Source organism: Giraffa tippelskirchi, chromosome 7 (assembly GCF_054371585.1).
Source record: "Giraffa tippelskirchi isolate mGirTip1 chromosome 7, T2T-mGirTip1v1.2.pri, whole genome shotgun sequence".
NCBI classification, from domain to species: domain Eukaryota; kingdom Metazoa; phylum Chordata; class Mammalia; order Artiodactyla; family Giraffidae; genus Giraffa; species Giraffa tippelskirchi.
Genome location: NC_137281.1, coordinates 106117580 through 106244064, shown reverse-complemented (window position 1 = coordinate 106244064; position 126485 = coordinate 106117580). Strand labels below are relative to the sequence as shown.

Sequence of the window (126485 nt, the reverse complement as noted above, 5' to 3'; positions counted from 1 at the left end):
AATTTTCATTGGAATTGCATTGACTCTATAGATCAATTTGGGGTAAACTGCCATCTTAACAATATTGAGTCTGCCAATCTATGAACATGGTGTATCTCACCATTCATTTATTAAAGTTGCTTTTAATTTCTCTCTGAAATGTTTTGTAGTTGTCAGTCTATAGACCTTATACATTTCAAAATTCAAATTCATGATTTTTGATGCTGTTATAAATAGTATAGTTTTAATATCAATTGCTAATTGTGCTCTGCTAACATATAGAGATACGACTGATTTTTTGTATATTCAATGAGTTCTCTTCATTCTGGCTGAAGAGAATATGAATGATACCTGGTTCTGTGTGTGCTCTGATAATTGTTTTCATTACAACTCCAATAATTGCTCTTTCCTCAGAAGTTGTCACTGCCTATCCTGGTGGAGATTCACCCTGTACATGCACACAGGGTATCCAAACACCAAGCAAATCCCCATGCAGATTCCTTGAAACTTTGTCTAGCTCTTTCTCTCTCCAAATTCTAGCTTCCTTCACCTTCTTAAAATCGAATCTCTTGTTTTCTCAACTCAGGGAGATTGATGGGCTTTGTTAGAATTCCTCCTCCTTGTGTCAGTCTGGAATTTACAATCTGGTGGAAAGCATGACTGAAGGTAGGACTTACCTCTTTGTTTGCCTTCTCTCAGGAATTATAGTCCTACACTGTCTGTTATCTAGTGTCTGACCATAGTTGATTCCTATAGTTAATCCTGCTTTTTAGGCATTTATGGAAGGAGGATTATTCTCATATGGCCAAAAGAGGGAATTTTGCCCCTGTAACTAAAGATTGATGACTCTAGAAGAGAATGTGGGGAGAAGAGAGAGAATTCTTTCTCCTCTGAGTATTCATCCTTTAGAATCAGAGACTCTTGTGTTAATAATCAAGCACTTTAGTCAAAAGTAAATAGGAAAGCACCTAAATTTTTCATTGAAAAACCTTTGTCTTAAAAAAAATGGAAAAGCCACTAGTACAGCTTAATTTGCTTGACTTATCACTAAGGAACATCATTTGGGTGAAGAATTTAGTAAGTTTCAGAGGCATTTTACACAAATGAGAACATCTGCAGTCAACCCTATCAATCCTTGTGCTTCAGGGCATGGGCTGATCACCAGCTAGAAGAAAGAAGATATTCCCTATAGTACTTCTATAGCATCAACTACATTCAGGTCTTTATTTCCTTTAAACACAATTCATTAGAGGGCTGTAAGTACATTATGGCCAAATACTGCAACATGAGGGGAAAATATATAATATTTTAGAGAAACAAATTCAAGAAAATGATAAATTATCAGGGAAGGTAAGCAGAATAAGCACGTGTGTTCGTTGCTCAGTTGTGTCTGACTCTTTCGACCCCGTGAACTGTAGTCTGCCAGTTTCCTCTGTCCATGGAGTTTTCCAGGCAACAATACTGAAGTGGGTTGCCATTTGCTTCTCCAGGGAGAATAAGCATAGAAATTTTTTTTTTTTTAAAGTTCATTTTTGGTATCTATTACACACAGGGCCTGACAGAGAGTGAAGCTCAGCATTTGTTGAACGAATGAATGAACAAAGAAAGAAAGAAATCCTAGCCTCACCAATATTTGACCTTCAGTACTTTGCTTATCCTCAGTTTCCTCATCTTTAAAATGGGGATATTTATGCCCATCTCTTCTTGTTATCACAGAGATCGAAGTAGATAATACATGTAAATAAATTAACTCACTGGTCTGAGTTAATCAATCACTGAGTCAGTAATATATTTGTGGTATAAATTTGTAATGTATTCGTAAATTCTTTTGTGTTTGTGCTGTTGAGCAAGAATTTTCTTTTCCTTTCTACTCCAATCACTGACTTCATTCTGCATCTTGTCTCAAATGTTATTTCTCTCTTACTTTTTCTTAAACAAAGATTTCCAATGTAAACACTTTAAAATAAGCCATCAGTTATTAACTCACTGCCTGGAACAGCATGAAAACTAAACAAATGATAGTCATTTAAATCTCCTGGCTTTGACTAAGCTGCTGCTGCTGCTAAGTCGCTTCAGTCGTGTCTGACTCTGTGCAACCTCATAGACGGCAGCCCACCAGGCTCCCCCGTTCCTGGGATTCTCCAAGCAAGAACACTGGAGTGGGTTGCCATTTCCTTCTCCAATGCAAGAAAGTGAAAAGTGAAAGTGAAGTCGCTCAGTTGTGTCCGACTCTTAGACCCCGTGGACTGCAGCCTACCAGGCTCCTCTGTCCATGGGATTGTCCAAGCAAGAGTACTGGAGTGGGTTGCCATTGCCTAGTCCTGACCAAATAGACCTAACAAATCAATGATACATAATAAATATTTCTAGCAATGAAATCTTGATATATTTCTGTATATCTCTCACAGGTCTGAAGACTGGGAAGTACAAGATCAAGGTATTGGCAAATTTGGTAACCGATGAAGATCTGCTTCCTCACCAGATGGGAGAGGGCAAGAGAGCTCTCTTGGGCTACTTTTTTAAGAGCAGTAATCCCATTCATGACAGAGAAGGCAATAGCAACCCACTCCAGTACTCTTGCCTGGAAAATCCCATGGACGGAGGAGCCTGGTAGACTGCAGTCCATGGGGTCTAAGAGTCGGACACGACTGAGCAACTTCACTTTTACTTTTCACTTTCATGCATTGGAGAAGGAAAGGGCAACCCACTCCAGTGTTCTTGCCTGGAGAATCCCAGGGACAGGGGAGCCTGGTGGGCTGCCGTCTATGGGGTTGCACAGAGTCGGACATGACTGAAGCGATTTAGCAGCAGCAGCAGCAGCAGCAATCCCATTCATGAAGGCCCTGCCAAGGGCCACCTCCCCTGATACCATCATCTGAGATACATTCAATCCATAGCAAATGGCGATCTGTGATAAGAAAGTTCAAACTCTTTTTATGAATAAAAAGAGTAACAGCTGCTTACCTTGAAATGTCAGAAGCACTGGGCTAAGGCTGCTACAATTGACCAAATGCATATAAAAGTCATTTGAAGGGCTGTTAATTATGAGTGGCACTAACACTCCTTTCTAACAATTTATTAATCACTATTTGTTATTAGCCAATTCTCTTGGGATTTATAAATTAGATGTATCTTGCAAATAGATAATGTTCCAAACTCACATGAAAACGTTCAATGTCTGTAAACAGAGTAGGTAGGCCTTTGGATGCTCTGGACTCAACTAATTAAAAGCTAACAATAAATCACTTAGAAATCAACTATACTCCAATAAAAAAATCACATAGCATTTGTAGTTAACATAACTTTAAATAACAATGAGAACTTTTCCCCCCCAAACAATGATCAGGTGCTGTTTTTATTGCAATTGAAGAAAGGTGTTGGAAAGATAACCTAGTTTAATGGACTATTTCCCCAGGGGCAGGGTTATAAACCCCCCCCCCCCCGCCACTCCCCCACCCTCCCCACCCCCACCCCCCGCACAGTAGAGTGGTTTAAATGAGCTGCAATCAAGTCATCTTTTTGGAAGATGGAAAATTGGAAGATTTGTTAAAACTTGGAAAGAAATTTTGTCATTTACTTCACGAATCATTCAGCAAAAGGCAGCCATGTGCTACTTAAAATAAGTTACTACATCAGCATATCACCATGTCACTTAACCTAAAGGTGGATTTGGGGGTGTTTTTGGATTTTTTTTTTTTTGTCCTCCATCATCAAATCAGCAGGTCTGCAAGCAAGGGACAGGACCAGTTACCTCCAGCGATGACTGGGGAGAGAGAGAAGAAGGCTTAATATTTAAGGACTGACACTAGAACTGCCCTGCCCCCACCATCACCTCATGCACTTCACTAGAAGAAACAGGAAGAGCCCACCATCCTGGAAGCCGTGGTAGACGCTGTTTGGTGTCACACACGGAGACTCTGCAGTGACACAGTGATCCGTTTACTGAACTGTGGGCACTCAGAAATAAGCAACCCCATCCTGCCTCAACTGAACCAAAGATTCTGCTGCTCTTGTGGAAGCTCAGCCAGGTGCTGACAGCCTGGTGAGAGCACAGCTTTGAGGGAATGGGGACTGAAGTGGGGATATAGGGACACATTCACATCACACGGTAAGAAGCCTCTGGACCGAGTTTGTACTGAAAGCGTGAAATGACGGGGGCATAGATTTTAACTAGTATACTGAGCTTTACGTGAGTCCCTAGTTTAAGTCACACAGCAACACTAGGGAATCGATATTGTCAGTCCCCTTTTAGACAGCAGGAACTGGGACAGAAAGAAGACAAAGAAGAGTTGACTCCTGCCAGGGTTCACGGCCTGCACCATCGGGTCCCCGGAAGCTGGAGCGCAGGGACCGGCTTCCGCGGGTTCCTGAGCTGGGGAAAAAGCCCCCGCAGCGGTACAGAAACCGAGGTCTGGGTGAGGCGCCAGCAGCGGAAGGAGAAGGGCGGTCTCCTCTGTGGTGCAGCACTCGCCGAGGGGAGGTCGGCGCGGAGACCATAGCTGCAAGCCAAACGCAAACGCCGGCGATAGGCACCAACCCCTCTGCCAGCCCCCTCGCTGCGAGGAGGGGTTTCTCACGCTCCGTTCTCGGGCGACTGAGCCGGAGGTCGGAAGGAAGCGGGGTGAGGGATGAGTCATCCCGCTTAATTCCTCCTTTCCTATCCCTTCGCCTCCGCACGCCGGCCGCCTCCCGAGATCATGCAGCCGGGAGTGAAGACTCCCTTCATCCTCAGAATCCTCCACCAAACCCCCTGTGACCTGCAGAGGAGAAGGATGGGGCATGTGGCCAATGAGAGCTTCGCTCTCTCGCTCTCCGTCCAATCGGCCGCTGTTTACAGGCTGGGGCGGAACTAGGGGGCGAGGAGGGGGCGGTCCCAGGCTGGCTCTCGGCGCCGAGGTTCGGTGGCTCTTAGAGAGAGCGCCTCGCAGGGAGTCGGCGCCTAAGCGACGCGGGAAGGCGCCACTGCCAAAACCACCGCCGCCACTGCTGGCCAAGGTGCTGGACAAGACAGGCCAGCCGGCCACCTCGTCAGCTCAGGCGCCCGTTGCAGCCGCAGCTGCTTCGCTCCCAGCCGGGTCCCCATGGAAGAGATGGAAGAAGAGTTAAAATGCCCCGTGTGCGGCTCCTTCTATCGCGAGCCCATCATCTTACCCTGCTCTCACAATATATGTCAGGCGTGCGCCCGCAACATCCTGGTACAGACCCCGGAGTCAGAGTCCCCCCAGAGCCGACGGGCCTCGGGCTCTGGGGTCTCTGATTATGACTATCTGGATCTGGACAAGATGAGCCTGTACAGCGAGGCGGACAGCGGCTATGGCTCCTACGGGGGGTTCGCCAGCGCCCCTACTACACCGTGCCAGAAGTCCCCCAACGGCGTCCGTGTGTTCCCCCCGGCTATGCCGCCACCGGCCACCCACCTGTCACCGGCCTTGGCCTCTGTGCCCCGCAACTCTTGTATCACCTGCCCCCAGTGCCACCGCAGCCTCATCTTGGATGACCGGGGGCTCCGCGGCTTCCCCAAGAACCGCGTCCTGGAAGGGGTAATTGACCGCTACCAGCAGAGCAAAGCGGCTGCCCTTAAATGCCAGCTCTGCGAGAAGGCACCCAAGGAAGCCACCGTCATGTGTGAACAGTGCGATGTCTTCTACTGTGACCCGTGCCGCCTACGCTGCCACCCTCCCCGGGGTCCTCTGGCCAAGCATCGCCTGGTACCCCCGGCCCAGGGCCGCGTGAGCCGGCGGCTAAGCCCACGAAAGGTCTCCACCTGCACAGACCACGAGCTGGAGAACCACAGCATGTACTGCGTGCAGTGCAAGATGCCCGTGTGCTACCAGTGCTTGGAGGAGGGCAAACACTCCAGTCACGAAGTCAAGGCTCTAGGGGCCATGTGGAAACTGCATAAGGTAAGTCCTAAGAAAACCCACCCCTGACTCCCCGCGCCTCCGATCCTCCAGTTTTGCAGCAGATGACACCACCCCCCCCTTTGCGCACAGTGCATCCCAACGGGGGCGCAATGCAGGTGCCTCCGATATCTGCTTCCCCCATCTGGTGCATTGCAGGAAGCGCAGGGGGACCTTAAACGGCGCACAGGGGAGTTGAACCTCTCCAGAGAGTTGTTTCGGGGATGCGTAGAGCGGGTCTCCCCGGGCACGCTGCCTGCAAGCCAGGCGCAGGGCACCCCCTCCCCGCCGCAGACATGCAACTCTGGGCCGCCACCAGCGAGTGGGAAAGCGATGCGTTACTGGGCCGACCCGCGGCTGTTCTCAGGGCCACCGGGGACGCTCCAGGGCAGAGCCGGTGTGGGGCTCCGGGGAGGAGGTTGGGGCGGTTGGGTGGCGCGGACCGCTGGGTGCGGAGCTGCTGAAGAGGCTGGCGCCTGGAGTTGCGGCGGGGGTGGGGAACACGCCGCGAGCGGAATACTGATAAGTCGGCGCTGGCCCAACCCAGCGTCCGCGCTGGAAGGATGCGGATCCCGGTGCTTTGCGCTTAGGAGGTGTATGCGTCGGGAGTAGGATGGAAAAAGGGGGAAAAAAAAAAAAAAAAATCCTGTAGTCGCCATGGCAACACGGCCAGAAGGCTGAGGCCCTGCTCCTCGCGGAGAGGACGTGGGCTGGAGAAGCAGGACTGGAGGTTTCTGCGCGGTCGCGGCCTGAAAACTAGGCAGGTGCATCTTCCAGTTTTTCAGGGTAACCCCTCCTGCTGACAACCTACACACCCGTTTGTCCAGAATTCAACCGTTTTCCTTTATCAGTAGTTGTCTGTGCAAACTTTGAGACACCTGTTACCAAATTTGTCTTTCTGATGTCTTTTGATGGCACCGCCGCCAAAGCTAGCCTCAAGAACAGGGCCTTGAACAACTTGTTAGGTCATGCCACTCCCCTGTTCAAAGTCCTTCCGTTGCCCCCACGTTTCTTAGACAGTCCTTAGGAAGGTCTGCCAGGACCTCAGATGACCTGTTTCCTTTGGCCTCACTGACCTTATTTCCTCCCACTCCCTCTGCTTGAGCCAGCTGTCCCTCTTGCTGTTCCTCCACAAACACCAGCCCCCCCCCCACCCCAGGGCCTTTGCATCTGATATTCCTTCAGCTCCAGACCAAATACCCTGTATCTTAATAGTTCATTCTCTTGCCTCCTTCAGATCATTACTCAGATGTCACCCTTGCACTGAGACCTTGCTGATTCCTTTAGTTCCTTCTCTGCTTTATTTTTCCCAGTAGTACTTACCACTAACTGGCATGCTATATATTTTAATTAACATGTTACTTTTGTGTTTATCTATTGCTCCCCTAATACACACACACAAGTAAGCTTCAGGAGGAAAGAGATCTTCATAATGTTGCCCACACTGATTAAGAGGAAGGGGACCACTCTTGAGATGTACATGAATCTGACTTTTACTTTTTTAAAAAAATCCACTTAGTCGGGGTTGCAAAGGTGAAGGCAGGGGTCCAGGACTGTTATAGGGAGGTTTTCTTTACACCGTTGAGATGAAAGCTCAAGAATGAGGCAGGGCAGTAGAGATGGTCTCCAGGCATCAGCTGTGGGCCCCCCCACTCAGGGTTTCTTGGCACTCCCTGGAGACCAGAAAAGCTAGCCTTTGAGAAAGGCCCTCAGATTAAGGGGGTAAATATTGATAATTTACTTAAAGCAAGAAAAAATAAAGCATCACCATTTTCAGCAGTCAGGGAGTTCAACTCAGTATTGATTGAATGTGATCCACGTTTACAGTTATTTGTGTTCTCACATATAGCCTACTGAACTGTATTAGTACTGACGGAGACAATTCAGCACAAATTTGAGCTTTGCCCCACCCCAGGCACATGCCACTTTTTAAACATTTCAATTTAAATTGTTTAAATGATGTTTAATTTTGAAAGTTTTCAAAACTTTAATTCATGGCCAATATTTTCTTCCTATTATGATTTCACTCCTAAACTGCTAACTATAGCCTACGTTGAATTGCCCTACAAATTACCATATCGTTGGAGCTAAGAAATTAATCACCCTGTCTGGGAAAAAGGACTTACAGTCATACACTAATTAGGATGGTCAAACCACAGCATTATTTTTCTGTGAAGAAGAACCTATACTTTATCCATTAAGACCAAAGGCAGCCTTTAAATCTCCATCAATCCCCATGTAGATTTGAAATGTTAATTTGTTTTATCGGTAATGGAAGCTGTGAGTAGACACTGAGGTATAGACAGAGTTGAAATTTGGAAGAATAATGTAAAGCCCTTAAGACATGACATAAGTAGACTAGAAAGGGAATATTGGTTCATTTAAAAAATATTTCTTCTTGGATCTTTTGTATATTTCTTCAAAATAGTAAATACAGTTTTTGTTCTGTCAATATCACAATGATTAAACTGCCAAGAAATATAAGGCAAGAGGATGACAGATTTTAACATTCATTTATCAACTGTTAGATGAACAACAAGCGTTATTCCCTCTCCATGTCTGCTTAATAAGATAGTTAATGTGTTAATGTTTGATTTTCTCATATAGTCTTATATCTTCCATCATCACAAAAAACTCATGAGCCAGAATTCCTAAGTCCTTCAGAATATAGGAGAGCAAAGAACTATACTAAGTAGTTCTCCCAAAGTTGGACAGTTAGTTATCAACACAGGTTATCACTAGATCTGAAAGTTTTCATTAATATTTAGTCATTTCCAGTGGTAAAACTGTGTGAATAAGTGTGAATAACTTATAACTGTGTGAATAACTGTGTGAATAACTGTGTGAATAAGAAAAGACAGGAGCTGTCTGTATCCCTGTGTCTTCCTCTTCCTCCTATATTAGTAGAAGAAAGTAAGGCAACCCACAGAGATACAGCAGGAAGAAACAAAGAATTCAGAAAACACTATTTGAACCCTTGGAACCCTTCATAACCAAAGCCAGCTACCCACTCCTGCTTTTCCAGTTTTGTCAATCAACAAACTTCCCCCTTCATTCTGCTTTAGCTTGTTTGTATTGGTTTTCTGCCACTTGCAGCTGAGATTTATCACATATAAACAATTGTATCTGAGGATACTGAATAATATTCCATTGTATGCTCTCCCTGGATCTTCTGCATTTTAACTACAAAACTAATTGCTTGAGATGCTTTAAAAGCGGAGCAACAGAGTTGATTATGATATATATGTGTGTGTATATACACACACACACACACACGCAAACGCATATATATCTCATTTGCTTTATCCATTCATCTATTGATGGACATTTAGGTTGTAGAAGTTCTTTTTGCTTCAACACAAGTTTGGGAAACACCATTCTAGGCAGTGACTAGCCAATAAGTCAGTAAGGAAATCGGTTTTCTTCATTTCTTATGTGTGCAGAGTAGACACTCTAAAACTCCAGCCTGTGGATAAATGTCCCTACTCAGCCTATCCTTAAATCTTATGTTAAAACTTTTGATAAAATATTAAAAGTTACATTTATCTTATTCTTTAAATATGAAAGTCAAAGACAAAGAGGTAAAGAAGTAAAGCAATTAATATAAATTTTGTAGTATTTATGTACATATATTTACTATAAGTTGCTTCTCTTTCTGTTACAAATAACCTCAAGATGATTTTGGACATCAGTAATACTAATGTAATATAATTAAAAATTACTGCTTTGATTTACTTCTGACTACTGCTAGGTTTTATATACATGATGCCAAATGACTGGCTTGATTGAGTTTTTCATTAAATTGTGATAAATAGAAACAGATTGTTTTGAGTCCTTTTACAAAGCAAAAAAAAAAAAAAGGACAATATTAAAAGGTCAAAACTAATGCTGCTTTTGTGACAGCAGAGCAGAACAATGTGTCAAAAGAGTAATATATTGCCTGTTACATCCCAGGCTTTCTAATATTACCACATTGCCGCCATGAAATTAAAAGACGCTTACTCCTTGGAAGGAAAGTTATGACCAACCTAGATAACATATTAAAAAGCAGAGACATTACTTTGCCAACAAAGGTCCATCTAGTCAAGACTTGGTTTTTCCAGTAGTCATGTATGGATGTGAGAGTTGGACAGTGAAGAAAGCTGAGCGCCGAAGAATTGATGCTTTTGAACTGCGGTGCTGGAGAAGCCTCTTGAGAGTCCATTGGACTGCAAGGAGATCCAACCAGTCCATCCTAAAGGAGATCAGTCCTGGGTGTTCATTGGAAGGACTGATGTTGAAGCTGAAACTCCAATACTTTGGCCACCTCATGCGAAGAGTTGACTCATTAGAAAAGCCCCTGATGCTGGGAAGGACTGGGGGCAGGAAGAGAAAAGGATGACAGAGGATGAGATGGCTGGATGGCATCACCGACTCGATGGACATGGGTTTGGGTGGACTCCGGGAGTTGGTGATGATCAGGGAGACTTGGCGTGCTGCGGTTCATGGGGTCACAAAGAGTCGGACATGACTGAGCGACTGAACTGAACTGAACTGACCTTCAGGATCAATTTTTAACCTTGGAAGAGAAGTTAGTAGAAAATGGCCACCATCAGTGAACCCAGATTATCAGAGACCCTCTAGGTTTTGTCAACAGCATGTCTAATTTATCCCAAAAGACATCTCAAAGCAAAAAAACCACTGTACTGAGGTGTTCTCACAGCAGTTTTATCCTAACCTGAAACTGGGTCCCTGTCTGAAAGTAAGAACTATCTCAGAGTAAGATTACCCAGAAAACCCAAGCAGAATTCACAGAATATACCTGACATCACCAGCGAAGTTGTCATTTCATTTCACTTCTGTTTGACTCTGACTTTGCCATTTTTTGAACTTTTCTGGTTTATGTTGCAGATCCAGCCATGGTCCTGTCCGCCTATCTAAGTTACCTCTTCCTTCTTGACGTTTCTGGCCTTCCAGCTTCCTCACCAGCCCTCTCCCTGTCCACCAGGCCTCCCTCCACCATTTTCTTAGACTAGATCGTCACCTCACCCCCACTAAGCTTGGCAGGCCCAGCTCCTGGGAGCCTGCCTCCACAGCCTTGCCCCATTTTCTATGCTCAGAAGATGTTTTTAAAAGATTTGTTTGGTGGAAAAAAAGAATCATAAGATTAATGATTAGCAAATATATTGGCTTCCCTGGTGGCTCAGATGGGAAAGAATCTGCCTGCAATGCAGGAGACCTGTGTTCGATCCCCTGGTTAGGAAGATCCCCCTGGAGAAGGGAATGGCTACCCACTCCAGTATTCTTGCCTGGAGAATTCCATGGACAGAGGAGCCCAGCAGGCTACAGTCCATGGGATTGCAAAGAGTCAGACACAAATGAGTGACTGACACACACACAATATATATATCCCAATATTTAAAGTTTCTCCTATGAGCCTGACAGTAAAGATTAAATTTGAAAACCTGTATTTCACACTTTTTGTTAAAAATATACTGAGCACCTACTGCATGCCAGCTACTATTCTAAGCCCTTTCCAGCCACTTTTTCATTTTTCAGGATTCACATATCTTCCTGCACAAAAAGGTTATAAAGTCATTCGGATTTTAAGAGGAAGAACCAGAGTTTGAATCCAGGCTGTCTGACTCCAAAGCTCCTGTGTGGAACTGCTATTCTGTCCTACCTTCTGGTAATCACAGGAAACATATGATCTGCAAGGCACAATTTACGGTCTTATAAATTCAAAGACATAACAAATAACTGAGATCTTTTAGTTCTCATGTATGAAAATTAGAAATTAAAAGTAATTTGTCTCCTAAGTTTTCTTGTGACAAAATAAATTTAATGATGAAAATACAGGGTGGAGGGAAGGGAGAGACATGTATGTTGAGTATTCCTTAAACCAGATCCTCGGAAATGTGCTGGATTCCTCTGTCTTCTTGTCAGAACCAAGCAAGCAACAGACAGGAAGTCAGGTTCTATCAGCTCAGCCAGGGATTCACTGTCCTCTTCTAATAATATAATCATCTTAAAATTTATAGGCAAAAGTGATATAAAACAAGAAGTAGATTTCTTTGGCATGTTAAGTATATTTCTGTAAATCTAAAACATCTATAAGTCTATCCTGTGGGAAACATAAAAATGCATTCAAACCTGTAAGCAGGTATTAACTCCACGTTGACTATCAGTTTAAACTCACTCTCACTCTTTTTGTACCTTTTGCTGAGATGGTTTTAAAAAATAAATGTATTCATCACCTCACACCAGTGGAATGGCCATCACCAAAATGTCTACAAACCATAAATGCTGGAGAGGGTGTGGAGAAAAGGGAACACTCTTACATTGCTGGTGGGAATGTAAACTGATACAGCCACTATGGAAGATGGTATGGAGATTCCTTAAAAAGCTAGGAATAAAACCACCATATGACCCAGCAATCCAACTCCTAGGCATATACCCTGAGGAAACCAAAAGTGAAAAAGACACATGTACTCCAATATTCAGGGCAGCACTATTTACAATAGCTAGAACATGGAAGCAACCTAGATGTCCACTGACAGATGAATGGATAAAGAAGCTGTGGTACATATTACAATGGAATGCCACACAGCCATAAAAAGGAATACATTTGAGTCAGTTCTAATGAGGTGGATGAACCTAGAGCCTATTATAAGGGTCAAGTAAGTCAGAAAGAGAAATATAAACATTGTACACTGATACATATAATGGAATATAGAAAGATAGTATTGATGAATTTATTTGCAGGGCAGCAATGGAGCAACAGACATAGAGAACAGATCTATGGACATTGAGGGAGGAGAGGAGGGAGAAAGGGAGATGTATAGAGAGAGTCACATGAAAATTTACAATACCATATGTAAAATAGATGGCCAATGTGAATTCGCTGTGTGACTCAGGGAATACAAACAGGGGCTCTGTGACAATCTAGAAGGGTGGGATGGGGAGGGAGATGGGAGGGAGGCTCAGGAGGGAGGGGACATGGGTGTACCTATGGCTGATTCTTGTTGATGTATGACAGAAAACCACAACATTCTGTAAAGCAATTATCCTTCAATTAAAAAATTTTTTAAGAAAGTATATTCCTATTCAGGAAAAGACCTGACTTGCGTTTTACCATAAATATTTAAAGGAATATATGACCCGGGAAAGCCCATTGTTTAAGAATGGTTTCAAGTCCAGCCAAATAAAATTGTTTTTCATAAGACTTGCATAGAACCAGAACTGCACATTTTATACTAATAGCTGTGATCAAAGAAGAAACTGTTCCTTAGAGAATTAGCTTTGGAAGCAGAATGCTGTACATTGTGCTTTGGTGTGGGAATACACGTTCTGTCGTTAGCCCATGCACGTAGATGGTTAATCCTCATCTACCACTGATTTATTCATTGAAGCTGACTTTCCAGCCAGATAGCATCTATTTAGCTTTATTGAGCTTTTTCTTCATCCTCTCTTTTCTCTTACTTTGCTTGAAGCTTGCATTTTAAAAAGTAACTGTTTGACAGCAAATACTTATCACTCTCTGCCACACTCCAGGAAGAGCTGCGAGAGGGCCATGCCGCTCTGACCTGTGCTGTTCATCAATCTAAGACATTATCTAGTCTCTGAACAAAACCAGTTGCAGAGAGAAGTAAATGTGAATATGGGGGATTAAACAGTTTTTCTACCCCAGGCAGGTCTTCATAACAGGCTTTTTGACTTGGTAGGGAGCAAATGCTCAGAAGGTCAAATATACACAGATTCAGTTATAATTATAACTCACTCAAAGCTGAAGGGAAATGACTTTATAACATAATCTACTGTTTTTGATGCACACAATCAACAGCTGACTTTACTATAGAGGTGTGTAGTCCATTACATTATGCTACTGATATTTAAGCCATCATCCAGATGCACCAGTTCATGAACTTGATAAAATGGTGCCATTTATGCTATGCCACCCCCTCCATATCTATGAAATGTTATCCAAGCACATTATTCACATAAACCCAAATGTAGAATTGGACTTCCATTCAATTTAATAAATCTTAAATGGCACAGATAAATCCATGGTGCTTTTAACGGGCAGTTGTTATTGATTTTATTGACTATCAATCATTTGGCCAAGACTTAGCAAGCAAATATGATAAACAGCTTTTAGCACACAGTCAATGCACTATGAAGAAGCTTCATGTTTACATTCAACTCCTGTTATCTGGCCACCTTGTGTCATTATGGAAGCAAATCTGCCATGATGGAACTAAAATATTATTCAGAATTTAATAAAATTTTCTTTACATTCTACTTTGAGGAACAAAAAATATAGAATAGATATACTTGTATGAATACTAAATTTCCAAGCTAGCTTTAACAAACATGATAAGCAAGTGTACAGAGGATAACTACCATTCAAACATGGTAACTTTCTGAAGAAAGAATGGTTGCTCTGGTCACTGCATATAGAATTTTGTGGAAAGATTTGACTTGATATAAGGTCCTGTTATGTAGGTAAAAACATATTAATAAATATTGGTATTAGTCAGCAAATCACATAAGTATTTTATAGTAATTTAAAAAATTATCAAGCTAAAGATAAAATTAATGCTTCCAGCATTGAGAGTATCCTTGATTCTTATTTTCCAAAGAGGTTGCATCATCTTAGGTTCCTACCAGCAGTGGATGAGGGTTCCAGTTTCTCCATATCCTCAACACGTGTTAATATCTGGCTTTTTCACTAGAGCCATCCAAGCTGATGTTGAAAGGGTATCTCACTGTGGTTTTGTCTCACAATTCCCTAATGACTAATGATGTTGATGGCTTATGAGTGCAGCGGCTGCGACGGCGGAAAAGCCTGAGCGCAGCAGAGAGGAGCTACCCCGCGGCCGAGGCCAGGGGCAGTGGCTGCACTTTGCTGGAGCAGCTGTGAAGAGAGACCCCATGTCCAAGGTAAGAGAAACCCAAGTAAGACGGTAGGCACTGAGAGAGGGCATCAGAGGGCAGACAGACTGAAACTACAGTCACAGACAACTAGCCAATCTGATCACATGGACCACAGCCTTGTCTAACTCAGTGAAACTAAGCCATGCCATATGGGGCCACCCAAGACAGACTGGTCATGGAGGAGAGGTCTGACAGAATGTGGTCCACTGGAGAAGGGAATGGCAAACCACTTCAGTATTCTTGCCTTGAGAACCCCATGAACAGTATGAAAAGGCAAAATGATAGGACACTGAAAGATGAACTCCCCAGGTCAGTAGGTGCCCAATATGCTACTGGAGATCAGTGGAGAAATAACTCCAGAAAGAATGAAGGGATGGAGCCAAAGCAAAAACAACACCCAGTTGTGAATGGGACTGGTGATAGAAGCAACATTCGATGCTGTAAAGAGAAATATTGCACAGGAACCTGGAATGTTAGATCCATGAATCAAGGCAAATTGGAAGTGGTCAAACAGGAGATGACAAGAGTGACCATGGCCATTCTAGGAATCAGCGAACTAAGATGGACTGGAATGAGTGAATTTAACTCAGATGACCATTATATCTACTACGGTGGGCAGGAATCCCTTAGAAGAAATGGAGTAGCCATCATGGTCAACAAATGAGTCCGAAATGCAGTACTTGGATGCAATCTCAAAAACGATAGAATGATCTCTGTTTGTTTCCAAGGCAAACCATTCAATATCACGGTAATCCAAGTCTATGCCCTAACCAGTAAGGCTGAAGAAGCTGAAGTTGAACAGTTCTATGAAGACCTAGAAGACCTTCTAGAACTAACACCCAAAAAAGATGTCCATTTCATTATAGAGGACTGGAATGCAAAAGTAGGAAGTCAATAAACACTTGAAGTAACAGGCAAATTTGACCTTGGAGTACAGAATGAAGCAGGACAAAGGCTAATAGAGTTCTGCCAAGAGAACGCACTGGTCATAGCAAACACCCTCTTCCAACAACACAAGAAAAGACTCTACATGTGGACATCACCAGATGATCAACACCAAAATCAGATTAATTATATTCTTTGCAACCCAAAATGGAGAAGCTCTATACAGTCAGCAAAAACAAGACCGGGAGCTGACTGTGGCTCAAATCGTGAACTCCTTATTGCCAAATTCAGACTGAAATTGAAGAAAGTGGAGAAAACCAGTAGACCATTCAGGTATGACCTAAATCAAATCCCTTATGACTATACAGTGGAAATGCAAAATAGATTTAAGGGACTAGATCTGATAGAGTGCCTGATGAACTATGGATGGAGGTTTGTGACATTGTACAGGAGACAGGGATCAAGACCATCCCCAAGAAAAAGAAATGCAAAAAAGCAGAACGGCTGTCTGAGGAGGCCTTACAAATAGCTGTGAAAAGAAAAGAAGTGAAAAGCAAAGGAGAAAAGGAAAGATATACCCATTTGAATGCAGAATTCCAAAGAATAGCAACGAGAGATAAGAAAGCCTTCCTCAGCGATCAATGCAAAGAAATAGAGGAAAACAATAGAATGGGAAAGACTAGAGATCTCTTCAAGAAAATTAGAGATACCAAGGGAACATTTCATGCAAAGATAGGCTCGATAAAGGACAGAAATGGTATGGACCTGACAGAAGCAGAAGATATTAAGAAGAGGTGGCAAGAATATACAGAAGAACTGTACAAAAAAGATCTTCACGACCCATTTAATCATGATGATGTGATCACTTACCTAGAGCCAGACATCCTGGAATGTGAAGTCAAGTGGGCCTTAGAAAGCATCTCTACGAACAAAGCTAGTGAAGGTGATGGAATTCCAGTTGAGCTATTTCAAATCCTGAAAGATGATGCTGTGAAAGTGCTGCACTCGATATGCCAGCAAATTTGGAAAACTCAGCAGTGGCCACAGGACTGGAAAAGGTTAGTTTTCATTCCAATCCCAAAGAAAGGCAATGCCAAAGAATGCTCAAACTACCGCACAATTGCACTCATCTCACATGCTAGTAAAGTAATGCTCAAAATTCTCAGCAATACGTGACCCGTGAACTTCCAGATGTGCAAGCTGGTTTTAGAAAAGGCAGAGGAACCAGAGATCAAATTGGAAACATCCGCTGGATCATCGAAAAAGCAAGAGAGTTCCAGAAAAACATCTATTTCTGCTTTATTGACTATGCCAAAGCCTTTGACTGTATGGATCACAGTAAACTGTGGAAAATTCTTAGAGAGATGGGAATACCAGACCACCTGACCTGCCTCTTGAGAAACCTGTATGCAGGTCAGGAAGCAACAGTTAGAACTGGACATGGAACAACAGACTCGTTCTAAATAGGAAAAGGAGTATATCAAGGCTGTATATTGTCACCCTGCTTATTTAACTTATATGCAGAGTACATCATGAGAAATGCTGGGCTGGAGGAAGCACAAGCTGGAATCAAGATTGCCGGGAGAAATATCAATAACCTCAGATATGCAGATGACACCACCCTTATGGCAGAAAGTGAAGAAGAACTAAAGAGCCTCTTGATGAAAGTGAAAGAGGAGAGTGAAAAAGGTGGCTTAAAGCTCAACATTCAGAAAACTAAGATCATGGCATCTGGTCCCATCACTTCATGGCAAATAGATGGGGAAACAGTGGAAACAGTTGCTGACTTTATTTTTCTGGGCTCCAAAATCACTGCAGATGGCGATTGCAGCCATGAAATTAAAAGATGCTTACTCCTTGGAAGAAAAGTTATGACCAGCCTAGACAGCATATTAAAAAGCAGAGACACTACTTTGCCCACAAAGATCTGTCTAGTCAAGGCTATGGTTTTTCCAGTAGTCATGTATGGATGTGAGAGCTAGACTATAAAGAAAGCTGAGCACCGAAGAATTGATGAACTGTAGTGTTGGAGAAAACTCTTGCGAGTCCCTTGGACTGCAAGGAGATCCAACCAGTCCATCCTAAAGGAGATCAGCCCTGTGTGTTCATTGGAAGGACTGATGTTGAAGCTGAAACTCCAATCCTTTGGCCACCTGATGTGAAAAGCTGACTCATTTGAAAAGACCCTGACACTGGGAAAGATTGAGAGCAGGAGGAGAAGGCAACGACAGAGGATGAGATGGGTAGATGGCATCACCGACTCGATGGACATGGGTTTGGGTGGACTCTGGGTGTTGGTGATGGACAGGGAGGCCTGGAGTGCTGCGGTTCATGGGGTCGTAAAGAGTCGGACACGACTGAGCGACTAAACTGAACTGAATGATATGAACATCTTTCCATGTGTTTATTGGCTGGCTTCATGTCATTTTTAGAGATTTTGCCCATTTTTAAATTGGATAACTTCTCTTTTATTGTTGAGTTGTTAGAGTTCTTTATATTCTGATATTTATTCACTGTTTGAATCAGAGGAATAGAAATGTGAGACTCATCCTTCAGAGACACAGGAAATAAAAAGCCAACATGGAGATGAGAGGATGAAAAAACTGGTGAAGACTAACCTTCCAGAACTCCTACTGCTCCCTTAGTAACCTCTATCAGCCAAGTGTGAAGCAGAGCTCAGATAAGCTCTACCAGGACTGGCTCATGACAAATAGGAAACATGAAAAAATCCAAAAGCAGGAGGAGGAAACATTTTCATTTTCAAAGTCCCTGAATATGGTGGCTGTGCCTCCTCTTTGCCTCAGGTTCCCCTCTTCCTGACTTTGGTACTGGAGTTCACTGGAGTTCAATATTATTAAGTTTCAGTCGTGCTGTGGTTCTGTTACTTGCAGGTTACCATTGTGATGTTCAAAAAAGTCACTTAGGGTGTCAAAGTGATGGGCCCTTCTGCTGTATTTGAGAATTATAAATTGTTAGAATTGGGATACTGGATATTTGAGATTATTTGCCTCACCCCCTCAAAAGTCAGAAAAATAAATCCCTGAACACTTCAGTAAATTACCATAATCACACGGTTTGTTACCAAAAAAATCTTTGATTTCTTAGAACTGTATTAATTATTCTGAACATCCAAGGACCTGTTTTCAGTTACTTCTATGTGTGCTGTGTATGGAAACACCTTTTCTCTCTTTTGGGGCTTCCCTGATGGCTCAGACAGTAAAGAATCTGCCTGAAATGCAGGAGACCTAGGTTCGATCCCTGAGTCTACCCACTCCAGTATTCTTACTTGGGAAATCCCATGGACAGAGAAGCCTAGTGGGCTATAATCCATGGGGTCACAAAGAGTCAGACACGACTGTGCAACTAACACCTCTTTTTTAAAGGCTCTCCATGCCCTCAGGCAAGTATAATCACAGTTTTTTCCACATTCCATGACTGTAACTATCAAAGTTTACCTTAACCTTGTTGTTCTCTCTTTAAATTGAATTGAAGTCTCTCAGTCGTGTCCGACTCTTTGTGACCCCATGGACTATATAGCCTGCCAGGTTCTTCTGTCCATGGGATTTTCCGGGCAAGAATGCTTGAGTGGCTTGCCATTTCCTTCTCTAGGGGATCTTCCCAACTCAAGGATCGAACCCAGGTCTCTCACATTTCAGGCAGACTGTTTGCCATCTGAGCCACCTGGGAATCTTCATTCTCTCTTTAAGGGGAAATTATATGTCTGTTGTTGTTGTTGTTCAGTCACTCAGTCATGTCCTACTCTTTGTGACCCCATGGACTGCAGCACACCAGGCTTCCCTGTCCTTCACTATCTCCTGGAGTTTGCTGAAACTCATGTCCATTGAGTCAGTGATGCCATCCAACCATCTCATCCTCTGTTGCCTCCTTCTCCTTTTGCCCTCAATCTTTCCACCATCAGGGTCTTTTCCAGTGAGTCAGCTCTTTGCATCAAGTGGTCAAAGTATTAGAGCTTCAGATTCAGCATCAGTCTTTCTATACTATTGAATAATGTTCCTCCATTATAAATAAGGTAGTCCTTTTTTTTTTAATTGAAGGATAGTTGCTTTACAGAATTTTGTTGTTTTCTGTCAAACGTCAACATGAATCAGCCATAGGTATACATGTATCCCCTCCCTTTTGAACCTCCCTCCCATCTCCCCCCCATCCCACCCCTCTAGATTGATACAGAGCCCCTGTTTGAGTTTCCTGAGCCATACAGCAAATTCCCGTTGGCTATCTATTTCACATATGGTAATGTAAGTTTCCATGTTACTCTTTCCATACATCTCATCCTCTCCTCCCCTCTTCCCATGTCCATAAGTCTATTCTCTATGTCTGTTTCTCCATTGCTGCCCTGCAAATAAATTCTTCAGGACCATTTTTCTAGATTCCGTTTGTATGCGTTAGAATACTATATTTCTCTTTCTCTTTCTGACTCACTTCACTCTGTATAATAGGTTCTCAGTTCATCCACCTCACCAGAACTAACTCAAATGAGTTCCTTTTTATGGCTGGGTAATATTCCACTGTGTATATGTACCACAACTTCTTAATCCATTCGTCTGTCGATGGACATCTAGGTTGCTTCCATGTTCTAGCTATTGTAATTAGTGCTGCAATGAACAATGGAATACATGTGTCTTTTTCACTTTTGGTTCCCTCAGGGTATATGCCTAGGAGTCAGATTGCTGGGTCATATGGTGGTTTTATTCCTAGTTTTTTAAGGAATCTCCATACTGTCTTCCATAGTAGCTGTATCAATTTACATTCCTACCAACAGTGCAAGAGTGTTCCCTTTTCTCCACACCCTCTCCAGCATTTACTGTTTATAGAGTTTTTGATGAGGGCCATTCTGACCGGTGTGAGGTGGTATCTCATTGTAGTTTTGATTTGCATTTCTCTAATAATGAGTGATGTTGAGCATCTTTTCATGTGTTTGGTAGCCATCTGTTTGTCTTCTTTGGAGAAATGTCTGTTTAGGTCTTTTTCCAACTTTTTGATTGGGTTGTTTGTTTTTTCTGGCATTGAGTTGTATGAGCTGCTTGTATATTTTGGAAATTAATCCTTTGTCAGTTGTTTCATTTGCTATTATTTTCTCCCATTCTGAGGGTTGTCTTTAGACTTTGTTTATAGTTTCTTTGCTGTGCAAAAGCTTTTAAGTTTAATCAGGTCCCACTTGTTTGCTTTTGTTTTTATTTCTGTTTACTCTAGGAAGTGGGTCACAGAGGATCTTGCTTTGATTTATGTCATCAAGTGTTCTGCCTATGTTATCCTCTAAGAGTTTTATAGGTTCTGGTCTTACATTTAGGTCTTTAATCCATTTTGAGTTTATCTTTGTGTATGGTATTAGGAAGTGTTCTAATTTCATTCTTTTATATGTAGCTATCCAGTTTTACCATTTATTGAAGAGGCTGTCTTTGCCCCATTGTATATTCTTGCCTCCTTTGTCAAAAGTAAGGTACCCATGGATGCATGGGTTTATTTCTGGGCTTTCTATCTTGTTCCATTGGTCTGCATTTCTGTTTTTGTGCCAGTACCATATTGTCTTGATGACCTCCAGGTCCATTCTTCTTTCTCAAGACTGCTTTGGCTATTCGGGGTCTTTTGTGTTTCCATATGAATTGTGAAATATTTTGTCCTAGTTCTGTGAAAAATACCATTAGCAATTTGATAGGGATCGCATTGAATCTGTAGATTGCATTTTGTAGTGTAGTCATTTTCACAATATTGATTCTTCCTCCCAAGAACATGGAATATCTCTCCATCTGTTTATGTTGTCTTTGATTTCTTTCATCAGTGTCTTATAATTTTCTGTATACAGTTCTTTTGTCTCCTTAGGTAAGTTTATTCCTAGATATTTAATTTTTTTTGTTGCAATGGTGAATGGAATTGATTCCTTAATTTCTCTTTCTGATTTTTCATTGTTAGTATATAGAAATGCAAGTGATTTCTGTGTATTGATTTTGTATCCCGCAACTCTGCTAAATTCACTGATTAGCTCTAGTAATTTTCTGATACTATCTTTAGGGTTTTCTACACACAGTATCATGTCATCTGCAAACAGTGAGAGCTTTACTTCTTCTTTTCCAATCTGAATTCCTTTTGTTTCTTTTTCTTCTCTGATTGCTGTAGTTAGGACTTCCAGAACTATGTTGAATAATAGTGGTGAAAGTGGACACCCTTGTCCTGTTCCTGATCTTAGGGGGAATTCTTTCAGTTTTTCATCATTGAGAATAATGTTTGCTGTAGGCTTATCATACATGGCCTTTACTATGTTGAGATAGGTTCCTTCTATGCCTATTTTTTGAAGAGTTTTAATCATAAATGGGTGCTGAATTTTGTCAAAGGCTTTTTCTGCATCTATTGAGATGATCATATGGTTTTTATCTTTCAATTTGTTAATATAGTGTATCATATTGATTGATTTGCGTGTATTGAAGAATCCTTGCATTTGTGGAATAAAACCAACTTGATCATGGTGTATGAGCTTTTTGATGTGTTGCTGAATTCTGTTTCCTAAAATTTTGTTGAGGATTTTTGCATCTATGTTCATCAGTGAGATTGGCCTGTAGTTTTCTTTTTTTGCATTGTCTTTGTCTGATTTTGGTATCAGGGTGATGATGGCCTCGTAGAATGCGTTTGGAAGTGTTCCTTCCTCTGCAATTTTTTGAAAGAATTTTGGAAGGACAGGCATTAGACCTTCTCTAAACGTTTGATAAAATTCTCCTGTGAAGCCAGTTGGTCCTGGGATTTTGTTTTGGGGGAGATTTTTGATCACAGCTTCAATTTCAGTACTTGTAACTAGGTTGTTCATAATTTCTTTTTCTTGCTGGTTCAGTTTTGGAAGATTGAACTTTTCTAAGAATCTGTCCATTTCTTCCAGGTTATCCATTTTATTGCCATATTGTTCATAATGGTCTCTTATAATCCTTTGCATTTCTGTGTTGTCTATTGTAACCTCTCCTTTTTCATTCCTAATTTTGTTGATTTGATTCTTCTCTCTTTTTTCCTTGATGAGTCTGGCTAAAGTTTTGTCAATTTTGTTCATCTTCTCAAAGAACCAGCTTTTAGTTTTATTAATCTTTACTATTGTTTCTTTCATTTCTTTTTCATTTATTTCTGCTCAGATCTTTATTATTTCTTTCCTTCTACTAATTTTTGGGATTTTTTTGTTCTTCTTTTTCCAGTTGTTTTAGGTGTGAAGTTAGGTTGGCTAGTCAATATTTTTCTTGTTTCTTGAGATGGGATTGTATTGCTATAAACTTCTCTCTTAGAACTGCTTTTGCTGCATCCCATAGGTTTTGAGTTGTCGTGTTTTCATTGTTGTTTGTTTGTCGTGTTTTCATTGTTGTTTGTTTCTAGAAATTTTTTGATTTCCCTTTTGATTTCTTCAGTAACTTGTTTATTAAGAAGTGTGTTGTTTAATCTCCATGTGTATGTGTTTCTTACAGTTTTTTTCTTGTAATTAATATCTAGTCTCATAGCCTTGTTGTCAGAGAAGATGCTTGATACGATTTCAATTTTCTTAAATTTACTGAGGTTTGATTTGTGACCCAAGATGTGGTCTATCCTGGAGAATGCTCCATGTGCACTTGTGAAGAAAGTATATTCTTCTGTATTTGGATGGAATGTCCTGAAGATATCAATGAGATCCATCTCATCTAATGTATCATTTAAGACTTGTGTTTCCTTATTAATTTTCTGTTTTGATGATCTGTCCATTGGTGTGAGTGGGGTGTTAAAGTCTCCTACTATTATTGTGTTACTGTCAGTTTCTCCTTTTATGTCTGTTAGTGTCTGTCTTATGTATTGAGGTGCGCCTATGTTGGATGCATAGATATTTACAATTGTTATGTCTTCCTCTTGGATTGATCCCTTGATCATTATGTAGTGTCCTTCCTTATCTCTTGTAATCTTCTTTATTTTAAGGTCTATTTTGTCTAATATGAGGATTGCTACTCCAGCTTTCTTTTGCTCCCCATTTGCATGGAATATATTTTTCTATCCTCTCACTTTCAGTCTATATGTGTCTTTAGGTCAGAAGTGGGTTTCTTGTAGACAGCATATATATATGGGTCTTGTTTTTGTATCCATTCAGCCAGTCTGTGTCTTTTGGTTGGAGCATTTAATCCATTTACATTTAAAGTAATTGTTGATATATATGTTCCTATTGCCATTTTCTTAATTCTTTGGGGTTGATTTTGTAGATCTTTTTTCTTCTCTTGTATTTCTTGACTATATAAGTCCCTTTAACATTTGTCTTAAAGCTGGTTTGGTGGTACTGAATTCTCTTAACTTTTGCTTGTCTGGAAAGCTTTTTATTTCTCCATCAATTTTGGATGAGATCCATGCTGGGTACAGTAATCTTGGTTGTAGATTTTTCCCTTTCAGTACTTTAAATATATCCTGCTATTCCCTTCTGGCTTGCAGAGTTTCTTCTGAAAGATCAGCTGTTAAGTGTATGGAGTTTCCCTTCTATGTTACTTGTTGCTTCTCCCTTGCTGCTTTTAATGTTCTTTCTTTGTGCTTAGTCTTTGTTAGTTTGATTAATATGTGTCTTGGCATGTTTCTCCTTGAGTTTATCCTGTATGGGACTCTTTGTGCCTCTTGGACTTGATTGACTATTTCCTTTTCCATATTGGGGAAATTTTCAACTAAAATCTCTTCAAAAATTTTCTCATATGCTTTCTTTTTCTCTTCTGGGGACTCCTGTAATTTGAATGTTGGTGTGTTTGATATTGTCCCAGAGGTCTCTGAGACTATCCTCAATTCTTTTTGTTCTTTTTACTTTATTCTGGTCTTCAAAAGTTATTTCCACCATTTTATCTTCCAGCTCACTGATTCATTCTTCTGCTTCAGATATTCTGCTATTGATTCCTTCTAGACTGTTTTTAATTTCAGTGATTGTATTTGCTTGTCTTTATATGTTTATTCTCTAATTCTTCTAGGTCTTTGTTAATTGATTCTTGCATTTTCTCCATTTTGTCTTCAAGGTTTTTGGTCATCTTTACTATCATTATTCTGAATTCTTTTTCAGGTAGTTTGCCTATTTCCTCTTCATTTATTTGGACTTCTGTGTTTCTAGTTTGTTCCTTCATTTGTGTGGTATTTCTCTGACTTTTCATTATTTTTTTAAATGTATTGTGTTTGAGGTCTCCTTTTCCCAGCCTTCAGGGTTGAATTCTTTCTTCCTTTTGGTTTCTGCCCTCCTAAGGTTGGTCCAGTGGTTTGTGTAAGCTTCCTATAGGGTGAGATTTGTGCTGAGTTTTTGTTTGTTTGTTTGTTTGTTTGTTTTTCCTCTGATGGGCAAGGCTGAGTGGGGTGGTAATCCTGACTGCTGATGATTGGGTTTGTATTTTTGTTTTGTTTGTTGTTTAGATGGGGCTTCCCTGGTAGCTCAGACAGTAAAGCGTCTACTTACAATGCAGGAGACGCGGGTTCGATCCCTGGGTCAGGAAGATCCCCTGGAGAAGGAAATGGCAACCCACTCCAGTACTCTTGCCTGGAAAATCCCATGGACTGAGGAGCTTGGTAGGCTACAGTCAATGGGGTCGCAAAGAGTTAGACGTGACTGAGCAATTTCACTTCACTTCACTTTAGATGAGGAGTCCTGCACAGGGTGCTACTGGTGGTTGGGTGATGTCTTGGTCGGCCGACCTGGTTGGCCAGGTCTTGTATTCAAGTGGTTTCCTTTGTGTGAGTTCTCACTATTTGATACTCTCTAGGGTTAGTTCTCTTGTAGTGTAGAGTCTTAGAGTCAGTGCTCCCACTCCAAAGGCTCAGGGCTTGATCTTTGGTCAGGAACGAAGATTCCACAAGTGATTTGTTATGGTATTAAGTGAGATTAAAACAAATATCCCAAAACCAGAAACCGAAGATGAACCCGAGACAAATGACAGTTACAAAATCAGACAAATAATAATTAAAATAATTGAATATACACATATACATCCTAAGGAAAATCAAAACAGTGCAACAAAAATAAAGTACAATAGATTGACCTGGCAAACAAAGGAAACCAAAAATTATATCTACCAGAACAGAACTAACTAAAACACAAACTAGAAAACAAAACTAAAGCAAGGTGTCAGTTGAGGAATAAGGCAATGAAAATAAAACTAACAAATATGTTGAGAGGAAAGTAAAGAAAGAAAGAATAGATATGCAAAAGCAAATAGAGGTAGATAAAGAAGATTTATATACAGTAAAGATTAACTGCAAGGGGAAAAGAACAGTAGGAAAAACAAACAAGAGAATAAATGTAGAAAAAATAATAATAAATAAAATTTTAAAAATAGAAAGAAAAAAAAAGGAAAACTCCACAGAACTGCAAAAGCCCAGTGTAGAGGCAGAGGTTTATAACAACTATAAAAAATGTGACTGAGGGAAAAAAAAAAAAGCTCAAAGGCTTAATTAGATTTCATAGTCCCAATAAAATCGACAGCTACAACAGAGGAGGGAAAAAAGAAAAAGAATCCAAAAGAATCTACAGAACAAATCAAAACATAAGAATAATAAATGTTTTTCTTGAGTCACTGCTGTCAGAGTCCTTTCCCTCACTGGGAGTCACAGTCCACCTCACCTCCAGGATGTCCTCCAACAATGTGCTGATCTCTGGACCTGCTGTGGGGACAGCTCAGATTCTAATCTGGTCCTACTCCTATGTGTTCTTGCCTCCAATGTTTAGAGCTATCAGAACTAGTGTGTTTTCTCTTGTGGGGGCTCTCAGTGACCTCTTATATAGTCCATAGACGCAGAGTCTTCCTAGTTGATCGTGTGGATTTAATCTGCAGCTTGTACAGCTGGAGATACACTCCACGTCCACCTACTTCTCCGCTATCTTGTGCTCCCTCCACCAGGTAGTCCTTTTTTATATTAACATTGGCCTTCAGTAGACAGTGCCTTTGCTCAAAGGATTGATCTAATGGTCGGAATTCAGCATAAAGGCTGGAAAAGGAAGAATCTGTAGAAACAGGGTTTCCTTTGTCCCTTGAAGGGAGAACTGCTGCATTGCAGCATGGCTGTTCCCTGATTGGTTCCTCCTCTGGCCAAAAGCACAAAAGAAGTTTATGAGATGCAGCAAGAGTCTCCTGTTGCTCCTGTCCTGCTTCTGATGCACTGCTTGCCATCTTGTTGGCACCTTACTGACCACCAGCCCTCTCTACTCCTCCGCCCCCCTCCTGTTGTGGTCTCCTGTGAATCTCCTGGTTTCCTGCCTGCTTGTCTGCAGGCCCAGCTTTGGTTGCAATGACTATTCCTTCCTTCCTGGTTATCTCCATGCCTTGCTCTGACCAGTGTATGTCAAGTCTGCTCATCCAGCACCTTGACCAGTAGAGAGACTTATGGGAGTCTCTCCACCAACTCATCTGGCTTGTGCACCCTCTGCCTCCAACCTGACTCTGGCTTTCCCAGCCCTGGCTTCCGTCCCAGTAAAGGTCCCAGTGCTGACAGCTCCTCAGCTCATACCTCATGGATAGCAGTTTCAGGGCTGGCACCAATCCCAGCAATAGGTTACTGTAATGTACTTGACCGATCACCTGTAATGTTAAATTAAGACTGCGACATATACATCTGGGCTGTATAAAAATGAACTCACATAACACTTTTCTTTTGAAACATGCCATAAAATGATTTAACTAAGTATAAACACAGAATTCATTGACTTATAGCCACCACTGAAATGAAATATGACAGATATTTAGTAGAACCTGGAAGCTCTGCTTACATTGAAGGCAGGAATTAAAGCATAATTTATAAATTTCATCTGCAAAACTGGGAAGGAATGAATTAGTAGGTAGAAGATTATTACCTAATTTGGAGGCTAGCCAAAGACAGATCAATTCCTCTCCTCTGAGTGGAGACAAATAGTTCAATTATATTATAGTTTCACTCCCTTAGGTCTTCTATTTACTTTTATGAAAACAAAGTCATCAATTTACTATTTACATCATTTAATTTGAGTGTTATGATGGTTTGGGGTTATGGTCGATTATTAAGTTTTTTAAAACTGTATGTACAAGAGGTTATTATTGTGAAATATAGCCATCAAAAATTAACCCAGTATTTTTAGAGAAATCCAATCTGAAGCAATTGGTATAAAATTTGCATAAATATTAGATTTGAAAATTAATTTCATTTCATATTTGTTCATATCACATGATTTTTCTTCAGGGATTAAACCATATTTATCAATGGTCTACTACATCCCCTATGTTCCTACTGTTCTTTAGTCTTCCCAGCTATGTTAAGGAATTTAAATGGTCTGTATTCATAGTGCCATCCTTACTTAACTTCCTCAAGGCCCAATGTGGGCTGAATAAAGACCTTACTGTTGTTGAATCAAGTTTAGGGCACTGATGGTATAGCATGAGACCACTGGCTGTTTAGTCAGCACCTAGCTCCAGGTTTATTCATCTGCTCAACTTGTAAAATTCATACAGTGAGGGATATTTTCAGTTTGATCATAAAAACAAAGCACTTTTATACACCAGAAAGAGGACTGGATAATGGTTACACAAATAATGGTGTGTGACCATTTTAACTCCCAAGCACCTCTGAGAAGAACTGGTTCTGGGTGATGTATTAAAACCAACGTCATGGAACAGTTGTTACTAGAACAGGATTTGTTGTTTGAACTGTGCTGAGAAGTGATATTATATCAGTGTCTTTTCAACAATGAACTGTTTCTTTGATTTAACAATGATCATCATTAAAATTGGGTTAGGAGGGTTTCATACATGTTGAAGTTGAGATTTGGGGCCAGGACTAAAGTCTGACAGCTCATGATCACTTTACTTCAAACCTTAAAATACCCTATTGAGGCCACCATATTACCTACAGGAAACATGAGACTCCTTCCTTCCTGCTCCTAAAAGCAGTTGATCTTATGTGTCATTGTGATGTTGCCACATCAATGCTTCATTGGCTGAGAACAAATAATGACAAGCATTTCAATACCTATATATAAGCTAGAAGAATCTGAGAGGTACAACAGGAATCCAGGTAACAGACAATAAAACAGTCAGAAGGAACAGGAAGCAGAATGAGCTTGACAGAATGTAAAAACTGGTCTCTAGTTAAGCCCTTATGTGTGTGTGTGTGTGTGTGTGTTCTTAGTTGCTCAGTTGTGTCCAGCTCTTTGCAACATCATGGACTGTAGCCCACCAGGTTCCTCTGTCCATGGGATTCTCCAGGCAAGAATGCTGGAGTGGGTTGCCATTCCCTTCTCCAGGAGATCTTCCCAACTCAGGTATCAAACCCAGGTCTCACCTACATTCCAGGAGGATTCTTTACCATCTGAGCCACCAGGGAAGCCCTAAGCCCTTATATAGCAAGCGCTATAATGAGAGTTAGAGCCAAAGGACTAGAGCCCAGCTGGAGAGGCCTTTTCATGAAAAAGCTATGGTGAGTCTGAAAGCCTTAGGACCAGGAGAGCTGATGGTGTAATCCCCAACCTGAGGGCAGGGGAAGAACAATGTCCCAGCTGGGGCAGTCAGTCATAGGGAGTAAACCCTCCCTTCTTTCACCTTATTGTTCTGTTCAGGTCTGCAGTGGACTGGATGATGCCTGCTCACACTGGGAAGGGCCATCAGCTTTCTCAGTCCACTGATCCAAATGCTAATCTCATCCTAAAAATCCTCACCCAGAAATAATATGGAACTGAGTATCTGTGATCCAGGCACACTGACACACAAAATTCACCATCACATTGGGTTAGTCAGGAGCGGGCAATGAGAAATTCAGATAGATGAGACCCCACCCCCAAAAAGGCTTGAGAGCAAGGGCAGCTGGGCCATCGCACTGCTGTCTGTTGTTCCCTAGTGGCTGCTCCAAGGCTTCCTGACTCCCACTCACCTCTGGGTGTTTGTGAGGGATTTGGGCCATGACTTCAAGGAGGACTGAAAAAATGGAAAAAAAAAGATTGACAGGCAAAAAGCTGCTAAGGAGTGCTTCCAAAATGCAGCCCCAAGTGGGCATGTGTTCCTGAAAACTTCGTGTAAACAAAATCATATTTTACATGTACAAGAACCATTTCCTACAAAGAAATCTTTGGTATATATTTTTCAAATGTAAATGTTTCATAGATTCCAGGACACCGACTTTAATAACAGGCTTCAATTTTTTTCTAGAAAAAAAAAAGTGATAAACAAGAAAAAGAATTTTAAAGAGAATTACAAGGTACATTCAATTTCAGAAATAATAACATGGAGTAAGAGTGGGGGAGAGGGTCCACTGGGAATTGAGAAAAGTGGCAGCCAAGTATATTAGAAAAAGCAAGAGACACGGAGATAGAGGCCCCTGTTCTGACCTTGTGTCTACCTCTTGGGCAACCCACTTGGCTTCTCTGGACTTCCAGCTTCCTATGTATAGAATAAGGGTGTAAGATGAGATGAGAGCTAGAGTCACCGTCAGTGTCAAGCTTAATTGGGATCTAGATTTATTGATGTTTCTCTCTCAGTTCCTGAGAAGAGCTTCTTGGATAAAACTGTCTGCTACCTGCTGCTTGTGCCTTTGTGAAGAGACACTTTAATTTTCCTACTATTTCAAGTTTCTCAGTTGGGGCTTCAATATCTGGGGATCAAAAGAAGACAGACTGGACAGCTGCAGCATCTTCCGTTCCCTTCCTGTTACCCTGGCCTTGGAAGTGCCCCAGGGGCTCCAATGCCCTGTGAGAGGGAGGCTGGCAGTGTATGGAGGAATGGGCAGAGGCTTCCAGGTGGAGAGAGGGGAGTATATGCCACCCAGCTTTGACCTCTGCCCCTCTATGCTGGATAGAACAGCCCACTGGTGGGTCTGTAATGACGTTTGTTTACAGATGACACTCATTGTTGCCTCCTTGCTGAGAAAGAAAAGGACAGGGTGGAGAGGAGTGGTTTAAAAGGAATAAAAAAGATGCTTTATTTACTTCCTAAAATGAGGGTTAAGATTTGATTGAGAGAGATAAAAGGTGAAAACAATGGATGAATATGCTCTTGCCTTCTCACTTCTCCATCATGAGGATTTTCAAGTTTGAGTCTCGATGTGGATTTCTTACCTCAGGGCAAGAGCCAGTTTGATGCTAATCCTCGAAGGATCATGTTCATTTTAGATGCCAAACTTCTTCAATTTCAAGTGATTATTATTTATGCAGAAGAAATAGGTATTTGGTTTTTGTGGTGGTCATTGCCGTGATTCAGTAGTGCACTGGGAAAAATGTAAAGCAGTGGTGTGTAGCATTGCTATGTCTGACTTCAAGCTTCCCTAACGTTGAAAGCACTGACCTTGGAGTTGGGAAGAGAGTCAGAACAAGCCAGCTCCAGCACATCACCACTCATTGTTAGTGCTTCTGCTTTATGTCAGACCCAAGAGGAAGTGCCAGATTGAAAGTTCTCTAAAATTATTTCTAGAATTGTTTAGGCCTGCAGGTGCAAAAAAAAAAAAAAGAAATGTTACAGAAATTTTTAGTGTAATAATCGTGAATGTACAGCTCAATGAATTTTCACAAACTGATCACACCTGTGTAATCAGCACTAAATCAAGAAACAATATTATCAGCCACCAGAAGGCCTTGTACTCCCTTCCAGCCAATACTTCCACCTGCTCCTGCCAAGGATAATAAGCATCCTGGCTTCTAATAGCATATTAATTGTGCCTGATTTGTATTTCACATGAATATAATCAGACAGCACACACTCCAGCATGTTTTTTTTTTTTTTGCTTATCTTTATGTTTGTTGGATTCATTCATATTGTTGCATGTAGTTTTAAATCATTCATTTTCATTGTTTTATAGTATTCCATTTTAGGAATCTTCCACCATTTATCCGTTCTACCATTGATGGACATTTGGGCAGTTTCCAGGTATTGGCTATTACTAGTAGTGCAGCTATAAACATTATTGTACATGTCTTCAGATGCACACACATAAGCAGTTACGTGGGTTATCTCTGTAAGAGGGGAGCTGCTGGGTCAGGTACACATAAGCTCACCGTTAGCACATGCTGCCAAGCAGTGTTCCCAAGTGGTGGTGCCATAGTACATTCCCACCAGCAACACCCCTCATCCTCACTCACAGTTCAGTTCAGTTCAGCCGCTCGGTTGTGTCTGACTCTTTGCAACCCCATGGACTGCAACATGCCAGGCCTCCCTGTCCATCACCAACTCCCAGAGTTTACTCAAACTCATGTCCATTGAGTCAGTGATGCCGTCCAACCATCTCATCCTCTGTTGTCCCCTTCTCCTCCTGCCTTCAATCTTTCCCAGCATCAGGGTCTTTTCAAATGAGTCAGTTCTTCACATCAGGTGGCACAGTATTGGAATTTCAGCTTCAGCATCAGTCCTTCCAATGAATAATCAGGACTGATTTCCTTTAGGATGGACTGGTTGAATCTCCTTGCAGTCCAGGGGACTCTCAAGAGTCTTCTCCAACACCACAGTTCAAAAGCATCAATCTTTTGGTGTTCAGCTTTCTTTATAGTCCAGCTCTCACATCCATACATGACTACTGGAAAAACCATAGCCTTGACTAGACGGACCTTTGTTGGCAAAGTAATATCTCTGCTTTTTAATATGTTCTCTGGGTTGGTCATAACTTTTCTTCCAAGGAGTAAGCTCCTTTTAATTTCATGGCTGCAGTCACCATCTGCCATGATTTTGGAGCCCAAAAAAATAAAGTCTGTCACTGTTTCCCCATCTATTTGCCATGAAGTGATGGAACCAGATGCCATGATCTTAGTTTTCTGACTGTTGAGCTTTAAGCCAACTTTTTCACTCTCCTCTTTCACTTTCATCAAGAGGCTCTTTAGTTCTTCTTCGATTTCTGCCATAAAGGTGGTATCATCTGCATATCTGAGGTTACTGATATTTCTCCTGGCAATCTTGATTCCAGCTTGTGCTTCATCCTCACTCAAACTTGCTATTAATTGTGTTTTCACTTTAGTTATGCTGGTAGATATATAGAGGTATGGTAAAGAATCTGCCTGCAATGCAGGAGACCCCAATTCAATTCCTGGGTTGGGAAGATTTCCTGGAGAAGGGATAGGCTACCACTCTAATATTCTTGGGTTTCCCTGGTGGCTCAGATTGTAAAGAATCTGCCTGCAATGCGGGAGACATGAGTTTGACCCCTAGGTTGGGAAGATCCCCTGGAGGAGGGCATGGCAACCCATTCCAGTATTCCTGCCTGGAGAATCCCATGGACAGAGGAGCATGGTGGGCTATAGTCCATGGGGTCACAAAGATTCGACACAACTGAGCAACTAAGCACACAAGTATAGTGGTATCAGTGTTGTGATAGCCAGTGGTATTGAGAACATTTTCATGTTTTCTGGCCACTTTAGTATCTCTTTTATGTGTAGTCAGCTAAGTAATTTGCCCACTCATCCATTGAGTTATCTGCCTTCTTATTACTCACTTGTCTTTTAAATATTTCTTCTTCTTTTTTGTTTAACTCACAGATACTAAAAAATCTGAATTCTGAAATAAGCTACTTTTCCTTGCGGCCCAGAGGTGATAGTTAGAAAAGATTTGCTACCTCTGCTTTCTCTACACTGTACATTGCTCTCGGTCAAGTCATCAGATTTTTTACAAATTTCATAGTGTCACTTAGCAATATTAGGAAGCAGTTTAGGGAGAAGGACTTTTTAAGAGCAAACACTTAAAGCAAATGCAAATACATTTTAAAAAGAGAAAAATTCTTTCTTAAATGAGAGTAAGAGCTGTTCAAATAGTCTGTAAGAAAGAAATGAGTTGAAACCTCAGTAACCTCAAAAAAGTCATTCTGATTCTGTATTAAATATGAATTTTTTAAAGTTTTCAGAGATAAGGCTTCTTTTTTCTTTCTATTATCTCAATAGAAAAACTTTGTTCCATACCTACAGGTTTTTTTCTGAGAACTTTATCCACTAAAAATTGAATTCCTCCTATGTGCTGGGTGAGCTGTCTTATTTTTTAAATCCTTATTTAGATACAGGGGTGCAATCTGTTAGTCCATAACTGATTCTATGGCAAGAATATAGAAAATTATAGAGAATAGTTCACTATTTCAGAGGTTAGGAAACTTGCCATGGATGGCTGGATGGGGGTCAGACATACCAAAAAAATTTGTCATAGAAGTCTACTTACTTTATCCTCCTTCAGTTTTTTTTCTCATATAATAAGAAGTATGAAGACAACTATTTCAGGAGTGAGAGTTAAGTTTCCCCATGAGAAAGAAGAAAGAAATTTCCTAGAATGTTCCAGAAAGAATTGGGGATATTCCCAGTAATTTGAACTGTATCATAAACCTAAAAGTATAAGTTGGAACCATAAAGCTTCTAGAAGAAAGCATGGAGGAGTATATTTTCAGTTTTGAAAAAGCAAAAGTTTCTTAAAGAGGGCACAGAAAGTGTTAACCTTAAAGGAAAAAAAAAATATGTAAATTAACTTCATCAAAATTTGAAATTTTTCTATAAGTCAAAAGGCATCAGATATAAAACATATATCAGAGAACTTGAATCTGGTATATATATTCCAGCAATAAAAAGCAAACAATCCAATGTTAAGATGACAAATACTTGAACGACACTTTACCAAAGAAAGCAGAGGAAAGGTCATTAAGCACATGAAAAAGTACTAAAAAATCATTAATCGTTAAATAAGTATGAGTTAAAACCACAATAATATATCATTTTATGTTATGTGCTCAGTCACCTCAGTCCCGTCTGACTCTTTGTGACCATATGGACTATAGACCACCAGACTCCTCTGTCCATGGGCTTCTCCAGGCAAGAATACTAGGGTGGGTTGCCATGCCCTCTTCCAGGGGATCTTCCCAACCCAGGGATCGAACCCATGTCTCCTGAATTGCAGGTGGATTCTTTACCGCTGAGCCACTAGGGAAGCCCCACTTTATATTATACATTATAATTATTTTTACATTATATTTTATACATTATTTGTATAATTAAAAAGACTGACAGTATCAAATACTAGCAAGGGTGTGAAGCAACTAGAAATTTCAACCATCACTGATGAGAGAATAAATGATTTCTGGAAAATTGACAATTTCTCATAGATTTAAACATGGGTCAATAATGAATTGATTACTATTACACTATGAATCAAAAATACCACTCTCGGGTATTTACCCAAGAATAATGAAAGCGTATGTTTACAAAAGACTTGTGCAAGAATATTCATAGTAGTCATATTCATAATAACTTAAAACTATAAACAGCCCAAATGTCTGTGAGTAGGAGCATGGATAAACAACTGTGGAATATCCACATAGTGGAATACTACTCATCAACACAAAGGAATGAAAATGTAACAGTATGAATGAATCTCAAAAACTTGATGTTGAATAAAAGCAGCTGTATAGTTCTATAAAAATAAGAAAAGTATGATATGTGCAAAGAATGTTATGATGTTGACCTAAGAAGTAATGAAGGAGTAGAGGTTGGCGAGATGGCAACAGGAAGATTAGCCAATGCAGGACTTCAAAGGTAATCTAGGGAGTGAGAATTGACCAAACAAAATAATAATATTTAGACTCCTATCTAATAAATAATATGATATAAATGCTTTCTGAAGACTATCCCCCCAGTCAAGTGCATTTTTCTTTATAGAAGGAAGAAACAGGAAGCTAGAAAACCCATTACAAATTCTGAAGTTTTCCAGGCAGGAGATGATTCATCCCTGTATTCCAGTTTAGTGGAATTTTTTTTAAATGAAAGCCATAAAAATCTTGAAACTAAGACAAAACATTTCTTTTTACAGAATTTATTCCACATTTTCCACCTAATGAATTATTTGGAACCTGATTTTAGGGCCTTGCTAGTCACCAGTATTCTAAAGAAGCTATACTTATGGTTAGATGTCCACAACCATAGTAGAGAAATTTTAAATTCCCTCATATGGCTGTATTTTTCCTCTTTCTTTTCATTGTGTCCTCAATTCTGTGTCCCCAATTTGTGGTAAACAATCAAAAGTAAATGTTGAAAGACAAAACTATCCTATCATGTGTATTTTTAGCAGTTGGCCTGTATTTCCTATTCTTAATGAAGGCTCGTGGGTAAACGCTATGCTTATCAGTGTCCACAATTGCTGTTTCTGTAGAAATTAACTCAAAAGTCATGTGGTAACCATGGTAACATCAGAAGAAGTTGCAGAAGTGGTATTTAGGGAAAATGAAAAAATCTCTGCCCTCTCCCTCTCTCTGATCTTCTGTGCTCCACTGTTTCCATCCTTGGAGGAGAGAACTGATTTCCCAAGAGCCATTATGGGAAGGAGGGGGCTTTGCACTAATACTGGGCTAATCCCAGGCCTGGCCAACTACGCTTCCATCTCGTCACTTCTTCCTTAAAAACATATTCTGACCTGCCCTAGAAAACTTGGAGAACTATATAGTCAGCCCATGGGTTCCAAAATCCTTGTTTCCTACTATAATCTCTGAAGAAAAATACAGACCATCATGAGAATTTTTACTTGTATGTGGAAGGATAAGAATATCATTTTTAAGTTTAAGAAACAGCCATGTTTTTCTTATTCTTCAAAAATAGCAAATCCCATCCAGAATTCACAGGGCATAGGTCATCCTGATTTAGTGTGATAGAGACACGCCACATGCAGCCGAAGGCATTTAAACATGATAGAAATTTGCTTCTTTTACATAAAAGTCTGAGCTGAGTATATCTGAACCAGGCCCCTTTGGTCTTATTGCCATTGTCCTCTTGACTCAGGCTTGCTCAACACTGCACCTGCGTTCTCACCATCACACCTGCATTCTCACCACTGTGATGGCCAGAAGTTAGTTCTAGGGCTACACATAGCTGCGAGAGAGGCTGAGAAATACAGTCTTTATTCTGGTGGAAAGAATCCAGATGCAGCTGAATCAATAACCTAACTAATACAAGCATGCGAGCTAAGTCACTACAGTTGTGTCCGACTCTTTGCAACCCTATAGACTGTAGTCTGCCAGACTCCCCTGTCCGTGGGATTTCCCAGGCAAGAATTCTGGAGTGGGTTGCCATTTCCTTCTCTAGGCGATCTTCCCAACTCAGGGACTGAACTCACATCTATTATATCTTATGCATTGGCAGGCAGGTTCTTTACCACTAATACATACTGTGATCTCATTTAGTCTTCCCATCCTGTACATTGACAGAGTAGTCAAGGCAGGAAAAGTCTTCCCATTCTGTGCATGTGAGGCTCACAGCACCTCACTAACTAGCTCAGAACATTCAGATAATCAGTGGTTATGTCTGGACTACAGGTCAATTTCAGGTCTGAGTTCCAGTGCAAGACTGTGTTGTGCTGTAGTTCTAGGACCCCTCAGCCCTACTGAAGGAGGTTGAGATGTGCTAGCCCAGGCGCCTAGATTACTGTGGGACTTTTCTCCATTTTCACTTTTCAGTCTCTTTACTGACAGCTGTTGCCACTTGCTGAAATCTGTTTATAAAAATGTTACTTTCAATGAGTTGTAGACTTTGAAAATAAATAATGGAAGTTGTTAGAATTCAATTTAAAATCAGACTAAATTGTCTTGCAATCAGGGCCCAAATTTCTCTCCTTTGAGCAAATTATCTTGAATTGATCTTTAGTGGATAAACTTGTGTATCAACTTGGCTCTGTAGACATCTTTTCCACCTGCCTCTTCTTTCTTACTGAATTCCAGAGAGATAGTTTAGCCTTATACAAATGTTTTGGTCTCAGAAGCAATTTTTTTAATTTGTGGATTTTATAAGCTTGGTGATTTGTTTTTTTAGTCAACAGATTGTATTACTAGAAGAAAGATAAATAAATTCAGATTAAAAGACCATGATTTTTATTTTATAACAAAAATAAAACTTGATTTTCATATCTTCTGAAATTTGCTGATATATTATACAATGCTATTCTCCCCATGTACGTCATATTTTCAGTGGGTCACAAACAAACAGTTGGCAAGCAGATTTAAAAGATAAAATCTAAGAAAAAAATGTTAAATATGACAAAGCAGTTATGTTAAATTTAATGTATTTTATTTTAGCAGATAGAATATTACTGTTAGATAGGTGACTCAAGTTTTAATAATATTAATTTTGATGAGTTCCAGAAAATGAATTCCTTCATCTTCAAGAGGAAATAATATGATTTGCATGATAACCTTCTTGAGGACAATGAAAAGAATATTTGTAAATTTCTTGGGGTTATTTTTAGAAAACAGAAACATCTTAATCCTGTAAAATGAGTGAGGCTTCTAATAATCAGGCTAATAACAATAATAGAACAACAATTCATTAGTTCATTCATTTGCTGCTGAGACCACCCAAGCAATTTAATTCCCGTTGAAAGTATGAGCAGCAATTTCTGTCAAAGAGTGGTGAGATTTAGGGTGATTAAATAAGGATGGGAAGACTTAGAGCACAGCATCCGTGGCCATGCAGATATAGTACGTCTAAAGCACTATGCTGGCTACCCAAAGAGCCTTATCAATAAATGCTCTGAAAAGTGAAAGTCTCCAGAATAATTCTGTTAATGAATGGGAGGTAGGCTCATTTATTCCTTTTTTTAATCTGATGGGCAGAAGCTTAGCCAAGTAAGGTGAATATTAAGGTACAAAATATTGCTTTAAATCTCTATTTCACCTTATAATATTTGCTTCTTGATCCCAGAAGCTGGAAACACTGACCTTCAATTTGAAGGAGATTAGGGAAAGGCTTGGGAAGATTGCATAATGTATGACAAGACAACAATGATAGAGGAAACAAAGAAATATAAAGAAAACACTATTGGCCAGGAAAAACAAGATCTTGGACCCGCTACATACAATTAAGTTCCTGGGATTATGAAACTAGAAAGAAGGATAGTGGCCTAGGGATACAAAACAATAATTTTCTTTGGTAGTTTGCTGAGCTGTTGCTCTAAAGCAATGCCTAGGTCATCTATTTTGTATTCAGAGTACTGTGCCCTCTGAAGGCTAGCTCGCTGTGCCCATGTGAGGTGACATTTTCAAACTGCCAGGAAAATATTGGACTCATTTGTTTAATGTCAAGTTTTTTACTTGAGGTTATGAGATCTGGGATCTGGAGTGTAGTATATCTGGTGCCGGGGATTGTTCAAAGATATATTTGTTTATTTTGTTTTGTTTTTAGAAATTCAGTTGGATTAGTAGTACCGTTGCAAACTATGCATTTGTATAGAATGAATGTACTATGTGATAGACTGAGGGCTAACACAAAAAATTTGATTGAAAAATGTTGAAACCAAATAAATATCAATTAATGTTTTTCATTCCATTATATAATAAAGATTCGCTGACTAAAAACTAATTTCTGATCTGGTTAGAGAGGTTTCAATACTCTGAAATATTCTAATTTTTTAGCTGAATCAGGGATTATGAATGCATAGGCATTATTTTGTCCCATTGTATAAGTTTGCTGTTTCATGTCTGTAATAAATAGAAGTGAGCAAAACATCAGAGACATAAAGTGGAATGCTGAGTAATGAAATTGGTTTCTGGACATATTTATCTGAATTTATACACCCTAATGAAGTTTATCCTCTATGGCAGAGGAGTGCATAATTAAGTTTTTCAGTCTTGTCTAAAGTTGTTTTATTAATAACAATTGAATAAGTCTCATAAATTTATATATCTAGTAAAATATAAATATTATAATATTCAAATTTGTACAAGTTATATTCATGGATTCTAAGCTGTACATTGTATTAGTTGCCTATCCTTGCCATAAAAAAATTATGCAAAGTTTATGGATTGAACCATCACAGATTTATTGCCTTCTACAATTCTGTGGATTAGAAATCCAATACATATCTCTCCCAGCTAAAATCAAGGTGCCAGCAGGGTTGCATTCCTTATGGAGGCTCTAGAGGAGAATCTATTTTCTTGCCTTTTCTAACCTCAAGAGGCCACCACACTGCTTGACTTAATGTCCCTTCCTCCTTCCTCAAAACAACCTTGCTCCTCTCTGACAATTCTTCTGAGGTCACATCTCCCTCTGACTCTTCTGCCTCTGTCTTCTACCACAAAGACCTTCGTGATTATAATCCAGAATAATCTCCCCATCTTCTGATTAGCAACCTTAATTCCATCTGCATGTATTCATCTATATGAATACCTAGCATATTCATATGTGAATTAGGATGCGGACATGCTTGGGGGCCATTATTCTGCCTACCACACACATTTTTCCATTTCCACAATCAGGATATGACTTACAATCAATGTCATTTTTTTTTTTTAAAAAAACTGCTTCATAGTTTAACTGGCAATGCTTTTCTTCCTTCTTGGAACATAAAATGAAGGTGCTTCCTAGGATTGATGACATTTAAACCTAATGGAATAACTTATGGTAACTTCAAAGTAATAAGCCAAATGAGTATAGTCTCTTCTGTGTGAGTCATAAATCATACTCTCAAAACGATGTCAAAATTATTTCTAAAGAAAGATTAACTAACTCTGAGATGCTCCCTGAACTTCAATTACTAAATTCTAAGATAATGAATTTTTATAATTCAGGTTGAATCACTAATTATTAGAGAAATGCAAATCAAAACTAAAATGAGCTATCACTTCACACCAGCCAGAATGGCTATCATCAAAAAATCCATAAACAATAGATACTGAAGAGGGTGTGGAGAGAAGGGACCCTTACTACACTGTTGGTGAGAGTGTAAATTGGTACAGCCACCATGGAGAACAGTATGGAGGTTCTTTTAAAAACTAAAAGTAGAGCTACCGTATGACCCTACAATCCCACTCTTGGGCATATAAATCCAGAGATAAACATGATCCAAAAGGATCCATGCACCCCAGTGTTCACTGCAGCATTGTTTACAATAGCCAAGACGTGGAAGCAACCTAAAAGTCCACTGACAGAGGACTAGATAAAGATGTGGTACATATACACAATGGAATATTACTCAGCTGTTAAAAAATGAAATACTGCCATTTGTAGCAACATTGATGGACCTAGAGATTGTCACACTGAGTGAAGTAAGTCAGAGAAGGAGAAGTATCATATGACATCCCTTATATGTGTAATCTAAGAAGAAATGATACAAACAAACTTACAGAACAGAAAAAAACTCACAGACTTAGAGAACAAACTTATGGTTGCCTGTACACACTGATCTATATTTTTTCTTCTTTATTGTTTGAGTTGTGAAAGTATGATAACACATTTACAGGAGACTTAGAAAATACAGACCCTTCTATATATTACAATTATTTTTTGAAGTAAGTAAATTATTTTTAGTTGGCATTTCAATATCAAACTCTCAAAGATTAATGGAATGAATAGACAGAAAAGTGGAAGGATATAGTGGACCTTAAAAGCACTATGGACCAATTCAGCATAATTAAGAATTATACAGTCTTCACAAAACAGCAGGATACAAATTCTATTCAAGTTCCCATAGACTATAAATCAACTGGAACATATCCAGGGACATAAAACAAGGTACGAAAATTTCATGGTCTAAAGGTATTGAAAACATACAGAGTCTGTTCTCTTATCACTATAGAATTATATTAGAAATCAATATCAAAAGATATTTGGAAATAACCCACATATTCAAGCACAATGTGACATTCACCAAGAGAGATCTTTGACTTAGTCATTGAAAGCCTCAATGAAGTCAAAAGATTGAAAAAACACACAAGATGATTGTAGAGAAGAAAGCATTTAAATAAGAAATTAATAACAAAATGAAAAATATTAATAATATCAAAGATACCCTAAAACCCCATGTGTTTGGAAATTAAATGTCCACTTTTAAATGATGGCACACTGCTATATTTAAAATGAATAACAAACAAGGACCTACTCAATGTTACGTGGCATCCTGGATAGGAGGGGAGTTTGGGGAAGAATAGATACATGTATATGTATGGCTGAGTCTGGTTGCTGTTCACCTGAAACTATCACCACATTGTTAATCAGCTATATCCCAATACAAAGTGTTTTTTAATTAAATTAAATTTTAAAAACTCCTTGAAAAAAAATAAAATTCAGGTTGACCACTCATCTATCTTTAGAGATCATGGCGACTAAATTCACAGCTTCCTTTATTAAAGATTTTAAAACAACAGACCCTTGTAGATTCAGCTTTGCCCGTAAATATCAGTCTTTATCTTTGGGTGATAATTTATAATCCCTCTCATCCCTAAGAATAGTTGTTTTGATCAATTTTGCAGTTGAGCTTGTTTGTCTGAAACACTCCCGAAGAGTGTAAACTATGAACTACAGATTGTGTCAAATGAACTTTTCTGCATTTTCATTGAAGCTTCATACTCTATTGTCATTGTGCACAGGGCATCGCTTCCCATCAATAAGAGCCCCCACCGCCACCACCACACACACACGCACACACCTGCATAAAGACTAAGCTCTTTAAAAGATATTAGCAGAAAGAAACAGAGGATTCCCCTCAGGACTTTGGGAGGAAATGGGCTTGACGACTTACCTTGGGGCCCTTAAGAGTCTGATAAATACTACGAGAATACCTAAAATAAAGTTCATCTTAATATAATTAATAAAACATTTCATACATATGCAATAACAGTGCTTTGTGCAAAATATTTTTCAAGATTCTTTTCAATTCTGAGTTTTTTGTGGTTTGTTTAGTCTACAGATAAATGACAAGTTCCCTCCATCAGTGTCAGGGAGGAGTTAGGGCTTTATTGTTGCTGTTGTTGTTTAATCGCTAAGTTGTGTTGGTCTCTTTGCGACTCCATGGACTGTAGCCTTCCAGACTCCTCTGTCCATGGGACTTTCTAGGCAGGAATACTGGAGTGGATTGCCATTTCCTTCTCCAGGGGATCTTCTTAACCCAGGGATCGAACCCAGGTCTCCTGCCTTGCAGGTGGATTCTTTACCAGATGAGCCACAAGGGAAGCCCAAGAATACTGGAGTGGGTAGCCTATCCCTTCTCCAGTGGATCTTCCAGACCCAGGAATCAAATCAGGGTCTCCTGCATTGCAGGTAGATTATAAAGTGATGTGACAGCCAAACCCTAACTCTCAACACTTAGAGATTTATAGCCGATGATGTCTGTATCTGGAGGCAAAAATGAGGGTTGAAGAGGAATCTGCTTAAGTAATAGACTCTGAGAACATAGTGACAGCAGCTAAAACTGAATTAGAGAATCTTGGCAACCTCTGTGCCTTCATCAAAACTCTACTTTGAAAACAAGGACTCGTATCAATTTAAGAGTGTTGAGATGTCAGATTGTGCTGCTTCAGGTAACAGAATCACAGCCCCCTTCCCATTCAAAATCAAACCCATAGGGATTAAACACAAATTCAGTTTAGTTCAGTTCAGTCGCTCAGTCGTGTCCAACTCTTTGCGACCCCATGAATTGCAGCACACCAGGCCTCCCTGTCCATCACCAACTCCCGGAGCCTACCCAAACTCATGTACATTGAGTCGGTGATACCATTCAACTATCTCATCCTCTGTCATCCCCTTCTCCTCCTGCCCTCAATCCTTTCCAGCATCAAGGTCTTTTCAAATGAGTCAGCTCTTCGCATCAGGTGGCCAAAGTATTGGAGTTTCAGCTTTAACATTAGTCCTTCCAATGAACACCCAGGACTGATCTCCTTTAGGATGGACTGGTTGGATCTCCTTGCAGTCCAAGGGACTCTCAAGAGTCTTCTCCAACACCACAGTTCAAAAGCATCGATTCTTTGGCGCTCAGCTTTCTTTATAGTCCAACTCTCACATCCATACCTGACCACTGGAAAAACCATAACCTTGACTAGATGGACGTTTGTTAGCAAAGTAATGTCTCTGCTTTTTAATATGCTGTCTAGGTTGGTCATAACTTTCCTTCCAAAAAGTAAGCGTCTTTTAATTTCATGGCTGCAATCACCATCTGCAGTGATTTTGGAGCCCCCAAAAATAAAGTCTGACACTGTTTCCCCATCTATTTGCCATGAAGTGATGGGACCAGATGCCATGATCTTAGTTTTCTGAACATTGAGCTTTAAGCCAACTTTTTCACTCTCCTCTCTCACTTTCATCAAGAGGCTCTTTAGTTCTTCTTCACTTTCTGCCATAAGGGTGGTGTCATCTGCATATCTGAGGTTATTGATATTTCTCCCAGCAATCTTGATTCCAGCTGTGCTTCATCCAGCCCAGCATTCTCATGATGTACTCTGCATGTAAGTTAAATAAGCAGGGTGACAATATACAGCCTTGACATACTCCTTTTCCTATTTGGAACCAGTCTGTTGTTCCATGTCCAGTTCTAACTGTTGCTTCCTAACCTGCATACAAATTTCTCAAGAGGCAAGTCAGGTAGTCTGGTATTCCCATCTCTAAACACAAATTAAATGTTGCTAATAACCATGATAGCTAAAACATTAAGGGACTGGGCTGTTGATGATCAAATTTAATTCCCCTGAGAAGAGGAATTCCAGCAGACACACAACAGGGGGTAAAAAGGTTTTAAAGAGTCTTTATTAACTAAAAAGTGATTCTTAATATTTCTTATAAACCTTGGCCCTTTTGTTATTTGCAAAGGGTCTCCTCAAGTGTTAGAGAGTTGGCAATTTGCTTTACAACATTTATAGGTCTTTTTTCCACCACTTTTTTCCACCTAATGATTTGGAGGAAATATATGTTGAGAGAATTAATTTAATGACAAGCCAGATCAAGTATTAGTAGAATTCAGTAGCTGGATCATTGTGCCTGTTGTATAAAAAGTATGGATTGTTTGATTGTGCCATCTTTTCTTTGGAGAGCCTACATTTACACTTCACTAAAGTCCGAGTTTGGGGTGATTTAGCTATTTGCACTATATTCCTCTGCTAATTACACCACACTGGCAAGTTAGGTGAGTGCATTTTTTCCTGGGTATTTTGTGTAAGAATCTCTCAACCTTGATGTGCAACAGAGGCGTGCCAGGTAAGCCTTGCCTGTCTTCACCTCACCCATGCCAAATTCTTCTTCACTACTTGCTCCACAGCAGTGGTTTGGCTGAGAGAATCGCAGCTCCTCTGAGTGGCACTGAGGAGGCCACGGAGGGAAGGATTGTGAGTAATGGAGAGAAAGGAAAGGAGCAACAGCAAGGGAGAGGGACATTAAAGAGAACCTGAGTGAGAGAGATGAGGTGAAGAGGTAGGAAGAAGGAGAAAAGATATTTATCATGTTCAGAGACAAAGAGGGTTTCCTGTAGTTATCTGGTTATGATAATAGTTTTTGAAACTGGTAAATCAGAGCCTATCATTTCCTTACTGAAAACTCTCCAATGAATTTCCATCAGGCTTAGAACTAAACCCAGGCTCTTTATGATAACCTAAAAAGCCCTACATGATTTAGCACTTAGTGACACCCCTTAGTGACTAAAAACAATTCATCATCTCTTGCAGTTTCTATGGGTCTGGAATCAGGAGTGGCTTGGCTTGGTGATTCTGGCTCAGGGTATCTCATGAGGTTGCGGTCATATGCTAGCTGATGTCAAAGTCATCTGAAGGCTTGTGCAGGTTTGGACAATGCTATCCGAGGAGACTTACTCATATGGCTAGTTGTTTGCAGGAAGCCTCTCAGCATCAGCTTCTCCAAGTGGTCTGGGCATCCTCACAGCCTTGCAGATGCGTTCCTATGGTGAGTATCCATGGAGAGAGCAAAGGAGGAAGGGAGAGAAAGAGAGAGATTGGAAACCACACAGAAGGAAGCTTTATCCTCTTTATGATCTAGCCTTGGAAGGTATATAAGTTCCCTGTCATACTCCAGTGATGGCGACAATCCCAAGACCCTCTCCAACTTCAAGGAGAGCGAACATAGACCACTTGTCTTGGTGGGTCACGCTGTTAGAAGTACATCTAGGAAGAGATAAATATATAGATATGGCCATCTTTGGAAAATACAGTCTTCCATGGGGAGAATTTCCTGTGGTTATAATAACTATTTTATGTAATTGATAAATCAGGTAATATCAATTTGTCTAATGGCTTTCCATCAGTTACTTTCAAGAATTCCTTACTTCCAAAGACTTACGTGACTGGGCCCTTCCCTGTGAACCCCTCTCCTACCCCTACACTCATCTTTTTGCCACTTCTCACACCTACTAAGCACATTCCCTCTGCATGGATCAGTTTTCTCTGAGATAGTCACCTGATTTGCTTTCTTGCTTTATTCAGGTTTCTACTGAAAGAGTACCTTCTGAGAAAGGCTCTCCCTGTGAGTACTCACTGCTTGCCCATGGACAAACTCACTTTCTCTCTCTCCTCTCTACCTCACTCTGTTTTTCTTCAAGGCTCTTGTCACCACCTGACATCATGGGTAGAGAGATAGATGGATAGATGGGTGGATAGATAGATGGATAGAAAGAGATGGAGACCTATATATATGTATGTGTGTGTGTGTGTGTGTGTGTGTGTGTGTGTATCAGTTCAGTTCAGCTCAGTCGTGTCCAACTCTTTGCGACCCCACGAACTGAAGCATACCAGGCCTACCTGTCCATCACCAACTCCCAGAGTTTACTCAAACTCATGTCCATTGAGTCCGTGATGCCATCCAGCCATCTCATCCTCTGTCGTCCCCTTCTCCTCCTGTCCTCAATCTTTCCCAGCATCAGGGTCTTTTCAAATGAGTCAGCTCTTCGCATCAGGTGGCCAAAGTATTGGAGTTTCAGCTTCAACATCAGTCCCTCCAATGAACACTCAGGACTGATCTCCTTTAGGATGGACTAGTTGGATCTCCTTGCAGTCCAAGGCACTCTCAAGAGTCTTCTCCAACACCACAGTTCAAAAGCATCAATTCTTCGGCGCTCAGCTTTCTTTATAGTCCAACTCTCACATCCATACATGACTACTGAAAAAACCATAGCCTTGACTAGACAGACCATATATATAATGTCATATATTAGATACAGATATAGAGCTTTGTTCTTTCGCTCTCAGCGGTATATGAATTCTATGAGAGCAGTAACTCATTTTGTTCACCACCTGTCTACCCTAGAGTGCTACTGTGTGTGTGTGTGTGTTGAATGAGCAAATGAAAAAAAAAAGGGATATTACCTCTTCCTGAAGGCCATTCCCAAGTTGTTCTGACCAGTGTTGGCAGCACTGTAATGAGCATGTCTGGGAGGATTAGGAAGGGCAGGGCTCCACGGCATGTATACCTGCTAACTGCTAAGTCATAATGAGACCCAATATAATCAATCTTTTCAATCTTGATGAAAGAATAAGAAAAACCTATCGTAGTACTTAGCTAAACTAGGTGGATTTTGGTGTGATTTGTGAATTCAGAGTCCAGCCCAGCCCTTCTTTGCCTTTGTTGATTGATTGTGCCAAAATCAATAATCCCTGAGGCTTTCTGAAATAGTGGAGCATTGCCTTAATGATGATATATCAAACAGTTAAAACTTAAGGATAAATAGGATTCTGTAATGGATTTAAAAGAATTTTTTATTTTGGCTATGCTGGTCTGCTGGGTCTACTGTCATTGCAGTGCAGGGGCTTCTTACTACAGTGGCTTCTTTTGTTGCAGAACTCAGGCTCTAGCACATGTAAGCTTCAATAGTTGCAGCACGCAGGCTCAGTAGTTGTGGCTGGCGAGTCCCAGCGCGCAGGCCCAGTAGTTGTTGCCCATGGGCCTAGTCGCCTCACGGCTTGTGGGATCTTCACGGACCAGGGATTGAACCCATACCCCCTGAATTGGCAGGCAGATTCTCAACCACTGGACCACCAGGGAAATCTTATAATGGATTTTAAAGGACAGCTTGCTTTACATATTACATATTACTGGGTTCAAGAGAAATTGTACTGCTAAGGAGATAAGAGTTCAGACCTTTTCTGAAAGCCAGCAGAATAAAATCAAGTAATGCCTATGCTTACTCATTTAAGAAATTTAGCAACAACGTGAGCAGTGATGGCTTACTACAGGAAGCAGAGAAAAAATATCAAGACATCTCTGGACCACGTCTCCTCACTGCTGTGCTGCAGCCATGCTGAGCGACTCACAGTTCCCAATCAAACCAGGCCGTCTTACCCCTCCACACCCCTGCTTGCTGCAAATGCTACACTTGAGCTTTTACCTCCCGGTGCTCTCTTAACCCACACCCGCCACAGGAGAACCAAGTGCTGCATTCTGTTAAATCCATGGTACACCACTCACAGCTCCATAACACTTTTTGGCATTCATGTAAGTTTGCATGCCTTCCCCCTGTCCTAGGGGCTACCCTGTTGGCTGAGCTGGCAAAGAATCCACCTGCAATGTGGGAGACCTGAGTTTGATCCCTGGGTTGGGAAGATCCCCTGGAGAAGGGACTGGCTACCAACTCCAGTATTCTGGCCTGGAGAATTCCATGGACTATATATAGTCCATGGGGTCGCAGACACTCAGACACGACTGAGTGACTTTCACTTCACTTCACTTCCACTGTCCTAGATCACCAGCTTCTCCAGGGCAGAGTCTAGGGTCATGTTGGTATTTGTGTCCCTACTAACTAACCGATGACCTTGACATAGGACACACTGAATAGAAGGATTTGATGGATAGACAGACAGACAGACAAATGTGTTAACTGTCTTATCAGTGCTCTGTTGAGAAGATTGCTTAAAAATATGCGGGAAGACATGCTCAGCACCCTGCTATCATTCTCACTGGGGAAGAGCACTAGTGACTCTCTTCCTAGGCTGTCACGTTGTCACCTGTCTGTAAAGTCTGTGAGATGAGAATTCTCCAGATAGGCATGATATCCAACCTGACCTCTGCAGTCAAACATTTACATGGCGGGGACAGCCTATGTGATGATCCTTCCATAAGTTGCCAGGCATCCAGTTGAACCCTGAAAGCCTCTAAATGTGCAATGACTGGGCAATCCAACTTGGTAGAGCTAGATATTCACTGTACTAATATTATGAAATGACAATTTCCTCCCTCTTCCAAATCTCCCTCAAGGATCTCCCTGTGGCCCACTCTAACTGGACATCCAGGGAAGGGAATTCTAGAGAATGTCATTCTACCCTACTTGACACATGTCAGAGCCACCACCTCTTCTCAGTTTCATTCTACAAGCAGAGAACTGAAAAGCAGTCAGAGAATTAGTTGGAGTTCTGTTAATTCTGTATGCACATCTAATAAAAACAGATAAAAGTTATAAATCTTAATATTTGCTTTCCTGCCCAAATTTCACATAAAACTTCTATAGATGGAATTGGCCAAGAGAGCTTATGAGTTAACAAGCGTTTCAGCACTGCCCTAGATGGTCTGGTGTTTTGATTCTAGCTTGTTCTCTATCTTTTCTCCACAAGGCTTTACCTTTCTCTTCTCTCCATTGGCCCCACCATTCTCTGCCTTCCCCTCTTGGATACCCCTGCCATCAGTTTCATGTCTCTGCTGTGCTCTGCCCATGAGACCACATTTTCTACCCCTCTGATTTCTTTCTTCCCCAATACCTTTCCTCTCTCCCTACTTAAATCTATTAGCCATCAGCATACTGCAGTTCTTTCATTTCCAATATATAACTGGAAATAGGCAGAAGATGATATTCTAGGTAGAAGACATTAAGAAGACAATTCCCATAAAACTGATTTTTTATGGGACATTCTGTAATGACATTCTGAATTCTTTATGTACTGAGACATAAAGAATCTTATCTTCATTAAGTCCTGAGACCAGGTATGTGATATCAACTAAAAGGCAGTGGGTTTGAGTCCCAGCCCATGGGTTCAAGTCCCAAACTGACTGCTGGCTGGGTTCAAGTCTCATCTGAGGTGTGCAGTCTCAGGTGTGTGTGTGCTTAGTCACTCAGTTGTGTCCAACTCTTTTCGACCCCGAGGACTGTAGCCCACCAGGTTCCTCTGTCCATGGGATTTCCCAGGCAAGAATACTGGAGTGGGTTGCCACGCCCTCCTCCAGGGAATCTTCCCAACCCAGGGATCGAATCTGTTATCTCCTGTGTCTCCTGCATTGCAGGTAGGTTCTTTACCACTTGAGCCACCTGGGAAATCTTAAATAACCACATTCTTAGAAATTCAGAGATAGAAACATTATAGGAGATATAATGCATGCATGTTGGGACCTCATATAAGCAAGTTAAGCCATTAACCTTATTAACAATGAGCTAAATGTTTTGTGCCAGGACTATATAGGTGTGATATTTACGTAGTTAAAAGTGGCAGAGGAGGAGGCTAGCCCTGTGTTCACCCCAAGAAGGTTAAGGCCAGGTCTGGAAGAAGCAAGCAGGTCTGTAGCAGAGCAGTCTCAGCTCCTGGGAAAGGCTCAAGATGAAGGGACACCAATTCCTCCATCTGCACCTGCCATAGGAACAGACCTCCAAAGGCCTCAGAGAGCTGAACTCACCCTTAAGGAGAAAGATGTCCAATGGGAGGGGTGGGAGGAGAGAAATTTTATCCTAACAAGATCATTTCAGGTTTGCCTCTGTGGCCAGCACATTTGTGAAACTAATTTCAAGGTCCCCTTTGCTCACCAAAATTATTCCCACTTTTCTCAACATTACCAAAAATTTCCTTAACTGCAGTCTTTCATTTGACAACCAGAAATAAAAGATTTAAAATGGAAATCTTTAGTTTAGATAAAATTTTAATGTGAATGAATTTCAATGAAAGGATAATGGGGTATTTGGCCAATCACTCTTAAGGATCAGACTGGTGTCTGATCCTTCCTGGGCTTTGAGAGGAGGAAGGAGAAGAAATGGCATCAGGGGATAGGCTAGGGGGACAAGGAAGATGCACAACACAGAGAGGCAGACTTTACCAGATTTAGCCATAATTGTCTTCTGCTGGGTGGGGACAGTGACAAGGTGGGGTACTGAGGAATTGCTATAGGATACTTCCAATGGCATTTGAAAACCAGCTTGCTTAGCATCGTGCATCACAGGCTGGGGAGAGAGGGGTTGATTAAGCTATCAAATTCTCACTCTGCAGAGGGTTCTCATCGCAGTCTTGAACAATCGGCATCCTTACTCAAAGCCGCATACCCATTCCCTCTTCAGTTCTCTGCTGAGGACACCACCTCACTCCAACAGAACTTGCTGCTCCGGCAGTAAGTCCCTGTGTTCAGAAGGAAATGTGGCTTAGTGGGCTCAGGAATGAAATTCACTTTGTTAATTACATACTGCTTCCCCGATGGCTCAGCAGGTAAAGAATCCTCCTGCAACAGGAGACATGAGTTTGATCCCTAGATCAGGACAGTCCCTTGAAGGAGGAAAATGGCAACCCACTCCAGTATTCTTGGCTGAAAAATCCCTTGGACAGAGGAGCCTGAGGGTCACAAAGAACCAGACAAGACTGAGTGACTAATGGGATTGATAATAATTTTTTCTTACAAATCAGAATTAACCATTATGATTTGTATAAATGTTATTAGGAAAATATGTTTCTAAAACCTTATTTGAAACACATAACATCATGCTAAGTATTGAAATGAAAATTAAAAACCTGAGAATGTTTCTTTATATTTCTAATATATATAATAAGCAATATATTTAAGTTATTTTTAATTGATAAAATGATATTACTAAGAAGGGGAAATCACAGTAAAAGAGAAAAGCATATTCTTGGACAAAAGCTGCACCTAATTTTAACAGAGAAATAGATAATAAGCAATTAAATTCATATCATACTTAAGAACAGCTCTGGGACTCTCTTCTTTTCAAGGAACTAATAGTTTCTGGGAAAAAGAGGAAAGACATTTGAGGGTGAACACTTGTCATTTGCTGTGAGGTGCTCTCAAATCTGGCCCCTCTACCTCAGATGAAAACATCATTGAAATTCACAGGAGGGCCAGGCTGTGCAGCCCACACTTGGCGGGTACCGAATGGAGCAAACTGCAGCTCTGAATAGGTTTTTCCGTGCACGTTGCTCTGTCTGTGTGATGCCAGTGGCAGATTCAGCAGTCACCTCACATAACCCACCCTTGCTCATGCAAGCTTTTAACAGGCTTTTCTTTGGAAATGATTGCACAGTTATTTAGTCGTTTATAAAATCAACCAATTCCCATGGTGAGATTTATTTCTGTGGGAGTCAAATCTTAGATTCTAACTAGCAGAATGGAAATCTGTTGTCATGGAAACCATTCCCATCTCACTAGGTTGGAGCTGCAGTTCACTTGCCTGGAGATGGATTTGACAAAGATGCCGAGGAAAAGGGTGAAAAGAAATCAGACATGGCTTAAATCTGTTTTTCTGAACAGTACCAATGATCACTATAGATTTTACTTTGGGTGGAAAATTGACCTATACTGGATCCTAACAAACCTTTCAGTACTGGGGGGAAACAACCGAAGTATATTTTAGAAGCTATTTAAGATAACCCAAAGAGTTTCTCTCTTGCCAATGACAAGGATCATTTATTAGAACAGTAAGATTGTGTTTTAGTTCGTTCCAGAATAATTGAAGCCACGTAGTTATGTTAAGGATAATTCAATTTCTTTATATTTAAGCTTTATAAGTTAAATGTTATGACTGCCAGAGAAGTAATATGTGGATTTATCATCAAAATGAAAGGATCGTGTGCATCTCAAACTCATAGTCAAACCAAACATGTCTGTTCACAAGTTCTTATTCCTACAAACTTATGGCATCATAAGCTGATCAGAAAGAACATGTGTATTTCAAGCCTTATGGTATTTGTGCCTTCCTAAAAGGACAGAACATTTCTGAGGGTTGGTGGAGATACCAGCAGAGATGGCATAAGCCATTCCATTTTTTGCTCCATCAGTTCAGTTCAGTCGCTCAGTCGTGTCCCACTCTTTGCGACCCCATGAATTGCAGCACGCCAGGCCTCTCTGTCCATCACCAACTCCCGGAGTCTACCCAAACCCATATCCATCGAGTCGGTGATGCCATCCAACCATCTCATCCTCTGTTGTCCCCTTCTCCTCCCGCCCCCAATCCTACCCAGCATTAGGGTCTTTTCCAATGAGTCAACTCTTCGCATGAGGTGGCCAAAGTATTGGAGTTTCAGCTTCAACATCAGTCCTTCCAATGAACACCCAGGATTGATCTCCTTTAGGATGGATTGATTGGATCTCCTTTCAGTCCAAGGGACTCTCAAGAGTCTTCTCCAACACCACAGTTCAAAAGCATCAATTCTTCGGTGCTCAGCTTTCTTCACCGTCCATCTCTCACATCCATACATGACCACTGGAAAAACCATAGCCTTGACTAGACGGACTTTTGTTGGCAAAGTAATGTCTCTGCTTTTAAATATGCTATCTAGGTTGGCCATAACCTTCCTTCCAAGGAGTGAGCATCTTAATTTCATGGCTGCAATCACCATCAGCAGTGATTTTGGAGCCCCAAAAAATAAAGTCTGACACTGTTTCCACTGTTTCCCCATCCATTTCCCATGAAGTGATGGGACCAGATGCCATGATCTTAGTTTTCTGAACATTGAGCTTTAAGCCAACTTTTTCACTCTCCTCTTTCACTTTCATCAAGAGGCTCTTTAGTTCTTTTCACTTTCTGCCATAAGGGTGGTGTCATCTGCATATCTGAGGTTATTGATATTTCTCCCGGCAGTCTTGATTCCAGCTTGTGTTTCTTCCAGCCCAGCGTTTCTCATGATGTACTCTGCATATAAGTTAAATAAGCAGGGTGACAAACCCCAGTCATTCCTGCTCCCTCTGAGAAATTACCACTTTTCAGATTAGGTACACATTTCCTCTTAAAGGCCCTTCAACCAGACACATCTTTTTATTTTTTATTGAAGTACAATTGTGTTAATGTGTGCTGTACAGCAAAGTGATTCAGTTATACATATAGATGTATTCCTTTTTACAGTCTTTTCCATTATGATTTATCAGAGGAACTATCAGAATTTAGTTCCCTATGCTATACATGACCTTATTATCTATCAAACCAGATACATCTTTTAAATTAAAGTGACGGTGTTGTGAGTGGATATACACACCAGAGTTAGTGGATGCCATGTGGCTAGATTTCAGGTTCTGCTGGGTATCTGCAACAGAAGAGAAGTGACAACAGGCTCAGAGGCAAGGCCGAGAGATGATAGTCTTCATCCAAGGCAGCAGCAGCTCCCAATATCAAGTATTACAGAAAACTGAGTGAAATATTTTTAGTAGTCAGTTTAAGATTCTTGAGGATTTGATAGGTGTCTGTTTAAATTCAGAGATTCAGTTGAAAAACAAATAAGGTCATCTGAAAAAACACTAAATTTTTTTTGGGAAAAAAAAGTTATCTCACATCATGGGGTCTTAGTAAACAGATTAATTATATACAAGGAGTATTTATCCTTGGGGGAAAAAAATTCATTTTAAAATAAAAAGCATAATATATCTCCAGTAAAATATACAAACCTTAAATTTATAGCTCAATGAATTTTTTATATTTATTTATATTTATATTTTATATTTATAAATTTTACATCTATTAATATATATGTGTGTGTGTATATATACATATGCATATATATATATATAGCACCCAGATCCAGAGAAGGCAATGGCACCCCACTCTAGTACCTTGCCTGGAAAATCCCATGGATGGGGTCACTAAGAGTCAGACACGACTGAGTGACTTCACTTTCACTTTTCACTTTCATACATTGGAGAAGGAAATAGCAACCCACTCCAGTGTTCTTGCCTGGAGAATCCCAGGGATGGGGGAGCCTGGTGGGCTGCCGTCTATGGGGTCGCACAGAGTCGGACACGACTGAAGCGACTTAGCAGCAGCAGCAGCAGCAGCACCCAGATCAAGATATAGAACATAATCTTCCCTCAGAGAATTTCACAAAACACTTTTCCAATCTTCCTACCTACCAAGGTCACCATTTTCCTGACTTCCATCATCATAGATTTGTTCTTTCTGTTCTTGAACTTTGCATAAATGACAATATACATCTTTTTGTCTCACTTCTTTTAATCAACATAATGTTTTAAAACTCATTTATGTTTCATGTATATCATTAGCTTGAATGTATTCATTGCTAAGCAGTGTTCTATTGTATGAATATACAGAATTTATTTATCCATGTTACTGTTGATAGACATTTGGGCAGTTTCCAACTTGAGGTTGTTATAAATAAAGGTGCTATGAACATTTTTATCTAAGTCTTTTGTGGACACATGCTGTCATGTCGGGTAGCTGTATATTTAACTTTCGTAGAAAGCATCAGTTTTCCCAGGTGGTTTTGCTATTGTAATTCCCATTAGCATGTGTGAGTCTCTGATCCTCACCAGCACCTAGTTTTGTCAGTCCAGTGAATGTGCAGTGGTCTCTCCTTGTGTGCCCTTTTTTCTAAAGAAGCTTTTTGAAGAAGCTGTGTTAATATCTGCCTTAATGTTGTCATGGGGTCTTATGGTCGGAATAAAAATTCAGATATTGTGATTAACATTTCCCAATCTCCCAATGACCCCATGTCTTTGAAAAATGTAGATTTTCCAAGATGAGTAAAAGTTCAGGTGAGCTGAGACTTCAGGGTACTTATAAACTGGTGATCATAACAGGTTGAAGTGGAAAGGTAGACCTGATTCTTCTTCTATAGTCACAACTCTCTCATTGTAGCCCAGAAGATCCTCTGCTTTTTAGGACTTGTGTGATTAGGGTGATTCAGCAAGATAATCTAGGATGATCTCTTAGAATCAAGGTCCAAAACCTTAATCCCATCTGCCGAGTTCTTTTTGCCACGTGAGATAAAATAACCCAGATTTCAAGGATTTGAGTATGGACATTCAGGGAGCCATTATTCTGCCTACAACATCAAGAAATAGAATTGATATCCACAGATTGAACCAGCTCACCTGGAATCTGGTGGCTGAGCCCTGCTCTCAGTGACACTATGAGGCACAGGTACTCCCCTGGAGTGAACATTCCCCAATGCTGCTCAGTGGTGTGGATGCCACAGGGTGGCTTTTACTCCTCCCAAAAGGTCACAAAGACTGAGAAATAGATGGGAATGCCACCAGTTGTATTTGTTTACCAGTAACGTTTAAAGGAAACTTGTGACTTCAACCTCAATTTATAGGCTTGCTTAGCTTAGCTATTCTTTAATGTTGTTAAAAAAAAAAAAAAAAAAAAAAACTTTAAAAAGAGATAGAGACTGCTGTATCCTGCCATGCAACTCGTAATACTAGGGGAAAAAAGACACTGAAATCATTGAATGTTCAGAACATAAGAACAGCTGCCCGAGCCATCCTTATATAAGCACTTACGAGCAAAAAAAGCCTTTTCTTTCTTTTATGTTCTGGCCAGCACTGTGACTTACCTTTGAAATTGTATTAGAGATGGAAAAGATTCTATTCTGGGTCTAGGAGGTCAGGATAGGGAGAAGGGAAAAAATGTTACTGGTTTTCGAAGTTCTATCTAAGAATAGTATTTCTAGTAGGAACCTGTTATAAAGAGTATTAGGGTTTCCTACCTCTTCCAAATAATCATATTTTTAAATGTAATATATTTTCATAAACTATTTCTCCTCAATATCTATATAATTTATAAATTCAGTTTCAATTATCAGTTTCACCCAAGGGTTTTTAGAATGGCACTTCTTAATTTCTGAGAGATACATTAAGCGAAGCATTTGGGGGACTGTAGTAGGAAAGGTGAATCAAAGTTATTAGTTAATTTTGACTCAGTAATGGACAAATGTAGGTTTACATGTGAAGACAAGATGGGAAGGTAACATGGAAAAGCACAGCAAACCATCCAAATTAAATGGTGAGTGGGATTAAGATATTAAAAGAAATGTGATAAAGCCACAAATTTTTTGAAAAAGAAAAATAGATTATAACAAATAGAAATATAAATAATGTTGGTAGAATAAAGCCAACTATATCAATTAATAGAATAAATGTAAATAGCTCAAATTTCCCAATGACAGTGAAAAAAAACATCAGATTGAGTTAAAAACAAATGTAGTTTTGAAATAAAAGAAAAGCAAAGTTTTATGAGAGAGAGGAGGGTATATATATAGCAATATCAGATGACATGGAATTCAAGATCCAAAGAACTAAGTGAAACATAGAAAGATAAGCTCTAATGTTAAAAAGTAGAAATATGATTTAACAAACAACAGAGCCACAAATACAGAAAGCAAAATTAAAAGAGAACAGGTTCAAAGACAATCTTTGTGGGAAATTTGATTACCTGTTTGTTTTAGAATATTGTAAGTCAAGTAGACAAATAACAAAAATATAGGATAGCTGAATAATACAATTAACAAGTTAAATTGTGCTTACAAATAAGTTACAAAGTTTTATATTATACTTATCATTTTTGTATTATATATATTCTCTCCTGCAAAAAGAGAGTATATTCTTCTCTTATGGTCGCTGCATGTTTACCAGAAGCTATCATGTACTTGTATCTGTCCACAAAATAATAATTATAAATGTAAAACAGTAGAGATCTTATGAGTCAGACATGCTGACCATAATCTACTCAAGTTATTAATAACAATCTATGATTTCACTTCCTATTCAATGGACCACCTGAATTTTCCAGATCACTGTCCAGTTTTGGATCCCTAAGGCTTTCTAGGTAAGCAAATACTTGCAGTAAGGCCAGCCTTGTCTAGTCATCAGAAGTGGAAAGAAACTAGTTTATGTAATACACACTTAGGTAGCACCCCATAGGTTAGGACCTCTACTAAGGGCTTCACAAATAATACCGGTGGGAACTTACACCTTAACTAGGAAAATATCAATAAGAAGCTTTTGAAAAAAAAAAAGAACTCACCCATCCATCCTGGTAATTTTTAAATGCAGATTTAAAAAATGAGGTTCCCTTCTTTGCCTACCAGATTACGAAGGTAAATACAATTGATAATATTTGGAGTGAAATATATAGGCCTATATATATATATATATATGCCTATAATATATCACCTTCAGCAGGAGTGTAAGTTAGATGATCACATAAAGGGACATTTTGATAACATGATTTTTAAAACTCTCTAGGAAAGTTTGCAGATCAAGCAGTTTCATTTTTGGAAATGGGGATAATCAAGAATGTATTCACATATTTCCTGTATGAATTTCATTTAGCTCTTTGCAACAAGATGGAAACAAACTAAATATGCTAAAATAGGAGATTCTTTGAATAAATTGTGATGTACCTACACCCTGGGTTATCTTACAGCTTATCAGTGAATAGCAGATTCTGGTTGCAGACTTCCTAGGTTTGGATCCCTTAAAGTTGCTTCTTAGCAACTTTATGACATTGGACAATTAACCTCCCTTGCCTTCATTCTCTCACCTATAAAAAATATGGATAATAATAGCATCTACCTTTGCTGGGTTGTTTTGTGAAAAAAGATGAGTTAAGATGTATAAAGCTTTGCCTACCATGTAGTAAATGTTACCAAAGTGTTTTTAAGTGATTAGTGTTATTTAGCTACTAGTCAGGTAGTAATAGAGTACTTAGTCAGATGGAAAAATATTTATATCAGATTAAATGAAAAGGACAGATTTCAAGACATCAGTGAGTATATGACCTGATGTACATTTTGTTGATATACACTTGTATGGAGACATACATATTTGATTATAAGTGTATACAAAAATTTAAAAGATAAACATCAAGGGTTCATTGTCAAGGCTATTAATAAGTAGTGTGTCTCTGGTGAGACTGAAGTTTTCCTTTTCTTCTTCTAAGTCTCTTAATTTTCTGATTTTTCCTTTTTTCTGATTTTTCTGAAATGAACATGCTCTGCCTTTAAAATAAGGTGGGAAAAGTTATTTCTTAAAACAAAGAAAAGTCTTGCTCTTGACAAGAAACTTGAAAGAATAAGTCATTCCTCTTTTGAGCACCTAACAGTTCAGTCTCTGAAAAGCACAAAGCATTTCTATATGAAAAATAGTTGAGTGATTTTTTTTTTACCTTTTCATATATATTTCTAAGACTATGTTTTAAACTGTTTAGTGAATAGTCCTTATTGTAGAACCGAGAGTTTCTATCTGGAACATTTAAATACTATTAAGAACTGAAAACTTATAGATCTCGATCTGTTTTGCTTCAACCATTCCCTGGTAGTATCAGACAAAGCAAAATGTTGTAACACCACTTGGAAGAACACAACAGACCAGTGTGAATGTGAAGACAGCTGGGGGATCTATACAGCTTTCTAGAAAAGGACTCAGAGTCTGCTGTTTGGGGCCCTAGAATTTACCTAGGAGAAAAGACAACACACACACAAAGGAGATCCATCCTATAGTCCATCTCCAGGATGTAAAATCCAATATTTGCACAAAAACTTAGCCCAAGGAAGGCATATTTTTTATCCTCGGCTATAAATACCTAGTAACTGCCTGACAACACACCTGTGGTCGGTTAGAATATCTACAGAAAGGCGTGCTCAGCCTGGGGCAGAGTGGTGTTGACCTTCTAGCCTGTGTGCCTGCCACTTCATTCAAGTTTCAAGCCTTCAGTCACAGCAGTTGCTGCATGAATTCTTTCACAGCTTCCAGCACTCTAAGCAAAAACCATAGAGATGTGGCAAATAAATGTCCACCAAGAAACTATGAACATTGGGGTGAGGCAACAGTTTTTTTCCTCTGCTCTGGGGTAAAAAATGGCTCCTCTATTTCATTGCTGAAAAAATCCTGCCATGTTGATATGCATCTCCATTTTGAGAGTTTTCTGTCTAAGATGGAGAAATATTTGAAGTTTGGTGAATAGAGTCTGTGTAGATGATCTCTGGAATTCAAACTCTGGCCAGAACTGGCTGAGTCTTGCTAGGAAAGCAGACACTTTTCATTTTCCCTTGTAAGTGGAGAGGCTACATTTCTGTTGTTAGTTGTTAGAATATTCTAGTCTTCCTCTGCTTCATTAGAAAGCCTATGGGAGAGAACTTTTTAAATGAGATGTTGTTAAGATCAGAATGGTGGTATTTGCAACGCAGTGACAGTTCCTTGAAGGAGGGATTTTGTCTCCTTTATCATCGTTTTCCTGGCATGAATCACTGTGACTGGTCCATGGTAAAATGGGAGGTTGATTAAATTAAAATCATGAATGGAAAATTATAATTGCTATCCGTATTAGTTAGTTTTGCTGCAATAACAAACAAGTCCCCAAATCTCAGTGGCTTATAAACCAAAGGTTGATTTCTTGCTCATATTATATCATGGGAAGTAGTCTCAAGTTCCATTCTACATATCTTCTTTCTAAGGCCCCAGCCACCATGTAGAATATGCCCTGTGGCATTCTGACCTGGCTCATAAGAGCCCCAGCTCTAAAGAGTTGATGATGCACATCTCTCCCCAACTCTGTTCAGTGATGCCATGTTGGTGACCTAAAATCAACTATGTATATGCACCATGGGAATTGGCAGACACTACAAATCAAACTTTGTTTGTTGTTTTTGTTTTATGAGGGACAGTTTATCAGTGCACCCCTGGATCTGTGTGACAAAGAGGAAGAGGAAAAAAGCTGGCAGGAAATCACAAGACCTCTTTAGGTTAAAGTAAATCACATGGCCAAGGGTGACAGTAGGGCAGGGACACATGCAGGACACATGCTCCATCTACAGGAGGTCCTCCAAGTCCGATGGCAAAGATGGGCAGGGAACAAACAACTGTGAATACTACAATATACCCCACTGTCTGGATAATTGTAATTGACCAAACCCCAAACTGGGACATGTGACATGACAAAGTATTTTAATGACTTATGTATGTGTGTTTTAACATAATTCTCATTGTAAAAACATACTACTTATTAAATGCTTACAATCTGCCAGGTGTCTTATAGAACTTTATATAGTACATAAGTCTCACCAGTCTCCCCAGTCCTGTGATACAGATACTGCTATTAACCACATATTGCAGATGAAGAAACTGAAGGCTAGAAAATTGTTTATTAGATGGGATGCCCTGGACACAGATTCAGAGAGTTGAATAGGGATGGTTAGTTGTTCAGTGGTCTCCATAGATCCATCTACAAGGAAGTGAGATGACCAGAACTGAGCAGAGGGAGGACCTCTGCTCAGGGGCCTGCAGGGGCCTCAACCAATTCCTGCAGGGAGTTCTGGAGCTGGGATGACCTTTGGCGATTGTCTCAAATCAAGGCAAGAGGGTCCCAGCCGGTCTCCAGCCATGGGGTTCTGGCTCTTCCATATGTGAATGGAAAAACCTTAACTCAGGAGTATCCAGACCTCTGACCCTCTGCAAACTGGCAGGGGAGTGATTGGAGTTGAATAGGACATCTGTTAAAAGCATTCATCAAGGTCCCTGTTATTTAAGAAATGACCAATATGTTGACACCATTTGAGTTTCTTTTTTTGCTTTTTAATTATATAATATCAATAATATAATAAGACTCAAAAATCAGTATTCTTTAAGAAAAATTGTTTTTTTCTGGGAGGGAGTGCTTTCCTTCAGAATAGCATTGCATTGATCCTCATTTCTGTGTTTTGTGCTGACCTTGGTACCCAGGAAGCAGGAGGCATGGGCCACAGTCCACAGCAGGGTGCACTATGTTGGAGCTGCCCAGGGAAGGAGCAAGGTTGTTTGGGGGGCCACCGAGCTGCCTTTGCGTGTTTGCCACCTAACCTATTTTGTATGATTCTTGATTGACTCTTTATGACCCATCTCATGCCTGTAGTTTCAGATCCTAGACAGCTAGGAAGTTTCCTTTCATTTGTTCTAATTTGTCTCCATCCAGTATTCATAGTATTAATAAACCGAGGGGGGAAATGACAGATGAATAATGTTCACGGCAGGAAAAGGAAAGAAGTGGTTTTCTGTCTGGGAAAGCTTGGCAGCTGGGCGCATGCCCTGAATTCGTTACCTGTTTCCTGAGCCTAAATGATAGTGGTTCTGAGACATGCTCCACAGGGGCTCCCAGGTTGAGCTCTGATCTCTCTTAACATATACTCCTTTGGGAGGCTAGGGGAGCCAGTCAGAGGACAAGTTGGAGGGGAAAAGCAGGAGAGAAGGAGGGAAGGGGCGGAGTTCTTTGTTTCTCTCCTCCAAGCTCAGAACAACTTCCCGTCTTTCTGGGTGATCTTCGTTATTCCAAGCATGCTCAGAGCTCTGGACTGGAAATCTGTCAGTGGTTCTTTGGCTACATCATTTTCCCACTCCCATTCACTTTCTGATCATGATACCTTTTCAGTAAATCAGAAAACAAATATCCAAGACGTCAGAATGTTATTGCCTAGGCATTACGGACAGCTTCTAATGGCTACATATATAGCCGAAAACACACACTAAATATTTGCATATTCTGTGTTCTGGTATAAATTTACAAGGCTGCTCTGTGGTAACAGAGATGTTAGCATAGAGCAGGAATTTAAATGCTTCTGGGAAACAAAATAAATAAATAATAATGTTCTTTTACATCAGATGTGGTTTATAAATGTGATCAAAAGACTGTCCTATAAAAGCAATACACATATAAATCCTTAGAAGAAGAGCATTTTCTAGTGATAAATAGTTTCCAGGATTTTTCATTGTCTGCTGCTCCATTTCTACAAGGTGACAAAGCTTAAGAGAAAGATTTCTAGATATTTATCTCATAATGCAGTTGTTTATCAAATACCAGAACAATCACTAGCCAGGAAGAAGGCCTGAACATAGACACAAAGGGAGGAAATCTGCAAATAAATTGAGTTTTGCAGTGTATGTACTGCTTTGCTATATAAAATCCAGGGAGTAGGTGAGGCCAGCACTCTTTGTCTACAAAAGTATAATTTTGTACTATAGTATAGTTTTTTTCTACGTATATACCAGCACCTGATCAACAATTCTTATTGGGCATCAGGTCTGACATATTATACAGACGCCTTGAATTACAAGGCTAGACTGTAAGAAACCAGGTGGCTCTAGCTTTGTTTAGTTGAATGAATTTGACTTCTCTACTCAAACCTCCAAATGTGATAACTAAGGCATAGGTTACAATAAAGGGGGAAGAAAACTGTGGTAGCCCAGCAAACTCTGACTCATTCAGGAAAAGAGGGAATATGAGTTCTAAAGTCACAATAACATAATGTCTCCTTTGAATATGATTGTCATTCTATTGCCCACTGTTCCAAATGAGACTCTCTTCATCCCTTGGGCTCCTGAAAAAGTTCTTGAGAAGAAAATTTTTACCCCTAGTTATAGTGTAGCTGGGGCTTCCCTGGTAGCTCTGCTGGTAAAGAATCCATCTGCAGTGTAGGAGACCCCAGTTCAATTCCTGGGTCAGGAAAATCCCCTGGAGAAGGGATAGGCTACCCACTCCAGTATCCGTGGGCTTCCCTGGTGGCTCAGATGATAAAAGAATTGGCCTGCAATGCAGGAGACCTGGGTTCAATCCCTGGGTTGGGAAGATCCTCTGGAGGAGGGCATGGCAACCCACTCCAGTATTCTTGCTTGGAGAATCCCCATGGACAGAGGAGTGTGGCAGGCTACAGTCCATGGGGTCACAAAGAGTCAGACATGACTAAGCGACTAAGCACAGCACAGTGCATAGTGCAGCTGGGACCTAGTATTCAATAACTAAGTAGCCCTTTCAGCAACTGTAAGCTCACTTAGTTCCTTTTCTTCCTAGCTGTCTTGGTTTAGACTCCCAGAGACTGAGTACCTCAGTCAAAGTACAAGCAATGAAGGGTATCCTCCAACAGATCCTGTTGCAGGAATCTGCCCTGCAAATCCCACCCTAGTCAGTCCATGGAGGGTTATGGACAGGAAGGAACAGATGAATAAGAGTTAATAACAGCCAGCATTTATTAAGTACGCACCATGTGCCAGCAGGGTTCTGGGCTTATATACAGTACCTCATCCAATGCCCACAGCACCAAGAACCATAGTATTCTTATTTACGGATGAGGTAGAACTATGTGTGAGATATGAACAGCCAGTCACTGGCACCATTTATGAGTTTGGAGTGATTTCCCTTACCACGATTCTTTGTTAGCAGGAGCCATCACATTGATGAATGTACTCAGCCCTCACAATAATCCAACCACTAAACATTATTTTTCCCACTTTTTCCATTGGAGTAACTCTGACAGAGGTCACTTTCTCAAGGTCATGCTTAGGAAAGGACAGAGAAAGGACAGTATCTGAACCCTTCTGAAGCCTGTGCTCTCCCACCCCACAGTGGCATGCAGCACACACATTTTTAAAGAGATTCAGTGCCTGACTTCCTATTTAGTCATGCACTTATAAGCAAAAAACATCCATGGGACCAAGAAATACAATTTTAAGATTCTACCTTTTTACTAAAAGATGAGTGGATAATGCATCGTGTTAGCAAGGAGGAGAAAAGGCATTAGTTTTCAAAGCAGGTGATGTGGGGAAAGGAATTTGTAATTTCCAAGAGGGATATTTCCCCAGCTGCTAGGGGAGGAATTTTGTATCAAATACAGTGGTAATGACTGCAAGTAATGGTGAACTCCTGTATAAGGATTAAACTATAGGAGGTAACTTGTCCTCCACATAACAAGAGGCCTGGTGGTAGGAGACTTCAAGTGTTGGTTCAGATGCTCAAAGATGCCGATGAAACCTAGCACTGTCTCCTTTCACCATCCTCCCTTCCCATGTTGATCTTTGCTTGTTGAGAGTCCCAAAGCACCTGCCATAAAGTTGGGAGCAAAAGGGAAGAGGCTGCACCAGCCACACTGGTCCCATGTTAGCAGAAAAGCAGAAGCTTTCTCAGCCCTCCAGCCCCTAGCCAGCTTCCACTTAGATCTCATCAAGCAGCTGTGGGTCCCCTGTGCGATGTGGAAAGGAAGAAGAAAGTACACCTTGCTTTAGGAGGCTAGTGTGGAGAGGACCTGGGGTGGGCTGTGCTTGGGAGAAGGAAGATGTGCTTGGGAGAAGGTTGATGAAAAGGAGCCTCACCCTGCCCTTTGTATTGGCCATTACATGTAAGTGACCCCGGGCATCACAGGTGCTCTCACCCTTTCCTTTCCTCATCCTGTTCTTAGCTCTTCATTCTTTCTGTTCTCATCCCAGTAGCACTTTGGGCTAAATAATATTGATACGTATCAGATCACCTGAATCACTATTTTTTTAAATTTAAAATTAAATAAACCATTTTTGAATTAATTAATTAATAAAATGAGGGACTTCCAGGCAGATATCAACTGGTAAGGGCCTTTGACTACAGCGGCCCGAAGTTTTCACTGCCTCAGAGGAAGCACTCCTCAAGGGCCTCTGGAAGGAGTCGGGATGCTGTTATTACCAGAATCTTCAGGTTACAGGTGTTGGCTCAGTGGCCCAGCTGAGATAAGAGGAATCTGAGAGGGTGAGGGCTCTTGGATGAAAACCACCCTGTGTGGCTGCTTCCTGCAATGAGCGCTCCATGGTTTCCTTCTTTGTCTCTGCAGAGCCAGCTCTCCCAGGCGCTGAACGGGCTGTCAGACAGGGCCAAGGAAGCCAAGGAGTTCCTGGTGCAGCTGCGCAACATGGTCCAACAGATCCAGGTATTGGCAGCAGCCAACGCAGAAAGCAAAGCCCATGCACTAAGATGTAACTGTGTACCTGGGGTGGGGTGAGGGGCGTCTGTTTCCGTGTCTTATCTTTTATTTTTATGTTTCCTAGGAAATTTCCTATACATTTTTTTTCTGCTCTTTCTGTTCTAATACATGCAAACACACATACAGACCAACTTCAAATATACCCCTTCTCAAGATGGTTACATTTCCTCAACAAGCCAAGGACATAACCCCAGTTTCCAAGAGGTTCCCATCTTCCACACTGAGCTCCTATTCTCTGCTGCCATGCATTCAGAAAGACGTCTATTTCTTTGTGAATTCAGTCATTATTGTTGAGTTTTCTAAATCTATATGTTCCCAAAGCACCTTGCAAAAATTATGTCTTATCTAATAGTAACAAACAGGTCACATTTTCTCTTTTTTACCTCCTTCTTTCCTTCCTTCCTATCCCATAATAATGCTTCTCCTCTACCTAGATACTTAAATATTTTTCAACCATGATCCCATGGTAACTATAATTTCAGATTGCTTTATGTGGCCACAGTAACCAACAAATCACTTAGCATTTGAGAGCCTATGAACTCCCTACTAGAGCTGAAGGGGAAAAACCATTAAATTGCATGAAATGCTAAAATAATGACCTTCTGCACTGTTTAATGTTCTTACATTTTCAGGTTTGCCTCACAGAAATAACCTGAGCGCTGGCCTCCAGTAGATTGACTTTCTGAATTAATATCTAACCCATGTCAAGGCAGAAATGGCTTTTTAAATGTAAGCCAGGCTTCCAGAGCACCACACACTGATTTTTTTTGCCCTTGTTGATGTGCAGGCACATGTTAAAACTTTTGATTCCCTAACAACCTAACGTTGTGTATTTCCTTCTGCTTTCCAAAACAACAGAGTTCATCAATTGGTCCCTTCTTTGCTCCTGCTGGCATAAAGTGTGCAGCCCCAGGCTCACCCCTGCATGTCACCTCTTCATCAGAGCAGAGCTTTCTTTTACTCTATCAGAGCCTTTACTGAAAAAGCTTCCCCCTCCCTACCAATAATAACCTGCTTGGTACATAGAGAGCTCTGTAATGATTTCCAAGGGTCTTCTGTGAGAACTCGAAAGTAAATTACTATGAAAGCCAAAACTTAATATTTGTAGAAGTCATTGCTCAAGCAGTTGTAAGTGTATGCCTTGTACAAAGAAGACCTTGCATTTGAAACAGTGACCTAATACCTAACTACTGATCCTTATATTAGGAGACACAGTTCTGGATGACTGAGAATTAGTTTAAATTTGATAGGCTAAGCTGTTCCTTCATTTCTAACCCCCCAAATTTTATAGCTTACTCAGTTGAGTACTATTTTTTCAATGCTATTACTGTACATGTAACAAGTATTTAGCTTTCACTGGCTGTAAATCATGATTGTTTTCCAGATTTTGGTTTGAGAATCAAAGCTACATATATAACTTATTGAAAGGATTACCTCTAATGAATGCTTATAATTTAATGAGAAAATTGCTTTTAAAAATGTCTATAGCATCGCTCAATGGATAAAGAACCTGCCTGCAGTACAGGAGACACAGGAGACCGAGTTCGATCTCTGGGTCCAGAAGATGCTCTGGAGGAGGAAAATGGAAACCCACTCCAGTATTACTTGCCTGAAAAATTCCATGGACAGAGGAGTCTGGCAGGCTTTGGTCCAAAGGTTCGCTCTGTCGGACATGATTGAGCGACTACACACACACGTAAAAAAAATTTAGATCCAGCATTCAATCTAAACATCATGGGAAAGTTATGACCCATTTAGAGCATGGTTACTGTTCCCCCACAAGCTGATTTTCACAGCAGGCTGATGCTTGTTACATATACCGGTGATTCTTCACTGCCCACCTGCACTCATTACTTGCTTTTTTAATGAAAGGAGCAAGTGTTTTGCCCATGACTATCCGTCTAAACTCCTGTTGTCATTGGATTATTGTTTAATATTGAAGACCATTGCCATCTGCTTTCTTCTTTCTACCTCTAAATTCAATGATTCTTTCAGTCTCATGCCTCAACAATACCCGACTCCCTCCGGCAACCAGCCTTTCTGAATGCCACCTTCTACCATGCCCAGCTGGTCATATGCCAGCCCTCAAAACAACTCATGTTCAACTCTACAAACTAAAACTTTATTTTACTTGATATAATTCAAATTGCAAAGATGATTTCCCCTTGATAAAAACAAATCTATTAAATAACATTTACCTCTTTGAATCTAAAGTGAAACACTACCACTGCGGAATAAAATTTATTTTGTTACTTATAAAATGCACGTGTGCACTGTGGGAAGGGCTCCTCTTCCTTCCCTTCAGCAGGGACTTCCCCCCACAAATGGACTGGGGCTCTGCTGTCTCTGGCAGCCCAAGGCACCCAGTCACTTCGCCACCGAACACTGTGCTCTCTCACACAGGAGAACAGTGTGGAGTTCGAGGCCTGCCTGGTGGCTCAATGTGATGCCCTCATTGATGCCCTCAACAGGAGGAAAGCACAGCTGCTTGCCCGTGTCAACAAGGAGCACGAGCACAAGCTAAAGGTGAGCGCTGCATCCTATGGGGGCGGAAGGCCAGGCTTCCAGGGTATGATAGACAGGTGAATGCCGCAGCCTTGGGTGGCCAATGAGGAACAGGAATGCCCCTTCACTTGGCACTCACTCCCTTCTTTACATCACTGATACTCACTGAGTGACTTTTCTAGGCCAGAAATTGCTCTGGGTACAAACATAATAAATAAATCAAAATCCCTGCTCTCGTGGGGCTTATATTCTACTAGAAGGAATAAACAGAAGGCGAAATAAGTAAGTAAAATATCCAGTGTGTTCATAAAACATGCTAAGAAAAAGTAAGGCAAAATGGATAGAGAATACTAGGGATGGGGGTTGAAATTTTAAACAGAATGACCAGAATGATGATGCAGAGGCAAATGTATTTTTGAACTGGGAAATGGAATCTGTACTTTTCAGAAAACAAACAAGATTTATCTTAACTTCTGAAGCAAACTATGTAACTGAACAGCTGTACAGACTTTGGTCATCACACAGTGAATTAACTGATCACAGGTCTGGGGTCCTATTGGCAGGAGGACTGGTCCTCCCAGAGACATCTGCTTCCCCATCTATTGCCCCCTTGGAGCAGAGCAATAACACGTGAGAGCAGGCGGGATAGACATAGATGGGCAGCATCCCGCAGAAGGAAGCAAGAAGTAGCCAGCAGGAGCACATGCGTGCCCAGCAAGCTTCAAGGTGGCTGCCAGTGGGTGGTGGGTGGGTAGTGTGCCATGTTGGCCTGTGGTTGGGGGGGTGGAAGCAGAAGTGAGATCTGACCATAGGTTCTCTGCTGGGGTCAGGCAACCAGCATCAGGGAGCTTCAATACTGTACAACTGAGAATGGACACAGCCTTGGAGGAGCTGGTGGCTGGTGAGCAGCCCAGGAAGTAGCAGATATCCCCAGCAGGCTTGGAACAGGCTTTAGTCCCTGGAGAAAAAGAGGAGGTCCCGTTTCTAAAACTGTGGGATTCCAATAAGAGAACCAAGGGAGAGTTTCAAAATGAAAAACTAAGAGAACAGACATTACAAGATTTGGGGCTAAAGCTTGGTGACCGGGCCAGTGCCCAGTTCATGGTTACTAGAAACAAGGCAAGAAACCAGTTTCTATCCGGGGCATGAGACCTCGGCAAGACCTGCAGCAAACGGCAATGCTGAGTCCTGAGCAGTGGAGTCCCCAGTCGTTAATCTGTGCCCACCACACTCCAGGACCCAGGACCCAGAGAACTCCACTGTGAAGATGGGGAGCCAGGCAGCATGAAAAGAGAAACATTTCCCCAAGGAAGCTTAACAGTTCTCTCCAAAGGCAAGGGAAACCCCCAGACTAGTTTCATTCTTTAGGTTCCCTCCTCTGCTGCTCCTCACCCGCAGTTCCTCAATACACATTTGGATCCACAGACAAGCTTCTTCCCTTCCCCAAAGGCAGGGCAATGTGGCTGGAATAGAAACCTTTCTCCACTGCCTTTGTGACTTACCTACCTGTCACTCTGAATTTGCCTGTGGCATGGAGGCAGATAGGAGGTTGAGCTGTGACTGTGGGGTCCAAGCCAGAATGGACTCATGAGGGCTGGGCCCTACAGTGAATTTGGCCAGCCTGACCTTGCTGGTGCCGAATCGTTGGTCGGCTTGACCTTTTTGGTGCTGTATTGGGGCCACGTTGGCTGGCCTGACCTCGCTGGTGCTGTACTGGGGCCATGTCCCTTTGAGTGTTCCTGATGTGACAAAGCAGAGCAGTTACATCATGGAGAGGCTCAGCAGATTCTTTGTTAAGGAAAATTGCCTGTCTTGAAGTTGAAATCTGAACCAGAAGTTAAGAAAGAAAAGTGCCCAGAGAGTGAACACCGAGAGAGCCTTAGTTCGTGGGCTTGAACAGTGAACCAAGGCTAGGGATCTTACTGCTCCTTCCAGGGAGGCAGTCACTGTTTCCTGATGGGGAATCTAACTGGAAGACCCTCTCAGGTTTGTCTTAGAATGAACACAAGCCCCCATGGGTCATCACACCAACCCCAGCCCTGTGGAAGCTTCACGCTGAACTTCAGATAATGGAGGGAGGACCGAGCTTTCCTCAGGAGCCTCCTCGCCCCTACCAATGACCTGTGTGGTGCTTGTCTCATAAAGTGCTGAATGAGGCCAAGTTTTACTTGGATGACTTTCTCTAGCTTATCAGTTTCCAGGCTCCTGTCCCTTAGTGTCTATGATCAAGTTATTTTCTTTTGAATTCTATAAAGGACCATGGGATTGTGTTTCATGGTAACATACATAGTCATTCCTAAAATGTGACAGAGATAAGTAAGGCAGTATTAAAGATACTTCAGAAAAAATGTTTTCTGAAGGTTGTGCTATGTGGGTGTTAATCTTGTACATTTAGCTGTAACAACCTGGGAGATGGATTTAAAGCCATAAGGCTATTCATCTAAGATAGTCAGATGAGGCTTGAATGAAAAATTCTTCTGAAGTCACCATTTTTTATCCAAATTAAAATCTAGAAGTACTGTGGACTGTGATTCTGTAGTTAACCAGGTAGCAACACAGAACGAGTGTCCTTGGTGACCAAAGCCTGGCTTTCATAGCAGTAAGAGCTAACATTTGGGGATACTTGCTTTGCAGCAGCGCTATACAAGTTCTGTTATATGGATCAACTCCTGTGTTCCTCACAACAACTCTGGGAGGTCATTATTACTGCTGTTAACACTCTAGAGATGAGGAAACCATGGCACCATGCTATTGAGAACTGGTCCTGGGATCCAGAATTCCTGTCCTGTTAACCTGGCTTCAGAGTCCAGATTCTGGACCATGGCACCCTATAGCTGGTAGTACAGTGCAGAGAAAAGGCATGTGGGGACATGCCTAATCCTGTCCCCAGTCAGCCAGCACTACCTCATGCACACCTGCTAGGAGCCGAGTGCTGGGCTCGGGGCAGGGGAGGAAGGACACGAAGGTGACTCAGAGTTAGGGGCTTCCAGTCCTGTGGATGAGATCAGTCACACCCACAAATGACTCCAGCACAGGTAGAGAGCAAGTTTCCAGGAGAAGGTTGCCCATGTCATTAGAGCTGTGAGAAGGGCAAAGTTACTTCCAGCTGAAGGGGTCACAGAGAGCCTCATGGAAAAGCAGGCATTGGAGGAGCCCAAACTTTGGGAGACGTGTGTTGATGGTGGTGTGCATTCTTGCCTGTGGGAAGTGGCCAGGCTATGAGGGAAGAAGAGGGTGGTCAGCACAGTGCACCCTAGTCTTGCTCTATCCAGTTAGTCATAGATGGATGCTTTCTGTTTCCATCACCTTCTCTGACATTACTAAAAATGTACTGATCAATACAGCCCTTCATTTCAGCACCCTTCAGAAACGCAGAACCTTTATTATTACAGTGGAACTTAAAATGTCATTTGAACCACAGAGAGTATCTAAAATAAACTCACAGCTGTCTATGGGTAGTGAGCTGGACAGCTGGGATTTTCCCTCTGATAGTGGACCAGCCATTTTAATGTGTAGCCATAGAGTTTTAACTTTTTCCTTAAAGGGCATCTCTTTTGTGAAGCATGGCAGACGCTTCCTTGACATCTTTAAACAGAACACAATTAACAGTTTGTGTTAAGTCATAGGGTGACTATAGTGGTGACTCCTGGTTTTCTCTGTGGGAGAGACATAAGGGCAGCAGTCTGGATAGATGCGGGGAGCCAGGACTGAAGAAACATCATTTATCCATATCAAAAAGTGCAGAGGGACATGAAAGTCGCTGGCCTAGGCTGTGCCGTGGGTAGGGGTGGAGACAATTTAGGGACAGCTGTAATGCATTGCGGGGACCCCATGGCCAGTGTCGATCCTTTGGTGCTGGTGGCCTGCATGGTCAGGGACCTCTGAGCAGAGGCAGCTGCCTGCCCTCATTCCACCCTGCCTGGGGTGGAGTTCCCTGCCCTAGATCCCAAAGGGCGACAGAAACCAGAGACAGGTGGCTGGTTGTCTCCCACGGCAGCAAAGCTGTTCTGTCTTCTGCCTTCTGTGATTTGTTTCTCTGCTGTTTTCAGCTGATTGTATCTGTCACTGCTTCTAAAAACAGGCAGTGCAGCCATCGCCGTGACTGCTGATGCCAGCCTCCACATCTCCCTCCCTCTGCTTTTCTCCTCCTGCCTCTTCCCTTTCTTGTCACTTCAGTTGCTACTCAGATTTGTGAGAAAAGACTGGCCTTTTATAGACATCACTTGCCAGGCACAGTACTTCTTTCTGTCTTTGTTGGCTAGCCCATCACTCACAGTCTGGAGGGGATAATCTTATGGTCTTCCGCTTCCCTTTGGCAGAGTTCTCTGGGGGCCTGCTTTTTGCTGACAAAGAGGAGAGTTGTGTGTGTGTTTTTCTGGCAATTTTCTCTTCTTGAGCCATCCAAAAGGCTAAGGGAGCTGGAAAGCCATGTGCATAAAGACGGTCTTTATAATCCACTCAGGCTCCACTCTGAAAGAACCGATTGCTTGAGCAGATTGAGCAGTTCTGGTTCTGAGGCAAGATGGAGCCGAGCGGTGAGGAGCCCAGATTCTGGGTCATAAGAGAACAAAGTGTGAAGACACACTGTATCACTTACTAGGTCTCTAACCATGGACATGTCTACAGCTCCATTTCTTTCACCTGTGTGGAAAATAGGACTAGACGTGGTCAACACCACCTAGGGCATAGTAAAGCCTGACTTTATTTTTTTGGGCTCCAAAATCACTGCTGATGGTGGTTGCAGCCATGAAATTAAAAGACGCTTACTCCTTGGAAGGAAGGTTATGGCCAACCTAGATAGCATATTTAAAAGCAGAGACATTACTTTGCCAACAAAAGTCTGTCTAGTCAAAGCTATGGTTTTTCCAGTGGTCATGTATGGATGTGAGAGTTGGACGGTGAAGAAAGCTGAGCGCCGCGGAATTGATGCTTTTGAACTGTGGTGTTGGAGAAGACTCTTGAGAGACCCTTGGACAGCAAGGAGATCCAGTCAATCCATCCTAAAGGAGATCAATCCTGGGTGTTCATTGGAAGGACTGATGTTGAAGCTGAAACTCCAATACTTTGGCCACCTCATGCGAAGAGTTGACTTATTGGAAAAGACCTTAATGCTGGGTAGGATTGGGGGCGGGAGGAGAAGGGGACGACAGAGGATGGCATGGTTGGATGGCATCACTGACTCGATGGACATGGGTTTGGGTAGACTCCGGGAGTTGGTGATGGACAGAGAGGCCTGGTGTGCTGCAATTCATGGGGTCGCAAAGAGTCAGACGCGACTGAGCGACTGAACTGAACTGAACTGAACTAAAGCACAGTACTCAAAATGTGAGCTTTATTGTTGTTGTTATCACTGGATGTCTTTCCCAGAAAAGAGCTCGATACTGGGAAAGACTGAGGGCAGGAGGAGAAAGAGGCAACAGAGGATGAGATGGTTGTATCACTGACTCAGTGGACATAAGTTTGAACAAATTCCGGGAGAGTGTGAAGGACAGGGAAGCCTGATGTGCTGCAGTCCATGAGGTCACAAAGAGTTGGACACGACTTAGAAACTGAACAGCAATGACTGGAAGAGTGGAAATATAGTCTTACTCAGAACACTGAGGAAGTAAGTGTTCCTGCTATTTTCCATAATACCAGAGTTCCTATTGCAGAATTAACCTAGTATGATTAATTATCTTTGAACCTAGGAATGGTGACTTGAGTATAATTCATCACCACACAAAAGAGTGCGCTAAGTTTGGTGAGCTATTTTTAAAAGCTAAAAACAAGACTGTGAGGCATATGCAGATGTGACCTTATTTTAGGAACACTGTCTAAATTACAGTAATACTATTCTGTGGTTTGAAAAAACACGGGGAGCCAAATACCTAAAATTTCAGGATGTGATAAACTAATCAAATGTCAGAAAGCTACCGGAGGGAAAAAATGCTTTTTGAGCTTTCAAAAACTATTACTAACTCACATTTAATGCCTTGGACAATATTCCCTCTATCAGCAAAGGCAGCTGGGCCCCTGGGTTTCATGTCTGAAATGTGTGTGTTGTGTCAACATCCTTCCCAGGTCTTCCGTGGCTAAATAAGGCTTTAAAATATCCTCATTGTCTGTGATCCTCACAGGGAATTTGTGTCAACATTTTAAAAGTACCATTAATGAGAGCTGTGCTCTTTTCAGGAACTTTACAAATGTCATTTTTCTTTTGATAAGCCCCCCCAAAAATCTGAGAATTATTTTTTTGTGTGTAACATTCAGATTTGAAATAACTCCACAATCATCTTACATGTATTCTTTCTCCAGTATTTTAGAATGAATTTGTGTGCTGAATAGTACTGAGTGATGGATGTCTTCTTGGTCCCCTTGCAAGTCTAGATCCTCTAAAAGAAAAAAAAATAGTTATAGTTATTCAAATATATTCTGAAAAAATATAATCTTTAATTTCCATGTGTGGTTGGTAAATTAACATACCAATGACATTACTCAGTGAGATTACTGAGGGATAATGATAAAAATGTTAAAACTTACTGTTTATTAGAGCTTCTACTTTTACAGAGGGCCTCCATGTCCCAATTGTAATTGTCTATAGAATGCTTGATTTTGAATCCAATTGGGTTTTGTTAGACTCATTATCATGTTATCATGATTGTCATTATTATCTTTGTTATTATTTACCATGTATTGGCTGTTTGTTCCCATTATGTTAGCAAAAGAAAAAAAAGAATCATATGGGCATATTATTAAGAGTATAAATTTACACTAGGGATATTATCGGCTTACTTTAGCCATTTTGTCAATGCTTCATAATAGGTAAATAATCCTTTGAGCAGGTTTAGAGAGAGAGAGAGAAGGAGGAAGGAAGGAAAGGAAGAAGGGAGGGAAGCGGGAGGGAGAGAGGTAGGAGGGAAGGAAAGGTCTGTCCAAGCTCACAAAGAATTTAAAAATAATTAGGTAGGATTTGACTGTTACAGTCATTACTAGAAAAAAAAGCGACAAACTAAAAAGCCCACTCAATTACAATAAAACTACTGGCAAGGCATTCCATTAGTTCATTACAGTGAAGACTTTTAAAAAATTTAGGCATACTGGAACACTTAAGATTTTTGACTGCCCTCAACAGAAGTTTTTTGGGGGGCCAACTCTAATAACTTAACCACAGTTATTATTGATGACAAGCCTATCATTAATTGGGAACTCATTTGGCAAATTTCATGGCCCTCTGCTTCCCACGTGTAGAAGCAAAAGCCACAGAGGGCCTGTAAGAAACTGAGTGCCCAAGTTGCCTATGGAATCACCAGGATGCCGCGGCATACACCTAGAGCTCACCACGGGTAGGGGACATGCCTTTGAACACCCTCGACCCACTCTGGCAATGACAGTGAAGGGCAGTCACAGAACTTCTTTAATGTACTTTGCCTGAGTCCATATATGAATGACACACTTAGTTCCAGAGGGCACTTAAAGCATACTTCAAAGATGATGGACTAATTCACCATTTCTCACATCCTACAAAACGCCATACTGGATTCAGCACTTTTATTGTGGGATGCTATAAATGATAACTGTTCTCCTATGTGGGTGGGGTCACATCAGGATGCTTCTCTCTCCAAATGGCTTGTATATCTTTCTTCATTAACTTCTCTGTACAAGGATACAGTATTCTATACACTAAGAGCATGCTTTGGATATTCCACTCAATGCTTATTGATGAGATTACCATCATTCACACTTCTGAGACAGAAAGTTCAGAGTTTTACTGTTAAAATCTCGAGCCTTCCGAAAAACAGGTATGTGTTTTATTTACTTAATAGGCCTAAATGATCCTTTTATGGATTAAAACTCAAAGCATCAGATTTGTCTTTGAAATGATTAGTCGCCAAGGTGATTAAATTAATAACACTACTACAGAAGACAGTATCAAGAGAATGGGGGAAATGTTTGCCATATTTCCATAAGCCATATGGGAGAATGGTGGTGTGTAAGAAATTTAAAATGTCCTTCATTAATTTAAGTGTCCCTAAGTTTTAATGAACGTAATGATAATATAGGAGATAATATTTTACTCTAGGGGAAAATCAAGAGAATTATTTATTTTACTAGATGAATCTATTGGTCAAAGCACTTCACCAAAACTTACCAGTGAGTCAATTCCAAGTATCAGTTAGTCATCTTGCTACAGGACATTATGGAACACATAGAAAAAACTATCTCCACTGACCAAAGGGACCTGTGTAGAATAAATTCTTCAAGTTTGTGTCTTGAAAGTACTTATATCTTAGAAAAACAAAAAAGAATTGCATTATACTTAGAGGAAATTGTTTTAAACAGTGATGGAAATATATATTAATAAAGAATGTCTTGAAACAGTGAGAGAATGTTAGTATTTACTTAGACTAAAAATTCATCCAGTGATCTCTCTCCAGACCCCATGATGAGAGAAAATACTATGATAAAAGTATTTATTAAAAAGAAAATTTGAAGAGAAAATTTTAAAGAGCCACAATTAAGATGGAGAGATGAAATTTGGATAAAATAATGAAATTCCCCTTAATTAATCTCAGGTCTAACTGCTCTTTGTATCACCTGAGGTGAGTGGTGGGAGACTGGCCTGTTCAAGATGCAGTGGAATATACAGTTGTAGATGGACTGAACACAATTTCACATTTGTACTATCTAAGCTGTCATGGGCTACTCTCTGCTACTAAAAAGTCTAAGCATTCAAAGAGACATAACAGTCTGTTCTCAAATTCTCCTTTTCTGAATAGGCACAGTATCATATCCTGACCCCCCAAAAATGACCTTTATAAATTTGCCATTTAACAAAATAAAACTCTTCAAGTGATCAATAGGATTTGCCATCCAAAACAGATGGTGACTGCTGATAAAATTTTGAAGACTTTCTCTGAAACTATGGACCACAGATTAATTCGTTGTCCTCTGAGATCTGGTTTAGGCTTTAATACACATGAAGACTGGAAGATTATTTCCTAGTTCCTATTCATGTCACTCCTGCAACATGTACATTTCCTTAGAAACTCCTTAAATCCAGCCAGCTGAAAACATGGTGCCAAGGGTTTCTCCAGAGCATCAGAGCCACTGCAAATAAATATAGAACTCAAAGAAAAAGTGACATGGCCTGACTTCCTATGAATTGTTTTTCATTAAAAAATATATAATGTACAAGTAAATAGTACTAATAAGGAGTAGAAATAACACACAGTGAAGAAGGTAGTGAGTAAGAAAGCTGAATGAAGACATTCACAGAAAAAAATATTTATACTCATAAAAGATTTAATTATCTGGCTGATTTCCATAATATGGGAAATCTTGCTAGATTAATTGAGAAACTAAAAGTTAATTATAAAACACCCAAAAATGCTACTTCAGGGAACCCCACTGATTCATTTTTAACAGTGAATTTTATCACAGATTACTGTGATCATAGCAAAATGGTTGATTAAAATGTTTTAAAAATTGACCAGCATCCACTGTAGCAACAGTGGGAGTTGTAAGCCAAGCAGGATATTGAGTCCTTCCAAGAAGCTTGAACCATGGAATACAGGAGCCAACAGCAAACATCCCTGAAACTCACAGACTCTTTGGCAGCGCAACAATGAAGCTTCTTAAGAGTAATCAGAGCCCCTAACACTCCCACAGCTCCTTTGGCACCAAATAAACCTTGCTTGAGAAGGAAATTTATAGAGGCAGACATAGAATATTATGAGGCCTGAGTAATATATTTATTTCAGCACATTTTGGTCATAAAATTATCATTGAGCTGAATGTTCTGGCAAAAACACAGTTCAATCTTTTTTGCCTCAAAAGGAGGCTTACTTTGGGTTGTAGTGCTCAGATCCAGTCTGTGCTTGTTATGCGGAATTTTAGTACCAGTCACTTCTATATAGTCCTAGGGCAAATGCCATTGGGACAGTGAAAGGTGAGTGCTGAGGTTTCTGCTACCTAGCAGCATTGATGCACTGGCTGCTGAAATGTAAAAACACTTTCTGGGAACAATTTAGTCAAGCCTCATATAGCAGAGATGAGTAGTAGTATAATAGCTGTAGATCCCCTGCATTGCATTTTTTTAAGTGCTTAACTTATGGGTGATTTCTTTCTCCTCAAGAAGCAGAAACTTAACCTTTATTTACCTCTTGATTTTAAAGTAAAATAATAAAATGAAAATATAATATAATATAATAATTTGCATCCCTTGAGCCCAGACCAACAGAGAGTAGTGTTAGTTTGACAGAAACATACTAGATGTTAGGAGAAAATAAGTCAACCAATGACTTTAAAAGTGATCTTTCCCCTCAATCAAAATCACAAAACAATCTTCACATCAAAGCTGGTTTCTTTCACCAATTCCAATAAAGAGATTTTAAATCCTACATTTTATTTTTTATTTTAAAAAGCAATAACAAATCATCTGTCAAAATATTAGGAGACTCCAAATAGCCAAAACAAGCTTGAAAAAGAAGGGCAGAATTGGAGTTCTCACGCTTCCTGATTACAAAATGCACTACAAAGCTACAAAATACAGTACTGGCATAAAGATAGACAGAAGACCACGGGAAATCGAATAAAGCCCAGAAGTAAATTCTCACATTTATGGTCAAGTGATCTTTGACAAAGGTTCCAAGACCACTCAATGGGGAAAAGGAAGTTTTAGTAACAAATGATGGTGGGAAACTATCTTCATGCAAAAGAATGAAGTTGGACAGTTACCAAAAGCCATGTACAAAAGTTAACCCAAAGTGGATCAAAGACTGAAAAGTAAGAACTGTAACTATAAAACTCTTAGATGAAAACATAGGGCAAATGCTTCATGACATTGGATTTGGCAATGATTTCTTGGACATGGCATGCAAGACATAGGCAACACAAGAAAAAGTAGACAATTGGACTTCACGAAACCTTGCAAATTTTTGTTGTCAAAAGACAACAAAAACAAACAAACAGCCCAGTTTCAAAATGGGCAAATGACTTGAACAGACTTTTTGCCAAAGAAGATATACAATAAGCACATGAAAAGATGCTCAAGATTATGAGTCATTGTGCTGTGTTTAGTCGCTCAGTCATATCCAATTCTTTGCAACCCCATGTCCTGCAGCCTGCCAGGCTCCTCTGTCCATGTGGATTCTGCAGGCAAGAATACTGGAGTGGGTTCCCATGCCCTCTCCAGGGGATCTTCCCAAACCAGGGATCAAACTCAGTTCTCCCACATTGCAGGCAGCTTCTTTACCATCTGAGCCACCAGGGAAGCCCTATGAGTCATTCAATTCAGTTCAGTTCAGTCGCTCAGTCGTGTCCGACTCTTTGCGACCCCATGAATTGCAGCACACCAGGCCTCTCTGTCCATCACCAACTCCCGGAGTCTACCCAAACCCATGTCCATCAAGTCGGTGATGCCATCCAACCATGCCATCCTCTGTCGTCCCCTTCTCCTCCCGCCCCCAATCCTACCCAGCATTAGGGTCTTTTCCAATGAGACAACCCTTCACATGAGGTGGCCAAAGTATTGGAGTTTCAGCTTCAACATCAGACCTTCCAATGAACACCCAGGATTGATCTCTTTTAGGATGGATTGATTGGATCTCCTTGCAGTCCAAGGGACTCTCAAGAGTCTTCTCCAACATCACAGTTCAAAAGCATCAATTCTTCGGCGCTCAGCTTTCTTCACCGTCCATCTCTCACAAGCATACATGACCACTGGAAAAACCATAGCCTTGACTAGACAGACCTTTGTTGGCAAAGTAATGTCTCTGCTTTTAAATATGCTATCCAGGTTGGCCATAACCTTCCTTCCAAGGAGTAAGCGTCTTTTAATTTCATGGCTGCAGTCACCATCAGCAGTGATTCTGGAGCCCAAAAAAATAAAGTCTGACACTGTTTCCCCATCCATTTCCCATGAAGTGATGGGACCAGATGCCATGATCTTAGTTTTCTGAACGTTGAGCTTTAAGCCACCTTTTTCACTCTCCTCTTTCACCTTCATCAAGAGGCTCTTTAGTTCTTCTTCACTTTCTGCCATAAGGGTGGTGTCATCCACATATCTGAGGTTATTGATATTTCTCCCGGCAATCTTGATTCCAGCTTGTGTTTCTTCCAGCCCAGCGTTTCTCATGATGTACTCTGCATATAAGTTAAATAAGCATATAAGTTAAATAAGCATATAAGTTAAATAAATGAGTCATTAGGGAAATGCAAATCAAAACCACAATGAAATACCACTTCATACCCACTAGGATGTGAAAGAAAGTAAAGTGAAAGTCATTCAGTTGTGTCTGACTCTCTGTGACCCCATGAAATTCTGTAGGCCACAATACTGGAGTGGGTAGCCTTTCCCTTCTCCAGGGGGATCTTCCCTACCCAGGGATTGAACCCAGGTCTTCCACATTGCAGGCGGATTCTTTACCAGCTGAGCCACAAGGGAAGCCCAAGAATACTGGAGTGGGTAGCCTATACCTTCTCTAGCAGATCTTCCCAACCCAGGATTCAAACCGGGGTCTCCTGCATTGCAGGTGGATTCTTTACCAACTGAGCCATGAGGGAATGGCTACTATTTGACAAAAAAAAACAGACAACGGTAAGTGTTGGTGAGAATGTAAAGAAATTGGAATACTTGTGCATTGTTGGTGAGAATGTAAATGATACAGCTACTGTGGAAAGCAGTATGGTGATTTCTCAAAAACAAATTAAAATAGAAACACCATTCAGTTCAGTTCAGTTCAGTCGCTCAGTCGTATCCAACTCTTTGCGACCCCATGAATCGCAGCACGCCAGGCCTCCCTGTCCATCACCAACTCCTGGAGTTTACCCAAACCTATGTCCATTGAGTCAGTGATGCCATCCAACCATCTCATCCTCTGTCGTCCCCTTCTCCTCCTGCCCCCAATCCTTCCCAGCATTAGGGTCTTTTCCAATGAGTCAACTCATCGCATGAGGTGGCCAAAGTATTGGAGTTTCAGCTTCAACATCAGTCCTTCCAATGAACACCCAGGACTGATCTCCTTCAGGATGGACTGGTTGGATCTCCTTGCAGTCCAAGGGACTCTCAAGAGTCTTCTCCAATACAAGTCAGTAATTCCACTTCAGGGTATATTAACCGCCCCCCAACAAAAAAGAAAAATGTGAAACAGACACTCACACAGATATTTGTATTCTTATGTTCATAAGTTTATTCAAAATAGCCAAAAGGCGGAAGAAACATGGATGTCCATCAGCAGATGAATGGATAAACAAAATGTAGTATATACATATAATGAAGTATTATTCAGTCTTAAATAAAATTTTGCCACAAGCTACAACATGGATAAACCTTGAAGACATTACGTAAAAGAAATAAACTAGTCACAAAAGGACAAATACTGTATGATTCCACGTATGTGAGGTACCTAGAGTAGTCAGGTTGACAGAGACAGAAAGTAGAATGGTGGTTGCCAGAGGCTGGGAGGAGGGGTGAATGTAGAGTTATTGTTTAATAAGTCCAGAGCTTCAGTTTGGGAAGAAGAAAAAGTTTTGGAGATGGTTGGTGGTAATGGTTGTATAACAATGTGAACTTATTTAGTGCCACAGAATTGTCCAATCAAAAATAGTTAAAATGGTTTAAGTTATGTTATATATATTTTATTACAATAAAATTAGAAGAGAAGATCAACAGTATTGAATGAATTAACTGTCAAAAAATTAGAAAGAACTTTGTCAAAAATAGGTTAAATAAATTTAACCCACTCAATAGAGTATTTATGTAGTCAGTACATTTATTGATGGTGGCAGCACAGAAAACGCCCATGATGTGGTGTTAAATGGGAAAGAGGTAAAATTGTCGCATCCTATAATTGCAACTATAAATCTAGATCAAGGGAGAAAAACTAAAAGGAAACATCAAAATTCTTTAAAAACTTCCATTGGAGTAATGAGACTATTTGCTTTTTTTAAACCTATTTTCCTATTGTTTTTGAAACAGGATGTAATCATCTTCCATGGAAAATAAATTTATAATCAAAACTGAACAAGGAATAAGGGAAGGTTATAATAATTATTATTAAATAATTATTAATAAAACCCCTTTTAGTTATTACCCATAAAATCCAGAATGCTGGGGGGATTGGGTTTTTTTTTTTTTTTTTTTGAGGCTTTTGCAAAGTAGTACAAATACAGAAGGTGAGTAATAGGTTCCTAGAAAGCCCTTGTTCAATTCTGTGCTTCAAAACCTGCTTCAGGATTTGGATCACTGAGCAGGGACACAGAAGACAAGCATTTCTAAAGAAAGAAATTGTTCAAGGAGTGTCGTGTACTTGACATGGCAAAGATAACTTCCCAGAGGCAGAAACTGCATGTTCAGAGAGATACCTCTCTAGGTTAGGCAGACTCATCGCTGAGCAAATAGCCTTTAAAACTGCTTTCCCAAATGAGACAATGAGTGATGCTAAGTAGATTATAACTTGATTCTGTATCCATCTTTGTCTGGCATGCTTGCTGTCATTAGCTCATTATCTTTCAGCAACCACTTTTAGGCTTACCCTACCACCCACTCAGGGAAAAGAGAATCAGAACAAGAGAGGATCTGGGTTCAGATGGTGATATCTGCTCTTTAGTAGGGACAGGTAGAAGGCGAGCAAAGATGGTGGGTGGCTGTGTCACAGAACAGACGCTGCAGCTGCACCTCTGACCACTCAGTCATTTAACAGACCCTCCCACAACCTCCCACTTAGAGCAGCTCCCAGAGAGGGGAGTGACGGAGACCTGTGGAAGATGTCCCTTGAGGCACCAAGGTAACCAGCTTCCCAGAGGTCCAACAACAGTGTGCCTTTCTGATGTCTCCAGTTGTTACAAATCCCTCCCCGTAAGAGCCATTATCCAATCTGTCTTCCATAGCCATTGTTCCCAGCAGACATTGCCACAAAATATTCTCATAAATTGAGTTCCACTCCATGATGCTCTTGGATTCTGGTTTGAAAAAGTTTTCCAAAGTCCTAGCTTTCTTTTCTCCCCTCTGCCACTTTGGACCATTCTGTTGTCTCATCAATCCTAGGTGGTTCGAGATCAGATCTCTCATTGCACAGTGAAATTGCGCCAGACCACAGGTCTCATGGAGTACTGCCTGGAGGTGATTAAGGAAAATGATCCTAGTGGCTTTTTGCAGGTAAGTGTCAACTAGTTTCTGCTTTAGATTCTCAGTGTTCCATGAGACTGACTCTATGATGCCAAGGCCAGACTCCCAGCAGACCTAGCTGGGTATGGGCCGTTCCGCAATGGAACCCACCTTTGTGCTGCCTTGTGGATGTGGGTGCCTTTGGAACAGAAGACTCTACCTTCATAGGCTACAAGACTGAAAAGGCTTTTTAAATTTGTTTTTGTTTATGTTTGATCATGAAAACATAATTCCCTCTAAAGTTCCTCCAAAGCAAACTTATTACCTTGCTTAAGAATTGGGTCCCTTTACTAATATCTTGGACAGTTTTGTCAGAAATGTAAGTATACACATGTTTCTACCTTCTTTACACCTCCTTCTGGCAAGTCAGTGATTTCCCAAACAAAGTGAAATTTTTTCATTGTTTGGATGTCTCATGATTTCTTTAGTGTTGTTTTAGTGACATGCTGTGGTGTCAGCTAAATTTTACTTAACTTTTGATCCCAATGATTAGTGGACCCTTGATTAAGGAATATGTAGCTTCCTTCCAACTAACATTCTACCAAACTGGCCAAGAATGATAGAGGGGGGTGCCTAAATATAAGAAATGAAAAAGAATCAGATCATACATGAAGATGATGTATAGGATATCTTATCTTACAGATGATCATATGTAGCGTCTCTGAACAACTTAATAAAACTCATTATTCGGCCTTGACATGATACCCATAGCTTATATCAGAAACCTAGGATTGTTGGTGCTAGTGGATTTCACTAATTGCTAACATATTACGACTGAATGTTGTTGGCTTTTAGCTGATCAGTCATAAATAGCATGATCATGTATCCAGATCACATAATAGAGCAACTAACAGCTTCTAATTATATATAGCGATCCCTCTGAGTCCCAGAAGTATTCAGATTTTCATGATAAATCGCAGGTCACTCTCATCATCAGAAGCTCCTTGCTGCCTGCATAGAGACAGGAAGGGTGTGGGTCCCAAGGTGCTTGGTGGGGCACTCTAGGAGAGCCAAAGAGCAGTTTGGGTGCCCAGTGTGGGGTTGTATTTCTTAGGCTATGCTCTTTATTTCAATAGATTTCTGACGCCCTCATAAGGAGAGTGCACCTGACTGAGGATCAGTGGGGGAAAGGCACGCTCACTCCCAGGATGACCACGGACTTCGACCTGAGTCTGGACAACAGCCCTCTGCTGCAGTCCATCCACCAGCTCGACTTCGTGCAGATGAAAGGTGCGTGCCTGTGCCCCACCCAGTCAGAGCAACTCCCTGCTGGAAGCAGGGTAAAGGCAGCTTGCAGATTGCAGCAAACAAAAGGCAGCCACCAGGTTTATAAATCAGCTGAGAGGTGAGAAAGTACACACACACACACACACACACACACACACACACCTCTGGTTAGTGTTACAAAAATCTGGAGTAGCTCCCATCTTATTGTGTAATGGAAATGTATATTCTTGTAGCTGGAATATCAGATAAATCAGATGGACTCAATGCTCGCCTTTTTGAGAGACTTAAGAGGTTTCACCTGCTCAGCATTAGAGGAAGAAAGAGAGAGAACATCACTGTACGTAAATAACATCTTGTTACAGATGGTAACCCCGATATATTGATATAAATCAAAGGAGTTCAGCGTTGAAACTGCTTCTACAGGGATAGAGATAGTGGTAGACAGTTGATTGTGGATTAGCAGGAATTTGAGAGGATCAGAATTGGCTTTCCTATACTGGTCAGGAAAATGAGAGCCTGGGTACAGAAGGAAATGAAAGTATGTAATAAAAACTTTAACATTTAAAATTTTTTGGCCTCTGAAATTAAGGGGTATGGCAAGATCTCTTTGAGATTTGTAGTACCTGCTGAGGGGACATACAAGTACTTAAAATTATCTTAAGGAATATAACTCTTTGAAGAAAAGGTAAAAACTCAAGCCAACCATGCAATAATATTTTTATGGCAGTGTAAGTAATATCCCATTTGAAAAATATTTCTGATTTTTGAAAATCTTTTTATGGTGAAATAACTTATACATTCACAGTAAGTTGCAACAATAGTAAGGAGAGGTCCCCTATACCCTTCATCCAGTTTCCATTCACGGTTACATCTGACATAACTGTCACATAACATCAAAACCAGGAAATTGACATCAGTACAGTGTGTGTGTATGTGTAGTTCTGTGCCATCACATCACATGTGTAACCCACCTCTGCAGTCCTCTTTTATCTTCAGTTTCCTCATCTTTTTGTTTAATATGTATTGCTTTGGAATAATGCCTTTATTAATTTTTAAAGTAACTCATGTATAGATTGTAAATAAAAATGCTTTGTTGTAGTAACAAAAATATTTAGCTTTTACTGGCTGCCTGCCAAATCAGACATACTCTTTCCATGGATTACAAAATGCTTTCCATGGATTAACTTATTTTATTCTCCCAATCCTAGTAGGCAGCTGAGGACATTGAGGTGCAGGAAGACTGGGTTACTTGCCTGGGTTCACCCAGCTAGTGACTGGCAGGGCCAGAATTCAAACCCATGGAGCATGGTTCCAGAACCTACACCTACAACTTCCAGTTTGTGCTGTAAAGTTAGTGCCTTACTAAGCCACTTCTTCAAGAAATAACTGAATTCTTCTCTTAAATTTGAGAAATTTAATTTTTTTTTTTGTTTCAGCAATGCTTTCAGGCTTTAAAAAAAAAATTTTTAACACCTACATGGCAGCCTGTGGTGTGTCACCATCCCAGTAATATGCAGAGCCCCCTTGATCAGCCTCTTTCTGTCCCCAGTTCCTTCAGCAAGGTAGAATCATTGAAAGGTTATGTCACAAGTAGCTCAGAGGAGAAAATGTGTCACAAAAGCGCAATGTAAGGGCTTCTGGTGAAAGAGAGAAAAAAAAGAGTCAATCCAATTAGCCTTGGTGATGGGGCAGGAGGAGGGGCAGGTAGAGCATAGAGGCCTCAGGGCTTTCAGATACTTTAATCAGCTGAAAGCCCTCTGCTCCCCCGTCCATTCTGAGCGATGTCCATCTGCCATGGTGGAGTCCAAGCCAGTTGACACAGTGGTAACAGTTGTATTGGAGTAAATGGGCCTTTCCTTGGAGGTAGCAATTACAGGTTCACGTGTTGTGCATCACAGATCACACTCCTAAAATATTGTCACTTGGCCACTTAGGGCTGCACACAGGCGTAACTGTGGACATGACTGTACACACAGCAGAGAATGCCATGCACGTGAAAGGCCAATATGCAGAACACTCTTACAGCAAAAACTCACTAGAATACAAAATTATCCAAAACAGTTGAAGTTAGTATAGTAGGCCACTTGTATGAGACTGGATTATTCCATTTTCCTTTTCTTTTTAATACTTCATGTTAATTTACTTCTGATAAGTATCCCTCTGAGGAGTTAATTTTTATGTTTAGGTGTGTGTGTGTTGTGTTCACTACAATTAATTAATTCAGTAAGAGCCCAGTCCTCCTTAAAATCTGAATAATTTTTATCTGTCACACTTTCAAAGGAGAGAAAAAGCCAAAAGGTCATCACCCAGAACTCAGTGACCTGCAGTTAAGACTTCTCTTGCTTGCCCCTTTGATGTCTGTTAGCATATACACAACCATGCCTAGTGCATTGTTGATCTTTTTATTTTCTTAGGATATTCATAGTCAGTTTAGCAAACTGAGCTTCACAGTCAGGAAAAATATCTCAAGAAATTGCATCCTCATATCCATGTAGTAATAGCCAAATTTAAATAGCACTTGAAATGGTGTTAATCTGACCATTGTAAGACTAACAATATGTTGGTTTAAATATATAATTTCTAACTGTGCTAAGTGGATTAGTAGAAAGTTTTAAATATTTTCAAAGTTACTTGAAATAGGCATTTAAGTCTGTGACTCAAACATACAACTAAAATATCTGTCTACTTCCTGACCCAAAATTCGAGAATCTCTCCAGTTTTGAAATTTTATCTCAGTTGCCTTTTTTTTAAACATCAGAGAATACAGGTCTCTTGCTCATTTTAAAGTGTTCTCACAGCATCTGCTACTCAACTAAAATGCATTGTCTAAAATTATTCTCTTATTAGCTAAGGATTTAACTGATCTGCTCTTTTGGATTCCATATCACCCTCAAGCAATTGAGATCTGAGTGAAGAATGTTGGTACCCTCTTTGTTCAAACATCACAAAATGTAAGGGCATTTTTCCAGTTGCATTTTGATTAGAAAATCATCTTACCCTCTTTCCAGACTACTGGGAGTGGTATTTGATCTCTCAGGCTTTTCTTTTGTAGAAAACAACCAATTAAACTTTGTTTTCTGTTTTTATTATAGAGTAATAGAAACATTTTTCCTTAATTCTAAATTGCTATTTTCAACTTTTACCTGGTCATGGGAAGGAAATTTTAATATCTTTTTTACCAGTCTATCAAGGGCTCTGTTGCTTGGCTCAAAATAGATTCCAAATACATACTCTCTCCCAGAAAAATATTATTACCCCAGAATTGTTTAAGGACACAAAGTGTCCCAAAGTTCATGAGTTAGTGCTGAAATAAAACGCCAGATGCCAGGGTATTCATTCTGACACAGGGTGAAACATTGACCTGACCTTTTTAACATCAAGCCTTTTTAACACATAGACCAACACATATTAATCTCTTGAGTGCCTCTACTCACCTAAGGACACATTTATCTCCATTAACTCATGTTGAATGTTAAAAAGCCCTGAATATGCACCAAGGTCATGGGCAAGGACAATGTGATCTAAACAGATTCTCCTATAGATCATGGAAAGAGAACACCCAGAGGTTTGGCAGAGATGGGGATAAGCATACATGGGGTGGTGGTGGTGGTTTAGTCCCTAAGTCATGCCCAACTCTTACAACCCTGTGGATTGTGGCCTACTCTGTCCATGGGATTTCCCAGGCAAGAATACTGGAGTGGGTAGCCATTCCCTTCTCCAGGGGATCTTCCCAACTCAGGGATTGAACGTGCATCTCCTGAATTGCAGGCAGATTCTTTGCCACTGAACCACCAGGGAAGCCCCCATAAAATATGTGGGAACTTGCCTGAAATCTGTTCATGCTCTGGGGGCCTGGAATTCGTGTCCTCAAAGCCTGTGTGCAAGTTTATCCTCAGCAAAGTACTAATGCCAGCTTTTCAGAAACAGCCCGTTCTGCTGAAGTCTAAACTTTCCTCAGATGCTATTTGTATTGTTCAACCATCACAAAAAGGAATGATAGTCCACAAAGGAACCTTCAGGGATGATGACAGTAAAATTGCTCTCCCAGCCACTACAGCTCTTAAGGTGAACTATTATAATCTATACCAGCAATTCTTGAGAAGCTTTATCATTCACATTATAGGAACAAAGAAGAAACATTGCTCTTGGAATTAGGCCTGCTCTCTCCCTCTAATTCACTATTACTGAGCCCCAGACTGGAGAGGCAGTGATGTAAACATCCAGCCCGGGGAGCCAATCTGCTGGGCGTCAAAACCCAGCTCTGCCGCTGCCTCGCCCTGAATCCTTCCTGTGTTTCGGTTCCCTTGTCTACAAATAGAGATAATAACAGTACCTACCTTGTGGGCTCGTGTTGAAAATTAAATAAGTGGACCCATGTAAGCCCCTCCCCACAGTCTGGCCCTCAGCAATGTTTCCACCTCATAGGTCTTCTCATAGCTCCTTCCCAGCTCCCTCACAGCTCCTTCCCTCACAGCTCCCTGTTCTCCCATGTCCTCACCACACTCTTGTGAACCCTCACAGAGGAATTCTGGGTGGTTGTGAGGACTGTCAGTCTGAAGGATTAGAGAGAAAAGTAAGAAAATAAAATCATGAGAGATAATTTGAACTAGAATGATCTTAAAAAGGTAAGACTTTGGAAAACCTTGGTATAACAGGCCACAGGTGGCAGAATTTAATTTCGAGATGAGGCTCCACCAGACCCAAAGGAAGTCAGTAAGAACAGCTACCATTCTGTGTCTAAGAGAATTTTTAGCCGGAAGCTTGATTTTACAGGCTAAGAGGATACTGAGTAATAGAATTCTCATCAGGTCAGGGGAAACTAGTTATTTAGGAAAAATGAAGATGTCCAGGAATGATCATGAATGTGTTAAGATAGTTATTGTAGCTCCAATTATAGGAATTTCAATAAAACAAAACCTTTTCTCTCAGAGTTCAGCCCAGGAACTGTAATGCTATCCATTTCCAAACCATAAGAGATAAATCAATTTGAAAATACTCTGGATTCTTGTAGGCCATTTATTTTATACCTAATAAATTGAAAAGGGGTAATAAAGATACAGCACCCAGTATAAAATCTGTTGTTTTGAAATGCCAGCCTTAGTCTTTGTTAACAAGACTGCAATTTTGTCACATTTCCTTTTATATACAGTGTCACTTTGGGGTAGATAAGGAAAAAGAAAAAATAATTCTCAGCACATTGAGAAACAGATTTAGACACATGCAAATGTTCCTAGGTTCCTTCCATCTCAAAGGGCCCTTTGAAGAATGGTATGCTTAAACTTGTCAGATTTTGTTGTTGTTACTGTTCAGTCGCAAAGTCGTATCCCACTCTTCCTGACCCCTTGGACTGCAGCATGCCAGGCTTTCCTGTCCCTCACCATCTCCCAGCATTTGCCCAAGTTCATGTCCACTGAATCAGTGATGCCATCTAACCATCTCATCCTCTCTCACCCTCTTCTTCTGCCTTCAGTTTTTCCCAGGATCAGGTCTTTTCCACTGAGTCAGCTCTTCACATCAGGTGGCCAAAGTATGGGAGCTTCAGCTTCAGCACCAAGGACTGTCCTTCCAAAGGGTATTCAGAGTCAGATTTTACTCCACTGTTAATATGTTAAGAGGTATTCTTTTACTATAGAAAAAATTTAAATGACAAAGTAAGTTTCTAACTGAAATAGGGACCTTAAATTAACCTCCAGTTAAGTAACAGGTTCCTGTGATATGCTTAGTCGCTCAGTCGTGTCTGACTCTTTGAGACCAATGGCCTGTAGCCCACCAGGCTCCTCTGTCCATGGGGATTCTCCAGGCAAGAATACCAGAGTAGGTTGCCATGCCCTCTTCCAGGGGAACAGGTTCCTGCTGCTGCTGCTGCTAAGTCGCTTCAGTAGTGTCCGACTCTGTGCGACCCCATAGATGGCAGCCCACCAGGCTCCGCCGTCCCTGGGATTCTCCAGGCAAGAATACTGGAGTGGGTTGCCATTGCCTTCTCCAACAGGTTCCTAGATGATATCTATTATACATAAAAAGTCATTAGAATCATTCAAAGGAGTTCTGTCTTCTGCCTCCTCGTTCCAGCCAGTCCTGTAGTCTAGTTAGTGAATGAAAGTGAAAGTGTTAGTTAGTTGTGTCCAGCTCTTTGCGACCGCATAGCTGTAGCCTACCAGTCTCCTCTGTCCATAGAATTCTTCAAGCAAGAATACTGGAGTGGGTTGCCATTCCCTTCTCCAGGAGATCTTCCCGACTCAGGGATTGAACCTGGGTGTCCTGCATTTCAGGCAGATTCTCTACCATCTGAGCCACCAGGGAAGCCTAAAGCAGTGCATTTCCTCCAAATCTAGGGGTTCTGGTATCTCTGAGGCTGCAAAGCCATTGTTCTCTGATAAAATTCCATTTCTTGTGCCATTGAAACTCGAAACAAGATTTCCTTTCATAAACTGATGACCTCCAATTCACTGGTCATAATTTTGATTTAATTATGTTTGATGTGTTAACTTACACATGGTTCTCTTGTAATGTATCAGCCTTCTTAAGTATAATAGACCTGCTTCACCTTTACATCTCATATATTATAGTCCCTGCTTTTGCTTTCTAGGTTATCCACCATAAAACCTGTTTTCTAAGCCGCTGTTAAAGTAACTCTCTTCTTAGTTGGGGTGACTGGCAAAGAGCAGATTTAATTTAGGGCATGACACTCTGAGTTCAGTTTTGGTACAGCATACCAGGTGTTCCACAATTAACATTTGTTCATCTGAATGTCCCTGGACATGGTCCAAACCATTCTCTCCCATGTTAAAAGTGCTACAAAAATAAAATCATGTTTTGGTGCTGAAAACAATTTTTAAGCAGTTAGGAAAAACACTGCTCCCAGATTCATCAATTGAGTTCATATGTTAGGAACTAGGATTATTCATTCCCTGATATTTGTATGTCTGTATGATTGAAGGCTCTATTAATCTGCAGGTTTTATAACAAGTCTCAGCACAGAAGGGGGAGGGGGTATTGTGACTAGTAACACTGTGACAGATTTTCACAAGGTCAGGAGGACACTCTGACCCTCCCTGCCAGCCCCCATCTGTTCCCATGGTATTCTCTGGCTCACAGTTGACTGCTAAACACCAACACAAAAACAGACTTGGGCTAGTGCCATTATCAAGGCATAGCTACCTAGAAAGAATGCTGTCAAATTCCTCACAAGTTTCAAAACTGAGAAATCACTTTTGTATCCCTTGGTACCAAATTTTCAAAAATCCACAGCTGTAGCTACTTAAGTGAACAAAATCTTGAGTGGAATCACTAATAAAAAATGAAAGAACCTTAGACATATATGTAGTGGTTTCAAAGTTGTTTCTCGGCATAGGCAGTCCCCATTTTATTAAATGCAGTTTAAGGCTCAGAATAACTTTATGATACATGTATCAACCGTGTTATGGATGAACTAGGCTTTAGTGGGCAAGATGGGAAATTCGTACGCCACAGGAAACATTTCTCTGAGGCGTGAGGCCTTCCATGCTGAAGGGGATGCGAATACAGCAGTCGTCTCCCCTCTGGTTAAGGTAGGAAGCACTGCTATGAGCTTGGAAAGGCACCAGAGAAGAAATGATTGCCACGCCTGGAGACTCTGTGAGGCAGATCCTATTCAGGTCCCCCGCTGCCCAGGCTAGGAACTTAGTCCAGCCACTTGTTTACAAGTGGGTGTTGAGCATTCCTAGATGCTGAAGTGTTGACAGCTCCACAGAAGTCAGGGTTACACTAATTTCTGTTTAGCTTCCTCTCCAGTCCCAGCGACTCCCATTCTGCAGCTGGAGGACTGTTGCACCCACAACAACAGTGCCACGTTGTCTTGGAAACAGCCGCCTCTGTCCACGGTGCCCGCGGAAGGATACATTCTGGAGCTGGATGACGGCAATGGCGGTCAGTTCCGGGTAAGTGGAGAACCTGCTGGTTGATGGTTTAATCGCAAAGTTGGACTCTTTGTCACCCCGTGGACTGCAGCCCACCAGGCTCGTCTGTTCATGGCATTTTTCCAGGCAAGAATACTGGAGTGGGTTGCCAAACCTACTTCTTAACCAAACTGGTGACGACCACAGAAGACTCTCCTCAGAGCCTCAGACCCAACCCAGCAGGGCCTGCACGCCCTTCATCTGAGGCCTTCATCCTTGTCCCATCGAAGAAGGATGAAGGAGTCCCGGAATAGAAACTGCCCCTCCCTGCTGAAGAGAAAGTACCTACAGTCCTGCAAGCTCTGAAGTCAGGCTGCCTGCCTTCCAGTCCCAACCGTGCCCCTAAAGCTGTGGGACTGTGCCCATTTTTCACCTCTTGAGCCTTCAGGTCCTCATTTGTAAAAAGGAGATGATAATGATAACATGTGCCTCATGCATTGTTGTTAGGGAGAAGGCAATGGCACCCCACTTCAGTACTCTTGCCTGGAAAATCCCATGGACAGAGGAGCCTTGTAGGCTGCAGTCCATGGGGTCACTAGGAGTCGGACACGACTGAGCGACTTCACATTCACTTTTCACTTTCATGCATTGGAGAACGAAATGGCAACCCACTCCAGTGTTCTTGCCTGGACAATCCCAGGGACGGGAGAGCCTGGTGGGCTGCTGTCTCTGGGGTCGCACAGAGTCCGACACAACTGAAGCAACTTAGCAGCAGCAGCAGCATGCATTGTTGTTAAGGGCCACTTGGATCATTCGTATAAAATTCTTAGCATACTGAAGCCCCAGCCACCAGTCTTCCTAGCATCCCCCTAAGGAGTTGTCATTTTGAGGCTGCGCTTTGGACTCAAATTATCTTTACTCATTACATCAGCATAATTTTGCAACATGTACAGCTAAAGAGGGAGGTAAATACCTAACCTATGCTAACGATACATTGTGCTAGGATTTATTTTAAGCTTTAAATATCACTCTTCCTCCCTTCCCTGTTTCCTCCCTCTTCCCTCTGTATTATGAGGAAAAATCTGAAAAGTCATGATTTCCCTTCCTGTACTTTGAAACTCTTATGCTTTGAATGTCATCTTTGTGACAGTTCCTGAAGCTATCAGTGGATTATAAATATACCAGAGAGACCACATTCATGTTTTCAAACCTGTTTTTTAAATATAAATCATACTGGTGAATAAAGAGCTCAGTAAGCATAGTATACTGAATAAATGCCAGCTTAATAAGGATAATGCTATCTGTGGTGGTGGTGGCTTAGTCACTCAGTCTTGTCTGACTACTATGACCCCAAATACCCAGTTTTAATCTTTGAAGCGCTATCTGCTAATGACTAGCATTCAGTGAGCTGACAGACCCATGCTAAATACAAGGCACTATGCTAGTCAGTTTGCACATATGACCTTATATAATCTACACACCAACCTCATAAGATAGGTATTTTTGTCCCAGTTTTACAGAGAAGGAAACTGAAGCTAAAAGAGGTCAGTTGAGAGCCCAGTATCTCACAGGATGAGTCAGGTCAGGCAGACCCCAAAGCACCTTCTCTCATCCATCCTGCAACACTTGCCTCCTGAACAACTTAGAACAAAGTATTGTATTAGTCCTCAGTCATATCTGACTCTTTGTGACCCCATGGACTGTGGCTGCTAGGCTCCTCTGTCCACAGAATTCTCCAGGCAAGAATACTGAAGTGGGTTGCCGTTTACTTTTCCAGGGGATCTTCCCCAGGATCGAACCCAGGTCTCCTGCATTGCAGGCAGATTCTTTACTGTCTGAGCCAAGTTTAAATGGTGGCCCATTCTTTTCTGACCCTCAGGAAGTATATGTTGGAAAGGAGACCATGTGCACCGTGGACGGTCTTCACTTCAACAGCACGTACAATGCTCGCATCAAGGCCTTCAACAAAACGGGAGTCAGCCAGTACAGCAAGACACTGGTCCTGCAGACGTCCGAGGGTAAGGCCCTTCAGCAGTATCCCTCAGAGCGAGAACTGCGAGGCGTCTAGAATGGCTGGCAAGCCCGGAGGTAACCCCACCACTGCCCACATTCGCAAGTGTTTCCATGACTTGCCCTGCATTCTGGCACAGAGCCGCTGTTTCTCTCCTGCATTTAGAGAGCTCATGGTGTGTGGACAGGATCAGACCAAAGCGTCCACAGCAGCAGTTCCAATGGCCTGGGCCGGCGGCTTCCTTTGATAACGCTCTAAATAAGCTGCAGCAGAAGAAGCTGACAAGTGAAGGCCTGAATGTGCCGCGATGTGTGAGGCGAATGTTACGTAGGCTCTAGGGCAGGCTCCCATTCTCCATGACACACGTCACTGGCCAGTTTTGCCCAGAGGATTCTAAATTGCTTTGTAGCACTTGCTCGTGTCTGAAGGTGGGCCAAGGTCCTTTCCAGCTGTGGATTTATCCAACTGAATGTGTTTCCAAGGGGTATGGGGCCCAGGGCTGTGCCAAGAGGGCCTGTTGGCCACTCCTGGTTAACCTTCACGCACCAGGACCAGGCTCCCTGTGGGCACCAGACAGGAGGAGACCAGCACCTTGGCATTACCTGGCCATTCTCACCTCTGCCAGTCCCTCTAGGCTTGGTTAGGCTGCCTGGGCCTTCTGCACAGGTCCATCTCTAGAGAACTTTTGCTTCTTGGCTATACTGTAAATATCTTGGTCATCAGAGGCAAGCCACCCATCTCAGGAGAGGGGCTTGGATTTGATGGCCAAGTATAACCTCTGAGCCGCTTCACATTTTCACTCTAAAAGCAATCATCATACATGAAATTAAACCTCTGGTGAGGAATTTGTGGTTGGTGCCAAAGCATTTTCAGACCTTCTGGGTGTCATTTTAATCACAGGAGCCACCCCCATCCCATGGCATTCTCCATAACTTCCCTCTGCAGAGCTAATTATGTTGATTTTGTTCACATTCAAAATGTTAGCTAAAAGAACTGTGGTGGCGTTTCCTCCCACTTCCCACAAACCTCAGCATGTGCCGGTCACCCTCTAAAATGGTTCACATGGTTAAAAACAAGCACAACTTAAATCCCACAGCAAGGTTGCAAGGCCCCTAGCTGTGAAAACCACACTTAGGGAGCACTTGTGTGTTTGAGTGATGCTACTCAAAGAGAAGAATTCCATGAAAGGGACAAGCCCACGTGACCTACCCTGACTTGGGTTATAGGGATGTGGTAGCTAAGCCTCCTCTGGGACCCTCATTTTGGCAGCTTCTCTCTGGGAAGAGAATTACCAGCTTGAGAGCAGTTGCCTTCCCAAAGCACCATGCTAAGTGCTAAAGCCCTCCAGGAGCCTTCCTAGGTGCCATACAGAAGGGCCTCAAGGGGGATGGCCTGGTTTCCCATGTGTGTATACAGCAGTTTGATTAAAGAGTGAAGTGCATGCCATCAGAGCAGGCAGACAATTTGTAGCAATGTTGTTAATCTTTGTTCACCAGACCTATGGGAAAACTATTTCTATTCATAATGCATCATGGAAATCATACTATTCTGCTAAAATCAGTTATAGCATAGCAGCCTGAGCACTTACGTCTCTCTTTTCATCCTGCAGGAGGATGTAGTTTCTAAGTTTCAATTAATGTTCATAAGATTATGGTGTCTAATAAATTACAGGATTGGAACTGCGATCCTTGGTACCACAGTCACAGAACTGGGGGTCATTTTCTAAAAGAAACTAACGGAACAAGTCCTCTTCCAACAAAGAAACTGTACTGTAGAAATTAATTTCCTCCATGAATTTTATATATTGTGTACAAATATAAGGTATGTATCTAAATACAAAGAACACCCTATCATCGTGTAGATGTCAGTATTCTCTGTTACTGCACAGAAGTGATTTTCTCATGATGAAATAAAGTTCACACACATACTTTCTCCATAACTTTGGTTTGTTCTATTTGTTTCTCCCTCATTCTAATTCATTCCAACAGTAAGACAAGATTTAGAAAGCAAGAAAAAATATAACGAATAGCTTGTTAAAAAAAAGAGAGATTTGATCAATCTGTAATCATTGAGAAAAATATAGACCTAAAGAATTATACCTCTTTTTTGTTTTTTAGAAATCAATGAGAAAATGCTGTTAACAGAGTTTTGATACATTAACTGAATTTATACTTTATTAATCTTATTTCCTACCATTCCTGGAAATGTTCACTTTGGAGATTTTTTTCTTTGCTGCTATTGTGGGTGATGGGATGGTTGGTTTGCTTCCTACTTTAACAAAATCTTTTATGTTCTTTTTAGCAAGAGTTAACCCCTTTCCAAGGTTCAAAATAAAAAGTCTGTATCACAGAAGGGTACAATTTCATATGTGATAGCAAGTCTAACTTGTATTTTCATGCATTTAGTCCAAGGTTGAAATCACTTGTCACTTTACCCTTTGAACTATCACAAAACCTTCTGCTGACCTAAAGGTAAAACATTATGTGGGGGAGAGCAAATGTCCACATTGTTTGTTGTGAATTCTGACCTTTTTTTTTTCAAAAGCAAATATATTTGTCTATTTGTTGGGCATTATTTGATAAGTGTCTGCTGTATGCTATGATATGGGTATAGAATGTTGAGCAGAGGTCACCCCAGATGTCACAGAGTTCACAGTCTAGGATGAGAGACAGGCCTTAAAGAAATAGACACACAAATATTGCATATTTACAAATTATGATAAACACTGTGAGAAAAGGAAAGGGGACCATAAGGAAGACATGATTTGTGTAAGGGAATCAGGAAAACAATGAAAAATAATTTAATACAATGGAAATTATAAAGAATGTGTTACAAAAAGAGATAAGGAAAGGAAAACACATTATTAAATGAATTCAAGTTTGGTTAGTTCCCTGAAAGCAAAGCTCTTGGGAATAGGCTTAAAACTGTGATGACAATAAGGCCAGCTGCAGATCTAAACCAAAGTACCATGACTGAAGAAGAAGCTTAACTGTAGGCAATTAAGAGTTTTAATGAAATTTCAAAATAAGGCCCATAGCCTGGTTATATATATATTTCTAAATGATTCATTTAATATCCATGATGGCTGTGTTACAGTCTCTGAAACCATCTGCAAAAGAGTATTTGTTTAAAATATTATATAACAAGGCTCCATTAATAAAGTCCTCAGGCTTATTCTGTGTCTTGAAGTCTATTCTCCTGGCCAAAAAAAAAAAAAAATTTAGACATGGGTGAGAATAGGACAGAAAATTTTTGTTTATTTCCCCCTACTTTTCTCCTAGCTATCTAAACAGGCTGTACATTTTTTCCCCTTTGTTTCAAATCTAGAGAAAAAATAAAATAGACCAAAGATAATATTCCTGGCACTCAAATAATTCACTGATACTATTATCTGGCTGGTAAAAGATCTTTCCCTGACTCCTCTCAGCTCTCAGAGCCAGGGAGCCACTTCATGCAGCCTTCTCAGCAGAAAAGAAGCTGCACCTCACCAATCCTTTAGGAAATTAAAGCACAGAGAGTTGCACCTTCTGTGCAAAAAATACAAACCTTTGCATAAAAAGATCATTTTCCTTGGACACATTCTAAGAATTACTAAAGGATATGAACATTTTAAAGACTCTTGATCTATGTTTGCAAATTACTTCCAGATTTTACACAAGAAATGTATGAGCCATTCCATTTTTAATATCACCTTAATTCTAGTATTAGAGTTTAATTTCAACTAACAAGCAGCTTCTTCTAAAAGTAAAAACGTTTCTAAGAGAAGGTTTTTAATTCATATTTTCATAGAAAATATGATTGTCCTACATCTAATAGTGACATGAAATACAACATACTGAAGGGAAAATTAATATGATATAAAGGGAAGGAAAGACTTCTCAGAGAGAGAGAGAGAAATCTAAACAGAAGGAATAACTGTACGCAAGGCAAAGACTTCATAATATGCCTTGAGCTGACTTTGCAAAGGAATCCTCATTCACTCAAAAACATTAATTGAGCATGTCGATTTCATGATCACAGAGATGCACATAGCATGGCCCTGCCCTAGAGCTTATGGGCTTTATTCTTCCTCCTCTCTGAATCTCATGGCACCTGGCTCAGAGTGGCGAAAAACTACAGTACCCCCTCATCTCTCCAGAACTAAGATATCCACCCTACAACATGGGCAGTCATCTTAGAATCAAGATGTAAGCAACAATGACCTATGATTGGCCAAAAAATAAAAGATACAGAAGCTTTTGTGATGTTCTCACAGCAGAGCCCTTGGTGTCACTTGGCTCTCACTTACTCTTAGTTTACCCACAATTCCATTGAGTTCATTGACCCATTTGCAAAGAGCGCAATAGGTTGGAGGCATCACTTTAGAAGAGAGAAGAATTTGGAATAGAAGTGAATTGAGGCTGTTGACAGCCTTGACCAAAGAAAGTAACTGGAAAAACTGAAATATCCAAAAAATCAAAAGAGAATGTTCTTGGGGCATATGCTCAGATTAAGAAAGTCAGAAAGTATGTAATGTATTTTAGAAAGATTTCCACATTATACATTTAAAAGTCAGTAACTATTCTGGAACTCTTGGTAACAGGGTATTCAGTGTATCTCAGAAGGCTTTATGGAATCACAATGTAAGTACTTCCACCTCCCCTCACCAAATACTATGATAATAAGCCCTACTTCATTTTGTGTAGAGCTTCTAAGAACTTTCTTCATTATCCCTTAAAAGATTCTGTAAAAATGACAGCAATGTAAAAGTCAGCAAATATTTTTAGGATACTGAAATTCAGTGGAGGAATTGTATAAAAGCTATCTATTTTCTGTAAGGGCCTAAGGAAAACATAGGATTCTTTTCTGTTTATTCTAAGACCACTATATAGACTTTGTACCTCTGTGCCCATCACTACTGTCTAAACCTCTCTTCTGTTCTCTTGCTATAGCATTCCAGATTTACCCTATGTTTTAGTTTCTCACTGCTGCTTTAACAAATTACTACAAGGTTAGTACCTTAAAACAGCACAAATTTTTCACCTTACAATTCTAGAGGTCAGAATCTTAAATGGGTTTCACTGGGCTAGAAGTGAAGCATCGGCAGGACTGCATTCCTTGGAAGCGGTTCTAGGGAAGAATCTGTTCTGTTTCTTTTTCCAGCTCCCAGAAACCACCTATATTCCTTGACGCATGGCCCCTCCCTCCATCTTCAAAGCCAGCAGCAAAGCATCTTCCAACCTCTTTCTGACTCTGATCCTCCTGTTTTCCTTTTATAAGGGATCCTTGTGATTAAATGCCTTGGGCCCACCTTGGTAGTCCAGGATAATATCCCATCTCAAGATCCTTAATTTATTCACATCTGTAAAGTTCCCTTTGCCATATCAGGTGACATAGTCACAGATTCTGGGGATTATGACATGGACATTTTTTTGGCAGGTCATTATTCTGCCTACCACACTCTGTGAGAAAAATATTATTCTTGTTATCCCACTCTGCATATGGCAAAATGGAGCCCAGGAGAGGATAAATGATGTGTCAGGCCTGAGCCTTTCAGCTCCAATGCCCAGCACGGTACATTTTGATGCTGACATTAGAACAGTGTTATTTGCACTCAACCAAAAGGAGGGAAAGAGAGAAAACTATCCTAAGTCTATTTGCTAGATGTCTGAAAACAGCTTGTAGAAGCAGTACTGTGTAGCTGCTTCGTGTATTCATCCAGAAACCCCAGGCAGAAATACGACTTTTAACACTTTCAAAGAGTCACGTTAGAGTTTTATTCTAAAGAATAATGTTCCTGCTTGAAGAAAGGGATGTGGGAATGGCTTAACACACACACACACACACACACACACACACACACACACACACACACACACACACACACACACACACACACACACACACACACACACACACACACACACACACACACCTGCCCAGGCTGATATTTCTGCTTTAAGAAGGAGGTATGGGAATGGCTGTCATTCCTTAATACACACACACACACCTGCCCAGGCTGAGGTTCTCCCCAGTGTGGACATTTTTCAGCTAGCAGTGACCAGTCACTGCCTGGGAAGGAAAAGGATGTCAGAGCTGTATCTCTGAGGTCCTGGAAGGACTCTACCAAGTGAGATCTGGAACTGGGAGCCCTGCTCAGGTTGAAACCAAAAAGCTACTTATTCACAGAAGCTCTCAACCCTCCAGATCTCGACTGTGAGGCCAAGTGGGAAGAATAATCAGTGATCATGAGAGAATCAGGCTGTAGATAAGGCTGTAAATTCCAGCACTGCCCACACACAGGAGCTCAGAGCACGTAGAAAATGTGCTCTCAAGCATCCTCTTTCTTGAACATCCACAGGAGCCACCTGCCCAACACTTTCCAGGATTGTTTTATCTAATGACAACTAAGGGTTGGGATTCTTGAAATGATATCTTAGAAATTGCTTTCTAAAAGGGGGACATAGAAGAGGTTATTCATAAAGATTAAAATGCTCTTTTCTCCCCTGTTAGACTCTTAGCATCACCATTCCCTTTCAAGTGTGATAGCGCCTTCTCCCACACATCATAGGAAATAACCCAGAGAATAGTCAGTGATGCAGGCAGAATGTAGGCCCAGCATGACCCCAGATGCCTTTGTTCACAATCTCTTTGCAGATATTTTATAGTAATCGGGGGCCGGGTTAGGTACTGTACTCTTAAACCTTGCTGCGCTAAGACATCTCCCATCCCACAGAAGAAGATGTAACCTTGTGGGAGAAAAAGAACTTCACCTGCTCTTAGCCCACCCATCCCATGTGGCCAGAATCCGAAAGGGTGGGGTGATGTGTTTGCCTTTCAGTCTGTATCCACCACAGTCCCCAGAACTACTCTATATATAGATAAGAAAGATTCATCCTCAATATAATGCAGGGTTTGGAGAATGATAATTAGATCATCTACACAAAGTTGGGTCACCCCTGAGACCGCCAATACATGCCCCATGGCCTTTAGCATCAACCTTACATTTTATACATTTCCAAGGCACAAAAGAGAGCGATGACCTTACCACCCCCAAAATTGTATCCACCAGGAATTGATCTGCCTGTGCCCTTATCCAGTCACATCACAGCTGGTAGTGTGACTTAAGTGAATTCCTTAATTTTTCTGGACTTCAGGGTTTTGTTTTTGTTTGGGGGGACAGGGGGTTGTTTTGTCTCTAACACTTTAAACTTAGAACAGATGATCTCTAAATTCTTTATAATTAATAAACCCTGATTTTCTTCAAAATTACTGCTGAAAGCTGTTACTTCAGCAAATGCTATGAACACGTGTAGCCACCTCCTGTATCCTCCAGGGGTGTAGTGGTTCTTAGAGGCTGCCTGTGATACTGAAAATTCAACACTAATAGGTATAGTTAATAAAGGATCAAATAAAGAACAGTACATGGTCCACTGGAGATATTTCCTGTCTGCCTGTGCTTTACTCTTTCTGATTCTGAGCATCAGCCCACCACCTCCCCCCAAACTGTGTTTACGTAGAAGAATATACATTTCCAGGACAAATTCTTCAAGGTAGGTAAATCATACCTGAACAAATTCAGGTAGATTTTACAAAATCCAAAGTGAGAGGCATAATGATAGCTTTCAAAGCCCAGAGAAAAAAGAGATTTTGTTCCTTTTAATTTTGACAACATGTATGACATTCCGGGGAATTTCCTGATTTTTCATAGGACTAAATTGGATCCAAACCCTATTTTTGCTTCTGGGGAATGAACTTGGTATCTGACCCTCTGGGGAGCAGTTTAGTCCTTCGGAATCTTTTGCATCCAATCTTTTGTATTAATAGTTTCCTTATAAATAATGCCCTAATGTTCTAAATCGGAATGGAGGACTTCGTGACAGAGTGTGCAACTGTCCCAAGGTGGAAAGAGAGTGTTTCATTTCTTCTTTTAAAAGAAGCTTTTCAAAACAGATTTGTTTCTCACTTCTCAACTGCAATTAATGCCACACTTAAGAAAGATTAAAATACCACCTTTCATTGTAAATTATGTACCAGTGGGACATAATTGTGACTTGGGGTGCTTATTAGATCATTTAAGGAAACTTCGCCTTCTTCATTCATTTCTTGGTCTCTTTAAAGTCCTCCCAACAAAAGCAAATTATTTTACAGCTTGTTTATAATTGAACTGGAACTCATCTTTAATGCTGCTTGTGCAACTCATAGTGACATGTTTTGCCTTATTTTGCTCTGAAATACAACCATTTTGTTGAACTAGTGTCCAAAGGCTGCTTAAGTTATGAAGCTTTTCATACCAGACAGGAGGATAACCAAGAATTCTATAAGAGCATAAAGGAAGCTGGGTTAATGTACATTGTCATAAGGAGCCCCTATAAATTTGCTTTTCCTCTTTGAATTCCAAAATTAACACCTCAAAGACTACACATTTCCAAAGAGTCTACAACATCCATAGAAATCCCTAGTGCACTGTACATGTTGAAATCAGCCAAGAAATTCTGTCTTCAGAAGTATAAGAATCAAAAGCATAAGACAGATTTTCTCTAAATGTTTCCCATTCCCAGCTACTCAGTTCTAATACAGTGTCTGCTAATGAAAAAATAAATATTCAGTAAGTCAAAAAGAGGTACACCACTTAAATATCCTTTTTTTTGCCTCAAACCCAAAAGTCAGTAAATAATAAGTTTGGTCCCCAGTCAATCTTTGCTTTGATAATTCTTGATTGTTTTGTTCAAGCAGAGGCCCCAACTCCAGAATCAGCCAGTTCCAGGTGGAAAGGGAAAGCAGTCCAGGCAAAGACCAGAGGAGAACGATGGTCATTGACCAAGTTGAGAGAAAGTGTGTCCTGACACATTCCCATTATAAACACAGTCCCTCTCCCAGAGTTACTGATATGCCCAAAATTGCTACACCAGTATTCAGCTGGCGTTCTGTTTTCCTTTGCTCTTTTGGGCTAAACTGCTTTTGCTTACCAAAGCTCTTCAGCAGACAGGATCACTACATGTGATGAAACATAAGAAATTTTAAATGTTTAAGGAGCTATTTGTCTTTCTCTAGTGACCAATGTGTTAAAAATTAATAATAATTATCCTGAATATTAGCTATGACCTAAAACATAGCTTTATATCATGTATTCTGAAAAAAACACTAACCCAATTCCTCTTTGTCATGACTAATAGAATATTAATGATTGAAAAGCCTTCTCCAGATCTCAGTAGTTGTGCTTTGAGGGAAGGTAAGGAAGTGGGTTTACATCCTTTCTGCATCCCAGGGTATAAAACAGAATACACACCATAGCTGTGTGTATGCTCATTGTGAGTTGTGTGATTTGGCTAAACGTGGATGTAGCATTACTGTTCCCAATATTGTCTTACTGTCTTTGGTTCATGTCTTTGAACATGTCCAGAGGGGCATGATGAGGAGAGTAAAGATTTGAGATCCATACCTTAGAAGAAAGATTGGAAATCAATTCTGTTTAGCCCAGAAAAGTGATTATTTTTAAAGGGAACTGTGACTGCTCTTGAATATGGCCTCAGATAGTAATGCTACACTTGAGAAGTAGGGCTCCCAAAGTGTTATATCCAGAACAGTGTAAGCAATAACTACAACAGGAGGGGGCTGCCCAGAGGCCATGAGATCCTTAACCTCGGGGATTTCAAGGGGAAGCTCCTGTGCCAAGAGAGAATGGCACAAAGGATCTTGCTGGGATCAAGTGCTCTCTCTCTCGTGCCTCATTTGGACAGTTTTCATGAAGCAGTAGGACAGTTTTTAAAAAACTTCTTAGAGAAAATGGGGTAGGAGTACAAGGTAAGAGCCCAGCTGGTAGGGTATGGGAGACCACAGGTAAGAAAAACTCAGAACAGAGATGGAATGATTGGGTAACACGGATATTAAGTAAGCTTGCCTGAATAGGGAACATGGCTCAAGACTGAGAGGACTCAAGGAAAATTGGGTCATCAATAATGGTTCACATAAAAGGATAGAAAAACTAACAATTTTAGTGTTCAGTTACTAACCCCACGAATAACCATAGCTGCCCTCAGCCCCCATCCTGCAGAGTGGTCCCATCACCAACTCTAGGTGCTTCTTCCTGGTGCTGAGAATAGAAAAGGTGAGTATGATGGGGTTGAATTTGCTCCCTGAGTCTGGATATAGTACACATCTCTTCACTGGTTTTCAGATGATTACTCGGGGGTTCAGTATACTCCAGAATTCATTTTATTATAGATGTCCTTTTCCTTAATTATTGGAGCAACAAGTATTTTAAATATAATGAATTAATTGTTATCACCTGGTGAAAAATACATTTCTAAGAAAATTCTTGTTAAAGATATTTTACTGAGATAAATACAGTTGTAAATTCTCCCCCTAAAAGATGCCCATAGTAGTTTGTGGTGTTGTGCAATTGTCTTTCAACTTTTTCTGTTAAACTAAAAGACTAATTCTCCTTTGAGATAATTATAGCATAAATTATTTCTTAACAAGAGATGGTCACACATGCCAATTTACTCCAACCATATAAAGTTTCGGTAGAAGAAAATTAGAATGTATTATTGGGAACACAATGCCTCAACTCCATAAATAGCAGTTCCTTTTCTCTGAAAACCTTGTTTGTATTTTTCTTATTAAAAAAAAAGAAAAGAAAAAAAATCTCCCCCAAGCTAAAAAAATAGCCTGAAAAGCTAATTTTAATGTTATAAGTTCAAAAATGAAAATGAGGCTGGGTTGGCAGTATTAAACTGAAACCTACCAGTGCCCTGCTCTGAGCTCCTCAAATAGAATCCCTTTCTGCACACATATGCTACATTGAGCATGCATGGAATAACATTTTGATAGAATTAAGGATGTGTTCAATACAGAGGAACATGCTAATAGACTCAAACCAGAAAAATATTCCCAGGAACACTTTAGCCACCAAAACAAAATTATTGTTTCAATGAGAAGAAATTTCCTTGGTGGTTTTGGAACTAGAATACTACCATCGTGCTATCTGTATTTCCTGAATTGTTACTATCAAATTGAGTTCTAAGAAGTCCCCAATTGGTAAAATATGTGTCTCTGCCCAGATCATTCTACAGACTACAACCACCTATTGTTTAACAAACGAGAAAGGAATGATTTCAGTAATTTAGAAGTGAGAAACTACCTCTAAATTACTTTAAATTCTAAAACTAGATGAAGCAATTGATATGTCCTTACTATGGTATAGCCATCTTCATTCCAGACCTGACTGTCTGAAAATAAAGACATTTTTGCCAATAAAGACCAATGTACCTCACCACTGCCCGTGGTCGTTTATTCTTAGAGAACCAAAGATATTCAAGGGCACCCCTAAGGGCTGATCTTAATTCAGAAACAAAGGTAAGGCTCCTTCCCTGGTCACTTGTTCAGCCCACTGTCCTTCTCTGATTTAAAGAGCAAGTCTTGAGTATGCTGGTATAGAAAAACCATCTTGTCCATTAAGAAACATAAATATATATATTAAGAGAGAGAAGGGAACATATGGAACAGCACAGAGTTAGTAAAAACCGTCACCTCCTAAATAGAAACCTTTTCAGAGACCATTGTTGTACAGATAGTAATACCCAACAGATGTGAAGAGGGTAAAGTATTGGCCTCTTGGCCATCAATGGGTAAATTTAAGGTTTCTAAGTTCAACTCTAAAGATATTTAATTAAAAGGAAACTTCCAATACTTTCTGTACCCATAAAAATCAAGGGAAAATGAAGACAATCATTTGTGATGTTTGAAGTATCCTTTGGTTTGAGTTCTGTCCTGCCGAGAATTCCCTAAACCACATTGGCCTCTATGGGGTGGATGAGGCTTTGTGAAAATGCATTCGTAAGGCAGGTCTTGGGGAAGCGTGCACAGCAGGTGGCAGATTTCTGATCTCTAGTTTGCATTGATCTTACATTTAGACACAGACTCAGAAGAACAGACAGTCCCTTTTCCAGTGCCTTCGGAAAGATTGCCGCTTCGTAGAATGAGTCCTTTCTCCTCCACCCTTAATCTACAACCCAGCTTCCCCGGGAGAGCCTACTTTGATTTCCGATCCTCACCCCACCAGCTGAGCTTGCATTCCTCTTTACAGTCTCTCAATGCACTGGGTGAGCTGAGCTCGTCTGACCTTTCCTCTTGATCTCTGTGCCTTGAAGGCATCTCGGAAATACCTGTTTTGTTCTTGCTGTTCATGTGTGTTCAGAGGGCAGTGAGCTAGTCTCTATGTCCGTGGCCTGCTTCCGGTATGAGGAGCATTTGGATGATGGGAGATTTGTGGCATTCTTGTTTGTGTGGTGTGAGGATTAACATCGAGCTGTGGTCAGTGTATATAATGGCGTTGAAAAGTGATGAGTGAAGTTGTTGTTTTTGCACAAGCTGGTACCACCACCGTGGGAACCCTGCTATGTCATCACATGCCATGGCATAGCACACACCGGTGCTGGCTGAGGGGAGGCTGTGGCCTTAGTTTGGAGGTTTGCAAACCTGCTGTATCCAGGAAACCAGCTGTGTCTGGGAGACTGGATCAGTGCATCCAGCCTAGAGTGGTCTGATTAAACATAGACTCAAGAGATCTTTACTGAAAAAAGTAAAAACTTGCCAACAGCAGAATGCATCATGCAAAGCAGGCAAACCAGAGAGCAGAAAGTGAAAGTATTTTCTGCAAAAGCCTTGCTCACTGGTCAGTCCTACTCAAGGCTGATTTTTTCCTAAGCAAAGGGGAGGAACAATCACCAGCTAAATCAGAAAGCCTTAACTAGCCTAAGGCTCAAAGATGGGAGTCACTGAGAAGTCAGGACTCCCGAAGTTTCCCACAGCTGATAAGGTTGTGACAGGGTTTCAGGTTTCAAGTTGGACTAGTGATACTATTCCATGAACTCTGTCTAGAAAATAGAATCTTAAAATATCTGACTCAGAGCTATGTGATCTCTTTAGGACTATATTGTAATCAGGGCTACACATGATGCACATTTCACATTTCCAGAGGCTTCTTTTGTTTGTTATTTTATTCTGTTTGCTCATCCCACATCCTGGAATGAAGAAGGCCACAGCATGACAGTGCAAAAAGGATGCAGGGACTTCAAGCTCTCTTTAAAATGATTGTTTTTCTTTGTGCTTTTATGTTTCTTCTTGTTTCTCTGTGCACTGTTGGCTTTTAAACATGCTTTGTTATGGAACTCTTTTCACTTGCATCTAATGTACTGAAATATTGTTATAGTCTTTGTAATGTATATTGTCTCAAGAATAAAATGAAATGTGGATTTGGGGATATTTGATGGCTGTATTTGACACCATTGTTGTATCGTTGAACCTTAAATGTACGATGGTGTATTTAAAGTAGTGTAAAAAGATTTCAGAAAACTTGTTTTGAAAAAGATTTGCACAAGGCATGATTCATTTAAAAAATTTAAAAGCCCTATTCACATTCTGCAGATTTATTTCCAAAGCTGGATGAGATAAGGTTTTAAAACTCCATATGTTCCATACTCACTAAGTTCTTACCTGTGAGTAGGAATTGAGATGATAATTGATAGAAACTAAACATAATTTATCAGCCATTTTTGCATATGAATTCATCTCAGAGAAAAATAAAGTAACCAAAAGTAAGGTCATAATCTTTACATTTTGTTTTTAATTCAATCATTAGTCCCTTCTAAGGTGTTTTCTTAACTCTTAAAATTCTTTTAATTCGGTGTATTATCCTTCATTTAGCACATAAAGGCCTTACTGAGTTGAAAAAAAATTAAATGATCCTATCTAGGAGATATACTAGTGCTCATCAAAAACACATTTCAGTCACTGACACCTTAAATTGCAGTTCACACGCCTTTGAACATTTTAAGACTAGAATGCTTCATCCACCCTGATGAAGCTTCTCATGGAAGAGGTAAGAGTATCCAAATATTAAGGAAGGGGGAGGTGGGTGCAAGAGTTCCACAGGGGATTCTAATGTATCTCCATTAGGTGGAGGTCACTCCACCCTCATCAGCCACCATGCCGGCTCCCCTCCCTTAGGTGAAAAGGATGATGTAGTAAAATAATCTAAGAAAGAGAGGAGGTCATTTTTGTTTTTACTACATTTCATGTCATTATTAATAATTACCAGATGTCTTTACTAACATATGGATTTCATCACATATTTAATTCTATAATTATCATTTGACTTGGCCCCAAGTCACAATAAAGGCGTTTTGGCACAACCTGAGTTAGAAGAACATGGAATAGTGATGTAGAATGGAACTTCAAGATTCAGTGATTTCTCCACTTCAGTTGGATGAATTTTTCTCATTTTCTTCTGAATATGAAAGCTTTAATGGAAAAGGTTAAACTTAGAAGACAAAATTTAAGCTCTACAGTTTAGAAACAATTGGAGGAGACTTTATTAAATTAAAAAAAAAAAATCTACTATTCATTTTGAAAGAGCAGAGAAGCAGTTTTTACCCCAGCAAGTAAACTAACATAAAAAGGGCTTTGGTTTTTCATGAATCAGGCCTCTGGTGACTATTCAACTGGTGCTTTTTACCTGTATACAAATAATCTTTATTGACTTGGTTGTTGTTTCATAGCTTTGATGTGTAGTATCTCTTTATAGGATGCAATTTTGAGACACAATCTGCATCTTACTCTCAATTAGGCAAGTATACCTATTGTAATTGTTATCTTTTACTTATGTGCTTCATATGCTCCATTCCCTTCACAAAATAAATGGTAGCAGCTTATTCTATGTCAATAAAATTGTTGAATTGTCATTTAAATCCTATTATAGCAATTTCTCTCATACTTAGAAAAAATTTAAAAGATGCCTGTATTTTTAAATTTTGTACCTCAAAGAAGATTACTTTCCCCCCAGATTTCTTGTACAACAATGCAAGCACTCATTATAAGCAGGAAACTTGTGGGCAAAAGGTACTAATCAGACCAATGGCTGTAGTGTATGCAGTTTTAAACTTAGCCCTTTTTTGGTGTTAGTCTATGACAAGAGACATGTATTCTTATCAGTGTCAATTTTGCCTCCTATTTCTCTCTCCCATGCCTTTCACTTGGAATGACAACAGTTGACATTAAAAAGTTGTTGGCAGGTATGGAATAACCTTATTCTGTTACCAATAACAAAGACCAAAATGCATGTGAGGTGGTTCACAGGTTTGATAAATCAGCAATTCCGTCTATCCGGAGGAGGTTCTTGGTAGGTGGCATTTAGAACCCGGGCACAGCACTGTATACAAAGACATAATTCCATCTGCACCTAATCGCCAATACTTTTTACATGTTTTAGGAATAACATGCACACTGTATTTGTAATGAGGGAAGCAACCGGTCTTACATCCAAGTCTCAATCACTCGTGAGAATTAGTTTCTGTTGCTGATAGCTCCAAAGCTTCTGAGTTTTCACTAACACTGAGGAAATTTTCAGAACAACTAAATTGAGCACTTCTGTGGAAGGAGTATTTCCGTATTTCACTGAGTGTGTTTTATCCCTCCTCCATCTAGGACTCTAGTTACTAGCCTTCCCGTCTCAGGGTTACACAGGCATCTTAGTGCATCCCTCTTCCCTTATGTCTCTGGTGTACTGTTCTGCCAGTCACTGGGTGAAGGGACTTGATGCCACTTCACTCCCGGATCACCTGGTTGGGAGTGCAGTCTGAGCCAGGTAACCCCTGCTGAATCGGTTGTGTGTCGTCCATCTGTTTCTGGGTGCAGAGAGCCCCAGGTCCCAGGACATGCCCCCTGTCTGCTCACTCATGGCCCCTTCTGGCCCTGGACACTTCCTTCCCGCATGGAAGCATGAAAATGGGACAAGACACTCCTCTCCCACCCAGGAGTAAATTACGGTGTGAGCTCATTGGGTCCGTCTTAGTAACCAACCACCCTCCCCTCTGTTGTTCTCAGTGGCCTGGTTTGCTTTTGACCCTGGCTCGGCACACGCTGACATCATCTTCTCCAATGACAACCTGACTGTGACCTGCAGTAGCTACGATGACCGTGTGGTGCTGGGGAAGACCGGTTTCTCCAAGGGCGTCCATTACTGGGAGCTGACAGTGGATCGCTACGACAACCACCCAGACCCTGCCTTCGGCGTGGCTCGCATTGACGTGATGAAGGATGTGATGTTAGGAAAGGACGACAAAGCTTGGGCAATGTATGTGGACAATAACCGGAGCTGGTTCATGCACAACAACTCGCACACCAACAGGTACCCTGCAGCCCCGCGCAAACAAGCCTTCTTCATGTTGGCGTCTGGTCCAGAATGACAAGTTCAGAGACCTATTAAATAGACAACATGAAGGAAGTCGGGCAGGCCATCTTTATTAAGTAGACCTTCTACTGCTCTTAGCCAAATCCATCCTGGTGTTTTGCTTTTTGCATAATGACAGGGACATGAGCACTTTCTTAGACCCCTCATTGCTGTATTCCACTTAGGGCTGCAAACTAAGAATCCTCATGAATATCCATTATAGAAAAACATTCCAGTATTCTAAAACACAGTCTTAAAACTTACCAGAAAAGCACTTGTGTACAAGATACTCAGTTTTTCTGAACATCAGTTTCCAAATCCACCAATTAGGAAAATCATATTTTTCCATGCATAAATGTTCCCATGATTAAATGAGACATGCAAAAATGCCTCCCATCAGAGGCATCTGAAAACAGAAGCCACTGTTCTTCTTATCATTATTATCAGTACCGCTCTTCAGTGGTATTGAGCACTTTAATTTAAACTAAACCTTATGGGTTTATTTAAATTTATGATATATTTAAATTTATGATATATTTAAATTTTATGGATGCCAGTTTGGATAGTTTTATAGTTGAAGAACCCTCTTATTATTATATGGATTCAGAGTACCCCGTTTGCTGGGGAAAGAGAACACAGGAATTGTTTTAGGTTTTCCTTTACCACCAAAATCTAGGCAATTATAATTTAACTAATACTATAATATTTTCTCTAGACTTCCTTTTTCATTTGGTTTGTGTTTTCTTCCTCAAATGTATTTTTCACAAATTTCCTAGTTAGAGAAGTGTCTTTTAGGAACCTGGTCCACCTTAGTCTCAAATACATCCCAGGTTACATTCTTATTGGTGTCTGGAATGGGGGTGTGGGGGACTACAGCTATATTCAGTCAGAGGAAAGTGAGTCGGGCAGTGGTAGGCAGTGGGCTCCACTGTCTCAGCTTTTTCTGTGTGCTCATCACTGCCTCTCTTCTAGCCAGTAGGCCTCCTAGGGCCGCACTTCCTCTTCCCTTGGATAGTTTCTCTTCATCTGCATTCAGTCGTGCTTCGTTCACTGTCCCTTTAATTGAACACATGTTGCTGGCCAAAATCGTGGCCTTCTCTGCCCACCAAAGCCGGATGAAAGATACGGAGACGGAGTTTGGAGGAAGTAGAAAAGTGGCTTCAAATTCTCATCCAGTGGAAAGGGGAACACCGTAGGCTCATGCCTAACCCACCATAGGGAGTCTAGGGGCTTCTATAAGAAGAGGAACAAAGGTGTTAGGATCTTGATTTCTTCCTCTTGCATTGTTTCAAAGACAGACATACTGGCTAGTGTCAGTAACCCAGTAACTGAGTCTAGCAGTTCCATGGCTCTGTGGCCTTCTTTCTGTTGTGTAACTACAACAGGAAGGGTGTTATAAGGGTAAACACCAGATAGGGGATGTTATCTAGCATAGAGTCAAAGGAAAATAGGTGTGAAGTGTAGCTCCTGCAGAGTTAGGGGGCAAAAGAAGCAAACTTAGTTACAGATCTACAGAGTTAGGAGCCATTAAAGTGAAAAAAAACTAGGACTGTTCAGGCTGCTCACTGTTCTCTTTATCTTCCTGGTTCTCAGGAACAGGAAAGAAAAAGAATCACTCCTCATTTTTACCCTTTCCACTGCAACACACACATGCCATTCCAGCCTGGTCTCAAATCCTACTATGTGTAGATAAGCTGTTACCTTCAGGGATTCACATTTGAGGGACCCTCTGTCGCCAGACCCCTGATGCCATCATCCATGTACCCCACTTACTTTTCCCTTTCAGTTTCTTTATTTTGGAATGAAGGGGTAATAATGCAACTGCCATACTATGCAGAGAAACAGTTTCTTAAAGCCGAACACGTCTCCTTGCATGTAAACTGCATGTCACCAGGGCCATCGCTGCTGAAACTGAGAAATTCCCAAGACACAATTGATATCCCTGTGTTTTTAACGACTGTGCACAGTCTGTGTTCTGCATCCCAAGGGGAAAAGAAAAACACTCTCACATGTCTGTGAGGCCAAAGTTCAGTACTACTAGATCTCAGTGAGGAGGAAAAGGACAAATCTGATTGTCCAGGCTTAATGGCTTTTATGAATCCATCAGTTAAAGCACAATTTGTTTCCAATGACAATCACTCCAGCTCCTACAGTATAATTATTTCACCTTACAGAGAGGAGATTCCTCTCTCCTTCAATGTTGCCATTTTATGGAGACCCTCCAGCTTTTCAATTCAATTTCAGTATGCCCCAAATTACCATCTTTCTGGAATGAGTTTTCTGGCTAACGGCTAGCATGAGGCCCCAAATCCAATTTTTCATGCATGTGTTCTAGGTTCAGCTTAAGTGCCTCTTTACTTTGACTTTCAAATTAAATCATTTGGATTGAAAAATGCTTAATTCACAACTTGAGACACAGCTCTAGGCAAAGTTCTGATAGCCTAAAGGCTACTTTTTGTTCCTGGCCTTTGATGCTTGTGTCTCCATGTGGAGACTGTGTGTGAAGGGGTTCACTCTTAGCATCAGCAAAGCAGCGCAGTGAACCTGTGCATTCTCAACAGGGGCGTGAGAATTGGTTCAGGGAGCAAGCAGATCTTACTTTTTTATATACATGGGCTGCCCAGGTGGTGTGAGTGGTAAAGAATCCACCTGCCAATGCAGGAGACTTTTTTTATATAAAGCAAGAGACGTAAGAGACATGGGTTTGATCCTTAGGTGGGAAGATCCCCTGAAGAAGGGTGTGGCAACCAACTCCATTCTTCTTGCCTGGAAAATCCCAGAATCCCATGGACAGGAGCCTGAAGGGCTGTGATCCATAGGGTCACAAAGAGTCAGACACGACTGAAGCGACTGAGCCCAGCACAACACAGCTATACATACAGCACAAAAGTAGATAAACAGTGTATCTGTGGCATTAAACTGTATGTGAGGAGGGGTCACTAAGAGGAAAAATTTGTTAAAAGGCTCAGGGGGGAGGAGCGGGGCTAAGATGGCAGAGGAATAGGACGGGGAGACCACTCTCTCCTCCACAAATTTATCGAAAGAACATTTGAACGCTGAGCAAACTTCACAAAACTACTTCTGAACGCTGGCAGGGGACGTCAGGCATCCACAAAGACAGCGCATTATCTTCGAAAGGAGGTAGGAGAAATTATAAAAGATAAAAAGAGAGATAAAAGGCTCTGGGGGTAGGGAATGATAATTTTAAACAGGTTAAGAAATACTGGTTTAACCATACAAACAGGGAGCTTCTAGAAGAAGGATGGGCAAGTGAAACCCCGTGTTTTCTTTTTCCACAGAACTGAGGGAGGGATCACAAAGGGGGCCACGATTGGGGTCCTCCTCGACTTCAATAGAAAAACCTTGACGTTTTTTATCAACGACGAACAGCAAGGTCCCGTCGCGTTTGAGAACGTGGAGGGCCTGTTCTTCCCGGCAGTCAGCCTGAACAGGAATGTGCAGGTGAGCGGCTGCTCCATTTGTGAGGCTGCCCGCGGGGCAGTGAGCTTAGTCCCCGACCTTGGAGGGCCCAGACCAAGATGCGGAGGAGAGAGGGGTAAGGGGTGAGACAGACGTGACAAGGGAGATAATTCCAGACCAGCATAAGCCCCTTCATTATATTTAGACACAGTTTGGTGAACAGCAGCGGGGGAAACTGGGATTCTCCGGTGGCAGGCTAATGACTGTCCTCCTGAGCCCTAGATTCCTCTCTAGTGTAAAGGAAACTCTTGAACCCACTGGCCTGAAAGTAAATGAAATGACTGACGCAAAGCCCCCAGGAGTGCCTGAGAAGTGAAAGTGTGAGCCTGAAGTGCTAGCAGGATGCTTAGAAATCTGGGGCGTCTCCACTGCAGTCTTATCACTTCTGTTAGGGAGAAACATAGTCCCTGCCTGCAAGTTAGTAATGATTTTTTGTAAATAAAAACAACAGGGTTTTCTTATTTGTTCATTCAGTAAATATCTACTGAGTACCTTTGATATGTCAGGCACTATTGAAGTATTGTTAGTATTGTTGTTTATCAGTGAAAACACAAAAATGAAAATCTTGCCCTCTTAGAGCTTGCATTCTAGTTAGAAGAGACACAGTAAATAATAAGCACAGATGCTGTGTTAATTATATAGTATATTAGAAGGCAGTATTGGAAAAGATCCTGATGCTGGGAATGATTGAGGGCAAGAGGAGAAGGGGGTGACAGAGGATGAGATGGTTGGATGGCATCACTGACTCAATGGACATGAGTTTGAGCAAACTCAGGGAGTTAGTGAAGGACAGGGAAGCCTGGCGTGCTGCAGTTCATGGGGTCGCAAAGAGGCAGACACAACTTAGTATTAAACAACAGCAACAACAAGGCAATATGCAGTGGAGAGAAGACAAGGAAAGGGTAGGAGACCAAGAGTGCCAGGGTAGGGAGGGCAGTGGCAGTCTTAAGCAGGGTGGTCAGCACAGGTGGGCCTCATTGCAATCACAGGTGAGCTGAGCCCTGAAGGAAGTGAGGGAGTGAGCTGGGTAAGGCTTTTCAGGTAGAGGGAACAGCCAGGGCAAAGTTTCTAAGATGTGAAGGGCTTCACACAGGCAAAGAGGGGCTAGGAAACCACAGCTGGAGCAGATGGAGGGCGGTGGGAGGACAGATCAGGGCATGCAAGAGGGGGTGCCCTACCAGCAACTGCTGAGATGGGAGCGCTCACTTCCGTCTTGAGCTGGAATTCGACATTGGCTGTGAACTTCACTCAGCAAATGGCTGCCAAAAGATAGATAGGGCTTAAGCATCAACACAGTGCTCGTGATTTTTGTTGTATACAGAACTACCATCTTGGGAGCTATTTTTAAAAACCATTGTTATAATACCATTCACCATTGCATCAAAAAGAATAAAATACTTAGGAATATATCTACCTAAAGAAACAAAAGACTTATATATAGAAAACTATAAAACACTGATGAAAGAAATCAAAGAGGACACAAACAGATGGAGAAATATACCGTGTTCATGGATTGGAAGAATTAATATAGTGAAAATGAGTATTCTACCCAAAGCAATCTACAGATTCAATGCAATCCCTATCAAGCTACCAATGGTATTTTTCACAGAACTAGAACAAATCATCTCACAATTTGTATGGAAATATAAGAAACCTCGAATAGCCAAAGCAATCTTGAGGAAGAAGAATGGAACTGGAGGAATCAACCTGCCTGACTTCAGACTCTACTACAAAGCCACAGTCATCAAGACAGTATGGTACTGGCACAAAGATAGAAATATAGATCAATGGAACAAAATAGAAAGCCCAGAGATAAACCCACGCACTTATGGACACCTTATCTTCGACAAAGGAGGCAAGAATATACAATGGAGAAAAGACAACCTCTTTAACAAGTGGTGCTGGGAAAACTGGTCAACCACTTGTAAAAGAATGAAACTAGAACACTTCCTAACACCGTACACAAAAATAAACTCAAAATGGATTAAAGATCTAAACGTAAGACCAGAAACAATAAAACTCCTAGAGGAAAACATAGGCAAAACACTCTCCGACATAAATCACAGCAGGATCCTCCATGACCCACCTCCCAGAATATTGGAAATAAAAGCAAAAATAAACAAATGGGACCTAATTAAAATTAAAAGCTTTTGCACAATAAAGGAAACTATAAACAAGGTGAAAAGACAGCCTTCAGAATGGGAGAAAATAATAGCAAATGAAGCAACAGACAAACAATTAATCTCAAAAATATACAAGCAACTTCTGCAGCTGAATTCCCGAAAAATAAATGACCCAATCAAAAAATGGGCCAAAGAACTAAACAGACATTTCTCCAAAGAAGACATACAGATGGCTAACAAACACATGAAAAGATGCTCAACATCACTCATTATTAGAGAAATGCAAATCAAAACCACAATGAGGTATCATTTCACACCAGTCAGAATGGCTGCTATCCAAAAGTCTACAAGCAATAAATGCTGGAGAGGGTGTGGAGAAAAGGGAACCCTCTTACACTGTTGGTGGGAATGCAAACTAGTACAGCCACTATGGAGAACAGTGTGGAGATTCCTTAAAAAACTGGGAATAGAACTGCCATATGACCCAGCAATCCCACTGCTGGGCATATACACCGAGGAAACCAGAATTGAAAGAGACGCGTGTACCCCAATGTTCATCGCAGCACTGTTTACAATAGCCAGGACATGGAAGCAACCTAGATGTCCATCAGCAGATGAATGGATAAGGAAGCTGTGGTACATATACACAATGGAATATTACTCAGCCATTAAAAAAAATACATTTGAACCGGTTCTACTGAGATGGATGAAACTGGAGCCCATTATACAGAGTGAAGTAAGCCAGAAAGAAAAACAACAATACAGTATACTAATGCATATATATGGAATCTGAAAGATGGTAACGATAACCCTATATGCGGGACAGAATGAGAGACACAGATGCATGGAACAATTTTATGGACTCTGAGGGAGAAGGTGAGGGTGGGTCGTTCTGGGAGAATGGCATTGAGACATGTGTATTGTCATATGTGAAACAGAGCACCATTCCATGTTCGATGCATGTGACAAGGGCTCGGGGCCGGGGCAGTGGGATGATCCAGAGGGATGGGAGGGGGAGGGAGGTGGGTGGGGGGTTCGGGAAGGGGAACACATGTAAACCCATGGCTGATTCTTGTCAATGTATGGCAAAAACTATTACAATATTGTAAAGTAAAAAAAAAAAAAAAAAAAAAAAAAAAAAAAAAAACAAACATTCGTGGGAAAAAAAAAAAAAAAAAAAAATAAAAATAAAAACCATTGTTATTTATCAGTATGTACAGTAGAAGTGATTGCAACCCAGTGACCTCTGCCCTTCTCTCTTGCTGCAACTTGACGGGTTTTTCTGGAAGGCTGAAATCTAATCCATTAAGAGGTTGGCTCTACATTGGACCAAAGAAAGCCATAGATTTCCCTAGAAGTGTCTTTTGGAAAACACTCATTCGAAGTTTTCCGCTTTTTTAGCTGTTTCCCTTGCAAAGACTATTGTACTCAGTGCTCTTTAGAGGTTTCTGGGATGTTCTGAGTATCTTCAGAGAAAGACTCTTAGGCTGGGGAAGACAGGGACAAGGTGGAGAGAGATGACAGCACTGCATGAAATGGTTCTAGCCTGATTGGTGCAGCCATCCACTGAGGTCTGAGGTTAGACAGAAATCAGTGAAATAGTTTAAGTGTCCATGTCTCCTCATTCTTGGCAATCATCTAGGCCATCCCAAAGTGAAAGGCTTATTTATCCTAATTGAAATAACTAGGGGACAAATAATAGGGGAAGGGTTGTCTGCTCAACTGTTCTCTCTCCATGGTATGGCAGTGACCATTGCAATGTGGCCAACAGGCTTTGCTACCTATAAATCAATGCCTCTGTCTTCAGTCGTAAGGAACACAATCTCCCCAGAAGTCTTTGAAGAGGCAGGTGGGTTTGAATCATATTATCAAGTGTCTCCAGGGTCAGGGAGCCCAGCATGGCCAGGTTCTTAGCACAGGCTGAATTCTACTGGAGTTCTCTGATATCTACTAGAATAGATGTTACAGAAAAGTGAACAGATCCCTTTCTGAGTTAGGAGCAAGCCCACTGTGCCCTGGGGAGGGGGTGCAGTTGGGGGGGGTGCTCCTAAAGTGCCTCCAGGACTCACAATCTCTTCCCCTAGGTCACACTTCACACGGGGCTCCAAGTCCCTGACTTCTACTCCAGCAGAGCATCAATAGCCTAAGAATGTGTCGTGGAGGCGCCAGCTGCCTGTTCTTACCTCCCGCCTGAGAGTGACCGCAAGGAGCTCAGCCAGACCTGGAGGGAGAGAGAGGAAGAGAAACGCTGGTCCTCATACCCACAACGCCCCCACACACACCCTTCCCTCCAGCCTCTCAACTGCTGTAAAGCTTGCTTTCTCTTCCATAGTCAGCAATTCTAACCAACAGAGGACCTAGACAGCCCACCATGTCACTTTGTTTCCAAACCCAGATTTTGCTTTTATTTACACTAATTTTTATGTAGGTGAGTTATCTTTTGTTTTTCTTCTGATTGTGTCATTGGTGACTTATGAACTGGCACTGCCAAGAAAAAATTCTCCTAATAACTTTTTTCTTAAGCTCTCTGTCAAAGAGGTAGGTAGTAGGGAAGAGGTAGGGAAGAATGAGCTGAACTTGGACCTTGCCATTTAGAATGTTCTTGAGTGTTCTTGCCCTGTGACCTCTCATGCAGTGTTACCTCTGCATAGCTAGTCTTTTCAGCAATGAAAAGTTTTACTATCCATTGAAGCACAAAAATGATAGCTACGCAACTGCATAGAGGTTCACAGCAGTATAGGCTCAAAGGTCATCTGAGTCATTAGAACAGGTCAGAAACCCTGCTCACTGATTGAAACTGGAAAGTCTCTAAACATAGGCAGGCCAGGGGACTTCATGATTTGGTTCATTTACTTATCACAAGTTTTTAATTGAGAACCTATTATAGACCAGACACTGTTCTAGATGCTGGAGACACAATAGAGAATACACAGGTGTGGTCTCTGCCCTCCTGGAGCTTATATTGTCCTAGGAGAACAAACCAAAAATAAAATTATTGAAAACTGTTACTAGAACTAGAAAGGAAATAAAAAGAGCCAAAGATGCTCATTGGCAAGATCTTTCAGATCCCCTAGAATGATGCTAAAAATCTATACAGTCTGGCCATAGCACCAGAAACATACCAACTCAATGCCTTTCCAACTGTGCTATTTTAATTATGGTACCTGCTGCCATTCATCACAAAGCCCTTCTTTAGTTGAAATGATGTCAGCATTCTTATTTGTTAATGCTGCAGTGATACTAAGCCTTAAAAACTTAATGTGAAAAAAAAAAATAAAGTAACAACCAGAAGGAGGAGCTCTCATCCTCTGTAATGGGGGATCTTAAGCTGCAGCTCAAAGCATTCCATTCTCAGGATTAATGCTCTTGTCTCCGTTTAGACTCACTTTCTGTGCCTGTCACAGGTGAACTGTTCATCCACTCAGCTGCCATTCACAATCCACCTTTCTGGACTAGTTCAAATAATGTTTGGAAGGAAAATCAAATTGTAGGTCACTGCTCTGCTCTCAACAGAGATAATAGCAAAATAGCAGAATAATAAACTTATTACTTCTATGTAGAGATAGACCTATATAAGCTTCCTTTCAGATTCTTTCGTTTGACATGAAGTTTTAGAAAATGTTGGACCTTGAAAGAAGTTCTGGTTAGTTGTCTAAATATTTGCCAGGGAGTCAAGAAATTCACCATGAAAAAAAGAAACAAGTAACGAAAGAAAAGCAGTAGGATGGGAAAGCTAGCAGATTAAAGTTTGGGCAAAAAGTAATATATGTAAATAGCTAATAGTTTACTTTTGTGCTTTATTTAGATTATTTCTATCTGCTGTGGTGTTTTTCTAATTAGGTGTACCTAATTTATTGAATGGGTGCTATCCTGTTTGTGTCCACTTTGGTTTTTCTTGGCTACAGAACCACTCTGTTGCAGGCCAACACTAATTTGATATTTGATTTACTCTCCAATGAGACTTGATGGCTGGGCCGCTGTAGACTCATAGTTACTCTTATTCTTTATTAAATTCATCCTGCTAATTAGATTTCTAGTAACTGGTAACACGTAGTTTACACAGAATTGCAATTATAGATGCATATAGCTCCTGTACTAGAAAAAAAATGGATATTTCTGGTGTACCAATAAATGATTTTTATGAGAGAACATTTTATGTCTCTTTAGAATATCGTAGTTTTTTTGCCTATTTAGGATGACAGTTCGCCTTTGTCAGAGCAATATTTCTTCAGCAAAGTGTCATTGGGAGGTCCCCCAGGACTGGGGAAAGCACATGTACTTCATCCCGTCTCCTCAGGAGCCTGACATTGTCTCCCGGTGGTACTGACCTCCTCAGTCCTAACTTCATATAAAATATTAATAGTTGATGCCATTAAGGGTATGCCTCCAAACACTGGGGACTTACTTTAACAAACTTGCTCCTAGAAGAGCTGCAAACTTGTCCTGCAAGATAGAGAGTCATTGACTTTTTCTAACTGGGTTCCTTCACCATTTCTTAGAGTGGCTAAGCAATACGATTGTTTTTAAATAATTACAGCATTGTTCATCTCCCTTGTCTATTAGCCTTTTAAAATGAACTGCCTTGGGTTTATATTAAAAGAAAAACATCATCTAAAAACATATTGAAAGCATGGCTTAAATCCATTTCACCTGCCTTCACTAATCTAGATTGTTGTTCTAAGACTTGCAAATCTTCCAAGCAATAAGCAGCCTAAACTGCAAGATGTTTGTGGCAGTTGTTTTCCAGGAACTTGGCATCAGCTGTGTCGAGTTGGAACTGAGCTTATTAAGACTGGATGGGACCACTGACCGGCCCCTCAACTGGGCATGTGCAGGCAGGTGTCCCCTTGGTGACCTTTTGACAACAGAGGGCTGTAATTAGTTACACCTGGGCAGAATGACCGTTATCACACCTTTTTGCAATCACCTTTCCCCACGGCTCCCACGTGCCCCGTGCCCCTCCACGTCAGAGGGCTGTAATTAGTTACACCTGGGCAGAATGACGGTTATCACACCTTTTGGCAATCACCGTTTCCCCCTACACCCTCCATGTGCCCCATACCCCCCACATGCCCCTCCCCGTGCCCCTCAAGCCCTATGCCTCAGCCCAACCTTCTTCCTTATCCCCTAAATATCCCAAGCCCCTTGCCTTCAGTTGGGAGACAGGTTTACCCCTGTTTGCTTTGCCGGAAACCTCAGCATTTTGGTTCACTGTGCTTCAGGCAAGATGAACCTGGTTCCATAACAATTCGGTCCAAATTATAATCTCTGAATGTAACCTCTGGCAGTTGTTGGAGCTTCTGCTCTGTGTCCATCCAGGTTTCTGCTCTCTTCTTTCCTCACTCTCCACCCTGTTACTTTGTTCTTATTCCTCTATTGGCCCTATCTTCCGGTTTTCTGCCTTTCTCTTCTCTAACTACTGGAATGCTTTAGCCGTGTTTTAATTTTTCCCTGGTGCTAAGGTGAATAGAACTTCTGATCCCCTGCCTGTTTCCTCATAGGAGTGATTAAGTGATTTGGAAGAAATCACCCTATTTTCTGGAAATGAGATCCTCTTTTTCTGCCTCTACTGTGTGTGCTTATCTTTTGCCCATCTACTTAACTCACTGACGAGAAAGAAGGGCTTTCTACTGAGTCAGAATTTCTGATTATGAATCAAATAAACTATGTTAATTAAAGAAGTGCTTGGATCACACTACCTTATAATTTATATGAACATGCTGAAGATATCTGCATATATTCTTCAAATGTATGAGCCAGCTACTTCCACTGAGACTGGTGTTGAGGGAACCTTGGGTCTGACATGATACATCACACATAATTGAGGCTACCTAAATCGTGTCTTTCTAAAGAACCAGCTTTTTGGATACACACAGAATTTGGAGTACCGTCCATGGGATTTTCCAGACAAGAGTACTGGAGTGGGGTGCCATTGCCTTCTCCGAGTGAACACTGGAAGTTCCTAATTACACATGCAGAAACAGCAAGCCTGGTCCTTTGAACTAATAGCTCCGTTCTGCTGCAGATGTTCTAAGAAAACCTGCAGATACAGAATCAGATATCACAGAATTAGATAGTGGTGATGGTTGCATAGCCTTATATTAAAAATCTCTGAGTTGTACACTCTAGACGGGTGAGAGGCCATATTGGACATGACCAGGATCTCCTTACAGCCTCCCTCACTACCTAATAGTCTGGGTTCCTATCTCCCCAAACCTGTCCTCTGAAATAAAGCCCAAGGCAGAAGCAGAGGGGCATCGAGTACTGAGAAGCCAAACTCCTGGCCTGACTTTTTCTTCCTCTTCCCATATTCCCTTAGTCAGTAGAAGGGCTTTGGTTTGCTTCCCCTTGCTATGTGGTGAAGATTGCCTGTACATGTTGTTCTTGGACCTCCTACTGTGAACTTTAACCAGCCCCCTTCCTGAGGACCACAGTGCTGGGGAGAGTAGAAAACCTGGCTGCCACTAAGGAAACAATTCAAAATAGCTCTCACGTATACCCCCAGTGGGTATGAAACTTTCCCACATTTCTTTTTTCCTTCTCCCACCAGGTAGAAATAAGCATTTACGGTGAAATCTAAAAGGGTTAATGTTTTGGATGGTGTTCTTGCCCTCCCCCCTCCAATATTTTTTTATAAAATTCTCTAAGTAATGAGGATAAATTAGAATTTCATTAGCAAGCATGGCTGAATAATGTTCAACATCAATTACCCACTAACAACTTACAAACTGCCTTTTGGTGTATGGCCACAATTTTTAATGTGTATGATGAAGGAAACCATAAAGCTAAAGAAACCACCTTGATGAAAGAAACTTCATGAAGATATAAACCAGTGAGTTGTTCTCCACCCTGGCTTAAATTCTCCAATAAGAACAATATGTCCAGGGACTTCCCTGGTGGTCCAGTGGCTAAGATTCCGTAAGTGGGGAGGGTTTGATCTCTGGTCAGGGAACTAGATCCCACATGCCGCACCTAAGAGTTTACATGCTGCAACTAAAGATCCTGCATGCCACAACTAAGACCAAGGACAGCCAAATAAATAACATGTCCAACTATGCGTCTATATATGTTCTGAACAAAGAAAGGAGCACAAACGAGACAAACTATGTAAAAGTGCTATGTGCAATAGAGATGAAAGACGTGTTAAATATCAGTATAATTATTAAGTTACTTCTGCCCTCTGCACTGTCAGACAACCTGAGAGTGGTCAGGCGTAGTGATTGAAAGCACAGCATCTGGCAGTTACTGTCTGAATTCTGGCCCTTGGTCCTGGTTCCAAGGTGTGCCAGCTGCATGCCCTGGAGCCAGCAATGAAAACTCACTGACAGTTTCCACGTCTCTGAAGTGGAAATAGAATGGTTTTGAGAGTTAAAGCAAAAATTTAATGTAAAACACTCCAAACTGTACGTGTCCCCTGTTGAGTGTTGTGAAGAACACTTTTCTATGCAAGTGTCACATATTCTGTGGTGATGTCAGTTCTGTCCCTTCCCTAAGATTCTGAGTGTCATCAATGATTCTTAACATCATCTTCTTGGGAGACAGTGTGTACAAAATGTCTTTGTCAAATTCTACTGCAAAAATTAATGGACGGTATGTAAAATAGATGACCGGTGCAAGTTCAATGCATGAAGCAGGGCACTCAGAGGCAGTGCCCTGGGACTACCCAGAGGGATGGAGTGGGGTTCAGGATGGGGGGTGGGGGCACATGTGCACCTGTGGCTGATTCATGTTGATGTATGGCAAAAACCACCACAATATTGTAAAGTAATTATCCTCCAATTAAAATAAATTAAGTAAAAAAAAATTAATGGAAGAATATAAGCAAGGAAATTCTGAGAAAAAGCAGTAAGTTCACTTATATGACACCATTAAAATCTATTTCAAAGCCACAATAATCAAAATGGTATATAGTTTGACTTAATCAGCTACAGGATAACTCAGACTTCAATGAGTATTGAACAAAGAATTACAAAGGAGGAAGTGAAAATTACTCCAAACTGTGGAAAATATTATTTGAAAATAGGTTAGCCATTTGGAAACTATATTTTAAATCATATCACAGCTCAGATATTAAGGGGTTAAACATTAAATAGTTAAAACTTTAATAGACCAGAACAAAAAGCAAATATTCATTTGATCTTTCTCAAGGAGGCTTAAGTCACTGTAAATTAGTTTATGCAATGTTGTTGTTCAGTCAAGTCCAACTCTCTGTGACCCCATGGACTGCAGCATGCCAGGCTTCCCTGTCCTTCACTATCTCCCGGAGTTTGCTCAAATTCATGTGCATTGAGTTGGTGATGCTGTCTAACCATCTCATCCTCTGCTGCCCTCTTCTCCTTTTGCCTTCAATCTTTACCAGCATCAGGGTCTTTTCCCGTGAGTCGGCTCTTTGCATCAGGTGGCCAAAATGTTAGAGTTTCAACTTCAGCATCAGTCCTTACAATGAATATTCAGAGTTGATTTCCTTTAGGATTGACTGGTTTAACTTCCTTTCAGTCCAAGGGACTCTCAAGAGTCTTCCCCAGCACCATAATTTGAAGGCATCAATTCTTCGGTGCTCAACCTTCTTTATGGTACAACTTTCACATCCATACATGACTACTGGAAAAACCATTGCTTTGACTATATGGACTTTTGACGTCTTTACTTTTTAATATGCTGTCTAGGTTTGTCATAGCTTTCCTTTCAAGGAGAAAGCAAGTTTATGCAATAGGTTTATCAATTTTCTAAACCTCCCCTCCAACTAGTATTTTACATTTTAAACCCTCCTGTGTTATCCCTGCCTATATACCGTAGCCATCTGTTTTCTTCTTTAATTAACTGGGCCCATTTTTATCCTGTCTAAACCCACTTCTAGTACTATAGATTTATTGAATATATTGATTTATTGTTATGCTGCCATTTAACAAACTACTTTTAAGGAAAGATTGAGGTATTAAATATGAAATACTCTGTACTCTGGACTGTATTTTCAACCTAATAGTTGTTTCTAATGAGAAAATCATCTAAAGTAAATGAGGATCCTAAATGTTCTTTCTGTAAAGGCTGATTTCTACATGTGATCTGTGAGAGGACCACTCCACTCAATGTATTTTGCTAATTGCCTGTGGGAAGTGTGACTGTCAGATGTAAAGAAATAAGCCTCCAGTCTTATCATTTGCCAAGCTTAAAATGATAAGTAGGTGAAGGTTAATTGCAGCTTCTCAAGAGGTTGGTTTCATAGTTAACAATAAATGAGCTTTGCAGAATAAGCAAACTATCTGCTAAGCACTTAGACCTGCTATGCCTGCAGGAAAAAAAAAGTATCTATCAGAAAGAAATCAGTCAGTCTTACATAGAGAACAGAATCCTGGCTGCCAAGGGGGAAAAGGGGAGGGGGAGAGGTGGACTGGGAGTTTGAGGTTAGTAGATACAAACTATTACATTTAGAATGGATAAACAACAAGGTCTTACTGTATAAAACAGGAAATTATATCCAATCTCCTGGGATAAACCATAATGGAAAAGAATGTATATATGTGTATAACTGAGTCTCTTTGCTGTGTAGGAGAAATTAGCACAATGTTGTAAATCAACGATAATTCAGATTTTTTTTAATGGAACTTTTTTAAAACAAGGAAATCAGTTAACCTTAAAAACTTCTTAGGATCAGCCAAAACTCCATGCCATTATTAAATTCCATGTCTTCAAGGTTTCAACTAGGACCAAGAATCAAAACTTTAGTATGTTCACTGTGTATAAGTTAATTGTCCTTCATCCAAGTTGAGGGGACACTTTTCCTTGATGTTAAGAGAACCTGAGTATCTGCCCACCATTGCTTGGGGAAACAGAATCCCAATGGATCAGATGAAACTCTGAGGGCTAGTTCAGGGGCAATCAGTATGCTACCTCAGGGGTCTAATGGGAACAAGAGAGAACAGGATACAGGGCACACTCAGTGACAAGGAGAGTCAGATGCAATTTACAGGGGCTTTTTTTGTTTCTTTAGATGTCTCAGGTGTTAGGTTTCATCCTCAATCCTCTTCTCAAGTCTTTGGCAGTAACTAAAGGAAATTCAACCACTGGGGCACATTCCTAGTAGGAACTTTCAAAGATGCTGTAAAGGACAACAAAAGAACATCGAATCTTCCAAGTGGGCCTGACTCAATATGATATTTTTCATGGTCTGAATCTTCTCAGGGCCAGACTAATAATAACAATAATAATAATATTCTGTTTTCTTATTTCTCAGATGCAAGGGTTGTTTTGTTTTCCACACATTAACATATCTTCAGTGAAGATACAGCTTACATGTGTCAAAAGAAACTCACTAGCCACTGGTATGGTGTTGATTCTCAGCCTTCGCCGCACATTGACAACATCCAGAGGACTTTAAAAATACTAATAACAGGCTACTAATTTACCTGGTTAGAGATGCAGCCTGCAAGCAGATGTGTGCAGATGCAAGCAGACGCATGCATTCATGCTAAGTCACTTCAGTCATGTCCGACTCTTTGTGACCCCATGGACTGTAGCCCGCCAGGCTCTTCTGTCCCTGGGATTCTCCAGGCAAGAATACTGGAGTGGATTGGCATGCCCTCCTCCAGGGGATCTTCCTGACCCAGGGATCAAATCCGCGTCTCTCCCATCCCCTGCACTCGCAGGCAGGTTCTTTACCACTAACGCCACTTGGGAAGCCCGCAGCCTGAGAATGTGGTCTTTTTTTAAGTTCCCCAGGTGATTCCAACTTGCAGCCAAGGTTGAGAATGCAGGAAAGGAAAGAGTGGGTGTACTCAGAGACAGTTTTTATATTCCCTGATAGCTCAGTTGGTAAAGAATCCGCCTGCAATGCAGAAGACCCCGGTTCGATTCCTGGGTTGGGAAGATCCACTGGAGAA

General features: G+C 40.9%; 1 protein-coding gene across 20 annotated transcripts; it reads left to right on the top strand.

Moving 5' to 3' along the window:
- The first annotated feature begins 4866 nt into the window (after positions 1 to 4866).
- Positions 4867 to 119759, top strand: TRIM9 (tripartite motif containing 9). Of its 20 annotated transcripts, none has more exons than XM_081507260.1 (13): positions 4867 to 5882; positions 64884 to 64979; positions 67437 to 67559; positions 82564 to 82674; positions 83760 to 83913; positions 91681 to 91826; positions 93664 to 93802; positions 105690 to 105878; positions 108362 to 108403; positions 108825 to 108848; positions 109660 to 109963; positions 113305 to 113467; positions 117693 to 119759. In XM_081507260.1, the coding sequence occupies exons 1-13, from the start codon at positions 5061 to 5063 to the stop codon at positions 117753 to 117755; spliced, it is 2376 nt and encodes a 791-aa protein (XP_081363386.1). In that variant the 5' UTR covers positions 4867 to 5060; the 3' UTR covers positions 117756 to 119759. The 20 variants fall into 20 exon arrangements, with proteins under 20 accessions (XP_081363386.1, XP_081363390.1, XP_081363391.1 ...); XM_081507264.1 differs by having other exon boundaries at positions 91669 to 91826; positions 105726 to 105878; XM_081507265.1 differs by having other exon boundaries at positions 91669 to 91826; positions 109660 to 109909.
- Positions 119760 to 126485: the final 6726 nt, after the last annotated feature.

Bases quoted from the DNA above. Each gene is read 5' to 3' on its own strand.
- TRIM9 (XM_081507257.1), top strand. From the start codon at position 5,061: ATGGAAGAGATGGAAGAAGAGTTAAAATGCCCCGTGTGCGGCTCCTTC. The intron at 67,560-82,563 runs GTGAGCGCTGCA...CATCAATCCTAG, and splicing joins AGCACGAGCACAAGCTAAAG to GTGGTTCGAGATCAGATCTC. The intron at 91,827-93,663 runs GTAAGTGGAGAA...TCTGACCCTCAG, and splicing joins GCAATGGCGGTCAGTTCCGG to GAAGTATATGTTGGAAAGGA.